At 38.8% G+C, this 144,179-nt stretch overlaps 2 protein-coding genes across 7 annotated transcripts; both read left to right on the top strand.

Annotated features, from left to right (window-relative positions):
* Window positions 1–31,618: 31,618 nt before the first annotated feature.
* MAGEH1 (MAGE family member H1) lies at window positions 31,619–33,125 on the top strand. Its single transcript, XM_060002963.1, has one exon. It carries the CDS (start codon window positions 31,934–31,936, stop codon window positions 32,591–32,593), a length of 660 nt encoding a protein of 219 aa, XP_059858946.1. The 5' UTR covers window positions 31,619–31,933; the 3' UTR covers window positions 32,594–33,125.
* A 43,601-nt stretch (window positions 33,126–76,726) lies between these two features.
* RRAGB (Ras related GTP binding B) lies at window positions 76,727–127,607 on the top strand. 6 transcript variants are annotated; one of them, XM_060002889.1, is made up of 11 exons: window positions 76,727–76,783; window positions 78,200–78,233; window positions 81,275–81,374; window positions 85,730–85,813; window positions 87,737–87,803; window positions 113,288–113,510; window positions 116,217–116,312; window positions 118,477–118,599; window positions 124,937–125,028; window positions 126,085–126,200; window positions 127,105–127,607. In XM_060002889.1, exons 2-11 carry the CDS (start codon window positions 78,222–78,224, stop codon window positions 127,200–127,202), a joined length of 1,011 nt encoding a protein of 336 aa, XP_059858872.1. In that variant the 5' UTR covers window positions 76,727–76,783; window positions 78,200–78,221; the 3' UTR covers window positions 127,203–127,607. The 6 variants fall into 6 exon arrangements, 5 of the variants coding, with proteins under 5 accessions (XP_059858872.1, XP_059858871.1, XP_059858869.1 ...); XR_009518043.1 differs by lacking the exon at window positions 127,105–127,607 and adding an exon at window positions 118,936–119,014 and having other exon boundaries at window positions 76,729–77,377; XM_060002888.1 differs by having other exon boundaries at window positions 76,729–76,893.
* Window positions 127,608–144,179: the final 16,572 nt, after the last annotated feature.

Below are 144,179 nucleotides of genomic sequence, written 5' to 3'. Positions count from 1 at the left end.
TTACTACAAGCAACTATATGGCAATAAAATGGACAACCTGGAAGAAAGGGACAAATTCTTAGAAAAGCACAACCTTCCGAGACTGAACCAGGAAAAAGTAGAAAGTATAAACATACAAATCACTAGCACTGAAATTCAGACTCTGATTAAAACTCTTCCAACAAACAAAATCCCAGGACCAGATGGCTTCACAGGCGAATTCTATCAAACATTTAGAGAAGAGCTAACATGTATCCTTCTCAAACTCTTCCAAAATATAGCAGAGGGAGGAACACTCCCAAACTAATTCTACAAGGCTACCATCACCCTGATACCAAAACCAGACAAAGATGTCACAAAGAAAGAAAACTACAGGCCTATATCACTGTTGAACATAGATACAAAAGTCCTCAACAAAATACGAGCAAACAGAATCCAACAGCACATTAAAAGGATCATACACCATGATCAAGTGGGGTTTACTCGAGGAATGCAAGGATTCTTCAATATACACAAATCAATCAACATGATAACCCATATTAACAAGTTGAAGGAGAAAAAATATTCGACCATCTCAATAGATGCAGAAGAATCTTTCGAAAAAATTCAACACCCATTTATGATAAAAACCCTCCAGATAGTAGCCCCAGAGTGAACTTACTTCAACATAATAAAGGCCATATATGACAAACCCAGAACTGACATTGTTCTCAATGGTGGAAAACTGAAACCATTTCCTCTAAGATCAGGAACAAGACAAGGTTGCCCACTCTCACCATTATTATTCAACATAGTTTTGGAAGTTTTAGCCACAGCAATTAGAGAAGAAAAAGAAATAAAAGGAATCCAAATTGGAAAAGAAGAAGTAAAGCTGTCACTGTTTGCAGATGACATGATACTATACATAGAGAATCCTAAAGATTCTACCAGACAACTACTAGAGCTAATCAATGAATTTGGTAAAGTAGCAGGATACAAAATTAATGAACAAAAATCTCTTGCATTCATGTACACTATTGATGAAAAATCTGAAAGAGAAATTAAGGAAACACTCCCATTTACCATTGCAACAAAAAGAATAAAATACCTAGGAATAAACTTACCTAAGGAGAAAAAAGACCTGTATGCAGAAAACAATAAGATACTGATGAAGTAAATTAAAGATGATGCAAACAGATGGAGAGATATACTATGTTCTTGGATTGGAAGAATCAACACTGTGAAAATGACTCTATTACCCAAAGCAATCTACAGATTCAATGCAATCCCTATCAAACTACCAATAGCATTTTTCACAGAAGTAGAACCGAAAATTTCACAATTTGCATGGAGACACCTGAGACCCCGAATAGCCAAAGCAATCTTGAGAAAGAAAAATGGAGCTGGAGGAATCAGGCTCCTGGACTTCAGACTATGCTACAAAGCTACAATAATCAACACAGTATGGTACTGTCATGAGAACAGAAATATAGATCAATGGAACAGAATAGAAAGCCCAGAGATAAACCCATGCACATATGGTCACCTTGTCTTTGATAAAGGGGGCAATAATATACAATGGAGAAAAGACAGCCTCTTCAATAAGTGGTGCTGGGAAAACTGGACAGCTGTATGGAAAAGAATGAAATTAGGACACTCCCTAACACCATATACAAAAATAAACTCAAAGTGGATTAAAGACCTAAATGTAAGGCCAGACACTATAAAACTCTTAGAGGTAAACATAGGCAGAACACTCTATGACGTAAGTCACAACCAGATCCTGTTTGACCCACCTCCTAGAGAAATGGAAATTAAAACGAAAATAAATAAATATGACCTAATGAAACTTAAAAGCTTTTGCATATCAAAGGAATCCATAAACAAGACAAAAAACAGCCATCAGAATGGGAGAAATTATTTTTAAACAAAGTAACCAGCAAAGGATTAATCTCCAAAATATACGAACAACTCATGCAGCTCAATATGAAGAAAAAAAATACCCAATCAAAAAATGGTGGAAGCTCTAAATAGACATTTCTCCAAAGAAGACTTACAGGGGCCAAAAAGCACATGAAAATATGCTTAACATCACTAATTATTAGAGAAGTGCAAATCAAAACTGCAATGAGGTATCACCTCCATGCTAACCAGAATGGCCATCATCAAAATTCTACAAACAATAAATCCTGGAGAAGGAGTGGAGGAAAGGGAACCCTCCTACTCTGTTCGTAGGAATGTATACTTGTACAGCCAGTATGGAGAACAGTATGGAGGTTCTTTAAAAACTAAAACTAGAGCTACGGAATGATTCAGCATTCTCACTCCTGGGCATATATCTGGAAAAAAACATGTTTCAAAAAGTTATATACCCTCCAATATTCTTTGCAGCATTATTTACAGTAATGATGACATGGAAACAACCTAAATGCCTATCAACAGAGGAATGGATAAAGATGATGTGGTACATATATACAATGGAATATTACTCAGCCATAAAAAGGAATGAAATAATGTCATTTGCAGCAACATGGATGAACCTAGATATTGTCATACTGAATGAAATAAGTCAGACAGAGAAAGACAAATATCATATGATATAATTTGTATGTGGAATCTAAAAAATATAAAGGGTGCAAATGAACTTATCTATAAAATAGAAATAGAGTTACAGATGTAGAAAATAAACTTATGTTTGCCAGGGTGTAAGGGGTGGGGAAGGGATAAATTGGAAGATTGAGATTGACATATACACACTACTATATAGGAAATAGATAACTAATAAGGACCTACTGTATAGAACAGAGAACTCTACTCAGTACTCTGTAATGGCCTATATGAGAAAATAATCTAAAAAAGAGTGGATATATGTATATGTATAAGTGATTCACTTTGCTGTACACCTGAAACTAACACATTGTAAATCAACTATACTCCAATAAATTTTTTTTAAAAGTTAGATTGCTTTTTGAGTTATTTCTATTTTCTTGTATATGTAGTTATCACTATAAATGTTTCTTTCGGAATGTTTTTTGCTTTATCTTATGAGTTTTGGTGTGTTTGTCCATTTGTATTTGTTTGAAGATATTTTTTGATTTCCCTATAGGTTTGTGATTTTACTCGTTGGGTGATCAGGAGTGTGTTGATTCCCCATATTTGTGATTTTTTCAGTTTTCCTCTGGTTATTGAATTCTGATTTCATAGCATTGTGGTAAAAAAAGATGCTTGGTATGATTTTAATCTTTTTCAGTTTGCTAAGCCTGTTTTGTGACCTAACATATCTATTTTGGAGAATTTTCTGTGTGTGCTTGAATGTGTGTTGTGGTACTATTGGATGTTATATTGTCTATATTTATGTAAAGTCCATTTGGTCTAAAGTATAGTTCAAGTACCATGTTTATTTATTGATTTTCTGTATGGATGATTTATCTATTCTTGAAAGTGGAGTATTGAAGTTCCCTACTATTATTGTATCATTGTCTAGTTCCCCCTTCTTAGGTGGTGGTATATCTTTCCTTTTTTTCTTTTCTTTTTTTTTCTTTTTCTTTTTTTTTTTTTTGGTCACGCTGTGGTGCAGCTTGCAGGATCTCAGTTCTTAGTTCCCCTACTAGAGCCCCATCAGTGAGAGTGTCAAGTCCTAACCACTGAACTACTAGGGAATTCCCAAGTATTTCCTTAATATACTTAAGTGTTCCAAATTTTGGTGCATATGTGTTTGCAGTTGTTATTTTATTTTGATGAATTGACCCTTTTATCATTACAGTAAGTCCCCTACATATGAATGAGTTCCATTATGAGGGTGCATTTGTAAGTCCAATTTGTTCATAAGCCCAACAAAGTTAGCCTAGGTACCCAACTAACACAATCCGCTATATAGTACTGTACTGTAATAGGTTTATAATAATTTTCACACAAATAAAAACACAAACACAAAAGATAAATAAACCAGTTTTAATCTTACAGTACAGTACCTTGAAAAGTACAGTAGTACAGTACAACAGCTGGCATACAGGGCCTGGCATTTAGTGAACAGGCAAGAAGAGTTACTGACTGGAGGAGGGAGGCAAGGTGGGAGATGGTAAAGCTGAAGGATCATCAGCAATAGGAGATGGAGGGCAAACTGCAATTTCACTCACACCTGATGTTGATGGAACACACGTTCACATCTTTGAAAGTTTGCAACTTGACATTTCATGTGTAGGGGACTTAATGTATATAACAAACTTTGTTTTTTGTTACAGTATTTTACTTAAAGTCTATTTTTTCTGATAAAAGTATAGCTATCCCTTCTCTCTTTTGGTTTCTTTTTGCATGGAATATCTTTTTTCATCCCTTCACGTTCAGAGTATGTGTGCCTTTAAAGCTTACATGAGTCTCTCAAAGGCAGTGGACTCGGGCCTTTTTTTCCCATTCAACCATGCTATGCCTTTTTTTTTTTTTTTAACATCTTTATTGGGGTATAATTGCTTTACAATGGTGTGTTAGTTTCTGCTTTATAACAAAGTGAATCAGTTATACATATACATATGTTCCCATATCTCTTCCCTCTTGCATCTCCCTCCCTCCCACCCTCCCTATCCCACCCCTCCAGGCTGTCACAAAGCACCAAGCCAATATCCCTGTGCCATGCGGCTGCTTCCAACTAGCTATCTACCTTCCTATGTTTGTTAGTGTGTATATGTCCATGACTCTCTCTCGCCCTGTCACAGCTCACCCTTCCCCCTCCCCATAACCTCAAGTCCGTTCTCTAGGAGGTCTGCGTCTTTATTCGTGCCTTACCCCTAGGTTCTTCATGACATTTTTTTTTCTTAAATTCCATATATATGTGTTAGCATACGGTATTTGTCTTTTTCTTTCTGACTTACTTCACTCTGTATGACAGCATGCTATGCCTTTTAATTTAAGCATTTAATTTATTTACATTTAAAGTTATTATTTTATATGTAAGGGTTTACTAATGCCATCTTGTTTTCTTGCTTTATAGTTCCATTCTTCCACTCTTGCTGTCTTCCTTTTCAAATTGATAATTTTGCATAATACAATTTTGATTTATTTCCCTTTAACTTTTGTGTATCTACTATACTTTGCTTTGTGATTACCTTGACGCATATATCAAACACCTTATAATTATAATAATCTCTTTTAAGCTGATAATAAGTTGCTTCCATCATATACAAAAACGTTACACTCTTCTCCCCTCCCATATTTTGTTTTTAATGTCACAATTTATACCTTTTTATATTTTGTATCCATTGACAAATTATTTTAACTATAGCTATTTTTAATACCTTTGTACTTTAACACTTATCCTAGAATTAAGTGATTAACACACCACGACATTACAGTTTAGGATATCTGAAGTTAACTAAATACTTACCTTTACCAGTGTGTTTTATATTTTCATGTTTTCACGATACTGGCTAGGATCCTTCAATTTCAACTTGAAGAACTCGTTTCAGCCTGTTTTTGTAAGGCAGGTCTAATAGTGATGAATTCCAGCAACGTCTATTCTTATGGGAAAGTCTCTACAACTCCATTGCTATTTTTTCTTTGTTTTCGTCTTGTTTTGTTTTTTTCTTTCTTCCAGTTTTATTGAGATATAAGTGACATACAACACTGTATAAGTTTAAGGTGTACAGCATAATGATTTGACTTAATACATCCTGAAATGATTATCACAATAAGTTTAGTGAACATACATCATCTCATATAGACAAAAATTAAAGAAATAGAATTCCCTGTGATGAGTACTCTTAGGAGTTATTCCCTTAAAAACTTTCATATATAACCTAGACCAGTGTTAATTATATTTATCATGTTGTACATTATATCCCTAGTACTTAGTTAACTTAAAACTGGAAGGCTGTACCCTTCTGACTGCCTTCCGATAACCAAAATTCTGATCGCTTTTCCCATGAGGTTTTATTTGAAGTATAATTGACCGACAACACTGTGATAGTTTCTGTTACAAGATATAGTGATTCAAAATTTCTATACATTTCAAAATGATCACCAAGATAAGTCTACATAGCATTGGTCACCATTAAAACATATTACATAATTATTGACTATATTCCCCACATGATACATTTCATACTGGTGACCTTATTTTGCAACTGGAAGTTTGTACCTCTTTATCTCCTTCACCCATTTCTTTTCTCCTACCACCCATCCTCTCAGGAAAACACCTGTTTTGTTTTTTCTCTGTATCTATAACTGTTTATGTTTGTTCACTTGTTTTGATTTTAGATTGCACATATAAATGAAATCATACAGTATTTGTGTTTATCTGACTTATTTCACTTAACATAATACGTTCTAGGTCCATTTGTGTTGTCTCAAATGGGAAGATTTTATTATTTTTTATGGCTGAGTAATATTCATATATATATATATATATAATTCTCTTTATCTATTCATCTATTGATGGGCACTTGGGTTGCGTCCATATCTTGGCTATTGTGAATAATGCTGCAATGAACATAGAGGTGAATATATCTTTTCTAATTAGTGTTTTTGTTTTTTTCAGATAAATATGCAGGAATGGAATTACTGGGTTATATGGTAGGTCTATTTTGAACTTTTCTGAGGAATCTCCATAGTGGCTGCACTAATGAACATTCCCACCAACAGTGCACAGAGGTACCTTCTATCCACATCCTCACCAAGACTTTTTCTTGTCTTTTTGATAAAAGCCATTCTTTTTTTTTTTTTTTTACTTTTTTTAACATCTTTATTGGAGTATAATTGCTTTATAATTGTGTGTTAGTTTCTGCTGTATAACAAAGTGAATCAGCTATATGTATACATATATCCGCATATCTCTTCCCTTTTGCGTCTCCTTCCCACTCTCTCTATCCCACCCCTCTAGTTGGACACAAAGCACTGAGCTGATCTCCCTGTGCTATGCAGCTGCTTCACACTAGCTAACTATTTTACATTTGGTAGTGTATATATGTCAATGCCACTCTCTCACTTCGTCCCAGCTTACCCTTCCCCCTCCTCATGTCCTCAAGTCCATTCTCTATGTCTGCATCTTTAGTCCTGTCCTGACCTTAGGTTCTTCAGAACCATTTTTTTCCCTTTAGATTCCATATATATGTGTTAGCATATGGTATTTGTTTTTCTCCTTCTGACTCACTTCACTCTGTATGACAGTCTCTAGGTCCATCCACCTCACTACAAATAACTCAATTTCATTTCTTCTTATGGCTGAGTAATATTCCATTGTATATATGTGCCACATCTTCTTTATCCATTCATCTGATAATAGCCATTCTGACAGGTGTGACATGATATCTGACTGTGGTTTTCATTTGCATTTCTTGATGATTACTGATGTTGAGTATTTTTTCATGTGCCATGTAGGCCATTCGTATGTCTTCTTCGGAAAATGTCTATTTAGATCCTCTACATATTTTCAATCAAGTTTTTTTAAAATGTTGAATTATATGAGTTCTTATACTTTAGATATTAACCCCTTATCAGATATATTGTTTGCAAATATCTTCTCCCATTCAATTGGCAGGATTTTCATTTTTGTTTATAGTTTACTTCACTGTGCAAGAGCTTTTTCGTTTGATGTAGTCCCATGTATTTATTTTTACTTTTGTTTCCTTTGCCTGAAGAGATGCATCCAAAAAATACTAAGACTAATATCAAAGCGTATATTGCATATGTTTTCTTCTAGAAATTTTATGGTTTGAGGTCTTACATTTAAGTTTTTATTCAATTTATTTTTATGCATGGTGTGAGAGAGTTGTCCAGTTTGATTCTTTTGTATGTAGTTGTAGTTGTCCAATTTTGCCAACACAATTTATTGAACAGGCAGTCTTTCCCCCATTTTAAATTCCTGCCTCCTTTGTCATAGATTAATTGCCCATATAAGTGTGGGTTCATTTCTGTGCTTTCTATTCTGTTTCATTGATCTAAGTGTCTGATTTTGTGCCAGTACCATATGGTTTTGATTACTGTAGCTTTGTAGTATAGTTTGAAATCATGGCGCATGATTCCTCCAACTTTGTTCTTCTTTCTCAAGATTGTTTTGACTCTTAGGGTCTTTTGTGTTTCCATACAAATTTTAGAATTATCTGTTCTAATTCTGTGAAAATTGCTATTTTGATTGGGATTACATTTAATCTGTAGAATGCCTTGGGTAGTATGGCCATTTTAACATATTAATTCTTCCAGTGAATAAACACAGTATATCTTTCCATCTGTCTGTGTCGTCTTCAACTTATCACATCAGTGTATAATAGTTTTCCAAGAACAAGTCTTTTATCTCTGCAGTTAGATTTATTCCTAGGTATTTTATTCTTTTAGATGTGATTGTAAGTAGGGTTGTTTTCCTAATTCCTCTTTCTGATAGTTTGTTGTTAGTGTATAGAAATGCAAGAGATTTCTGTATATTACTTTTCGGTCCTGCAAATTTACCAAATTCATTGATGACTTCTAGTAGGTTTTGGTGGTATCTTAATGATTTTCTATGTATAGTATCATGTCATTGGCAAACAGTGACAGTTCTACTTCTTCCTTTCCAATTCGGATTCATTTTATTCTTTTTTTGTCTGATTGCTGTGGCTAAGACTTCCAATACTGTGTTGAAAAAACATAGGGCATACTTTTAATGCTCCAGATCTTAGAGGAAATGATTTCAGCTTCTTACCATTGAGTATGATGTTAGCTGTGGGTTTGACATATATGACCTTTATTATGTTGAGATCTTTTCCCTCCTTACCCCCTTTGAATGTTGAATTTTTTCAAAAGCTTTTTCTACCTCTATTGAGCTAATCATATGGTTTTCAGGCTTCAATTTGTTAATCTGGTGTATCACATTGATTTATATGCGGATTTGAAACCACACTTGCATCCCTGGGATATATCCTACTTGATAATGGTGTATTGTCCTTTTAATGTACTGTTGAATTCAATTTGCTAATATTTTGTTGAGGATTTTTACATCTATGTTTATCAGAGACATTGGCCTGTAATTTTATTTTATTTTTTTGGTCATATCTCTGTCTGGTTTTGGTATCAGGGTGATGCTGCCCTTGTAGAATTAGATCATAAGCATTTCTCACATTTCCCCCAGGAATTTTTTGGAATAGTTTGAGAAGGATCAGTGTTAACTCTTCTCTAAATGTTCCATAGAATTCATCTGTGAAGCCATCTGTCCCTGGACTTTGGTTTGTTGGTAATGGTTTTATTACTGATTTAATTTCATTACTGGTACTTGTTTTGTTCATATTTTCTATTTATTCCAGGTCAATCTTGGGAGACTGTACATTTCTATGAATTTGTCCATTTTTTCTTGGTTGTCCATTTTATTGCCATATAATTTTCATGGTAATTTCTTATGATCGTTTGTATTTCTGTGGTATTGTTGCAATATCTTCTCTTTCATTTCTGATTTTATTAATTTAGTCTCTCTCTTTTTTTCTTGATGAGTCTGGATAAAAGTTTATCAATTTTGTTTATCTTTTCAAACAACCAGCTCTTAGTTGCATTGATCTTCTCTATCACTTTTTTAAGTCTCTATTTCATTTATTTCTGCTCTGATCTTTATGATTTCTTTCCTTCTACTAACTTTGGATTTTGTTTGTCTTCTTTTTTCTAATTCCTTTACATGTAAGGTTAGATTGTGTAGTATATCTGAGATGTTTCTTGTTTCCTGAGCTAAGGTTGTATTGCTGTAAACTTCCCTTTTACAACGGCTTTTGCAGTGTCTCATAGATTTTGGATGGTTGTGTTTTGTTTTCATTTGTCTCCAAGTGTTCTTGATTTCCTCTTGGATTTCTTCAGTGATCAATCTTTGTTTAGTAACATATTGTCTAACCTCCATGTGTTTGTGCTTTTGTAGCTTTTTTTTTTCTTGTTGTTGATTTCTATTCTCATAGTGTTGTGGCCTAAAAAGACGCTTGATATGATTTCAAACTTCTTAAACTTACTGAGGCTTTTTTGTGGCCTAGCATGTGATCTATCCTGGAGAATGTTCCATGTACATTTGAAAAGAATGTGTATTCTACTGTTTTTGGATGGAACGTTCTCTATATATCTATTGATTTCATTTGGTCCAATGTGTGCTTAATGTGTTAAAGTTCCCTACTGCTGTTGTGTTACTGTCATTTTATCCCTTTATGTCTGTTAATATTTGCTTTACGTATTTAGGTGCACCTAAGTTAGGTGCATATATATCTTCTTCTTGGATTGATCCCTTGATGATTATGTTATGTCCATCTTTGTCTCTTGTTACAGCCTTTGTTTTGAGGTCTATTTTGTCTGATATTATTGCTACACCAGCTTTCTTTTTGTTTCTATTTGCATGGAGTACTTTTTCCATCCCTTCACTTTCAGTCCATGTCTGTCCTTAGATCTGAAGGGAGTCTCTTGTAGGCAGCATATATATATTTTAATCAGTTCAACCATTCTATGTTTTTTGATGGGAGCATTTAGTCCATGTACACTTAAAGTATTTATAGTTATGTACTTATTGTCACCTTGTTAACTGTTTTGGGGTTGTTTCTGCAGTTCCTTCTTGTTCCTTTCTTCTTTTACTCTCTTCCCTTGTGATTTGATGACTATCTTTAGTGTTTTGTTTGTTCCTTTCTCTCTTTTTTGTGTGTGTGTCTATTATAGATTTTTGGTTTATGGTTACCATGGGGTTTACATATAGCTATATATCATTATTCTAAGTTGGTGATCTCTTAAGATCAAACACATTTTAACAACTCTGCATTTTACTATTTTGGACATATTTTACATTTTTCGTTTTGTGCATCTTTACTTATTGTGAATATCAATAGATGATTTTACTACTTTTGTGTTTTACCTGCCTACTAGCTAATTTACTACCTTTATTGTATATTTGCCTTTAGCAATGAGCTTTGTCCTTTTGTAATTTTCATATTTCTAGTTGTGGCCTTTTCTTTTTTGCTTAGAGAAGCCTCTAAAATTTCTTGTAAAGCTGGTTTTGTGGTGCTGAACTCTTTCAGTTTTTCTTGTCTGTAAAACTTTTGATCTTTCCTTCAAATGTGAATGATAGCCTTGCTGGGTAGAGTGTTCTAGCTTGTAGGTTTTTCCCTTTGATCACTTTAAATATATTGTGCCATTCCCTTCTGGTCTCCAGAATTTTCCTGAAAAGACAGGTGAGAGCTTTATGGGATAACATGCTTTTCCTCTTGCTGCTTTTAATATTATCTCTTTAACTTTTATTTATTCCATTTTAATGTGTGGTCCTCTTTGGGTTGACTCTCTGTGCTTCCTGGACGTTGATGTCTGTTTCCTTTCTCAGGTTAGGGAAATTTTCAGCTACTTGTCTTCAAATGCTTCGTGCCCCTTTCTTTCTCTGTTCTCATTCTGGGACCCCTATAATGCAAATGTTAGTATGCTTGATATTGTCCCAAAGGTCTGTTAAACCATCCTCATTTTTAAAATTCTTTTTTTTTCTTTTTCTTTCTCTTCAGCTTGAGTGATTTCCACTGTTTTTTCTCAGTTCACTAATACAGTCCTATCATCTAATCTACTGTTGATTCCTCCTAGCATATTTTTTATTGCAGTTATTGTATTTTTCAGCTCTGTTTTGTCCTTCTTTATATATTCTAATTTTTTATTGAACTTTCACTGCATTCCTCCATTCTACTCCTGAGTTTTTTCAGCATCTTTATAATCACTAGCTTGAACTCTTTATGAGGCAGATTGATTATCTCCACTTCACTTAGTTCTTCTACTGGGGTTTTATCTTTTTCCTTCATTTGGATCATATTACTCTGTTGTCTCTTTTTTCTAAATTTGCTGTTTTTATGTCTATGTATTCAGTAGGTTGGTTACTTTTCTGATATTGGAGAAGTGGCCTTTTTTTAGGAAACATCCTATGTATCTTAGCAGTGCACTCCCTTCTGGTCATCAGAATTTTATGCTCTAAGGGTTCTCTATGTGGGCCGTGTGGGCCATTCTGTTGTAGTGGGAGGACTATTGTGGGCACTCTGGTATGCATGGTTGGCCCCTGGTCTGGTTGGTTGTCAGGCCCTGAATTGTGCAAAGGCTGCTGGCCACTGGCAGGAAGACTCAGATCATAAGGCAGCTGCTGGGGAGCCCTGGGAAACTCCAGGGCTAATGCTTGTCCACAGGTGAGCACAGCTGGGTTCTGGATTGGGTGGTTGTGGGACTGGGGATCCTGGACCTAAGGCTGGCCTCTTAGTGGGTGTGTCTGCTTCCTGACATGGCTGGCTGCATGATCTGGGGTGTCCCAAAGCTGATATCATTCCACAGGTGGATGGGTCTTGATCTCCGGATGTCTGAATTGGGCCAGGGTATCTTGGAGCTAGTGTCAGCCTGTTGGTGGGCAGCCTAGGGGGTCCTGAGGATAGCACTTTCCTACTGGTGGGCTGAGTCATGTCCCAGGGTCTCTGTCTTTTGGATTCTGAAGTCCCAAAGCTGGTGTTGTCATGCTGTTGGGTGTTGCCAGTTGTTGACACAGCTGGCTGAGGGGTCTGTGGTGTCCCAAAGCTTGTATTGGTCCTCTGATGGGTGGGGTCAGATAGCAGGGCAGCTGGCTGAGGGGCTCAAGGTGTCCCAGAGTTGGTATTGACCTGCTGCTGGATTGGGCCTTGGCTCAGGGTATCCTGGGTCTGGTGCCTGCCCACTAATGGCTGAGACTGGTCTCAGGGCTAGTGTTGGTGTGCAGGGCTAGGTTCTGAGCTCCCAGATGAACAGTACCATGTCCCATTCAGCTGAGGGATCAGAGGATCTTAAGGAAGCAGGCCTGCAGGTGAGTGAGGCTGTGTTCCCTCCTGGCTAGTTGCTTGGTCTGAGGCATCCCAGTACTGATGCAAACAAGCTGGTAGGTGGGGCCAGGCTCCAGTGCTAATAAGCTAAAGGAGCTCAAAATGGCCCTTGCTAGTCCCAGCATTCCTGTGGTACAACGAGCTCCCAAAATTGGCTGCTGCCAGTGTCTATGTCCCCAGGGTGACCTGCTGCCTCTCTGGGAGGCTTTCCAAGATCAGCAGGTGGGACTGATTCAGGATCTTTCAAATTACTGCTTCTTCTCTGGCTCCTGAAGCATGTGAGATTTTGTGTGTGCGCTTTAAGAGTGGAGTCTCTTTTTGCCATAACCCTGTGGATCTTCCAAAAGTAAGCTCCACTGGCCTTCAAATGCAAATGTCCTGGGCGTTCATCTTCCTGGTGCAAGGCCCCTGGGCTGGGGTACTCAATGTGGAGCTCAGACCCCTCAATCCTTGGGGAGAACATTTGTAATTTTAATTATCCTCTCATTTGTGGGTCTTGACTATACCACAACCCCTACCCTCCTCCCATCTCACAGTGGTTCCTTCTTTATATCTTTAGTTTTAGATCTTTTCTGCTAGATTCCAGGCTTAATCATTAATCCTTGCTCTGTAAATAGTTGTAATTTTGGTGTGTTCATAGGAGGAGGTGAGCTCAGGGTCCTCCTAGCTGCCATCTTGGCTGCACACTTTTAAAGAATAGATCCTAAGTCCCCACATCAAAAAGGGAATGATAATTATATTATGGGAAAGAAGTGTTAGATAACAGCATACAATTGTAATCATATATTTCAATATATAAATGTATGTACAATATTGCAATATAGAAATGTGTCAAATCAAACATATTGTACACCTTAAACTTACACAATGATATATGTCAATTACATTTAAATTAAAAAAATGAAACCACCAAAGAAGTAATTCAGAGATTGAAAAGAGGACACAGTAGAGGACAGCTGAAAGCGATGTATGGAGGAAAAAAATATTATCAACAGTGTTGAAACACCTAAATAATCAGCTACACAAGATATCATCCTCTATTGCCTGACTAGTAGATGAAAGTTCTGTCCACTAAATACATTTCACTCTCCTACATCCTGAACCTGATAGAATTGTACCTCAGTAGCCACTTAAAATTAAGGATGGTCACACAAACTAATTTCCAATGAAATATGAGCAAAAGTGATTTGTGCCACTTCTGGAGAAAAGTCTTTCAGAGAGGGGACATTATGTATCACATTTCTTTTCTTCCTAACACAGTGACCTGCAAAGTTACACTAGTGAGGTTCTCTCAGCAAAGGACCTTGAGTGAGAACAAAGTGGGAAATATCACTGTTCCCACTAAAAGTGGACATATAATGTGAGTATAAAAACACTTGTATATTGTTTAAAGACACTGAGATTTGAGAGGTATTTGTAATAGCATCATAATCTACCTCATTCTTATATACCTGAACTACTGCAAAAAAATCCTAATCAATACTATGTCTTATTATTAGGCACCCCTAAACCAAATAATTCCCTACTTCATGAACAGAGAAAAGTTTAAGAGTCAGATATGATTCACTCGTCTGTTTAAAACTCCATAACTTTACTTTTAGTAAAGAAAAGTGAGAGTCAGATATGATTCACTCACCTATTTAAAACTCCATAACTTTACTTTTAGCTTGAAAGACTCTCAATTTCTCCCTACTGCCTTTTGTGCAATGCATAACACATTTTTTTAAACATCTTTATTGGAGTATAATTGCTTTACAATGTTGTGTTAGTTTCTGCTGTATAACAAAATAAATCAGCTATATGTATAGATATATCACCATATACCCTCCCACTTGCATCTCCCTCCAACACTCCCTATTCCAACCCTCTAGGTGGTCACAAAGCACCGAGCTGATCTCCCTGTGCGAAGCAGCTGCTTTCCACTAGCTATCTATTTTACATTTGGTAGTGTATATATGTCCATGCCACTCGCTCACTTCGTCCCAGCTTATGCTTCCCCCACCCCATGTCCTCACGTACAATATCTATGTCTGCGTCTTTATTCCTGTCCTGCCCCTAGGTAAATCAGACCCATTTTTTTAAGATTCCATATATATGTATTAACATGTGGTATTTGTTTTTCTCTTTCTGACTTACTTCATTCTGTATGACAGACTCTAGGTCCATCCACCTCATTACAAATAACTCAATTTCGTTTCTTTTTATGGCTAATATTCCATTGTATATATGTGCCACATCTTCTTTATCCATTCATCTGATGATGGACACTTAGGTTGTTTCCATCTCCGGGCTATTGTAAATAGTGCTGCAATGAACATTGTGGTACATGTCTCCTTTTAAACTATGGTTTTCTCAGGGTATATGCCCAGTAGTGGGATTGCTGGGTCACATGATAGTTCTATTTTTAGTTTTTAAGGAACCTCCGCACTGTTTTCCATAGTGGCTGTATCAATTTACATTCCCACCAAGAGTGCAAGAGAGTTCCCTTTTCTCCATTAATTGCCTATCCAATGCTTTGCTTCTGTGGTCGCTTAGGTAATGGCATCACATTGGCCCTGATGGCTACATAAGACTCATCCAGGAGTATTTCTTCATAACAATGTTTTGGGTCCCTATCCAAGATCACTAAGGACCAGAACAACACAGGCTGCATATAGCAGGAAAGTCTGTGCAAAATATCCTCTCCATCATCAACTGAGAATATATGGTAAAAAGAAAGTGAAACACTTTTTATAACATCCAGGCTATTAAACTTCTAAATGTCATAAATATTAACTCCCAGTAACCATGGAATAGGTGCAATTGGCCTGCAGGTAAGATTCAGCCTAAGATCCGTCCAGAATTCTGATCACTCTGAGGTGAGGAGTGGGGATATGCTCACCTGGGATTCCCTCAGTTGCCTGTTACTTCCAATCCTTTACACAAGCAGTCCTTGATCCTTCAGACTGCTCCCACACCTCAGCCCTAGTACTGTGATAAGGGTTTGGGCTATAATAACAAAGAAACCTCGGCCCAAACCCAGGCCAAACAACTTAACTCTGACGTTGAGAAGTTGTATATTCCAGTTATGTCTAGCATGACTCATCTGCAGAATTATGGGCATTATAGTAAGTACCTTATAGGGTTATGGTGGGGATTAAGTGCAATGGTGTATGCAAAATGGCTGGCACAGAGAAGCTGTTCAAGAAATGGTCCCAATTATTACAGATACACTACTCCCATTCCTCTTCTGTATCCATGCTTCTTACCTATGTAAGGAGCCTGAGTCAGGTTTCCACATCTACCAGACATGAATGAGAGTGCTCACCATTCAAGAAAGTTGTAAGGCACTGCCAGGGTCCCGTGATCCAGGGACAACTTCCCCAGGAGAACCCACGGCGCCCCTCAGGCTGGAACAACGCCATGCCAGCCTCTGTCGCCACAGGCTCGCCCCGCATTACGTACACATCCCTCCCCAAGGCCTGAGTGAGCCAGAGTCACCGAATCAGCGGCTCCTTTAACCCCGTGCTGTCTGAGTGAAAAACAGATGCGCTCAGTCGACCTACACACAGAGGCGGGGCCAAATTCAAAGCTAAGCCCTGGGAGCTGTGCGAACAAAGAAGAGAAAGGAAAATCTCTCACAGCAGCCTCAGGAGCAGCGGACTAAATCTCCATAATCAACTTGATGTACCCTGAATCTGTGGAATACCAGAATAGACAATGAATCATCCCAAATTGAGGAGGTGGAATTTGGGAGGAACAATATATATATATTTTTTCCCCTTTTTCTATTTTTCTGAGTGTGTATGTGTATGCTTCTGTGTGTGATTTGGTCTGTATAGCTTTGCTTCCACCATTTGTCCTAGGGTTCTGTCTGTCTGTCTTTTCTTGTTTTTTTAGTATAGTTTTTAGCACTTGTTATCATTGGTGGATTTGTTTTTTGGTTTGGTTGCTCTCTTCTTTCTTCCTTTCATTTTTTTAATAGTTAAAAATAATTATTTTATTTTATCTTCTTCTTTCTTTCTTTTTTTCTCCCTTTTATTCTGAGCCGTGTGGATGACAGGCTTTTGGTGCTCCAGCCAGGCATCAGGGTTGTAACTCTGAGGTGGGAGAGCCAAGTTCAGGACATTGGCCCACAAGACACCTCCCGGGACCATGTAATATCAAACGGCAAAAATCTCCCAGAAATCCCCATCTCAACGACAAGACCCAGCTACACTCAACGACTAGCAAGCTCCACTGCTGGACACCCCATGCCAAACAACTAGCAAGACAGGAACACAAACCCACGCATTAGCAGAGAAGCTGCCTAAAATCATAATAAGGCCACAGACCCCCCAAAACACACCACTAGACATGGACCTGCCCATCAGGAAGACAAGATCCAGCATCATCCACCAGAACACAGGCACTAGTCCCCTCCACCAGGAAGCCTACACAACACACTGAAAGAGCTTAGCCACCGGGGGCAGATGCCAAAATCAATGGAAGCTACAAATCTACAGCCTGTGAAAAAGAGACCCTAAACACAGAGTGTTAAGCAAAATGAGAAGACAGAGAAACACACAGCAGATGAAGGAGCAAGGTAAAAACCCACCAGATCTAACAAATAAAGAGAAAATAGGCAGTCGACCTGAGAAAGAATTCAGAATAATGTTAATAAAGATGATCCAGAATCCTGGAAATAGAATGGAGAAAATAAAAGAAACGGTTAACAAGGACCTAGAAAAACTAAAGAGCAAACAAACAGTGATGAACAACACAATAAATGAAATGAAAAATATTCTAGAAGGGAAAAAAAGTGGAATAACTGAGGCAGAAGAACGGATAAGTGACCTGGATGATAAAATAGTGAAAATATCTCTTGCAGAGCAGAATAAAAAAAAAGAAAAGAATTGAGGACAGTCTCAGAGACTTCTGGGACAATATTAAATGCACCAATATACGAATGACAGGGGTCCCAGAAGAAGAAGAGAAAAAGAGAGGGACTGAGAAAATATTTGAAGAGATTATAGTTGAAAATTTCCCTAAGATGGGAAGGGAAATAGTTAATCAAGTCCAGGAAACACAGAGAGTCCCATACAGGATAAATCCAAGGAGAAACCTGCCAAGACACATATTAATCAAACTATCAGATAATAAATACAAAGGAAACATATTAAAAGCAGCAAGGGAAAAAAACCAAAAAACTTACAAGGGAATCCCCTTAAGGTTAACAGCTCATCTTTCAGCAGAAATTCTGCAAGCCAGAAGGGAGTGGCAGGACATATTTAAAGGGATGAAGGGGAAAAACCTACAACCAAGATTAGTCTACCCCACAGGGATCTCATTTGGATCCAATGAAGAAATTAAAACCTTTACAGACAAGCAAATTCTATGAGAATTAAGCACCACCAAACCACTTTTATAACAAATACTAAAGGAATTTCTCTAGACAGGAAACACAAGAGAAGGAAAAGACATACAATAACAAACCCAAAACAATTAAGAAAATGGTAATAGGAACATACATATCGATAATTACCTGAAATGTAAATGGATTAAATGCTCCAATCAAAAGACATAAACTGGCTGAACGGATACAAAAACAAGACCTGTATATATGCTGTCTACAAGAGACCCACTTCAGACCTAGGGACACATACAGACTGCAAGTGAGGGGATGGAAAAAGATATTCAATGCAAATGTAAATCAAAAGGAAGCTGGAGTAGCATTTCTCATATCAGACAAAATAGAAGTTTAAACAAAGACTATTACAAGAGACAAAGAAGGATACCACATAATGATCAAGGGATAAATCCAAGAAGAAGATCTACTAATTGTAAATATTTATGCACCCAACATAGGAGCACCTCAATACATAAGGCAAATACTAACAGCCATCAAAGGGGAAATCGACAGTAACACAATAATAGTAGGGGGCTTTAACACCCCACTTTCACCAATGGGCAGATCATCCAAAATGAAAATAAATAAGGAAGCAAAAGCTTTAAATGATACATTAAACAAGATGGACATAATTGATATTTATGGGACATTCCATTCAAAAACAACAGAACACACTTTCTTCTAAAGTCCTCATGGAACATTCTCCAGGATAGATCATAACTTGGGTCACAAATCGAGCTGGGGTAAATTTAAGAAAATTAAAATCATATCAAGTATCTTTTCCGACCACAACACTTTGAGACTAGATGTTAATTACAGGAAAAAATCTGTAAAATATACAAACACATGGAGGCTAAACAATACACTACATAATAACCAGGAGATCACTGAAGAAATCAAAGAAGAAATCAAAAGACACCTCAAAATAAATGAAAATGAAAACATGACAACCCAATGCCTATGGCATGCAGTGAAAGCCATTCTAAGAGGGAAGTTTATAGCAATACAATCGTAACTTAAGAAACAAGAAACATCTCAAATAAACAACCCATCCTTACACCTTAAGCAATTAAAGAAAGAAGAACAAAAATCCCCCAAAGTTAGCAGAAGGAAAGAAATCATAAAGATCCGATCACAAATAAATGAAAAAGAAATGAAGGAAACTTTGGCAGAGATCAATAAAATTAAAGGCTGGGTCTTTGAGAAGTTAAATGAAATTGAAAAAGCATTAGACAGACTCATCAAGAAAAAAAGGGAGAAGACTCAAGTCAATAGAATTAGAAATGAAAGAGGAGAAGTAACAACTGATACTGCAGAAATCCAAAGGATCATGTGAGATTACTACAAGCAACTATATGCCAATAAAACGGACATCGTGGAAAAAACAAATTCTTAGAAATGCACAACCTTCCGAGACTGAACCAGGCAGAAATGGAACATATGAACAGACCAATCAAAAGCGCTGAAATATAAACTCTGACTAAAAATTTTCCAACAAACAAAAACCCAGGACGAGCTGGCTTCACAAGTGAATTCTATCAAACATTTAGAGAAGAGCTAACACCTATCCTTCTCAAACTCTTCCAAAATATAACAGAGGGAGGAACACTTCTAAACTCATTCTATGTGGCCACCATCATCCAGATAACAAAACCAGACAAACATGTCACAAAGAAAGAAAACTACCGGCCAATATCACTGATGAACATAGATGCAAAAATCCTCAACAAAATCCTGGCAAACAGAATCCAACAGCTCATTAAAAGGATCATACACCATGATGAAGTGGGGTTTATTCCAGGAATGCAAGGATTCTTCAGTGTATGCAAATCAATCAATGTGATGCACCATATTAATAAATTGAAGGAGAACAACCATATGATCATCTCAATAGATGCAGGCAAAGTTTTCAAAAAAAATTCAACACCCATTTATGATAAAAATCCTCCAGAAAGTAGGCATAGAGGGAACTTACCTCAACAAAATGAAGGCCATATATGACAAACCCACAGCCAACATCATCCTCAATGGTGAAAAACTGAAACCATTTCCACTAAGATCAGGAACAAGATAAGTCTGCCCACTCTCACCACCATTATTCACCATAGATTTGGAAGTTTTAGCCACAGCAATCAGAGAAGAAAAAGAAATAAAAGGAATCCAAATTAGAAAAGAAGAAGTAAAGCTGTCACTGTTTGCAGATGACATGATACTATACATAGAGAATCGTAAAGATGTTACCAGAAAACCACTAGGGCTAATCAATGAATTTGCTAAACTAGCAGGATACAAAATGAATGCAAAGAAATCTCTTGCATTCCTATACAGTAATGATGAAATATCGGAAAGTGAAATTAAGAAAACAGTCCCATTTACCACTGCAAAAAACAATAAAATATCTAGGAATAAACCTACCTAAGGAGACAGAAGACCTGTATGCAGAAAATTATAAGAAACTGATGAAAGCAATTAAACATGATACAAATAGATGGAGAGATATATCATGTTCTTGGATTGGAAGAATCAACATTTTGAAAATGACTCTACTACGCAAAGCAATCTACAGATTCAATGCAATCCCTGTCAAACTATCACTGGCAGTTTTCACAGAACTAGAACAAAAAGTTTCACAATTTCTATGGAATCACAAAAGACCCCGAATAGCGAAACAACCTTGAGAAAGAAAATCGGAGCTGGAGGAATCAGGCTCCCTGACTTCAGACTATACTACAAAGCTACAGTAATCAAGACAGTATGGTACTGGTACAGAAACAGGAATTTAGATCAATGGAACAGGATAGAGAGCCCAGATATAAACCCACACACATATGGTCACCTTATCTTTGATAAAGGAGGCAGGAATGAACAGTGGAGAAAAGACAGCCTCTTCAATAAGTGTTTCTGGGCAAACTGGAAAACTGCATGTAAAAGAATGAAATTAGAACCCTCCCTAACACCATACACAAAAATAAGTGCAAAATGAATTAAAGACCTAAATGTAAGGCCAGACACCATGAAACTCTTAGAGGAAAACATAGGCTGAACACTCTATGACATAAATCACATAAATCCTTTTTGATTAACCTCCTAGAGAAATGGAAATAAAAACAAGAATAAACAAATGGGACCTAATGAAACTTAACATCTTTTGCACAGCAAAGGAAACCATAAAGAAGACATAACAACAACCCTCAGAATGGGAGAAAATATTTGCAAATGAAGCAACTGACAATGGATTAATCTCCAAAACATACAAGCAACCCATGCAAGTCAATATTAAAAAAAAAACCCAATCCAAAAGTGGACAAAAGACATAAATAGACATAAATAGACATTTCTCCAAAGAAGATACACAGATTGCCAACACACACATGAAAGAATGCTCAACATCATTAATCATAAGAGAAATGCAAATCAAACATACAATGAGATATCAACTCATACTGGTCAGAATGGCCATCATCAAAACATCTACAAACAATAAATGTTGGAGAGGGTGTGGAGAAAAGGGAACCCTCTTGCACTCTTGGTGGGAATGTAAATTGATACAGCCACTATGGAGAACAGTGTGGAGGTTCCTTAAAAAACAGAAAGTAAAACTACCATATGACCCAGCAATTGGACTATTGGGCATATAACCTGAGAAAACCATAATTTAAAATGAGTCATGTACCAAAATATTCCTTGCAGCTCTATTTACAATAGCCAGGATATGGAAGCAACCTAAGTCTCCATCAACAGATGAATGGATAAAGAAGATGTGGTATATATATACAATGAAATATTACTCAGCCATAAAAAGGAATAAAACTGAGTTATCTGTAGTGGGGTGGATGGACCTAGAGTCTGTCATACAGAGTGAAGTAAGTCAGAAAGAGAAAAACAAATACTGTATGCTAACAGATATATATGGAATCTAAAAAAATAATAATGGTCATAAAGAACTTAGGGGAAAGATGGGAATAAAGATGCAGACCTACTAGAGAATGGACTTGAGGATATAGGGAGGGGGAAGAGTAAGATGGTACAAAGGGAGACAGTGGCATGGACATATATACACTACCAAATGTAAAATAGATAGCTAGTGGGAAGCAGCCGCATAGAACAGGTAGATCAGCTCTGTGCTTTGTGACCACCTAGAGGGGTGGGATAGGGAGGGTGGGAGGGAGAGAGATGCAAGAGGGAAGAGATATGTGGACATATGTTTATGTATAACTGATTCACTTTTTTATAAAGCAGAATGTAACCCACCATTGTAAAGCAATTATACTCCAATAAAGATGTTAAAAAAAATGATGATACAAATAGATGTACATATGTACCATGTTCTTGGCTTGGAAGAGTCAACATTGTAAAAATGACTATACTACCCAAAGCAATCTACAGATTCAATGCAATCCCTATCAAACTACCACTGGCATTTTTTCACAGAAATAGAACAAAAAAATCTCACAATTTGTATGGAAACACAAAAGACCCCGAATAGCCAAAGCAATCTTGAGAAAGAAAAATGGAGCTGAAGGAATCAGGCTGGCTGACTTCTGACTATACTACAAAGCTACATTAATCAAGACAGTATGATATTGTCACAGAAACAGAAATATAGATCAATGGAACAGGATAGAAAGCCCAGAGATAAACCCATGCACATATGGTCACCTTATCTTTGATAAAGGAGGCACGAATATACAGTGGAGAAAAGACAGCCTCTTCAGTAAGTGGTGCTGGGAAAACTGGATGGCTATATGTAAAAGAATGAAATTAGAACATTCCCTAACATTATACACACAAAAAAATTCAAGATAAAGACCTAAATATAAGGCCAGATACTATTAAACTCTTAGAGGAAAGCATTTGCAGAACACTCCATGACATATATCAGAGCAATATCTTTTTTGACCCACCTCCTAGAGAAATGGAAATAAAAACAAAAATAAACAAATGGCACCTAATGAAACTTAAAGGCTTTTGCACAGCAAAGGAAAACATAAACAAGACAATCCTCAGGATAGGATAAAATATTTGCAAATGAAGCAACTGATAGAGGATTAATTTCCAGAATTTACAAGCAGCTCATGCAACTCAATATCAAAAAAACAAACAACCCAATTCAAAAATGGGCAGAAGACCTATATAGACATTTTTCCAAAGAAGATATACAGATTGCCAGCAAACACATGAAAGAATGCTCAACATCACGAATCATTAGAGAAATGCAAATCAAAACTACAATGAGAGAACATCTCACACCGGTCAGAATGGCCATCAAAAAATCTACAAACAATAAATGCTGGAGAGGGTGTGTATAAAAGGGGACCGTCTTGCAATGTTGGTGGGAAGGTAAATTGATACAGCCACTATGGAGGTTCCTTAAAATACTAAAAGTAGAATTATCATACGACCCAGCAGTCCCACTACTGGGCATATACCCTGAGAAAACCATAATTCAAAAAGATTCATGTACCAAAAGGTTCATTGCAGCACTATTTACAATAGCCAGGACATGGAAGCAACCTAAGTGCCCATCGACAGATGAATGGATAAAGAAGATGTGGCACCTATATACAATGGAATATTACTCAGCCATAAGAAGAAACGAAATTTAGTTATTTGTAGTGAGGTGGATGGACCTTGCGTCTGTCATACAGAGTGAAGCATGTCAGAAAGAGAAAAACAAATGCTGCATGCTAACACAGATATATGGAAACTAAAAAAAAAAAATGGTCATGAAGGACTTAGGGGCAAGACGGGAATAAAGGCCCAGACCTACTAGAGAATGGACTTGATGGGGAGGGGAAAGGGTAAGCTGGGGCAAAGTGAGAGAGTGGCATGGACATATATACACTACCAAATATAAAATAGATAGCTAGTGGGAAGCAGGCACATAGCACAGGGAGACCAGCTCGGTGCTTTGTGACCACCTAGAGGGGTGGGATAGGGAGGGTGGGAGGGAGGGAGAAACAAGATGGAAGAGATAATGGCATATATGTATATGTATAACTGATTCAGTTTGTTATAAAGCCGAAAATAACACACCATTGTAAAGCAACTATTCTCCATAAAGATGTTAAAATAAAAAAGAAAGTTGTGAGGATTAAATGAGATAATGTATGCCAAGTCCTTACCAGACAGTTACTGCGTTAATGATTTAAACCAGAGGGACCCATGTTGGAAACTTTACACAGAGACAGAAACCGAGAGGTGAGTGTGCCCCTGTGAATGGATGGTCACCTTCATGCCTATGTGCACACAGGTGTGCATACACACTGGGGGGGCTGAGTTCACAAGGTCTTCCACTCCCTATTCAGTACAAGCTCAGGACCTGGGAAATCCTGGGTCTGAATGTCAAGCACACTGTGGCTCTGGCTAGAGATGCTGTGGTAGGAAGGTAAGTTGCCTCAATTCCACATTCATTCATTCATTCATTCAATCCATCTGGTCTCACTCTTTGAAGACTTTCTATGGACCACCAGGCCCCAGTGAGCTAGCAAGGAGCCAGATGCAACATCTGAAGTGTTTAGTCTGGTGGTGAACAGTGAGTGGTGACCCCTCTTAGGAGGAACTTCCTATGACTACATGCAAGACATAGTTGGATAAGGAGCATGGAGGTGGCATAAAGCCAGGAATGAGAATGCTGCATACATCTCGATAAGAAACCCTGTAAGGGAAGCTGTGTGGAAATAGGAATGGCCTCATTTATGATTCAGAGGAGAAAATTAAAATATCAGTGGAATCAGGGAAGTGGGTCAAAAATCCTGACTCCATCACCTGTCAGGGATTTGATATCAGGCCTCAGATGCCTCAGATGCCTCGTATCTACATTGGGCATACTAATAAGAGTGACCAATTATTTTGTACTGTGAGACAATGCACAATAAAAATAGCAGAAGGAAGTTACTTATTATTGACATTATGAATAATAATATGCCAGAGCTAAGATATATGTTGAGGAAAGAAATGCAACAATTCTTAATTGGCTAAGAATAAGCAACATTTCAGTTAACAGCTGGGGAACTTTAATGTGACTGCATACTTGGTTATTTTCTGGAGGGCGATATTCCACCTCACCCTCAGAGTCATCCCCACCCTTAAACAGAAAGCATGAAGGATGGGGATTCCCCATAGAAAAATGTTTGGGCATGTCCAGGAGTAGCCAAGGAGGGACCCTAAAGTCTACGAGTGGCAGGCACCTCAGGCTCACAAGAGCACACAGGCAGATTTCATGGGCATGATACTTGGCACCTTTTGTTCAGATTATCACTGATGTCACTTGAGGCGATTCGACACCCTGAAGACCCCACAGAACCTCAGGGTGAATTTTAGGAAGCGCCATCACTCCTGTGATGATGTGGTCAACTAATGGACTCAGTTTGGGGTTTGGGGGGGACTTGTGATTCTGAGAAAAGTGTAGGAAACCCAGTATGGAGTTACCCTTGCTTAAGGAGAGAATTTCCTCCAAGGTACAAATGCCATGGATGATATCTAGTCTTCCCACAATTCTGAGGACTGGCTGCACGCTGCTGTATTCTGTGCCCCGTGTGCTGGGAGAGGCTGAGCATTAGCAAGGCTTCTGCAGGCATCTGAAATCCAATGATCCCAGAGAGTAAACCTAACAAAGGCCATCCCCTCTCCCGCTAAAAGGCCAAGGCACTTAAGAGAAGAGCAAGGCAGCCAACCCGCTTCTCCTCCGGCATCCCTAGTCTTATCACTTACCCAAGCCAGAACCCTGGGAGGCCCAGTTAACCTGTTTCTTCCCCTCACTACCCAGATCCAAGCAATCCCCAAGGCTTATTGATTCAGTCTTCTAATGAGCTCTGGTATCCATTCCCTTCTCTCCATCTTCACTGCCATCACTCTATTTCAGGCACCACTGTCATTAGCCTAGATGAAGGCAATAGCCTCTAATGAGGTCTTCCATCCACCCCTCCCACCTCCCTCAGAGTCCAGTCTCCACACTGCAGCCAAAGAGGCTTTGCTAAATCACTGATCTGACCTTATCAGTTGCTTGCTGGAAACCATTCAGTGATGTCCTATTGGGTGGCTTCAGGATAACATTCAACCACCCTTATGCATCATAGAATTATTTAGGATTCAGGAAAAGTCATAAATCACCTTGATTTCGACTGAAGTAGAAGGAAGATTTTAATCATTCATCAAAAATCCTGAACATAAACTTGGCTCTCATACTCAATTAGATATACTGCTCATTTAAGAAAAAAATTCTAGTAAACAAATGATTGAACTGTTATTGCTGCATTGTTTGTAGAGGGGGCAAATACTTTGGAGATACAGAGTACCAGGCCAACAGATGGATGCCTGAAAAGATTATGGTAAAACCACTGCAAGGAACATCACCCAGCCTTTATAATGAAAGCCTTACAGGTATGAGTTGACCAAATTTTATTGTTGATTAGCAAAAAGAATGAAGTGAAAACTGTATATAGAAGGATCTAATTTTTATAAATGAAGAAAAGCATAAATTCCATGTGGTCTATGTAAACACATCCATGCAGGCACACCCAGTAAGTCCACTCCTAGATGGTGACCCTAGAGATGTTCACGTGTTTTCAGGGGATAGGTACACAAAGACTTATAAGAGCATTGTTTTTTTTTTTTTTTTCTGGAAAAATAGAAACTGCAAAAGTCTGGGTCATCATGAGAAAGATAAATTGCAAATACTGAAAGAAATAGTATACAAACATGAAAATGACCTAGAGCTACATTTACCAACTTGCATAAACATGTTTTAAAAATCCTATATAATGTGTATGAACACAGAAATAGGTAGCAAATATGTACAACTTGTCCTGGGTATAATAGTTACTGAATTCATGATAGCAGATGCCACTGAAGAAGGAGAGAGTGGTGTGGGTCTGGGAAGAGGTAAATAGAGGGCTTTACCATATCTGTAATGTAAAGGTAAGGCCAAGGTAGGGCCTAATTTTTAAATTTGACACAGCAGGGCACTGGTTATGCAGGTGTTTGTAATATTAATTTTATTCTTTTCCCTATGTTTGTGATTAATTTGCAGTAAAAATATTCTATTCTCAAACCCAGCAAACGATCCTGAAAAGTAATCACATGGCTTTTGTTTCATGACTGTAGGAGTGCACATGCTATAGACCTCCTTGCAAGATCCTAATTCTTGAAAACTGTAAAATAAGTCCATGCCTGCAGTGTGAAATGTTTCAGAGAAATGATTCTTCCACAGACCATAAACAGTGAGGAGCCCAGCCCCTGAATGAGGGACATCAGATAGGGTCAGACTCACTTGTTCAAGTAGTGGTGGCCCACAGTCTGTGCAAGCGTTGTTGCAAATGGAGAGACTGGCCCAAGGGTGCTCTGTGCCCTTGGGAGGTGCTTGCTGGAATCAGAACAGGGCCTACAGACAACTGAAAGATGATTAGTTACAGCGGTGGGAGTAGTGTGGATTGACCCCTTCATTTCCCTCTCTATCCCACCTGCAGCACTTACGACCAGGTGGTGGCTTTGGCAATGTCTGCTCAGGTAAGAGCAATGCCTAAGGAAACTTGGTCATATAACCAGGACAGTGCCTGGGATAGGGGGGTTAGTAGACAGCCCCAGAGAAGAACAAGGTGCATCAACACCCACAAGAATTGCTGCCAAGGTATCCAGCCCAGTCTCGTATCCCTCCCCGGTTCCTCCCAGTACTTTCACTGAAAATATGACAATAATATAAATTCACCTCAACGGGTAGTCACAGTTCTTATTCATTAGGCACTCCCCATGAGTGAGGCACACATATGACTTGTATATTAGTTTCCTTCTGCTGATGTAACAAATTACCACGAATTTAGTGGCTTAAGGCAATCAAATTTAATCTTTTACAGTTCTGGGGGTCAGAAGTCTAAAATGTGCCTGCGGGTCTGTGTTCCTCCTGGAGGCTCAAGGGGAGAATCCATTTCCTTGTCTTCTTCAGCTTCTAGAGGTGCCCTACTTTCCTGGGCTCATACCCTCTTCCTCCATCTACAAGGCCAGCAATGTAGCATCTTCTCTCCTCTTTGATCTCTGCTTCCATCCTTACATCTTTCACTGAATCTAACTCTACTGTCCCCCTTCTATAGGGACTCTCTGTTTACCTTGGGCCCACCCAGATAGTCCAGGATAATCCTCCTCTAAAGATCCTGAACTTAATCACACCTGCAAAATTCCCCTTTGCCATATAAGGTAGCCTATTCACAGATTCTGGGGATAGGAGCATGGACATCTTTGGGAACTGGGGGACATTTTCAACCTACCTCATCTTGCATGAGATATTTCCCTTTAATCTTCGCAACACCACTATGGTATGCTTATTCGCAGATGGAGAAACTGAGGCTTAGAAAGGTTAAATAACATGCTGGACTTGACACAGCTTGGAAGGGGCAGAGCCAAGTATGGAAAACCTAGTAAGGTGAGTAAGGATCCTTGTCTTGCCCTTCTACACATCTGTCCCTTTTCTCATCTCTTTCCCTTCTGCTCCTATCCCAAGGGAGCAAGAACACTCCCTTCCGTGTTAAGCCTCCTGGCACCACCAAATGTGCACTCAGTTGGAGCAGCTGTGAGGTGTGTGATGGCAGAAGGTGGAGCTTAGAAATCTGAAGATGTGAGCCCCAATACTGACATTCAACAGCAGTACTATGATCTTGGGCAAGAGAGTTAATCTCTCTCTAGCTTCACTGGTGATTGAAGGGTGTTGTAAAGATTCCAGTTTGGAGGTAGTTTAGGCACATAGCCTACCACAGCAATGTTAATTTCCCTCCTCTCTTTGTACTTCTCAGGCCCTCACAAGTCAGCTGCCCTTCCTTTGTCATGTTCTACTTACTCTAGACAGACCTGTGGTCCACAATGTCCCAAGGCATGGTTTTATGATTTCCTCCTGTTACTATCATGCCTGGCAATATTCTTGCTATTAAAAACACTGTGTTTCTTGACTAATAACCTCTGTGGCCTGTCTTACATAAATGTGATTTCTGTTAAGCTTTTGGGAACACTGAGAGTAGCTCACAACCTAAAGCCTGTTCCTGATTACTCCTTTGAGGAAATCTGTTGAGAGCCACAGCCCTAGGTTGTACACTGCTTAAGGATAGGCTCTGATCTTCCCGGGTTCTATGCAGAGCTGCCTCGTCCTTATTGTGGGTTGGAGCAAAGGTTCACTAAGATGAATGGAGTGACAGGGAAATGGCACCCCCTCCTCAGTCAGCTGGTTGGTGGACAGAAAGTAATGCAGCAACAAGCATACACTACCCCAAGTTCGTTTATGGTGAGGCTTCGCCAACAGGAGGTCTTGGTAGGCTCTGGGTATAAAGAAAACTTGAGTTTAGATAGTAACCCTTGGGAAGAAAATTAGTTTGCTGGATTGCACTCCCATAAAGTCCCATCAGAAAGGAGAAGTTTTTGGAAACAATATGGGTGATTTTGCAATCCTCTAGTCACACAGATTCCCAAACAGCAAACACAAAACATACAAACAAGAAACAACTGAACTCAGAGGAACCTGCTCTAACTCAGGGTTGCCGGTATGTGCTATTGGATTTGCAGAGTCTCACAAGAAACCTGGCATACAGGGCAAGAGGGATTAGCCTTTTCTGCTTGTTTAGAGGATAAATCACAGGACACAGATGTTAGGTTAAACTCATCAAGGTCAAGAGCTTGTAAATGACAGGGGCTGGGCCAGAACTCATGTTCCCATGAGTTCAATGCTTGTATTGAGTTCCTCAGAACCAGGTATTCCCTTTCTACACATGTACAGAGGACTGGGCCTTGTTGGGTGATTCAGCTGGCAATTCTGCTTTCTAAACAGGACACACTTTCCCACCCCAGAACTTATTCACCAGGTGTAGACATATCCTATTCCACCAACTCTATCAAGGGCTAGGAGACATCAGGGGAGAGACAGGACCCCTTCCCTCTTTGGGATTACAATCTGAAATCCTGTCAAAGAAACATTTCACTTCTTCCAGCCAAGCAGGTATAAAGCATTCACTTGCTTTTAAAAAAGTTCAGATAAAAACATGCGCAAAATCTTCCATTTCATGTATTCCTTCAATGTGCATTTATTTATTAAATGCCGCTCTCACACATTGCTTGAAACACCTAGAGAGACAGAGGCTGTGCTTTCTGTGTGATGCATGCTTTTTATTTATTGTCTCATTTAATTCTCACCACCCTATGAGACCACTAGTACTTTAATTAACTCCACTCTATAGATGAGGAAATGGAGGTTCAGAGAGGTGAGGTGACTTGTGCAAAATAGTATCTTTGGAATGACGTAAGAAAGATATGGAGTGCTTGCTATAGAGAGCAAAAAATGGGGAGCAAAAATGGGCTCGTTACCCTTTTGTGCCGACCAAGAAGAGCTGCTGGGAGGAAGAGGCCTCTGAGCAAAGAGTTGGAATTTAGGTAATTGGAGATTAGAGGAAAGGCATTTCACACAGAGGAAACAGTGAGCCAAGACCTGGAGTGGATAAAGTTCAGAGTATGTTATGAATTATATTCGGATTACAGAATGAAAGAAAGAAGCAAAATAAATCCGGTATTCAGGTATACTGGAGCCAAGAAACTTTGGAGCCAACCTGCACTCTACCACCCACTCCCTATTCACCACTTCCATCCAATCAGTCTCTAAAGCCTGTCAGTGATCACCCTTAAAATGTCTTTCTGCCTCTCCATCCCCATGGCAACCACCTTAAGGCTCACTTTCATTCCCTCTTGCTTCTTATTCTAATTGCTTCCTAAATGACCTGCCAGACAATAGTCTGCTCCTCTGTGAGGCTGTACAAATGCAAGTCTGATCCAGTCAGTGCCCTGCTTAATAATGTAGTGAATATATAACATTTTAAAGGCTCTGCACCTCTTGCACACTGTTCGGTTTTGCAGTCCCATCTCCTCTCATCACCCAGCACTTCGGCCACAGCCATCTTATCTAGGTCCTATGCGGGCCCAGGAATTAATCAGTATACACAGAGCCACCTTCTGAAAACAGGCGAGTGAATGAATATGCTGTGTAAGCCAAGACAGGAAAGGAGAGCTGGGAGCAGCTAATTCCTTCCAAGGATACACTCCTGTCCCTCCCCCATGGTCTCAAACACACCCCCAGTCTGGGAATAGAGCAGAGACACACTCTTTCCCAAGACCCGCCAGCCAATCTTGTACTAGACTGAAAAATGCAGGAACCCTATATTTAGACTTTTGTGTGTGTGTGTGTGGTACGCGGGCCTCTCACCGCTGTGGACTTATTCTGTTGTGGAGCACAGGCTCCGGACGCGCAGACTCAGCGGCCATGGCTCACGGGCCCAGCCGTTCCGTGGGACGTGGGATCTTCGCGGACCGGGACATGAACCCGTGTCCCCCGCATCGACAAGCGAACTCGCAACCCCTGCGCCACCAGCGAAGCCCAGGAACCCCGTCTTTATGTCTTCTTTACTTACTTCTGTCCTTGCCAATCCCAAGCCGTCATTTCTCCCCTAGTCCCACCCCTGCTTAGGCCTGTCCGTTCTTCTATCTGACAGCGGAAGTGTGCCTGTAGGACCCGCCCACTTCCTTTTGGAGTCTGGGGATTGCGTGGCAGGTGAGGCGGAGTCAATTCAGCCCTGCATTCTTGCGCTTTGCTGCTGAGGCGAGCGCTGGGGGCGGCTGCTAGTGCAAGTCGGCTTGCGTGGGTGTTAGCTTTGTAGCTGAAAACGTCTCGCTTGTTACAAAGACTCTATTGACGTTGGTGGCTTCAGCGGCGGCCACTTTTTAAAGTGGAGATAGCTTTTTTCTGCAGAGGTTACAGTTATCTTTCCCTAGGATTGCTATAGGCTCCGTGCCCCTAGCAGAAGATATGCCACGGGGACGAAAGAGTCGGCGTCGCCGTAACGCAAGGGCCGCAGAAGAGAACCGCAACAATCGTAAGATACAGGCCTCAGAAACCTCCGAGACCCCGATGGCCGCCTCTTTGGTCCCGAGCACCCCCGAGGACGACCTGAGCGGCCCAGAGGAAGACCCAAGCACTCCAGAGGAGGCACCCACCACTCCCGAGGAAGCCTCGAGCACTGCTCTAGCGCAGAAGCCCTCGGTAGCCAGGAGCAATTTTCAAGGCACCAAGAAAAGTCTCCTGATGTCTATATTAGCCCTCATCTTCATCATGGGCAACAGCGCCAAGGAGGCCCTGGTCTGGAAAGTGCTGGGAAAGTTGGGGATGCAGCCTGGCCGGCAGCACAGCATCTTTGGAGATCCAAAGAAGGTCGTTACAGAAGAGTTTGTGCGCAGAGGGTACCTGATTTATAAGCCGGTGCCCCGTAGCAGTCCTGTGGAGTACGAGTTCTTCTGGGGACCTCGAGCACACGTGGAATCAAGCAAGCTGAAAGTCATGCATTTTGTGGCAAGGGTGCGTAACCGATGCTCCAAGGACTGGCCATGTAATTACGATTGGGATTCTGATGATGATGCAGAAGTTGAGGCTATCCTCAATTCAGGTGCTAGGGGTTATTCTGCCCCTTAGGGAAATATGCAGCACACCCTTGAGGGGGATTGGAAAGAGCTTCAAAGGTACCCCAAGGAATAGATCATCTGGGTCCTTAGTTGAATGTAATGGGGAGTGGGGCACTGTATTTGGTATTTGTGATCAGTGCTAATTGTTTGAGAAACAGAACGTTTACTTTGAATATTGTAAATTTTATTCATTTTAGTACAGTGTTGATTAAGGTCATAGTATGTTTTAAAATACCATTGAAGAAGATATATTTTTTCCGTCATTGATATTTAGTATAACAGTTTTGCTAACGTTATAAAATGAAGTCTTTGCATCATATTCTGTGGTCTGATACATATTTTATATCACTAAAATAGGCTGTTCTTAAAAGTTTGAAATAACCAGTAAAATGTGAGAGAAGGATGGGAGAATTCTTTTATGTCTTGCCATTCTGAAAACCTTTGTGTCTGCTGTTGTGTAAAGAAAATTGACAACTACCTTGATTTTGCTTAGTTACTGCAGAATATAGAAAAAAATAAAAGCTTAATGACAAGGACACCTTGTCCATTTACTGACCACCACTTATGTGTATGGCACCAATCTAGGTTCTGGGGATACTCCTCAGACACAGTGCTCAGCTCTAAAGAATGTTCTAGATTATGTGAGAGAGACAAATATGTAAACTGGCAGTGTGGTAAATGCTGTAATAGGGAGTGAGCATGGGGTGTCATGAAAATGTAGAAAAGCTTATGTGACCTGTCTTGGAGGGTGGGACAGGAAAGAGGGCATCATAGGGTGCTATGAAAATCCAAGAGATGCTTAAATAAGGTTGAGGGGATTTGAAAGGGGCATCAGAGCATACTATGAAAATAGTGTGTATTAGGTATTTTTTGGAAACGTGACCCAGCTTGGAGGATGGGGCATTGGCAAAGGGAAGGGAACATCACAGGGTGCTGTGGAAATAGAAAATGCACTTAAATTAGCTTGAGAGGAGGACGGGGAGAGGGGTGGTTGCAGGCAAAAGGACATTGTAGGGTACTACAGAAATTAAAAAGACGGGACTGTCAGAAAATTCTTGGTTAGTGACAACCTGAGGTCTGAAAGTAACATTGGAGATGGGGAAGGGAGTAACTTGAGGCACTAAAGGCAGCATGGACATTAGGGAAGAAACAATTTTTTTACTGAAGTATTAGGGTCATGTCAAGCGGAAAGTGGAGAAAAAGAAATGAGGTGGGGAAGAGGGGAACAGGAGCTAGAGTCTCAAAGGGCGGGAGTTACAACTATTTTTAATGAGAACAAAAGTGGTTAATAATAACGATAATCCCGGAATAATGAAAAGAAAAAGGTTCCATAAAAGCAGAGCCTCCTGGATGAACCAGAGAGAGGAGTTGACCTGTGGTATCTCTGAAAGGTAAACTGGCACCTCTCTCAAGAACTGTCTTGTTAGGGTGCACAAATTGCTTTAAAGTGTGTTATGTATCAGGGTAGGGGGTGGGGGGCAGGTAGGGCAGAATTAGCACTTTGACACTCTCCTTCAGCCAGTGTATTTAAGTCCAGAGGGCTACCTGGCATGGTGGCCCATGGTGTATGAAGTCTTGTGGTATCAGGTTTCTTCCCACCTCCAGGAACTTTTACACTTTCTTTCCTCATTGTACCAAGGAGCTCAATGCTCTTCCCATCCATTCTATCACCAGGGGCTTCTGAATCCTCTACCTTGCCCTGTGGCACATCTGGAGAGGTGGGAGTCATCCCTCATATTCAAATCGGCTACAGGCAGAGAACACGCATTAGAAGGTTGGCCACCCCCAAAGCCAACCACACTTATCTCGAGAGCTAAACACTGTAAGAACTAAAAGTCCCCTAATAGGGATCACCAAGGGAAGGTGCCTCATCTAGCCTCCTGGGTCTCAGCTGTCACACACAAAAGAGTGGCCAGGGCTCCTTCTTTCTTTGTCCCCAGGCAGTCTTACCCTGCTTCCACCTGTGTGCCAGGCAAAGTCACTGGGGCCAGGGTAAGCTAGCAAATGACTTTCTGGCAAAGGCCCAGGGACCCATAGACATCACCCTGCAGGCAAAGGAGGCTTCAAACAAAAGTGGGAAGCATGACCCCTCAGCGGCTCCAAATTCATTCAGCAAACAAGAAAATAGTGGGAGCCTCTATGATTCAGGCAGTGTGACAGACACTGAGGCTATGGAAGATCAGAAGGCATGTTTCTGGCCCTGGAGGAGCCATATTTGTCGATACCCGCTCCAGAGGTAGACAAGGTATGAATCTGAGGTTCAGATTACTGAGTGACTTTCTGGTCTAGAGCCACCGGGGTGGCAAGTGACAGATCCTAGACAAGACCCCATGTCCATTCCCAGCAAATCCAGAGTGTTTCCCTATAGGTCACCCTGCTGTCCTTCTCTGCCTGCCAGTGTACTCACAAGGTCTCTATCTTCAAAAGAAACATGTGAAGTCAGTGGGACAGTTCTCAGTAACCCCAACTGCAGCCTCAAATCCTTTTGGGAACAAGGCTGACTTTAACCCCTCCCCCTTTTACAGGAAGGGGCTTATAGAAGTCAGTCACCTCCAGGTTAGTTAACTAGTAAGTGGGAGAACCTGCAGAGCAAAGATTTGTTGAGCATCTCTGTACTGGGGGCTTGCCACACATTATTTCTGTCAGGTCAATAAGATTACCACCACCACCACCACCACCATCCCCTCCCCCTCGTTTTGCAGGAAGTGCCAGCTAGCTCAGGGAAAGAAATAATGTCCTTCCAAACCCTGTCTGAATCCAGGTTTTCTTTGGCTCTGGTGGGGAATAATCATCCAGTTGTCTAAAATGGCTATTTGCAAGTATGGGCCAAGAAGCTGAATTCAGTCAGGGAATCAGCAGTGCCCAGGATAAAGGGAGAGAAGAGTGGGAGTATACTGCAAGCTGCACTGTAAAAGAGATGACTGCTGGAATCCTGAAGGCTTCAGGCAGGAGGTTCCCCAGGGATGTGCCAAGGACTGGGTGACTTTCCCCAGCCCAGCAAGGGAGCAACCAATGGCCCAGGCTCATTCCCCCCTTGGCCTGGAAGTTCAGTGTGTCTCCCACCCCTCCCCACCCCAACGCACTACCTTGGTACTGCAAAGAGTTAATCTTCATTTGCTTAGGGGACCACTGAACAAGGGCGGGATTTCCGGTGGCTGTGAAATGAATGACAGGGCTGAGGGACAGGCAGGGAAAGGGGCTTCTAGAAGGTGGTGGGCAAAAGATACTACTCATTGTTTCAGTTACATGAATTCTTTCAGCTTTGAGCAGTATCCAGATAGGACACAAGCTGAGAGCCTCTTGCTTTGTAAATCAGCAACCTAAGCTGGCCCCACCCCAGCAGAGTCTCCACAAAGTGAGTGGAAAAGCTGCACTTTTAGTTGCCAAGATGCCACTGAAGTGGATTGTGTTTCTGGGTTCTAGAAAACTCCAGCTGTTTAGGGAACTCAGGGGTAGAGAGCCCAAACGTCCTCAATGCATAGCAAGAGGGGCAGCTGCCATTTCCTGAGTGCCTAAATTGTGCCAGGCACTTTGACTGCTGTTTTCATACATGTCTCTAACTTTCACAACGGTCTGGCAAGGTAGGAGCCACTAGGGCAAGTTTACAGAGGAAGAAACTCAGGGTCAGGTACCAGAAGCAAGTTGCTGGGGTTACCTGGTTGGTCAGTAACTGCTCTGGAAATGACCCAGGGTGGGCCAAGTCTAAAGCCCATACTGTTACATGAAAACGACAGGCAGACTGCATCATCACCAGGACACCTGGGGCTCCACCCAGCCTTGGGGAAGTCTTTTGTCTTCAAACTTGACCACAACCCAGGGTAAAAGTGAGAAGGAGCATGCTGGAGGGGATGAGGAGGTGTGGGAAAGTAGGATTAAGAAGCCATTAAGCAGCTGTGGGCGTCCGTTTATTCTCATTTGTTGCAGCCCCAATTGCCAGGCATCCTTGAGGCATTGCTATCTGTAGAATGACAATTTTCTTCCAAAACAAGAGTGTCTTCCCCATCACAACACGTTGCTCATAAAGTTCACCACCCTGAGCACTCCATCGATCTTCAAATCCTAGGTCCTGGCTGTTGCACAGTGGACCAACCAAACAGCAACCTTTCTGGGCCTGCAACATTGCTCATTGATGATGTTTCCAACCCGGAAGGCAAAATGGCCCAGGAGGACTTCTTAACTTGAGCAGAATAGAGTTCTTGGGGTAGGACACAGGCAGCAAGCAGTGAGTATCTGCCCATGCAAAAAGGCTGAAGGGTGTCCTCCTTGGGCCCAGTGTTGTGGCACTGGCCTCATCGGCCAGGTGCACAGCAGACCACGGTCATGGTGAAAGGCAGGTGTGGATTCTGCCTGGGCTCACATTCACCCCCGTGAGATGGGAAGCAGTCAGGATCCCTCTGTCTCCTTCCTTTGGCAGAAGCATAGAATTCCAACTTTCTGAAGGAAATGATTTTGAATTCGTGGTGGCGGTGGAGAAAGGTGATTGGTATGACGATGTACTGAGACTGGTTTAAAGGCTCCTCCAGGGCTTGCGAGTCATGAAACAGTTAAACCTCAAAGAGCTAATGGAATTTCTTTGAAAATCTGTGTGAGGACCCTTGCACAAAGGAGAGTCTCAGCTCAGCCAAAGCTATATAAGAAGAATAACTCCGGAGCAATCCAGAGCTTGGAGAACAGGTTTTGGGAGGAAAAGTGGACTCTTGGCTTGTACCCATCACCTAACAGGCATAAAGCTCACACAGGGTGACTTGGAGGGGAAGGGAGAGCCCACCAACAGCTGCTGAAAATCAGACCCACTTCTTTGCGGTACGCGGGCCTCTCACTGTTGTGGCCTCTCCTCCCGTTGCGGAGCACAGGCTCCGGAAGCACAGGCTCAGCGGCCATGGCTCACGGGCCCAGCCGCTCCGCGGCATGTGGGATCTTCCCGGACCAGGGCACGAACCCGTATCCCCTGCATTGGCAGGCGGACTCTCAACCACTGCGCCACCAGGGAAGCCCAGGCCCACTTCTTGACTGGTCAACTTCTGCCTCAGTTCCTGTGACAAACGACACCCTTGCAAATGTTCTCTCAAAATGGGCAACACATGAGAAGTGCCTGAAATCTCTCCTGTAACTCTGATCAAGGACCCCTTGATTCATTTTCGGCCTGTGAAGTCTCAAAAATAGCTGGGCCTACGTTATTTTGGATGCTGTGATTATCTAATAATTCATCCATTCACTCACTCTACACGTATTTACAAAGGTCTACTTGTGCCAGTCACCTGGGAAACATATATGAACAAATCACGAGTTCTCTTGTACAAAAACAGAAGGTAGAAGGTAAACCTTTTAAATAACAAATTATACTGGACCTAGAAGGTGATAAGTGCTCTGGTTGGTGGGGGAAGGGGCAGTGGTAAGCTGACCAGAACAGGGTAAGGCAGATGGGAAATGCCAAGAAAGAAAGGGAGTACTAAATTCAATACTAATGGGTGGGCAGGGTGGTCCTCACTGGGGAGGTGACAGTTGACCAAAGAAATGAAGAAGGTGAGGGGGTTCGCCTTGCTGATATATCAAGAAAGCATTGTTCAGGCAGAAGGACCAGTCAGTGCAAAGGCTCAAAGGCCTGGGAGCCTCTAGCACATCTGGAGAAGGATGGAGAGGCCAGTGCGGCTGGCGTGGAGTGAGCAAAAAGGACAAGAACTGGAGATAAGGTCAGAGAGATGAACAGAATCCCACATTATGTAAGGCCTAGTAGGTCATTGTAAGGAACTAGGCTCTTGTTTGCAGTTAATGTGAGGGGGGTGGGAGGAGGGAGGCAGTAAGGGATTGAGCAGAGGAGTAGCACAATCTGAATTACCTTCTGAAAGGATCACTTTGATTACTTACTATGTTGAGAATACAGAGAAAACAAACAAGGGTGGGAGCAGGAAGACCAGGTAGGAAGCTATTGCTGTAAGTCAGGCTAGAGATGGTGATGGTGTTTGGATCATCCTGGTAACAGCAGATATGATGCAAACTGCTCAGTTTCTGGATACACTTTGTGGTTGACCTAACAGAATTCCTGATGGTTTAGATATGGAGTGTCAGAGAGGAGTCAAGCCTGACTCCAGATTTTTTTGCCCAAGCGACTAGTAGAGTGGGATAGCTGCCAACGGATAAGGGGAATACTCTTGTTGCAACAGGTTTTATAGGTGAGGGAGGGTATCAAGTATTCAGTTCCGGACATATTGAATTAAGATGTCTCTTTGACACTCATATGAGTTGAGTAGGCAGTTGTTCAGAATTCAGTTGCACAGAAGTCAGGAATGTGTCTGAAAGGTTGTGCCTAAGATGTAGAGATGGCATTAGAAGGCCATGAGACTATTTGAGATTGGCTAAGGAGTGTGTGTACGTAGAGAAGAGAAGAAGGTCATGGACAGAGACCTGCAGCATAAAGGGATCAAGGAGAAGAGGAGGTGAGGAGGCACCAGTTGAGGAGACTGAGTGAGAAGTAGCCAGCAGCGCAATAGACCGAGGGTGTAGTGTCTTGGGAGCCATGTGAAGCAAAGTGTATCAAGGGAGAGCCAGTGGTCAACTACGCTAGTGCTGATGCCAGGTGAAATAAGAGGAGTGAGAACTGAGCACTGGAATTAGCAATTCAGAGGTCCCTGGTGACCTTGATGAGGGCAGCTTCATTGGAGAAGTGGATGATAAAGCCTGCTTTGGACAGGCTTAAGAGAATGGAAGGTGGGGGAGTCAGTGAGTACAGACAAGTCTTAAAAGGAGTTTTGCTGCAAAGGGGAGCAAAGAAATTGGGCAGCATCAGGGGGAGGAAGAGGGAGTCATGAGAAGATTTACTTCAGATGGCAGAAATAGCATTGTGCTGATGGGGAAGTACACAGCGGAGAGGAGTGAAATCAACAGCACAGGGAAGGCAGAGAGATTTGTTGGAGCAGTAACTTTGAGAATACAGGAGGTTATGTGGCCCTTGCATAAAGAGGAGGGCTAGAGCATGCACAAGGAGTTGCAAATCATATCGTTACTGGATGCGGTGGAGGTCAGCGAGGCTTTCTGGCTGCCCTGAACTCTTCTAGCTGAGGTCAGGCACCTGCCTTATTTGTTGAACCTCCCTGTGTGTTGAGCATCTATTATGTGCCAGGTGCACTTCAGAGCACCTTAGTAACTTTTAATACTCCAAACAACTCAGTGATGGAGGTTATATCGTGATCCCTATTTTACAAGTTAGAGATGTGCTACACACGTTGGTCAGGTGGACTGGCCAAGGGCACTTAGCAAACAATTGGAGGAGTAAATTTTTGAGCCCAAACAGTCTGATTCTCAAGACAGTCTGATAACCATAGGCTCAGACCTGCTGGCAAGTCTCAGTGTGGAATTACTCTTGCTGCCCCCTACACTGGTAACAAGCCTTCCCACTGAACCACCGCTGCTTCAAATGACCACACAATAGCCACAGTCTGTATGTCAGAGCATCAGCCTGTTTCCTGTATGACGCTGCTACTTCAGCGATGGAGCTCTGTTCTGAGTCTGAGGCTGAGTGGCAGAACCCCTGTGATCTTGACTTGCTTAAAACAGACCCCTATTCTGAAGGCTGGTCCAGCTCCAAGTGGAACAGACATCCCAAAACCACAGAACTGCCCTCTCCTTGACTCTTAGAATATCCTTACTACCTGAAGGTACTACTACCTGAAGGTACCTTACTACTACTATCCTTACTACCAAAATACCAAATGATTCAATTGCTCATGGAAGTGTCAAGAGCATTGTGTGCACAAAAAACAGTACAGGAGTTCAAAATGAAGAATCACAGTGGTCAAGACTTCCCCTGGGCCTTAACAGTTAAGGAAAGATCAAACTTACTTTGTAGCTTTTTGTATTTTATGACTGTGGGAAAGCTTCATGCTCGTTGCACACATTTCTGCAAGCCCTGAAAGTGTAAAGACCTCGGGAAATATTTAGCCTTAATCCCAGCATCCAGAGTTTACCTGTGCTAACATTTGTGTGTATACTTTCAGTGCATAGTCAGGAAGGTGATAATGATGATAGTGAATATGATAAAAATTATAATAACAACTATATATAGGTATTCATTCTTAATGCTACACACACACACACACATACACACACACACACACACACACGCACAAACATTGACACCAGTTTTCCGTTATCCATACAAACAAGTACTGTGACTCAGATCCCCGTCTATTATCACTGGTGACCTCATCAGCTGCCTTGGCAAAGATTCCCACAGTTGTGTCTGGGAGTCTCGAAAGGGTGACACAAAATGCTATCAAGACCTATCTATTCACTATAGTCTCCAATGAGCAATCTTGAAGTCCACTGAGAGAACTTCAGTGCAGCCTCCAAGTAAGATGATGATCCTTGTGATGTTGATATTGTCCTCAGCAGTTCACACAGTTGCCAGGATCCAAGTGCCAGGGCCAAGCTACATTCTGTGCAGAGGTGCGTGGCATGGCCTGATCCCCAACCCCGTACTTGAACGTGGACTCTGAACCAGTTCTGCCAAACCCACACCGCCCCTCTCAGGATAATAGTCCCCCTCACTTCCTTCCCTCTAATCAAGGTTATCTGCAAACAAGTCCCCAATCTCCAAGACAATGCACCAGGCAGCTGGAAGCTCTAAAACCCTCATCTGGGCAGTTTATAGCACACACACACACACACACACACACACACACACACACACACACACACACACACACACTTGTATTCTCATGCATACACATATTAATGCATTGCTGAAGAGGAACTACCTAGTTGGGGAGAGAACATTTATCACAGCTGCCCCTCACTGTGTGCACCTGGGGCAGTTCAGAGACTCTGGCTATTCCTGAACTCTGGTCTCCTCACCCTTGTTGTGGAAGAATCACCTTGCTCCTCAGTTCATATGGGACAAAATTATTATTTGCCTCAAAGGATGGTACTAAGGGGCAAAAGGAAAGATGAAACAACAAGCAAAATAAGACCCTACAAACGTCAGATAGATAGAACTACTCTTTGTCTCAAGGCTGATCATCAAAGTCGATGCACATATCACCATAGGCTGGAGGACCTCTCAGTGGCACAGACCCCAGGGCTTGGCTTGGGCTAGTCCATGAAAGTTTGACCCTCGGGTTGAGGTAAGTGGAAGGTGGCAGCACAGCAGAGCCTATCAGGGGGTCTCCTTTTCCTCAGAAACTGTTTCCTTTTCTGCTCTCTGTTAGGGCTCACCCTCCCACCATGTTCCTCTGCACCTTGGCTTCAGCATATCTTCCTATTGTCCACAGCCCATGTCTAGTCTTTCATATGGGCTGCCCCTCTTACCCCAGTCCCCAAGGCAGCTCTACAGAAGCCGGCATACCATGGACTGTTCTAGTACCCTCAAATCTGCTCCTGACACGGTTGCTCTGTGTTCCCAGTACTGGAAGCCTGTCTGACTACTCCTATTTTTACATGCTCATCTGGCCCTCCTGACCTCTCTGTTATCTCTTCCTGTTTCAGCAGGCCCAGCTCTCATTCTCTGCTCATTGACCAAGTTCTGACAGGCATGTTCTGGGCCCCAATAGTGATCAAGTAAGTGTCTCTTCTCCCCAGCAGGTGACAACTCCTCCTTGCCTCTCAAGTCATAGATAAGGACATCAACTGCTCCCCAAAAGTGTACATGCATCCCCTCATACCCACAGCCAGCCACCTCACACATGTCAAGACTCTCCCAGATGGGACGTCAGCCCAATCTTCACTTCTGAGAGTGTGTTTACAGGCTTACATTCCCAGGCAGGCAAACACACACCCAGGTGTACACACTGGTACACTTGGCCCACTCACCATATGTACAGCCCAGAAACACACCACATACACTGCGACACCCGCAAGTATATCTAAAAATATGTAAGCACCTTGTAGTCACACGTCCCCACCACCACCACCCCGCATACATATATCCACAAAAAGAGAGAGAAAATCTTTGCGGGGGATGCGGCACCCAGAAATGTACACATGCACAGATACCTAGCAAATAACCCACATTACAAAAAAGGTATACTCACTAAGACAAACACACACACACACATGTGGGCGCACGCATACACACAAACACACACACATGAGAAGGAGAAGCAAGTTATGTCTACCAAAACTACCCAAATTTTGAGAAAGAAGGAAGGTTAACGATGCATTTCTAAGCCTCTGGTTCTTCAGTCTCCCCAGGCCTAGAGTACATAGATGTGAAGCTAGTGATCTGACAGGCTTTCTCTCTCTCTCTCTCTCTTTCTCTTTCACACACACACACACGCACACACACACATCATCATCACCATCATCATCATCATCATCCACAAAAATGTTAAGGTGGGAAAGTTGAGGGTGGGCAACACGGTTCCAGGTCCTGAGCAGCCATTACTGTGAGGAGGTGGCACTTACAGCCTCTCTGGAGCCCTGGGTCACAGAAGAACCCGGTTCCTGGTATCCAGCCTGGATAGCTCCAAAGGCCAGAGACATGGCAGCTTGTTTCTCAGCTCCTTCTGTTCATTGTTTGCTGCTTTCTTCCTCTCCCTGCTGTGAGGCCTCCCTCCCCTCTGGCATGACCCTCTAGGAATGTAACTGTGAAAAGAAAACAGGTATATCTGCTGTTCTCTCCAAACACTAGTCTCAAGAATCCCACCCCCTGAAAGAAGACAGAGTGCACGTGTGCAGGGAGTGCTGAATGAGTACAAGCAGCTTACATGTCAGGACAAGGAATGGGAGATCATCGTGCAAAGTAGCAGACAGTTATCTGGAAGGAAAAAGAAGTGTGACGAGGGAAGGCCGGAGAATCCTACCCTGTGACCCGGAGCCGCCAACACAGTGAAGATTTCCTCAGAACCCCCAAGAGGTCTCCCGGCAGCCCCTTCCTCCCTCCAGCTCCATAAAATCAGACTGAGTCCCCGAGAAAACCTCAGTCCATGGCATGCTGACCTTTGATATGAGGCTTGGGACCTATAACTAAGAAACCCATCGAGTGAAAACTTCTGAAGATTGTCAGCAGCAGAGGGCCTCAACACAGGGCCCTGGTCATCTAGCTCATACTGCCTGTGGAGGAGAAATGGTTCCTCCTTCCCCTCACCGTGTAGCTGATGCCCCCAAAGCCCTCTGCCCTCTCTCGGAAGATTCCCATAGGGTAGGGTTCAGAACTCCAGCAACTGGGAGTGAGGCCGTCTAGGCTAGACCCTAAGTCCCAAGCACCAGGAAAACCATCAGCCCAATATTCTTCAGCCACGTTTCTAATCAGGACCCGTGTGGCTCTCTAGTTCTGGCAAGAAGTGTGTGGATCAGTGAAGAGATTGTATGGGAATAAAACCAGGAAGTAGATTTTGAAAAAAAATGCCTCTGAATTATCAGTTTTAAGAAAATTGTCAGAACTGGACATGCCAGGAGAGTGGAAGAAGCTGTACCTACAGCAGGGACCCAGTTAGACCTCTATGCTAGAGTTTTCCTCAACGTAGCCCACAGTCTATCCATATCGGCATCCGTGTTTCCACATGTAGGCTGAACACAGTTCCATAAGTGCAGTTGGCACCGAAGTGGGGATGGAAAAGCAATGGGGGAAGTGGTGGGATGCATCATTTTTACCACCCCAGGTAGCTATCCGCTTTCACTGCACCCCACTGTGTACTGCTTTATTGGAAGGAGGAATCACTAGACAGAAGTCATGTTAGCGGCTTTTGGACCCCAATGGTGGTAGTAAACCCAGCTTCTGGCCTGTCGTGTCTCCCTCCTAAGGCAGAGAAGTCAAGCCTGGACTGGCTGTGCCAGCTGAGCTCCTTCTCCATATCTACCCCTAATCCCACTCCAGCTCCGGAAGACTATAGAGGGTGCTCATCTCTTAGTAAGTATATGGGTAGGAAATGGCTATCTTTTCCTGTCCCACGTGATCAAGAGTGGGCACCTTGCTGCCACTGAGATCTCTGTACAGTGAGAGTAAGACTCAGGTGGGTCAGACACTGTGGTGCTTGGGAAGGGAGGACATGCGAGTCAACCGGCAGGCCGTCGGTTTGGTACTACTTGCTTGGCTGCGGGTAGAAGCCCACAGGGCTGCAGAAACATCACTAATTGCACTAAGGCAGTTGTCTTTCATCTCTTGATAAACATTCTCTTTTGGTGAAAACACACACACCCACTTTGCCCTGCACACTCCGGTTTATGATCATCCACTTTCTCAATCCTTATGGGTTGGGGCAGTTTGTACTACTTACAAGAATGGGATTTGGAATCAGAAGGACTGGCTTCCTCACTTTCACTGGGCTGTGTGACAGTGGACAAAGCCTTTCACTTCTCTGAGTCTCAACATCATCAACTGCATCAACTGTAAAGTGGATGTAACCAAGGTAATACCTACTCAACAAGATGAGGTACAGTAAATGAGGTTCAGTGTGTACAACTGCTCTGTAAAGTGCAAGGGGGACTAAGCAGATATTATGATTCTTATCATTGCTAAATATAAAAATAGATAAGAAAGTGTACTATGAACCTGGTCACATTCCCACTAAGGTGGGGAAAAAAGCTTGTCTGTCCTGTCTGATTTCTCTGGAAATCACAGCAGAGTCTATGGCCAGAGGGTCCATCCATGGGTCAATCCTCTCATCATTATTTTACTAGGATGCTAGCTCTATAGGATCAAGATTTTGTTTGTTTGTTTGCTTAGTTCACTGCTGTATCCCAGGTTCCTAGAACGGTACCTCGTGCATATTAAACAGTCAAAAATATTAGATATGTGAGTGAATGGATCTTTTTGAGCATCTAGTGAAAAAGATGTCAGTGACAGTGATGATACACACTTTCAAGTTAGTGAGGTGCTGCCACAAGGAAATCAGCCGGTAGCAGGATATTGCCTCACTCATCTTTAAATAAAGGATACGGTATTATTTTAAAATAAGAAGACCACTAAAGCTTAGGGGGCACGTGTGACAAAACATTACGCTAAGGGTAAATTGTGCAGTAGCACAGCCAGGAAAGTTGCTGGGATGCCCTGAAGGTGGTACAGGATTCACCCCCTGATCCTGGGGCAGATTCCTGAATGAGAAAGGAATGTAATCCATAGCCATAGCTTACATTAAGAACCTATTATGTTCTGGGCATGTATTTATATTTGTATTATATAATTTCACCCTCACGACAACCCTATGTGATAGGGTTTATAATCCCCCATTTTCCAGATCAGATAACTGGGATTCAGAGAGGTTAGGTAGCTTGTGCAGGGACATGCAAGGTCCCTATTAAATGGCAGAACAAGGATTTTAAACCAAGTCTCTCCAAGTCCAAGCTATGTACTTTGCTCTTAAATATTAAATAGCACTGCCCTCCATTATCTGCAAGCTAGTTCAAAATGCATATAATATGGGAGATGCCAGTTTTTAGGTGAAGTCTGAAACCACTAGAGGGATATAAACACCATAAATTGAGAGAGAGGCCCATTTTCACAGACTATCTGTTAACAGAATCTCAAAATTTAGTACAGTAGGCTCTGTTGTGCAAAGACAAAATGCCTTCTTTGTTTTCCACAACTAATCCTGCTTTTCCAGTACACACTCTAATGGGTACTAATGGCGGACAGGGGATGACCACTTACATTTCATGATTAAAGATTCTTCAGGCTCTTCCAATTTGGCCGCTTCATTTCAGGCACTTATTGAGTCAAGACTAAGTTCTACTTATTTCTCCTTCTCCTCTATAAAATTATGTCTGAGGATTGGTGGAAAGGATTCCGCTTAAGCTATATCATGGTGGCAGTACAGAGTTGCCCACAGTCTGAGTGCTGTTTTTGGATTCTGCTTATGTGCCTATGCAGTGTGAATACTGTTTCCTTATTGGACTGTTCTCTTGCTAGACTTATGGGTCCCCCTGAGATTTGGTTGCAACTCAAAGCTGACTCCAATGAGGGTGCCTAGTGTAATATTTACCACAACAATTGTCTCTAATCATTTTTCATTTCACACTGCACTCGGATGAATAGTGTGCCCCCAAAGATTTATGTCTACCTGAAACCTCAGAATGTGACTCTATTTGGAAATAAGGTCTTTGCACATGTAATTAGTTAAGGCAAGGCCATACTGGATTAGGGTGGACCCTAAATCCAGTATGACTGTTGTCTTCATAAAAAATAGAGAACACATGGAGACACAGACTCACATGGAGGAATATACCATGCGAAGAGGAAGGCAGAGATTGGAGTGAAATGTCTACAAGCCAAGGAACACCAAGGATTGCTGCAACCACCAGAGGCTAGAAAGAGGCAAGGAGGGATCCTGCCCTGGAGGCCTCAGAGGGAGCTCGGCCCTGCCAATACCTTGCTTCAGATGTCTAGCCTCCAGAAATGTGAGAAAATACATTCCTGATGTTCTCACCACCCAGTTTGTGGTCATTTGTTACAGTAGCCTGAGAATCTAATACATGCACCAGTAATAAAAGATTTTGAGCACATATCTCCAATATATGTATATTAATTTACAAATTACATACTGTTGACACTGTATTAGTATGCAATAATCATCATAAAACATGCAATAAAATTAGAAATGGGAAAAGATGTGATTTTTTTAATTAAATTTTTTTTTCATTTTTATATGCTTAGAATTTCTAATGTTTCCTTTTGACACCTCAATAGCTCTTCTTACCCACCTCATGTGTGTGTGCACACCCCACTTTGTAGACCAACGTGCCCCAATATCCCTTCATCCCCATTAGAGCGACTCTGGTGTGCTCAGCAACAAACATGCAACTGCCTTCTGCACACTTCCATATTGCTGGTGAGATATTCTTGATCTCTTCTAAAGCAAATGGGAACTGAGGAAGGTTCAGGAGTACAGACATAGGTCTGTTCTCTCCCTATCCACTCTGAGTGATGTGTCTTCACAAGCTGCAAAAAATCTTTCGTCTGCCAACTGTCATAATGGCCCCAGTGTTGTTGCACATGCCACCTCTATACCCAGCTTTCCCATCCATCTAATACCACTACTTACAGAATTTTTCAGAAGATGATATCAGGACACACACATCTAACTGATTTTCTCCTGTCTCTCTCTTTCTCTCTCTCTCTCTCTCTCCCTCTCTCCCCTTCCCACACTTCTGAGAAGGAAACACTTTCTTTTATTTCTTCTATTCAAGAGTCAGTGACCTAACACTCATATCATGCCATCCTTCATCTCAAGGGGACATACACACTTTTCCCCATCCCAGGGCCATTGTGACTGTTGGAAGGTAAAATATTTATTGCAAAAATAATGACAAGTACTTATGTTTATTATTTCAAATAGTATCCCCATATACAACTTTGCTTCTGGAAAGTACCCAATACGGAAAGCAACAGATGGTGAGACCATCACGAAGACTACCCTCGGCCTCTGTCACCACTAGTGATCCTAGTTAGATGAACAGTGTCAAGGTGGGACTGCTCCTTTCTTGAATAGAAAACAAGAGGAGATCGCAGGGAGCCCCAGAGGTGAAGGTGGTAGTTGACACACGAGTCTCCAATTTCTACTGCTCTTCCCTGGAGAACCTAGTAAGATCTGAATGGAGTGGGTCCAAGGCACCTTTGTTTCCTGGGAATATGAGGGGACGTGTTTAAGAATCTTTCCTCTTGGGTAGAGGAGAGCAACCTTTCCAAGGAATCCTGCCAAGATTCACCACAGTTCACACTAAAGCTAAGGAGGGAATGTACCTGTTTGAGACAGTTCCCTGGACTGGAGTGTTGTAGGTGGGTCAAAAAGTGATGTGGAGAGATGAGCCCTAATTCCTATGAATGGAATGTGGAATATGTAGCCATTCCACAATGACAATAAAAACCAAGGCGCATGATCTGATTAAGGGTCTTTGTTTCTATTTACGTTTTTATTTTTCATTATAAAAGTTGTACACATGAAGCACACGAAAGCAAATTTTTTAAATAGAAAAAAGAAGGAAGGAATGACCCAGCGTCTTCCCAGACCCAACCCTCTGCCCTGAGGATCAGGAAAACCATGACTGCCATTGTGTCCTAGCCAGGCTTCTAAACCAGGGCCCCTCTGTTTTTCCAGTCCTGGCAAAAAGTGAGCAGATTATATTTTCTTCAGCAAATAAATGGCACAGAAAAAATGAGGGGAAATGTAGTATATTAAAAGACGCTAAGTGACATATCAACCACCTATAATGTGTGGAACTTTTCAGATCCTAATTTGCTCAAACAAACTGTATAAGTACATTTATGAGACAACTGGGGGAATGGAAAAGCTATCGGGTAGTAGATGACGTTAAGTCAATCTTGGTCATTTTCTTGGGTATGATACTGTGCTGTGGTTATGTTAAAACTGGTCCTTACCTATTAAAGTGAATTTCTGAATGAAATGAGTGGATGTCTACACTTTGTTTCACAGTACTCCAGAAAAAAAAGTTTAAGTATGATGGGGCATAGATGAAACAAGAATTGAAGAAAGTTAATGCTTGTTGAAATTGATGATTCTGAACTTGATGGGTACATGGGGTATTCTTTCTATTCTTTCTGCTTTTATGTGTTTGAACTTTTCCATAATAAAAAGTTAAAAATAAAAAAATGAAATGCTTGGATTACTGGGGGTAAAAATGTGGGGGCAAGAGATGAGGAACAGAAAAAAAAGTCAAATTCATGAGAACAATAGCAAGTGAAATATGCAAAGTGTCTGTGAAATATCAGTCACATATTCATGGACGTCATGCCAATTGTAGATTCTGGCAGATATAAGCCAATCTTCAACAAACAGTGCTGGAAATGGCTCTGCAATTTGAAAAAATGGAAGGAAGGAGCCTCAAGTCTCTCAATTGCTGGCAAAGTGTGAGGTGGGGGCTGGCAGGAGGAGAGGAAAAAAAGATGGTCTATGGTCACTACCTACCACTGGAGCCACTTGCCCTTTTTTACCATCCAGCTCATACACAGTGGGTCAACCCCTGTTTCTGGGGGCACTCGAGATGGTTAAAAATAGAGCTGCAATTGGATAAACCCTAATGAAGAATCAGAGAAGAAACTGAGAACTGAAAGAGAATCTATCCTTATTTTCAGAACCTCTTCCACCTCTAAAGGAGGGCCTGCGAGGGAAAGAAACCTGAGACCACATACATGCAAAGATGATATTCAAAATAATTTACAAATAATAATTTGTAATTTACAAAATAATTCACAACATCCTTTCATGATAAAACCTTTAACAGATTGGGATAGAAGGAACATATCTCAACATAATAAAGACCATATATGACAAACCCACAGCTAACATGATACTCAATGGAGGAAAATTGAAAGCTTTACAACTAAGATCAGAAATAAGACAAGGATGCCCACTCTCACCACTCCTATTCAATATAGTGCCAAAATTATTAGCAAGAACAATTAGGCAAGACAAAAGTATAAAGGCATCTAAACTGGAAAGGAAGAAGGAAAATTATCATTATTTGCTGATGATATGATCTTATATATATATAAAAACAAGGAGTTAATTTAAAAACTGTTGGAACTAATCAACAATTTCAGTAAATTGGTAGGATACAAAATCAATATAGCGAAATCAGTTGCATTCTTTTATGCTAATGACAAACTATTTGAAAAGACCGCCTACTGAATGGGAGAAGATATTTGCAAATGATATATCTGATAAGGTGTTAATATCCAAAATACACAAAGAATTCATACAACTCTACACAAAAAAAACAAACAACCTGATTGAAAAATGGGCAGAGGAGATGAATAGACATTTTTCCAAGGAAGACATACAGATGGCCAACAGGTTTACTAAGATATACTGAACATCACAAATCATCAGGGAAATTCAAATCAAAACCACAATCAAATATCACCTCACCTGTCAGTATGGCTATTATCAAAAAGACAACAAATAATGAGTGTTGGCAAGGATGTGGGGAAAAGGGAACCCTCATGCGCTATGGTGGGAATGTAAATTGGTGTAGCTGCCATGGAAAATGGTATAGAAATTCCTCAAAAATTAAAAATAGAACTACCATATGATCCAGCAATGCCACTCCTGGGTATTTATCTGAAGAAAGAAAAACACTAATTAGAAAATATATGTGCACCCCAATGTTCATTACAGCATTATTTAAAATAACCAAAATATAGAAGCAACCTAAGTGCTCATCAATAGCTGAATGGATAAAGAAAATTATATGTGTGTGTGTGTGTGTGTGTGTGTGTGTGTATAATGGAATATTACTCAGCCATAAAAATAAATAAAATATTGCCACTTGTAACAACATGAATGGGCCTAAAGTGTATTTACGCTAAGTGAAATAAGTCAAGCAGAGAAAGACAGATGCTGTATAATTTCACTTATATTTGGAATCTAAAAATAACAAAACGAACAAACATAACAAAACCATAAACAAGAGTCATAGATACAGAAAAGAAACAGGTGCTTGCCAGAGGGAATGGGGGTAGGGGGAGGAAGGAATAGGTAAGAGATATTAAGAACTACAAACTTCCAGTTGGAAATAAATGAATCACGGGTATGAAATGTACAGTGTGGGAAGATAGTCAATAACTATGTAATATCTTTGCATAGTGACATATCATAACTAGACTTATCATGATGATCAATTTGAAATGTATAGAAATATCAAATCACTATTTCGTGTAACAGGAACTAACATAGTGCTGTAGGTCAATTATATTTCACAAGAAAACTCATATAAAAAGAGAACAGAATTGTGGTTATCAGAGGTGAGAGAGTGAAGGGGGAATTGGATGAAGTCAGTCAAAATGTACAAACTTCCATTTATAAGATAAATAAGTACTAATGACATAATGTACAACACGATAAATATAATTAACACTGTAGGTTATATGTGAAAACTGTTAAGGGAGTAAATCCTAAGAGTTCTCATCACAAGAAAAAAATTCTTTTCTATTTCTTTAAATTTGTACCTATATGAGATGATAGATGTTCACTAAACTTACTGTGATGATCATTTCATGATGTATGTAAGTCAAATCATTATGCTGTAAACCTTAAACTTATACAGTGCTTTATGTCAATTATATCTCAATAAAACTGTAAGTAAAAAAAGTAACCCCTCCCCCGCAAAAAAATTTCATAGTGGTTGAAGACCCCATTTCTTCTTTAAGTCTGTGTTCTTTGGCCAGTTTTACAACACTTTCAGTCTGCTTACCACCCTCAAACCTCTAGTTTAGTCAAACACACAGCATTATTAAGACTCAATTGGCAAAATTTGTAGAGGTCCTCCAAATACTTTAGCCAAAAGCGTTGCCATTGGTCCTTCTAAATCTTAGATCCATGCATTTTGGAACTCATAAACTCTCACCCTTTGAGAGAGTCACATGATGCCCAATGCACTAGTCTCCTTCTTGTTTTGACCCACAACTGATAAAAGGAAAGCTACTCCAGTATTGCAAGGGTCTAATTGCTTCTATTACAATTAACCATGTTTTGGTAGAGCAATCTTTTCACAGCATGCCGTTGGGAGATGAAGACCTTAAGCATCACATTTTGCAACTTGGAGATTTATCTACTGAAAAAGACACCTCCAGAACTTTCTTCTACCTCACTGGAGAGGCCCCTATCAGGTATTGCTAATCAACCCTTGTGCTGCCAATTCCAAGGAATGGACTCTTGGATTCACGTAACACATCTAAAGAACGTACCAAACCCTGAATGGACATGCACATCATCTGATGACCTGAAAGTAAAGATTTCCTGGAATTGAAGCAGAGGACATCTGATGAGACAGCTTTCCTAAGATATCTGGACCAGGCCTGTTGGAAGCTAGTCTGTCAAATCTTTGGTGATGACATATCACTACAGGTGATCTCCAAAGTCTATGATCTTGCAAACATATGGACTTTAGATTAAAAGCACCTGAAATTTCTCCCTCTTTCCCCTCCTTGTTATTCAAATGTGACCTCTATAGATTTTCAATCTGTACTCATTCCTTCTGATGTGTGACACTGCACCCAGGAAAGGTCCTTTGCAGCACTGAGGGACAAAAAGCCACTGAAATTAGAAAACCTGACTCTTGATCAGCAATGCTTTGAGAGAAAAATCTTGATCAAAAGGGAAAAATGTAATAAACAGAAACCTCAATTGAACAGAGTCAGGAGACCAGAAGGGGGAGCTCTCTTGCCCTGCACAATAGCAGAAGGCACAACAGAAAGAAGGAAAAACTCTTCTTTCCTGGCAAGGACTAAGCCAATGAAAAGCCAAGGACTTTTTGTTTACTAAAGTCCTCCCAACTTCCTTTCCCCCTCTATAAAAGCGTTCTCCTTCCCTTTCCATGGGGGGACATGGCTCCTTATGTTGCACACCCTGAATTGCAATTCTCAGCTGATCCCAAATAAACCTATCTTTGTTGGAGAAATATCTGGCAGTCAACACTGCCAGTCTATTTCTTTTGACTGGGGAGTTTAATGCACTTATAGGTAAAGTAATTACTGATAGGAAAGGACTTACTATTGCCATTTTGTTGTTTCTTGAATTTCTTATAGCCTTTGTGTCCTTCATTTACTCCCTTACTGCCTTCCTTCACATTTAGTTGATTTTTGTAGTGACACATTTTGATGTTCTTTTAATTTCCTTTTCTGTATATTCTATAGATATTTTCTTTGTGGTTACCATGGAGATTATCAGAAATATCTTAAAATTACAATAATCCATTTTTAAGTGATAAGAAGTTAATTTAAATCACATGAAAAATTCTACTTTTTATAGCTCTGCCCCCAACTTTATTTCATTGATGTATCAAGTTACATATTTATTTATTATATATCCTTTAACATAGATTTACAATTTTTTATGGTTTTGTCTTTTAATCCTATGAAAAATTAAAGGTGAAGTTACAAACCAAAATAATAATAATACAAGTTTCTATATTTTACATATATTTACCTTTACCAGAGAACTTTATAGGTTCACATGGTTTCAGTTTACTTTCTAGTGTTCTTTTCTCTTACCTTGAAGGACTCTAGTTGTAGTGATCTCCCTCAACTTTGGTTTACCTAAGAATATTTTCATTTCTCCCTCACTTTTTTCCTCTATTAAATAGATTTTTAGAACAGTTTTAAGTTCACAGCAAAATTGAGCAGAAGGTATAGAGAGTTCCTATATATTCCCTCTCCCCACACATGTACAGCAACCCCCACTATCAACACCTCTCACCAGTGTGGTACATTTGTTAAAATTGATGAGACAACATTGACACATCATTACCACCCAAAGTCCACAGTTTACATTAGGGTTCACTCTTGGTGTTGTGCATTCTATGAGTTTGGAAAATATGTTTAATGACATGTTTCCATCACTATAGTATTGCACAGAATAGTTTCACTGCCCTAAAAATCTTTTGTGCTCTGCCTATTCCTCTCTCTGGCCCCACAACTCCAGGCAACCACTGATTTTTTTACTGTTTTCATAGTTTTTACTTTTTCAGAGTGTCATAGCTAGAATCATAAAATATGTAGCCTTTTAATAGACTTTTGTCATTTAGTGATATGTATTTAAGATTCCTGTATGTTTTTTCATGGCTTGATAGCTCATTTCTTTTCAGTATGGAATAACATTCCATTATTTGGATGCACCACAGTTTATCTACTCACTACTGAAGGACATCTTGGTTGCTTCTAAGTTTTGTCAGTCATGAAAAAGCTGCTATAAAAGTCTTTCTGCAGGTTTTTTGTGGGCATAAGTTTTCAGCTCCACTGAGTGAATATCAACAAGTGCAATTGCTGGATCATATGGTAAAGAGTATATTTAGTGTTGTAAGAAACCACCAAATTCTCTTCCAGTGTGGCTGTACCATTCTGCATTCCCACCAGCAATGAATGAGAGTTCCTGTCATTCCAAATCTTTGTCAGCATTTACTGCTGTACGTGACCTGGATATTGGTCTTTCTAATAGGTATGTAATGGTATCTCATTGTTTTAATTTGCATTTCTTTGATGACATATGGTGTGGAGAATCTTTTCACATGCTTATTTGCCATCTTCGTCTCTTTTCTGGTGAAGTGTTTCTTTTTTTTTTTTTTCCTGCGGTACGCGGGCCTCTCACTGCCGTGGCCTCTCCCGTTGCGGAGCACAGGCTCCAGACGCGCAGGCTCAGCGGCCATGGCTCACGGGCCCAGCCGCTCCATGGCATGCGGGATCCTCCTGGACCAGGGCACGAACCCGTGTCCCCTGCATCGGCAGGCGGACTCTCAACCACTGCGCCACCAGGGAAGCCCTGGTGAAGTGTTTCTTAAGGTCTTTGTTCCATTTTTTAATGAGGTTGTTAGTTACTGTTAAGTTTTAAGAGTTCTTTGTATATTTTGGATAACAGTCCTTTACCAGATGTGTCTTTTGCAAATATTTGCTCCCAATCTGTGGCTTGTCTTCTAATTGCATTGACAATATCATTTGCAGAAGGGAAGTTTTAAAATTTTAATGAAGTCCAGTTATACATTATTTCTTTCATGGATCATGTCATGTCATTGATACGTGTCTAAATACATATCACCATACCTCAGGTCATCTAGGTTTTCTCTTATATTTTCTTCTAAGAGCTTTATAGTTTTCCATTTTATATTAGGTTTATGATCAAACCATTCTGAGTTAATGTTTGTGAAGGGTTTAAGTTTTGTGTCTACATTTATATTTCTGCTTGTGGATGTCCAGTTTTCCAGCACCTTTTGTTGAAAAGACTGTCTTTGCCCCATGGTACATCCTTTGCTCTTTTGTCAAAGGTCAATTAAATATATATATATATATATATATATATATATATATATATATATATGTCTTTTTCTGAGCCGTCTATTCTGTCCCATTGTTCTATTTGTCTCTTCTTTTTCTAATACCACACTCTCTTGATTACTGTGACTTTATAATCAGTCTTGAAGTTGGGTAGTGTCAGTGTTTCAACTTTGTTCTTCTCCAATATTGTGCTTGCTATTCTGGGTCTTTTATCTCTCCATGTTAACTTTAGAATCAGTTTGTTAATATCTGCAAAATAATTTGTTGGGATTTTGATTTGGATTGTATGGAATCTACAGATCATGTTGGGAAGAACTGACATCTTGACAATATTGAGTCTTCTTATCTATGAACACGAAATATCTATACATGAATTTGGTTCTTTATCAGAATCTGAGGTTTTCCTCACATAGATATAGTACATTTTTAAAGATTTATACCTAAGTGTACAAAGTTTTTGGTGGTAATGTAAATATTATTGTGTTTTTAATTTTTTAAAAAAGCATTTGTTCGTTGCTGGTATATTGGTAATCTATGGACTTTCTATATTACCCTTGTATCCTGCAACTTTGCTATAATTGCATTTTAGTTCCAGTTGTTTTTCATTGATTCTTTCATATTTTCTACATAGTTGATCAAGTCAACTGCAAACAAAGATAGTTTTATTTATTCCTTCCAAATCTGTATGCATTGTATTTCCTTTTCTGGTCTTACTGTATTAGCTAAGACTTCCGTTATGATGGTAAAAAAGAGTAGTGAGAGGCGACATCCTTGCTTTGTTCCTGTTCTTAGTAGGAAAGCTTTAAGTCTATCATCATGAAACTATTCTTAGTTTGCTTAGTTTTTATCATGAATCGGTGTTGAATTTTGTCAAATATTTTTGTGCATTTATTGATGCTATCATGTGACTTTTCTTGTTTAGTCTCTTGATGCAATGGATTACCTTAATTAATTTCCAAATGTTGAACCAGACTTGCATACTGGGGTATATCACACTTGGTCATGCTGTATAATTCTTTTTATACATTATTGGATTTGATTTGGTAAATATTTGGGGGGAGATTTTTGCTCTATGTTCATAAAAGTTATTGAAATAACAAAGAATAAGGTGGTATGGTATGATGGCTAAGAGCTCATCACTGGTGTTAGGCCACCTGAGACAGAAACCTAACTTCTTCACCCACAAAAGAGGGGGGTAATCTATCTCATACTACAGATACCTAGATACAGCTTGTGTTAGTACTGCTTAAACATGTCACATGTTTAAGAGGGCATTTAACAATGACATCAAAGTCAGAGGTCTTTATTCAATCAAGTGCCAATTCTGAAGTAATTTCTATCTAATTTATCTATTACAAAAAATAGTTACTCTAGTGTATTCTCTATGCAGATTATACTAGATGCCATGATTACTGCCATTTGTCTCACAAAAAATTAAGCAGATGGTACTTACCCACCAGAGCCCCACAGGTCCAATACCAATGCATTGGTCTATAGTTTTCTTTTCTTGTAATTTTTTATATGGTTTTGGTATTAAGGCAATGCTGGCCTCATAGAATAACCTAGGAAGTAGTCTCTCTTCTTCTATCTTCTGAGATTGTAGATAATCGATACAATTTCTTTCTTAAATAATTGGTAGAATTCACCAGTGAATCTAACTGGGTCAGGTGCTTTCTCTTCTAGAAGTTAATTAAAATTCAATGTGTTTTATAGATATAGGCTATTTCAGGTTGTCTATTTCTTCTTGTGTGAGTTTTGGCAGATTTTGTCTTTCAAGGAATGGTCCCTTTCATCTAGGTTATCAAATATATGGACATAGAGTTGTTCATAGTATTCCTGTATAATCTTTTTATTTCCATGTAATCTGTAGTGATGTGCCTTCATTCATTTCTGATATTAGTAAATTGTTGTCATCTCTTTTTTATTAGTTAGCCTGGCTAGAAACTTATAATTTTATTGATCTTACAATTATAAGATCAATAATTTTATTGACCAAATTTATTGGTTTTTTAAGAACCAGCTTTTGGTTTCATTGATTTTCTCTATTAATTTCTCATTTTAGATTTTATTGATTTCTGCTCTAATTTTTATTATTTCTTTTTTTGGCTTACTTAGGATTTAATTTACCATTCTTTTTTTAGTTTCCTAAGATGGGAGCTTATTAATTTTAGATCTTTCTTCTTTTGCAATATACGCATTTAATGTTACTATTTCCCTATAAGCAATGTTTTCACTGCCTTCATAAATTTTTAGTAAATTATATTTTCATTTAATTAAAAATATTTTAAAATTTCTCTTAAAATTTATTTGACCCATATGTTATTTAGAAGTACATTGTTTAACCTCCAAGTATTTGGAGATTTTTCAACTATCTTTCTGCTATTGATTTCTATTTTGATTCCATTGTGGTCTCAGAGCATTCACTGTACATTTTCAATTCCTTTAAATTTGTTAATGTGTGCTTTATGGACCCCAAAGTGCTCTATCTTAGCTTATGATCTATGTGAACTTGAGAAGAATGTGTACTCTGCTGTTGTTGGATGTAGTCTATAGGTGTTATGTCCAGTTGATTGACACTGCTGTTGAGTTCAGCTATGTTCTCACTAATTTTCTGCCTGCTAGACCAATCCACTTCTGAGAGAGCAGAGTTGAAGTTTCCAACTATAATAGTGGAATAGTGTTTCTATTTTCAGTTCTATCATTTTTTTTTTTTGCCTCACAGATTTTGATGCTCTGTAGTTAGGTGCATACATATTTAGAACTGTTATGTATTCTTGGTGTATTGACGCTTTCATCATTATGTAATGCCTCTCTTTATCTCTGATAATTGTCCTTCCTCTGGAATCTGTCCTGTCTAAAATTAACATAGGCACTTTAGCTTTCTTTTTATTAATATTAGTATCTTATAACTGTCTCCATTCCTTTATGATTAATCTATATGTGTCTTTATATTTAAAGTGGGTGTCTTGTAAACAAGGTTCAGGACATGCTACCCCAAAATGAGGAACCTTGGAATATTCAATATTTCGACCTAAAGAAATCTGAGAAAACAAGAGAAGCAGGAATGTTACTCTATTATCAGAAAGACAACAAACAATAGGTGTTGGCAGAGATGTGGAAAACAGGGAAACCTCCTGCATTGCTGGTGGGAATGCAAATTGATTAGCCACTATGAAAACAGTATGTCTGTTCCTCAGATTAAAAATACAACTACCATATGATTCACCAATGCTGCTTCTGGGTATTTCCCCAATGAAAACAGAAACACTAATTCAAAAAGATATGTACAGCCATATGTTCATTGCAGCATTATTTATAATAGCCAAGATATGAACACAACGTAAGTGTCCATCAATAGATGAATGGATAAAGAACATGTGGCATATATGTACAATGGAATATTACTCAGTCATAGAAAAGAATGAACTCTTGCATTTGCAACAACATGGATGGATCTAGAGGCTATTAAGCTAAGTGAAATAATTCAGGCAAAGTCAAATACCATATGATTTCACCTATATGTAGAATCTTAAAAAACAAAATAAATGGACAAACATAACAAAACAGAAATAGACTCATAGATACAGAGAACAAACTGGTGGTTGCCAGAAAGGATGGGGTGGGGTATGAGTGAAATAGATGAAAGAGATTAAGAGGTACAAGCTTCTAGTTATAAAACAAATAAGTCATGGTAATGTACAGCATAGGAAATATAGTCAATAATATTGCAATAACTTTGTATAGTGACAAATATTTACTAGATTTATTGTGGTGATTATTCTGTAATGTAAAAAAGTATCAAATCGCTATGTTGTACTTGTGAAACTAATACAATATTGTAAGTCAACTATGTTTCAATAAAAAAATTAAAAATAAAGAAGTAAATAAAAAATAAACAATTAATTAAAATACTGAGGTCAAGACAGCAGAGGAGTAAGATGTGGAAATCACCTTCCTCCCCACAAGTACATCAGAAATACATCTACATGTGGAACAACTCTTACAGAACACCTACTGAATGCTGGCAGAAGACCTCAGACTTCCCAAAAGGCAAGAAACTCCCCACATACCTGGGTAGGGCAAAAGAAAAAAGGAAAAACAGAGACAAAAGAATAGGGATGGGACCTGCACCTCTGAGAGGGAGCTGTGAAGGAGGAAACGTTTCCACACGTTAGAAAGCTGCTTCACTGGCAGAGACGGCAGGATGGGGGTAGATCGGGGGGTAGTAGGAGGGGAGCTTTGGAGCAATGGAAGAGAGCGCAGCAACAGTGGTGCAGAGGGCAAAGCAGAGAGATTCCCGCACAAAGGATCAGTGCCAACCAACACTCACCACCCTGAGCAGCTTGTGTGCTCACCCACTGGGGCTGGTGGAGGATGGGAGCTGAGGCTCCGGCTTCGGAGGTCAGATCCTAGGGAGAGGACTGGGGCTGGCTGCGTGAACACAGCCTGAATGGGGCTAGTGCACCACAGCTAGCTGGGAGGAAGTCTGGGAAAATGTCTGGAACTGCCTAAGAGGCAAGAGACAATTGTTTTGGGGTGCCTGAGGAGAGGGGATTCGGAGCGCCTCCTAAAAGAGCTGCAGAGATGGGCATGAGCCGCAGATATCAGGACAGAACCAGAGACGGGCATGAAACTCTAACGTGGCTGCTGCGGCCACCAAGAAGCCTGTGTACAAGCACAGGTCACTATCCACATCTCCCCTCCTGGGAGCCTGTGCAGCTCCCCACTGCCAGGCTCCCATGACCCAGGGACAACTTTCCCAGGAGAACACACAGCTTGCCTCAGGCTGGTACAATGTCACACCAGTCTCTGCAGGCTCACCACACATTCCATACACCTCCCCTCCCCCCTTCCCTGAATTGAGTGAGCCAGAGCCCCCTAATCAGTTGCTACTTTAACCCCGTCCTGTCTGAGTGAAGAACAGACGCCCTCAGGTGACCGACAAGCAGAGGCAGGGCCAAATAAAAAGCTGAACCCCAGGAGCTGTGCCAAGAAAGAAGAGAAAGGGAAATTACTCCCAGCAGCCACAGGAGCAGTGGAATAAATCTCCACAATAAACTTGATGTTGAGAATAAGAGAATAGACAAAGAATCTGGAATAAGAGAATAGACAAAGAATCATCCCAAATTGAGGCAGTGGATTTTCTGTGATTTTGTCTGTACAGCTTTGCTTTTACCACTTCTCCTAGGGTTCTGTCTGTATGTTTTTTTGTTTTTTAATAGTATTTAGAGCTTGTTATTATTGGTGGGTTTGTTTGGTTGCTAGCTTCTTTCTTTTTCTTTATTACTTTTAAATTTTTAATACTTTTTACATTTTTTAATAATTTTATTTTCTTTCTTGCTTGCTTGCTTGCTTTCCTTTCTTTTATTCTCCCTTTTCTTCTCAGCTGTGTGGCTGACAGGGTCTTGCTGCTGCATCCGGGTGTCAAGCCTGTGCCTCTTAGGTGGGAGAGCCGAGTTCAGGACATTGGTCCACCAGAGACCTCCTGGCTCATCGTAATATCAGATGGTGAAAACTCTCCAACAGATCTCCATCTCAATGCTAAGCCCCAGCTGCACTCAATGACCAGCAAGTTACAGTGCTGGAAACCCTATGCCAAACAACTAGCAAGACAGGAACACAAACACACCCATTAGCAGAGAGGCTGCCTAAAATAATAATAAGGTCACAGACACCCCAAAACACACCACCAGATGCAGTTCTGCCCACCAGAAAGAAAAGACCCAGCCTCATCCATAAGAAAACAGACACCAGTCCCCTCCATCAGGAAGCCTACACAAAACACTGAACAAACCTTGGCCACTGGGGGCAGAAACCAATAAAAACGGGGACTATGAACCAGCAGCATGTAAAAAAAAGTCCCCCAAAAAAGTAAGTGAAGCAAAATGAGAAGACAGAGAAATGCACAGCAAATGAAGGAGCAAGGTAAAAACCCACCAGACCAAACAAATGAGGAAGAAATAGGCAGTCTACCTGAAAAGTAATTCAGAGTAATGATAGTAAAGATGATCCAAAATTTTGGAAATAGAATGGAGAAAATACAAGAAACCTTAAACAAGGACATAAAAGAACTAAAGAGCAAACAAACAATGATGAACAACATGATAAATGAAATTGGAAATTCACTAGAAGGAATCAATAGCAGAATAACTGAGTGAGAAGAAGGAATAAGTGACCTGGAAGATAAAATAGTGGAAATAACTACCACAGAGCAGAATAAAGAAAAAAGAATGAAACGAATTGAGGACAGTCTCAGAGACTTCTGGGACAACATTAAATGTACCAACATTCAAATTATAGAGGTCACAGAAGAAGAGAAAATAAAGGGACTGAGAAAATATTTGAAGAGATTATAGTTGAAAACTTCCCTAATATAGGAAAGGAAATGGTCAATCAAGTCCCAGAAGTGCAGAGAGTCCCATACAGGATAAATCCTAGGAGAAGCACACCAAGACACATATTAAACAAACTATTAAAAATTAAACACAAAGGAAAAATATTAAAAGCAGCCAGGGAAAAGCAACAAATAACATACAAGGGAATCCCGATAAGGTTAACAGCTGAACTTTCAGCAGAAACTCTACAAGCCAGAAGGGAGTGGCTGGATATATTTAAAGTGATGAAAGGGAAAAACTGACAACCAAGATTACTCTACCCAGCAAGGATCTCATTCATATTTGATGGAGAAATTAAAACCTTTACTGACAAGCAAAAACTAAGAGAATTCAGCACGACCAAACCAGCTTTAAAACAAATGCTAAAGGAACTTCTCTAGGCAGGAAACACAAGATAAGGAAAAGACCTACAATAACAAACTTGAAACAATTAAGAAAATGGTAATAGGAACATACATATTGATAACTACCTTAAATGTAAATGGATTAAATGCTCCAACCAAAAGACAAAGACTGGCTGAACGGATACAAAAGAAGACCCATATATATGGTGTGTACAAGAGACCCACTTCAAACCTAGAGACACTTACAGAGTGAATTGAGATGATGAAATGATATTCCATGCAAATGGAAATCAAAAGAAAGCTGGAGTAGCAATTCTCATATCAGACGAAATAGATTTTAGATAAAAGGTTATTACAAGAGACAAAGAAACTACATAATGATCAAGGGATCAATCCAAGAAGAAGATGTAGCAATTGTAAATATGGATGCACCCAATATAGGGGCACCCCAGTACATAAGGCAAATGCTAACAGCCATAAATGGGGAAATTGACAGTAACACAATCATAGTAGGGGACATTAACACCCCACTTTCAACAATGGACAGATCATCCAAAATGAAAATAAATAAGGAAACACAAGCTTTAAATGATACATTAAAAAAGATGGACTTAATTGATATTTATAGGACATTCCATCCAAAAATAACAGAATACACATCCTTCTAAAGTGCTCATTGAACATTCTCCAGGATAGATCATATCTTGGGTCACAAATCAACCCTTGGTAAATTTAACAAAATTGAAATCACATCAAGTATCTTTTCTGACGACAACGCTTTGAGACTATATATCAATTACAGAAAAATAATCTCTAAAAAATACAAACACATGGAAGTGAAAGAATACACTACTAAATAAACAAAAACTCACTGAAGACAACAAAGAGGAAATTAAAGAATACCTAGAAAAAACCGACAAGGAAAACATGATGACCCAAAACCTATGGGATGCAGCAAAAGCAGTTCTAAGAGGGAAGATTATAGCAATAAAATCCTACCTCAAGAAACAAAAAACACCTCAAATAAACAACCTAACCTTACACCAAAAGCAATTAGAGAAAGAAGAACAAAAAATCCCCTAAGTTAACAGAAGGGAAGAAATCATACATGTCAGATTAGAAATAAATGAAAAAGAAATGAAGGAAACAATAGTAAAGATCAATAAAACTAAAAGCTGCTTCCTTGAGAAGATAAGCAAAATTGATAAACCATTAGCCACACTCATCTGGAAAAAAAGGGAGAAGACTCAAATCAATAGAATTATAAATGAAAACTGAGAATTAACAACTGACACTGCAGAAATACAAAGGATCATTAGAGATTACTACAAGCAACTGTATGGCAATAAGATGGGCAACCCGGAAGAAATGGACAAATTCTTACAAAAGCACAACCTTCTTAGACTGAAACATGAAGAAACAGAAAATATAAACATACCAATCACAAGCACTGAAATTGAGACTGTGATTAAAAATCTTACAACAAACAAAGACTCGGGGCCAGATGGCTTCACAGGCGAATTCTATCAAACATGTACGGAAGAGCTAACACCTATCCTTCTCAAAATCTTCCAAAATATAGCAGAGGGAGGAACACTCCCCAACTCATTCTATGAAGACACCATCACCCTGATACCAAAACCAGACAAAGATGTCACAAAGAAAGAAAACGACAGGCCAATATCATTGATGAACATAGATGCAAAATCCTCAACAAAACACTAGAAAACAGAATCCAACAGCACATTAAAACTATCATACACCATGATCAAGTGGGGTTTATCCCAGGAATGCTAGGATTCTTTAATATACGCAAATCAATCAATGTGATAAACATATTGACATCTTGAAGGAGAAAAACCATATGATCATCTCAATCAATGCAGAAAAAGCTTTTGACAAAGTTCAACCCCAATTTATGATAAAAACCCTCCAGAAAGTAGGAAAAGAGAGAACTTACCTCAACATAATAAAGGTCATATATGAAAAACCCACAGCCAACATCGTTCTCCATGGTGAAAAACTGAAACCATTTCCTCTAAGATCAGGAACAATACAAGGGCGCCCACTCTCACCACTATTATTCAACATAGTTTTGGAAGTTCTAGCCACAGCAATCAGAGAAGAAAAGAAATAAAAGAAATCCAAATTGGAAAAGAAGAAGTAAAACTGTCACTGTTTGCCGATGACATGATACTATACATAAAGAATCCTGAAGATGCTACCAGAAAGCTGCTAGAGCTAATCAATGAATTTGGTAAAGTAGCAGGATACAAAATTAATGCACAGAAATCTCTTCCATTCCTACACACTAATGATGAAAAATCTGAAAGAGAAATTAAAGAAACACTCTCATTTACCATTGCAGCTAAAAGAGTAAAATACCTAGGAATAAACTTACCTAAGGAGACAAATGACCTGTATGCAGAAAACTATGACAGTGATGAAAGAAATTAAAGTTGATTCAAATAGTTAGAGAGATAGAGCATGTTATTGGATTGGAAGAATCAAATTGGGAAAATGACTATACTACCAAAGCAATCTACAGATTCAATGCAATCACTATCAAATTACCAATGGCGTTTTTCCCAGAACTAGAACAAAAAATTTCACAGTTTCTATGGAAACACAAAAGACCCTGAATAGCCAAAGCAATCTTGAGAAAGCAGAACAGAGCTGGAGGAATCAGGCTCCCAGACTTCACACTATACTACAAAGGTACAGTAATCAAGACAGTATGGTACTAGCACAAAAACAGAAATGTAGATCAATGCAACAGGACAGGAAACCCAGAGATAAACCCATGCGCATACGGTCACCTTATTTTTGATAAAGGAGGCAAGAATATACAATGGAGAAAAGACAGCCACTTCAATAAGTGGTCATGGGAAAACTGGACAGCTACATGTAAAAGAATGAAATTAGAACACTCCCTAACACCATACACAAAAATAAACTCAAAATGTATTAAAGACCTAAATGTAAGGCCAGACACTATAAAACTCTTAGAGGAAAACATAGGCAGAACACTCTGTGCCATAAATCACAGCAAGATCCTTTTTGACCCACCTCCTAGAGAAATGGAAATAAAAACAAAAAATAACAGGGCTTCCCTGGTGGCGCAGTGGCTGAGAGTCCACCTGCCGATGCAGGGGACACGGGTTCGTGCCCCGGTCCGGGAAGATCCCACATGCCACAGAGTGGCTGGGCCTGTGAGCCATGGCCGCTGAGCCTGCGCGTCCAGAGCCTGTGCTCCGCAACGGGAGAGGCCACAACAATGAGAGGCCTGCGTACCACAAAAAAAAAAAAAAAAAAAAAAAAAAAAAAACAAAAAATAACAAATGGGACCTAATGAAACTTAAAAGCTTTTGCACAGCAAAGGAAATCATAAACAAGATGAAAAGACAACCCTCAGAATGGGAGAAAATATTTGCAAATGAAACAAGTGACAAAGGATTAATCTCCAAAATACACAACAGCTCATGCAGCTCAATATCAAAAAAACAAACAACCCAATCCAAGAATGGGCAGAAGACCTAAATAGACATTCCTCCAAAGAAGATATACAGATTGCCAACAAACGCATGAAAGGATGCTCAACATCGCTAATCATTAGAGAAATGTAAATCAAAACTACAGTGAAGTATCATATCACACCAGTCAGAATGGCCATCATCAAAATATCTACAAACAATAAATGCTGGATAGGGTGTGGAGAAAAGGGAACCCTCTTGCACTGTTGTTGGGAATGTAAATTGATACAGCCACTATGGAGAACAGTATGAAAACTCCTTAAAAACTAAAAATAGAGCTACCATACGACCCAGCAATCCCACTACTCGGCATATCGCCTGAGAAAACCATCATTCAAAAACAGTCATGTACCACAATGTTCATTGCAGCTCTATTTACAATAGGCAGGACATAGAAGGAACTTAAGTGTCCATCGACAGATGAATGGATAAAGAAGATGTGGCACATATATACAATGGCATATTACTCAGCCATAAGAAGAAACGAAATTGAGTTATTTGTGGTGAGGTGGATCAACCTAGTGTCTGTCGTACTGAGTGAAGTAAGTCAGTAAGAGAAAAGCAAATACCGTATGCTCACACGTATGTATGGAATATTAAAAAAAAAAGGTTCTGAAGAACCTAGGGGCAGGACAGGAATAAAGATGCAGAGATAGAGAATGGACTTGAGGACAAGGGAAGGGGAATGGTAAGCTGGGACGAAGTGATAGAGTGGCATGGACGTATATATACTACCAAATGTAAAATAGCTAGCTAGTGGGAAGCAGCCGTATTGCACAGGGAGATCAGCTCAGTGCTTTGTGACCACCTAGAGGGGTGGGATACGGAGTGTGGGAGGGAGATGCAAGAGGGTGGAGATATTGGGATATATGTATATGTATAGCTTATTCACTTTTTTATAAAGCAGAAAGTAACACACCATTGTAAAGCTATATACTCCAATAAAGATGTTAAGAAAAATAATGCTGAGGTCTAAGTGTTTCTTCAGGTGCTTATTTCCTTATGAAATCTCCCATGTCACATAAAACATATTAAATTTCTTGTTTTTCCTTTGCTAGTCTGTAATTGTTAATTTAATATTCAGATCCAGCCCTGGTACCCGAGAGGGTTAAGGAAAACCTTTTCCTGTCTATATCAACATGTACTTGGATCTTATTTTTTGATCCATTCTGAAAACCTGTGTCTTCTTGCTTGATTTATACCATCAACTTTTTTTTCAAAGGCACAGAATGTATGCGATGTATCCTATTCATTATAAAATGTGCAATATTCTCTTTTTTTAATTTATTTATTTTATTTACTTTATTTTTAGCTGCATTGGGTCTTCGTTGCTGTACGCGGGCTTTCTCTAGTTGCAGTGAGCGGGGCTACTTTTTGTTGTGGTGCTCGGGCTTCTCATTGTGGTGGCTTCTCTTGTTGCAGAGCAGGGGCTCTAGGCATGTGGGCTTCAGTAGCTGTGGTGTGCTGGCTCAGTAGTTGTGGCTCACGGGCTCTAGAACACAGGCTCAGTAGTTGTAGTGCACAGGCTTAGTTGCTCCGTGGCATGTGGGATCTTCCCGGACCAGGGATCAAACCCGTGTCCCCTGCATTGGCACATGGATTCTTAACCACGGCGCCACCAGGGAAGCCCTATACCATCAACTTGAAAAGTGATTATTGATATACAGGATTAAGATCTACCATACTTTTTACTGTTTTCTACTTATTGTCCTTGCTCTTTTTTCCCATTTTTGTTTTCCACTCTTTTTCTGCCATTTGTGGTTTTAATTCATTACATGTTCTCTCCTTTCTTTGCATATGAAGTTTATTTCTTTTAAAATTTATTTTAGTGGTGACCTAGATTTTGCAATATACTTTTACAACTAATCCAATTTCACTTTTAAATAACACTATACTACTTCACGGTATAGTAGTACAAGTACCTTATAATAACAACATTCTCCTAATTCTTTTCTTCCATTCTTTGCCTCATTGCTGTTATTCATTTCTTTTATATATGTTGTAGTCATCAAATATATTACTGCTGTTATTATTTTGAAAAAAAATGCTATCTAGCAAATCAGTTAGCCTAATGAAAATAAATTCTCACTTATTCTTTCTTTAATGTTCTTCCCTTCTTTATCTATATCTGAGTTCCTGAACTATAATCATTTTCCTTCTCTTTGAAGATCTTCTTTTAACAATTCTTGCAAGGCAGATCTACTGGTCACAAATTTCCTCTGATTTTTGTTTGTCTCAAAAGTCTTTATTTCTCCTTCATTTTGAAGAATAATTTTGTAGGGTACAGAGTTCTAGGTTGGTGGGTTTTTTCTCTCAACATTTGAACTATTTCACTCCACTCTCCTCTTGCTTGCAGGTTTCTGAGGAGATGTGAGTTGTAATTCTTATCAGTTCTCTTCTACAGATAAGGTGTGTGTGGGGGGGTTGGCTTCTTTCAAGATTTTTTTCTTTATCCTTGATTTTTATGTAATTTTAAAATGATATACTTAGGAGTAGTCTTCTTTTTTTCTTTTCTTGGCCTTTATCCTGCTTGGTGTTCTTTGATCTTCCTGAATTTGTGAGTTGGTGTCTGACATGAAGTTAGGAAAAATTCTTAGTTGTTATTGCTTCAAATATTGCTTCCACTTCTTTCTCTTTTTCTTCTCCTTCTGATATTCCCATTATGCATATATTACCCCTTTTGTAGTTATCCCACAGTCCTTGGATATTATTGTTATTCTTTTAGTCTACTGTTCTCTTTGCTTTTCAGCTTTGGAAGTTTCTTTTTACATATCCTCCAGGTAAGAGATTCTTTTCTCAGCCATGTCTACTCTACTAAAGAGTGCAAACAAGGTGTTCTTCATTTCTGTTACAGTGCTTTTGCTCTCAAGCATTTTTTTATTCTTCATTAAAAGTTTCCATCTCTTTGCTTAGATCATGTATCTGTTATTGCATATTATCTATTTTTCCATTAGAGCTCTTAGTTTATTAATCATATTTATTTTAAATTCACAGTTGAGTAGTTCAAAAATTTCCCTCAGGTAGGCAAGGCACTGATGAAACTCCAGTAGGTTATGTTCTAGTAAAATAGATTCTCCTGATGAGAGGCCTTGTTAAGAAGAACAGAAAGTTCTAGTTTATTTCAAAATGGTTACTTTTCCTCTCCCACTGCCAGTAGCAGGAGATATTCACTGTGAGGACTTGGTAGAACTCCTGGGGATAAAACTCACAAAAGTGTGGAGCCTCCCACTATGACTAGGCTGTTCTGGAGTTTTTAACTTTCAGATTTGTCCACACTGAGCCTCCAGCAAATTGTCAATTACAATTCAGGTTTATCTACCCTGGTGGCAATTCCCACAGAGGTCTCTGTGTGTGTTTCTGCTCTGGAGAGTTATCATTCTCTGTATCCATCCATCTCTCTCTACAATTTTAATGGAAGCAATTTGCCCTGTGACTTCATTGTCTCTGATGAATCCAAGAAGTCTTGTTGGTTTTTCAGTTTGCTCAACTTTTTACTTGTTGCTAGTATTGTGTAGCAACTCATAAGCTCCTTACATGCTGGGCAGGAAACCAGAAGTCCCTCCATTAGACTTTCATTCATCAAATACTTAAGTCTAGTTAACTGAAAGATTATTTCCTGATATTTCAAGCAAAGGAGTGGGAATGCAGAAGAAAGAGCTGCCCACAGGATGTAGGAATAAGCTCATGGGACTCTGGGCAGTAACAGCGAGGTATGGGAACAGAGGAAGAAGGGAAGGGTGGAGGAGAAGAAAGGCAGGGATGTTATGAGGGACACTTTGGAATTGGAGACCCATGGGTGTGGTTGAGGATAAGGTGACTAGAATGAATTTAGGGAATAAAAGGAAACACATCTTATTGGATCTTAGGGGCTCTATATTACTTTTTCTTGCTGAGATGGATGGTTAAAAAAATATGGGGTGGTATCTGGACAGATGGAATGCTGATATGTTTGTATGTGTGTGTATCAGTGTGTATGAGTATAGTGAAGTTGAGGTGTTAGATATAAGCATCTGACAGGCAGTGGTACCTGAGATAAAGGGATGTTTGTATCTCTAGTGTCTAACACAGTTCCTGGCACTGTTCAATAAATATTTGTTACACAAACGCATGAATAAGTCCACAGAGCTTAATCAACACCTTTGGAAAAGAACCTATAATAAAAAGTTTAAAAATTAACTTGACATAAATAAAAAGTAAACTTCATCTCCTATCTATGTAAGACTCTTTAATGAAAATGTAAAAATAAGCACCAATGATACTTGGGTGAAAACCAGAATCTTAACTTCTAGACCGTATAGGAATGCATTGTATCAACAGTCTTATTTATTCTCTGGAATCAACTCTTAATTTGGTTTAGTTCCTCAATCTTTTTCAAATCCCTTTCTTCCACTCCCATCCTCTTACCTCTATTCCTCCTCTTTCCTCTTCTCCTTTCTTCTCTCTTCCTTCCCTTTTCCCATCTCCTGACTTCTTCCCCTTTTCTTCTTCATCCCTTCTCCATTTCTTCACCTTTTACACATGGAACTTGAGGGAGGTAGTGAGAATGGGCAAAAGTGTGATGGTTTAGAGAAGGAAATGGAGACTAGCAACAGGGAGACAGTGACTTTCTATAAAAGAGTGGTTTAAGGGAGCAATGTGGCTGGTGAACCCTGGTGTTAGTAGGGGTTGAAGGATATATTGAAAGCTGCCTTTACATAACAAGCACATATTATTACATTGAATGCTATTTGAAGGGTGAGATGACTGATGAAGTTTATTTCACCCACTCCAAACTCCTTTGAAACTGCTAATGTAGGAAAATCACTTATGAGGCTATTGCAATTATCCAGGGCAGATATTATAACAGCTGGAACAAAAACAGCAACAATAAGTATAGGGAGGAGCATAGAGATTGTAGAAAATGGACTAATGAGAACTGCAGAAGTCTCAGCACATAACTCTGTCCAAACCCCTGCACCAAGAGACTTGCCAAGCCCCTAGGATGACCCCCAATTCCCCATTGATCCAACCCCTACCCCATTAAAAAGCCTGCTTGAGAAATCTCAGCACTGCAAGGAGAATTTACTGTTTGGTCCAGCCTGATGACAGAACCCTGACATACTTTTTTCAGAGCATTTACTCAAAAGAGCTTACAACTGTGAATATGTATCCACTACAACTCAGAAGTGTCTTTCTCAAGGATCTGAGAGCCATTCCTTTGAAACGTAATCATCAGAAAGGATAGGTGAGGGAGATTAAGAGGTACAAACTTCCAGTTGCCAACAAATGAGTCATGGGTATGAAATGTACAGTGTGGGGAATATAGTCAATAACTATGTAAAATCTTTGTATGGTGACATACAAAGATTTGTATGGACTTCCCATGGAGATCATTTTAAAATGCATAGAAATAACATCGCTATGTTGTGTAACAGAAACTAACATAGTGTTGTAGGTCAATTATACTTAAAAAACAGCAACCTAAATGTCCATTAATAGATGGATGGATAAAGAAGATGTGGTACATACATACAATGGAATATTACTCAGCCATTAAAAGGAATGAAATTGGGTCATTTGTAGAGACGTAGATGGACCTGGAGACTGTCTTACAGAGTGAAGTAAGTCAAAAAGAGAAAAACAAATATCGTATATTAACGCATGTGTGTGGAATCTAGAAAAATGGCACAGATGAACTTATTTGCAAAGCAGAAATAGAAACACAGACGTAGAGAACAAACATATGGACACCAAGGGGGCAAAGGCAGGGTGGGATGAATTGGGAGATCAGGATTGACATATATACACTGCTATGTATAAAATTGATAACTAATGAGAACCTGCTTTATAGCACAGGGAACTCTACTCATTGTTCTGTGGTGACCTAAATGGGAAGGAAATCCAAAAAAGAGGGGATATATAGCTGATTCACTTCGCTGTACAGCAGAAACTAACACAGCATTGTAAAGCAACTATACCCCAACAAATAAATAAATAAAGTAAGTCAACTGATTAGGAATGGTAATTACGTCTGCAAAACTCCCTTCAGAGCAACAACTGAAGATTCGTTTGACTGGGAGAAGCTGTGTGTGTGTGCGCGTGTGCGCACACGGCTACTGTCATTCTTCAAACCATTGCAAAAGAATATTTTTTGAACTGTCCTTTATTCCCCATCCATTCTTTCTAGAATTCTTCTAGAAAGAATTCTTGGGAGCATAGTTTAGCCTAGAGAAATTGACACACTGCAAAGTTATTATCGACCCTCAATTTGTGATGTGTCTCTCCTATCTATCCTGCATCTATCAATCTCCCTTCAGCTTCTGTTCTGAAGAGGATATACAGCCTCTTACTACCAAGTATATTTTGCTTCTTCCAGAGTACCAGCGATAGCAGGAATGTCATGAATTTGAAGGATAACAAGTGGTCAGAGATGGCATGGAGCATATTGTGCATAGTTCTCGGTAATAAACAAAACAGAAAATTTAACATTTCATTTTGAGTGGGATCTTATATCTTACCTCTCTAAATTTATTCCCTGCCATGCTTGTTGCTTACTGTCTTGATGCCAAACTGAAAGCACTTGTCTGTTTTCCACCTGTGGGGAGGCCTTTGCCCATTCTATTCCCCTGGCCTGGCATGCTAGCTACAGAATTTCACAGGACTTTCTCCATTGGTTCATTCAGGTCTGATCTATGATCACATCCTTGTTGGTCACTCTTTATGCCTTCATACTACTTCAATGTTATTTATTTCTAGAACTAATTACTACTTTAAATTTCATTATATGTTGGCTTACTTCATTATTTTCTGCTCTCCCTACTTCATTATTTTCTGCTCTCCCTCTACAATTAAAGCTCCTTGAAAGTGGGAGATGTCTCTCTTAAGTTCAACATTGTATGTCTAGCAGTCAGAACTTTACTTAGCACTGTCAGTAGAATGTGCTTCATTCTGAGGTTTAGCTTAAATGAATGAGTGATTGAAAGTTCTCAAACATTAATGGAAGAATCCCTAGGCATTTGTATATATTAATATGGAATAGATAACTTAAAATTTTTCAATGAATATTATTTCACTAATGCTAATAAGACAACCAAAGGCAGTTTTTTTAATATTAAAAAAGATAAGTTTCACAGCTAATTATATTTTGAAAAATTTTTTGAATATAGAATGATTATTTACTTATTAATGGGAATTTTTAGTATCCTAGATAGTAACTCTGAGTTGGAAAAATTCAGAGAGACCCAAGTTGGATCATAGTTCCATCACTTCTCAACTATGTGACTGTGAGCCTCAGGTTTTATTGTCTTTCAAGTGGAGATAATATCGGACACATATATTTTAATGAGGATTACATGAGGTCCATGTACAGTAAATTCTCAATGAATGCTATCTATTCATTTCTTATCAATCGTAATATAGACAGATTTTCACAAAGAAGTTACATATAATCTTATTTAATAATTAGTATTTAGAACAGGCTGTCTATAAAATACGGATAACAGCATCCTTTCATTGCATTGAATATTTAATTTTAAATGATATGCCTAATTTTATTTTTTATTAAAACGTTTTCCATGGCACAACCACGAGAATGGCTAAATTAAAAGAAAGGTCAGATAAAAAACAAGTGTCACTGCCAAATATCAAGAATATGAAGCTAACTAGATATCCACCCAGAGGCCGTATGTCCCATCTTGCTGTGATACTCTAGGGTGACACCTGTTGTTATGGTATAAGTAATGGCATCTCCTTTCATTCTCAAAGGTATATTGGTTCGGCTTGTGAATTTTATTGTTGACTTAATTGAAATAAACAACATGAAGGTTGGGAAGAGAGACCTAACTATAGATATTTCAGAGATTAAAAAAAGATTAAAAGGATATTACGGACAATTGCATACTTGTGTATTAGAGAACTTAGATGAAATAGATTTATTCATTTTAAAGCAATATGTTAAAATTGACAACTGTATATATAAAACTTTATAAATGTAAAACCTATAACTATATATATATAATGTACATTATATATACACATATGTAATATATATAGTATATATATAAAATTTGAATAGTCTTAAAAATCATTAGAGAAGTTGAATGTGTTAAACATCTTCTGACAAAGAAAATACCTGAGATGGTAATATCCAAGAATAAATAATCCAATTTTAATATAATCCTCACAGAGAGAGAAAAAGAATCTCTCAATCTTCATGAGGCAAACATAACTTTAATAATAACATTAGATAAGGATAATCTAGAACAACAAAAAAAGAGAAAGTAAGAAAGCATCCTTACTTGAGAACATAGGTACACAATCCTAAACAAAATATTGGCAAAGCAAATATAAATATTTTTCTTCATAAAAAATCCAAAGGGGTGATCTAATGGACATATATAACATATAACTCCCCCCAAATAGAAGAATACACATTTTTGTCAATAACAAATTGCTTATCTCCAGTCTAAGTCTTTCCTCTTAGATAAAATCCACAAATTAAACTCTTCATTAGAGTGATCTGATTGGATAAAACTGTAAGCCCATCAAATTCAAAATTTCCATAACTGCATTTATCTGACGATAATTAATAAATCTTTCCCACATCCTCTTTTTTCCTACATCAACCACTTCACCAAGCAAGAACTCTTGAAGTCATCATAAAATACTTCTATCCCTAGGCCAGAGACTTCCAATTGGTTACTGAGTCCTGCCAGTTCTATTGTTGACATGGCTCCATCTCCAGTGGCAATACCTCAGTAGGACCCTTGTTATTACCATGTAGACCAGTGTTCCCCAACCTTTTTGGCACCAGGGGTTGGGGACCCCTGATGTAGACCACTGCAGCTACCTTTGATGTCATCATCCTTTTTACCCATTTTACCCAGTCTTGAAACTCCTGCAGATTTATCTCTTTAATATGTGAATCTGATCATTGCTGTCTACTTAAAACCTTTTTGTGTTTTTCTATCCCCTTCAGTATTAAAATCTAATGTCAACAATATTTAGTGGGTTTCTGGCCCCTGACTTCTAGATATGTTACCATATTCCTATACACTATGCTCTACTAATACTAAATTATTTGCAACACCTAAATAATAGCATATTAATTTATGTTTCTTTGCTTTTGCAAATACTCCTTCTTTTGCTTGTAATATTCCTTTTTCTTTCTTAAATGGTTGATCCATATTTTCTTCAAAGAAGCCAATCACAGGAATCATCTATTTTCGAGAATCTTCCCAACTATTTTTTACGTTTCTCATGAAACCTCCTTTCCCCCTTTTCCATTCCTACAGTACTTATCACACTATAGTTTAATTTTCTTTTTATTTATTTTTTCCTATCTAGACTGAAAGCTCCTTGAAAGAAGGGATCATTGCTTGATCCCTGTGTTCACAGTGCCTAGCATATGCACTCAATGAAGATTTGTTGAATAAGTGACAAATGAATATAAAGTAGAATATGAAAGCATATGTACTAGTATACATATGTACACTCAAAATTTTGAAAGTGATTCTGTTTTGACTAAATATGAGATAATTTTTCCTTTTAGTACCCTCCTTAGTTTGTATTTCGAGAAATAATGTGTACATATGCAGTTCTTAAGGTAGAAAAATCATTAATATAAAAATTCACTGTTGAATGAGTTAAACAAACAAACTCAGCAAAAGAGATCAGATTTGTGGTTACAGAGGCCAGGCGAGGCGGGAAGTGGGGGGAGGAGGAATTGGATGAAGGCTGTCAAAATGTACAAACTTCCAGTTATAAGACAAGTAAGTACTAAGGATGTAATGTACAACATGATAAATACAATTGACACTGCTGTCATACTTGAAAGTTGTTAAGAGAGTAAATTTTAAGAGTTCTCATCAAAAGAAAAAATTTCTTTTCTATTTCTTTAATTTGGTATCTATATGAGATGAAGGATGTTCACTAAACTTATTGTGATAATCATTTCACGGTGTATGTAAGTCAAATCATTATGCTGTACACCTTAAACTTATACAGTGCTGTGTGCCAATTACATCTCAATAAAACGGGAAGAAAAAAAATAATAAAATGACTTCCTGGTTTGGGACTCAGGGTCTTTCACCACACAGGAAAAATTAGAAAAGGAGCTGGTTTGGCATCGGGTGGTAGAGAGGAGGAAGAAGATTTAGCAAGTGATAGGGCTAAGGTATCATGGTCAGAATACAATGAATTTTTCTTGAGGCATATCAGTTGTGGTAAGAAAGGATCATATAGGAGGGTAAATGGGGACGTCTGGGGGCAAGACAGCACCCCATTTTTGTCCAGTTTCCCTTTCCTTCCTTCTTTCCCTCCTTCTCTCCCTCCAGTCCTTCTTTCCTTTCTTTTCAAGGAATATGTACATGTGGTTTAAATACATAAATATATAAATATATATATGTGGTTTAAATATATATATATATCACAAAAGAGAATAAGATGAAAAGCAACAGTCCCCTCACTTCCTATCTCCTGCCCCTCTCCAGAAGCAACCCCTTTAAACTACTTCAGCCGTTTTTTCTTGTAGTCTCTGTATCTAAATACAGTATGTATATGCCTACCAGTAGTCCTTCAATCATCAACTCTAGATTTTGTCTATTGACTTTTACTATGGTGTATGATAATTCATTTCCCTTTCAGCTTTAAAGTGGGGAGATAAGTAAGTCCTAAATTTCCTGATGAATCCCTGATTCCAGCAATAATTACCTTTATTGAGCACTACGTGAAAGACACAGTTGTAATCACTTTGGATATATTAACTCATTTAATTACAAGCTCAGTTACAAGGACGGGGCTAATAACAAAACCAGGAAAACAAAGATTTAAAAAACAGGGAGAAAAAAAGACAATGCTAGGCCTTCCCCACTGAAAAACGTTAAGGGTGAATGAAATAGCAGTTAGAAAAAAAAAAAAAAGGCCAGCTTTGAGGCACTAAAATTGCAACCGGCTCCTTTAATTCCCCGCGGCAGGCGGGGCGTGGCGCCAGGTGGCCTACAATGAATGCCCCTTCAAGCTGGCAGCGCCCTACCAAGCCTGTGGCTTTGTTAAGAGCCCGGGCCACGTGACGGAGACAGGCGGCGCTCTTTCTCCGCGCAATCTCTATGGTATTCTTCTCAGCCCACCCGCCCCTAGGGAAGCGGCAGTCACGTGACAAGCTCCGGGTTTACGGCAGGTGTCCACGTGACCCTGGCCTGCAGTAGGGTGGCTGCGGTGAGGTACCTGCGCTCGTGAAGGGTGGGTGGTTAGGTCGTAGCCACCGCAACCTCCGGCGGACTCTCCCGGGCGGCCAGGCTCGGGAAAAACGAGCCGACTGAGGCATTCATCGCTTAGTGCCTACGGCACGGGTCTGTTCTTTATGCCACCTCCGCCTTCCTCGTCCCCACCTCTTTTCGGGTGAAGTCCCCTTTGGGTTTCGAGACCTTGGGGCCTGAGGCCCAAACTCGAAACGAACCCCCCACCCATCCCTCTTTCCTTCTCATCCTCCATCTCTCCCTTTGCATCACCGAATCACTTAGCCGTTGAGCTGGCCAGCTCGGCGGTGCCTTGAGGCCAAGTTCGAGGCGGTAAAGGTAACGGTGGGGAAAGCAGCCCCCCAGTGGACAAAGGTGGAGGCAAGACTAGAGCAGGCCTAAGGGCCGCAGGCAAGGAGAATAGGCGGCTGAGGGGGTGAACAGGAAAAAAAAAAAGAGAGAGAGTACTGCGGATTTAGAAGGGACTGGAAAGGACTTGTTGCACAATGGAAGAATCTGACTCTGAGAAAAAGATGGAGAAAGAGAATCTGGGGACGAGAATGGATCCTCCCATAGGGGAACCGGAAGGATCGCTTGGGTGGGTGAAGGGTATTAAGTCAAACCTGGAAGGGAGGGGGCAGGGGGGACGTTCTAACTGAAGAGAGTATTGTGAATTAGAATACCCCGCCTATGATAAATTCTTTCGATTTACCAATAAGGTTGCTTTTGGTGATTGGATAAACTAGTAAGAGGTCTGGTTGCTAACTGGGGAGAAACAATCCTTAGGACAGGCCTGATATCACTCTGGGGAGGGGCAAGTGTTCTAATTGAGGAGGCAGTTCTGAATTGCTTTGAATTGTCAATAAAGGAGATTTTATGTCATCATGTTGACGATAAGAAGACTAGGAAGAGGGTTGGCTTTTCCTGGGCAGAGATCAGTGGCTCGAGAGTGCTTTCTGTGCCAGTTTATACCTGAATTTGAGAATTTATATACTTTGTGCCTGTGATGAGTAAAATACTTGGAAGGACAGCTGAAGGACTTAAGATTTTTAGAAATATGCTGACTTTGAAAAACAGGATATTCAAATATGACAATATTGTTTGATTTATTAAAGCATTTGTAAATATTGCTTTGATAAATTTTTTAAGGAGGTAAAAAATTGAATCTTGAATTTTAATGGCTCATTTATATTCCTAAATAAATCTTCCTAGGAGCTATTTCCTGAGCACATAATTAGGCGAGAGGGAGCATAAACCCAGTTTTATAATTTAGGAAAATGAGGGCCTCTACCTAACTGAGGTCCCCCACACAGCTGTACTCAGCTGTTGTACTAAATGTGCTCTTTTGCACCTCTACGTTAATTCCAATTTCTAAGGCAACTGGATCATGGAAACTCTGTCTTTTGGTTTATATCTGCAGGTGGGTGCTACCAAATACAGCCATGAAGAAAAAGGTAAGACATGTTAGGTACATCAAAAACATGAAGTTAAAGGTAAGAAGTTACTGTTCAGGAAGCATATTTGTGGTCATATCTGCCATCTTTCCTTGACTGTTGTAGGAACCTTCTACATGTTCTCCCTGACTCTTGTCCCCTTCTTTGCTATCAGATTTAATTTTTCTAATATAGAAATCTAAGTAAGTCATTCACATACTTAAGAACTTTTTGTAACTTCCTGAAGCCCATAGAATACAATCCAAAAGATTTCATCTCATAGAATGCCCTTTAAAAATCTATTCCTGGGAGGGGGAAGGGTGAGCTGTGACAGGGCGAGAGAGAGTCATGGGCATATACACACTAACAAACGTAGTAAGGTAGATAGCTAGCGGGAAGCAGCCGCATGGCACAGGGATATTGGCTCGGTGCTTTGTGACAGCCTGGAGGGGTGGGATAGGGAGGGTGGGAGGGAGGGAGATGCAAGAGGGAAGACATATGGGAACATATGTTTATGTATGACTGATACACTTTGTTATAAAGCAGAAACTAACACACCATTGTAAAGCAATTATACCCCAATAAAGATGTTAAAAAAAAAAATCTATTCCTGACTAAACCATCAGCCATACCTTTGCACCCTATCATAGCCATGCAGAATCTGTTTTTCTCCAAGTTTACAAATTAATTTGCATTTTGTGCAAGCCATACACACACACTACACAGGCCTCTGCTTGCACATTTATGTTGAACCCAACTCAAATGTTATCACTATTAGGTTTCATGTGAGTTCTCCAAATGGAATTGAACACTCCTTCCCTTGTGCTCTTATGGTACTGTGCCTCACCTTGGGGTTTAAGAAGAATCGATAAGGGCACAGTTCTAGAGTAAGTTTCTGAATCTTTTGGGCTTTCAGTTTCTCCATTTATAAAATGGTGATAATAAGGTTACCTGTCTCATAGAATTATTATGAAGTTTTTAAACAAGCAAATGCAGGTAGAGCACTTAGATTAGTACTTAATACAGTTAGCCTTGATAAGTCTTTCATAAGCTATTAAAGTAAGATTTCTTAAACAACAAAAGCTCATAAAAAAGAATGAAATATTGCCATTTGCAGCAATATGGATGGACCTAGAGAATGTTATGCTTGGTCAAGTCAGAGAAAGACAAATGCTATATGATATCACTTATATATGGAATCTAAAAAATAATACACATGAATCTATATACACAATAGAAACAGACTCACAGACATTGAAAACAAACTAGTGGTTACAAAGGGGAGAGAGACAAATTAGAGGTATGAGAGTAACAGACACAAACTACTATACACAAAATACATAAGCAACAAAGATTTACTGTATAGCACAGGCAATTATATCCAATATCTTGTAATAACCTATAATGGAATATAATCTGCAAAAAGAATGAATCACTGTGCTGTATACCTGAAACTAACACAATATTGTAAATCAACTATACTTCAATTAACAAAAAAAAGAAATACACTGTATTTAGCCTTAACTTTATCTAATAAGTCAGTTATGTAACTTCAGTTTGCTAAGGAAATGTTCTTGATGAGCCGGTCTAAAGTTACTATCAACAAGGATGCCTAAAAATACCAGAAATTTGTAAATGATAAAGAATAAAAGCAAAAGGTTTCTCTAACAACTTTAGACTATCTCCTCAGTAACGTTTCCTTAGTGAGATAAAGTTATCTAGCTAAATAGATTAAGCCTGAGTGCAGTACCCTTTTATTAATACTCCCTATATTTGTAATTAGAAATTTTTATAAAATGTCTTGGAATTGAAGTTAGAACATGTATCCTCTCATTTGAAAATCAAGGTAATTGGAATTATATTTCATAAATTTTGAGTTCGAAAAGACTCTTAAAAGTTACCTCACCAAAAAAAAAAAAAAAAAGTTACCTCACCCAATTTCCCCCCTAGTGCAAGAATCTACAGCATCTTTGATAGGTGTTTTTCTGTCTTCGTTAAATGCTGTCATTGACAAGAAGGTGTTTACCTTCACCCTTTCCATTGTTAAAAAATTGCTTGTTTTATATCTTTGTTTTGATAGCTTGCTCATTCTTTTGATGAACATATTTTGAGCATCTGTTATATGTTAGGCACTGAAAACTCAAAGGGGATTTTCCCTGCCATTCAGGCGCTCAGAGTCTTGTGAGAGACCAAAAAACAAATTGGAAAACTGCAGTGCATTATGGTCTTAGCAGTGTCATAAGAGTGTCATGGGAAGACAGAGGTGAAATACATCTAAGCCAGCCTAGGGCATTGGGATCAGAGAAGTTCTTGAGACGATTACTGAACCAAGACTTGAAGGGTAAGTGGAGCTTAGCTGAAGGAAGAAAAGGGAGTGGAAAGTTACTGGCAGAGAGTTCAGCATGAAAAAAGACCTGGAGCAATCAAAGGGACTACAAGCAGTTCAGTTCAGTATGGCTGGACTCGACAAATTCCAGGCTAGGAGCGTCAGAAGATGAGGGCAGAGGAGTAGATAAGCCAGATCAAGGAGGGTCTTATATGTAGTTTAAAGACTTGATCCTGTAGGCAATGGGACGCTCTTGAAAAGAAAAGAGTAGTTAATGGAACAAAATCATGAAGGTAAGTAAAAGGGATGAAATTAAGGGCAGAGGTGGTCAGGTTGATCCTGAGGAGGAGAAAGAGCTTTCAGTTATACTGAAATACCCTGCCAGATAGTTCAGTGCATAAAACATTACATTATGAGAGTTCCTCTCAAGTTGATATTTTGCTAACATCGTACTGAATGCATGATAGTATATATTAATAGCATAATAAATTCACTGTGATTCTATCACCAAGAGAATGTGTGACTCATGACAGGCAAGTGGCTGGCCTCTGGAATTCTCGGTACCTCTGCATTCACCACGGGTCAGAGAACTAGTCAGTTATAAGTATCCACTCTATGTTATTAGTACTGTCACTTCAGTGAAACACCAAGTGCAAGAGAGAAATAGATCCCTTTAGACTTGATTTGCTCTTGATCGCTGACTTCTTTCCTTTCTTTTTTTCCATTTTGTCCTTAGGTGCTGTTGATGGGTAAAAGTGGGTCTGGTAAGACCAGCATGAGGTCTATTATCTTTGCAAATTATATTGCAAGAGACACACGTCGCCTTGGTGCAACAAGTAAGATGTTTTATCTTATTGTAAAGTCAGGTGATCTTAATAATTCGCATAACGCACTTGGTTGCAGTAACTTGGGGATGCAGAGATTGACAGATTTGTTTTTGAGCATGTTTCCTTTTTTTTCATTCCTTCTCAGAAGGATGTAACCTAATTCTGGTTACTACTGCTTGCTCTCTTGGGGAGGTTCTTTCCTTTCTAGGTTGCTTACCAAATGGGATAACCTTGTCCAACTTCGTTTTTATCCTGCTCTTTCTCAACAAGCATAGGGGTCCTTTTGTTTGTTCACTTTTTAGAAGGGGGAGGGTGTTTGTTTTTAACAGTTATTATATAAACAGAAATTAATTTATAGGCATTAACAAGCATAACATTAAAATCTAAGATTTTATAAAGCAGTAGTCCTAGTCTTCATTAAAAGGTAAATTGTTGGGTTTGGGAGGCTGTCAGAGGGAGGTTACCCAGATCTGTACTCTGCTACTTCTCTTCCTGGATACATATAGATGTTTTCTTTGGAGTTACAGCTTTGACTTGAGAAATGTTTCCTTGCCCTTTATGGTTTGAATGTTAAATCTGGTTTCTTAGTATAGGCTAGTTGGGCTGCCATGGCTGCCAGTTCAGTGGATCTATGCTCCTGGGAGACCCTTTCAGTCTTTAGGCTATAACGCCTTTTCATTTTGTAGCACCTAAGGATTTCTGGATTCTTCCTTGGTCCTTGGCCTCTAGGTGATGAAACCATTGCCCTACCTGGCTTTCAAATTTTCCTGATCTGGGTTGCTAGCATCTTGGACACTTTTAGGGACAAGCCACCCACTACTTCATAAGGTATCTCTGGTTTCAAGAACAACAAACATTTTTAAAACACCCTATGTTCCAGAACCTAGGATACAAAAGAGAAGGGAACCTCATTTCTGTTCTTAACGTGCTTGGAGTGTAGAATAGACTCATAATTAGGGAAGCTTTAATGATTAGAAAGTTATTTCTTAGAGCCCTGAATCTATTTCCATTTATTATTGTTAGCTGGTACCCTTTCTGTTCTCTTGAGCCTATGCAAATATTTTAGTATGATTAATGTCTCAATCTATCCTAGCCATTCCTTGCCTCCCAAATCTTATCTTCCTTAAGTTAAATATCTCCAGCTCCTTCATCTATTCCTCGTTTGACATCATTTTGAAGCATTTTTAAGGACTTGTTAGAATATGTCTATATTTTTTTAGTGATGAGACTTAAATGAAGACGTGGTCTAATCAGAGCAGAGTAGGACTGTTACATCTCTTGTTCTATAGGCATCACACTACTGTTAGCACAGTCTAGCCCCTACTCTCCTGTGGAGCAGCCTTCATCATACTGAGTCATACTAAAAAAAAGAAAATTCCTTTTCACATATATTTTTATTAAAACAACATATCCTCCTTCTGATTCTTGTGAAGTTAATATTTTGAACCTAAGAATAAATGCTTATCTCTATTAAATTGTTCAGTTTTGATTGTTTTAGCCCATGAAAGGTTAACTTAATTCCAGAACAAGTTACTATCTCACTGGGCCTCAGTTTCCTTATCCATAGAAAAGGGGTTGGATCCTATTTTCATTTTAGCTACTTATTCTCTCATTTGATATGTTAGCTATCCTTCCTAGCTTTGTGCAGTTTGTACACTTGATAAGCATCTCATCTAGTTTTCATCTAAGTCATTTATCAAAAATTTTGGTCAGGACAGGGTCCTATGGCCTGTTGTGCCTCAAGAGACTTCCTTCTAGAAAGTACCTGTCCAAACTTCTCCCTGTTTTGTATTTTAATTTTTTTCTATTTTTCCAAGTTTAATATCTAGACCTAATAATCACATGGTTTCAGTAGATCAGAGAAAGCTAATGTTTATTGTATGGTGTTTTATTTACTTTAGTTCTCATATTAACTTCATTTTAATAGGTGAAGAAAGTATGACTTAGAAGTTAAGGTCACGCAACTCATAAGTGTTAGAGCTAGAATGTCAATCTATGCTCCTGCTTTATTCATTGTTCTACAGGCACAATTCCTGGCAGACTTCTTTCTGTTTATGTTTTAAATTCTGCACATTTCATTGATGTACTTTTTTCTAGTCCAATTAATATTTTTGTTTTTAGCTAATCAGCAGAGTGGATTGACTACCTAAGTCTGGTGAATAGTCTTAAAACCCAAATTTCAGAGCTAGTCAAGCTATTTAATAGTTTTGAAATAATCTAGCAGATTTGTTAAAAAGTTCTGAACAGAATGTTGCAAATTATATGAACCCTGTACATGAAGCAGGCCATTTGTTTTAACAAGTGTTTTTCTGGAGCCTCCTGTGGATGGGACAAGGCTCTTGACCTTAAGAATATCTCAAGTGGACCTTTATCAGTAATACTTTGTTAGCAAGTGCTGTATTTCTTAAAGGTGATAAAAGTATACTTCAAAATATTATGTTGGCCTGATGCTTTAGTGTATCACTAGCTAGTTTGTCATTGCTGAAGAAAGGTCTTGGTTCTACTTGCTAAACTTATAGACTAATTAAAAATACATATAGTGTATTGATTTTTACTTACTATTTTTGTGAAGTTGCTGATTTTCTTTAAAAGTAGTGAAAGAGTACTTATTCTAAAATATTATATCACCTTGAAGGTTTTAGTGTTTCTCTAGTTTGTCATTGCTGAAAAAAGTCCAGGTTCATTTTGTTAAACTTAGAGTGTACTGTGTTTTGAAATTTGAAGTAAGGATACAGAATGGTGGTATTCATTTATCAGGGGGCTGTTAAAATGTGTTTGTTGGAATAGTAAACTTGTCGATAAAAATGTGATTATGAAGTATTTTAGTCTCAAACACTGTTGACGGCTCCAAGATTTCCTGCCTTCTCAAAATTCTCTGATCCCTTGGCTTTTATTTAATGCTTTATTACCCTGGTTTTATTCCTTTATCTTTAACCATCCCTTCCTTTTAAAAAAATGAATATTTTCTTCTTTCTGCCCCGTAAGTGTATGTGATTTCCCAAAGCTCTGTTCTTGGTTCTTTTCAGTTGCTGTTGTGATAGCAGGGCAGGAAGATTAGGAGAGCCAGAGGGCCCTACAGGAGACCTGAGACTAAAGAGGGAGGCAGAAATTGGGGGTTAGATCATAAAATGCCCTGTAAGCCAAGTCAGGTTGTTTAAACTGAGGGTAGAAGGCAACCCTTAGAGAGTTTCAAACAGAAAAGTAATATGGTCAGATTTCAATATTTTTAATTTTCAATTTTAATTAGAAAAGTAATACTTGTGAAAGATTCAAACATTGCAGAAGTGTAGAAAGTCTACTCTGTCCCTCATTCTCAGGCCTACTTCCTAGGGACAACCACCATTAGTAATTTGAGGTTATCCTTTTGGCCTTATGTTTTCTGGGTATATACAGTAATATATAGACAGAGACATGTTATTTTTTTTTTCTTTTTAAAAAGAATGAAATAAAATCTGCACTGTGGAGAGATCATTATACCTGTAATATAGAGGATAGTTTGGAGGGAGGCAAGGGAAGAAACAGATTGACAGATTAGGGAACTGTTTTTAGTAGACCAGGTAAGAGATTATAGGGGCTTAACTTGGGTTAGGGTGGTAATAGTGGATGTGGTGAAAAGTAAATGGATTTGGGATATTTAAAAGGTAGAGTCAATATGACTTGCTGGTAGGTTTGGGGGGAATGATGGGGGAAAGACTGGACTCAAGGATGAAACTTAGTGTTTGGCTTAGGCATCTGGTTAAATTCACTGAGTTAAGGAGGACTGAAAGAGGAATAGATTTTGTGGGAAGAATGGGCAGATGATGAGTTATATTTGGTTACACTGAGTTTGGGATACTTGTGGTTTATGCAAGTAAAGATGTCCAGTATATGATTCAGAAAGGGAAGAGAGAAATCTGTATTATAGATACATGTTTATGGATTATCAGTATCCAAATGGTAAATGAGATGATATGAATTGATTAGCTTGCCTGGCGGAAAGAATACATAGAGAGAAGAGTAGGTGGCCAAAGATGGAATCCTGAATAACTCCAGCATTTAAGGGACAGAAAGAAGAATAGGAGCCTGTGAAAGAGGACCTGCCAGAGAGGTTATAGGTAATGCTCTCAGAGGCCAGGAGAAGAGAATTTTTTGAGAAGAGAGTAGTCAACAGTGTCATGCTGCAGAAAGTAAGACAAGGACTAAAAAGTCCATTGGATTTGGTAATGGGGCCATTGGTCACTTGATGAGAGCAATTTCTATGATATGGGAGTAGAAACCAGATTTCTATCCCATGTGCTCCATATCTAAACAGTCGCTGAATCCTGTCACTTCTTTTATTATTGTCTTTCCCTTTCTCAGTAGCACTTCTTTCCATTTTTTTTTAGTACTAGACCGTTTACATAGTCTTCAAATTAATAGCAGTTTGAGCACCTACTCTCTCGTAGACTCTGTTGGAAATACAAAGACATGTAAGATATGATTCCTTTTCCAAGGAGGGGGAAGTAAAGGGGAGAAGGGAAGTAGTTTGAGCACCTACTACGTGCCAGGCACTTGATGTATAATAATTCCTGTAATCCTCACAGTAATGTGAGGTCAATAGTATGCCTCCCACCTTTTTTTTAACAGAAGAGGAAACTAATACTCAGAGGTTAAGTGACTTACCCAAGGTCACACAGAGAGGTAGAGCTGGTATTTGAACTAAGAACTGTTTGACTCCAATGTCCATGTTTTTTTTAAGTAATGCTTTTCTGCTTATGCTCTAGTTTATGAGAAGATAAAATTGCACAAAAGTTAGATAGCAGTCAATTTAAGCAACAGCTGCAAGGTAGTCGTAGAAGAAACACCACTGTGTGATGTTTAACTGTTATATAAATTGTAAAGATGATAATTGCTAGACTTTGAGAAATTTCCAGGATAAGAATTTTCATTATTGTTCCTTGTGATTTTTAGTGCCTGGCAGAGAGTAGATGCTTAATAAATGTTTAAATGAATTCAGAGGGAGTGATGATGGTAAGTGGGGGTGGCCAGGTAGGGCTTTTAGAGGAGGTGGGATTTAAGCTGGGTCGTAGAAGATGAATCTGACTTTGGAAGAAAGGTGGGGAGGACTTTCTAGGCAGATGGACACAGTAGGCAAAGTAAAGGGTGGGGAGGGAGGTGTAAGGCAGAGGTCGCAAACAGGCAGCCCGTATGCTGGATAAGGCCTGTAGATGTGTTTTGTTTGGCCTATGTAATGTTTTAGAAAAATTGGAATTAGTTATCAATATGTAAAAGTTTCCATAAAAAATCTGGATTTCCTACTACTATTGAAAAATTTAAAGATCTGGTAATCCTGAGCCCACGTTCCTGCATGGCAAATGAGCTAGAGCTGTGTAACTGCTACCCACTCCATCGTCCCCTTGGGTGGATATTTACTCTCCATACATGATCAACTTCATTCTTGTACGTTTACCGGCCTGGCTCCTATTAGCAAGTTTGCGACCCCTGATGTAAGGTATGTTGGAGGTTGGGGTGGTAGAGGGGTTTGGGAGGACTATGAATAAACCAAATTGGACTGGAGCGAAAGGCTTCGTTAATGTGAATCATTGGGGAACATAAAGGTAGATTGGAAGCCAAATTCTGAAGGACCTTGAATGCCCCACGTGTAGGTATGGAGGAGCCATTGAAAGTTTTCTGAATGGGGAGTGACATGTTCAAAGTAGTGTTAAGAAGATGAATCTTGCAGTAGCCTATAGGATGAAGTAAAGTGAGTAAGGCTTCCTGGTGGGAGGTAATTATGGAGCTACTGTAGTTGTATAGGCTTGCGAAGGTAAGGGCCTTCCTTAATGTTAGTAGCAGGTTGTAAAACAAAGAGTGGAATTGAGAGAGATTGCAAAGGAATAGCAATGAATTGAATGTGGACAGAGGAGTCAAAAGTGACCCCCTCAAAATGGGAAAATGGTAGGGTCATTAACCAAAATAGGAAATCAATAGAGGGAGCAAGTTTGGTTATGTTTTATGTTTGTTTTGTATTTGGTTTTTGTTGTCTTTTTCTAATTTTTAAATTTTTTGTGGGGGGTGTTTATGGGTCAGAAAAGAGCTATTAAATGGTATATGTCTCTGTCTTACATGTTGAAATTTTAACAGTATTATAATTGGAGATTGTTTCTGCTCTAAGCACTAAAACAACTAAAAAGTAAAACGACTTACGTGAGAGCCAGTTCTGTAGCTCAGGGTAGTTTAGGTGCCCACCTTGCCACTAAACCACACCACTAAGCTGAAAATCACCTTCTTGTTGTAGCTTTGAGCATTTCACTCCACTTTGGTCCTTCTAAATTTCATGGGTTAGCACGTTGCTTATTTTGAGTTTCATCGCGCATGCTACAATTACTAGATTTGTCATGTTTGTCTTCCAGTTGATGTAGAACATTCTCATGTTCGATTTCTGGGAAACCTGGTATTGAACCTGTGGGACTGTGGTGGGTAAGTACCATCTGCTTAATTCTTCATGAGGCAAATGTCAATAATCATGGCATGTAGTATAATCAGCACAGAGAATACATTAAAGTAACTATCATTTGTAATAGCTACATTAGATAGAAATTACCTCAGAATTGGCACTTGATTAAATAAAGATCTCTGACTTTCATGTCATTGTGAAAATGCCCTCTGTATGTGACATGTTTAAGCAGCACTCACACAAGCTGTATCTAGGTATCTGTAGTATGGGATCGAACATTCTTCTCTTTTTCTGGTGAAGAAATTAGGTTTCTATCTCAGGTGGCCTAACATCAGTCCTGAGCTCTTAGCCATCACGCCATACTGCCTCATTCTTTGTTATTTCAGTAATTATCTCCAGGCAGTCTAAGCACTGTTGATTGGACCTCAGTTCTCCAGCTGAGTTTCCCACTGTTGGAGGAATAGGAGACAGTTTTTCCTCTCATGTCCAGGACACTTCCAGAATATCCTATCATAAATACACATTCACTGTGCATATGGTGCTCCCTTGCATCTCTGTACTGAAGCAGCAATATGTAGTGCACAGTGGTTAGGAGCCTAAGCTATGGAGTTAGATTGGGGTTTGTATCTCAGCTCTGTTAGCTGTGTTATCTTGGATAGATCATTTAAACTCTCTGAGCTACAGTTTCTTCATCTGTACAATAGGAATAATGATAGTACCAACTCGTATGGTGGTTTTGATGATTAAGATTATATATATGTGTGTGTATATAATATATACATTATATACATACATATATATATATATATATATATATATATGTATGTATATAATCTCAAGAGTACCTACAAAATAAATGAATGTTATAATTAGCTCAGTGTCTCCCAGCTCCTCGTATAGAGCCAGCCATGGAGTAGGTGCTCAATGAATATTTGTTGAAAGAATAACAAATAAGAAAATGACTTCCTTATTGCTAGCAGATGGATAACACCCAAGTAGCTTTCTCCATGTAAATCCTTCCTCAGTATCATTGCTTCCAATTCTGTAATCTGTGTCAAGAGATTAGTTCAAGTCCTTTGCTTTTAGGCACTAACGTTATTGTCATTTTTACAGATAAGGCACAGCTACTTAATACCAAAGTATAGGACTAGAAGCTAGGTTCATGATTTTTTTTAAAAGAACTGCTGTTTATTGAGAGCATGCTATATGCCAGGTTTCATGCTAGATTCTTTCCTGTAGGAAAGAAAATCTATAGATTTTCAGGATAGCCTTCAGAAATGTAGAAAATTAAATTCACCAGAAACCCCCACCCCAGTTCACTGATTATTCTGGTTTTCTAGAAATCTATTCAACACTCATTCAGCAAACATCTATTGATCACCTACCACGTACCACACAGTGAGCAAAACATTGAAAGTTACACCATAGTAGATTAACATACACAGTATTTGGTGGCTATGACAAAAACCTTCAAAGTAAATATAATCTTTTTTCTTTCCTTTATTTATTTAGTTGTTTTATTTTTGTCTAGTTTTTAAGATTTAACTTTTGTTGAGGTAACATTGGTTTATAACATAAGTTTCATGTGTACAACATTATATTTCTACTTCTGTATATTTTACAGCATGCTCACAACCAAAAATTTAGTTTCTATCCATTCATCAGCATACAGTTGACCACCTTTACCCTTTCTTCCCTCCCCGCTGCCCCTTTCCCTCTGGTAACCACTACTCTGTTCTCTGTATCTATGGGTTTGTTTTTGTTTTATTTTATTTATTGTTTGTTTGTTTTTTTATATCATGGGTGAGATCATATGGTATTTGTCTTTGTCCATCTGACTTATTTCACTTAGCATAATACCCTCAAGATCCATCCATGTTGTTGCAAATGGCAAGTTTTCATTGTTTTTATGGCTGAGTAGTAGTACATTGTATATAGATACCACATCTTTTTTTTTTCCTAGTACAGTACTTTACTTCTTTAGAGCAGTTTTGGATTCACAACAAAATTGAAAAAAAAGTATAGATATTTCCCATTACCCCCTGTCTCCACATGTGCATAGCCTCTCCCATTATTAACATTCCCCATCAGAGTGATACATTTGTTACAAGTGATGAGCCTACATTGACACATGATTATTACCCAAAGTCTATAGTTTACATTAGGGTTCATTCTTGGTATTGCACATTCTATGTGTTTGGACAAATATGTAATGACATGAATCCACCATCATAGTATCATACACAGTAGTTTCACTGCCCTAAAAATCATATGTGCTCTGCCTATGCATCCCTCCCTCCACCCTAACTCATGGCAACCATTAATCTTCTTAAAATCTCCATAGTTTTAACTTTTTCAGAATGTCATAAAGTTGGAATCACACAGTGTGTAGCCTTTTCATATTGGCGTCTTTTTTTTTTTTCCTTATTTTCTTTTTGGCTGCACCACGCAGCATGTGGGATCTTAGTTCTCTGACCATGGATTGAACCCATGTCCGCTGCATTGGAAGCATGGAGTCTTAACCAGTGGACCACAGGGAAATCCCCATATTGGCTTCTTTCACTTACTAATGTACATTTTTTAATATCTTTATTAGAATATAATTGCTTTACAATGATGTGTCAGTTTCTGCTTTATAACACAGTGAATCAGTTATACATATACATATGTCCGCATATCTCTTCCCTCTTGCGTCCCTCCCTCCCACTCTCCCTATCCCACCCCTCTTGGTGGTCACAAAGACTGAGCTGATCTCCCTGTGCTATGTGGCTGCTTCCCACTAGCTATCTGATTTATATTTGGTAGTGTATATATGTCCATGCCACTCTTTCACTTTGTCCCAGCTTGCCCTTTCTCCTCCCCATATCCTCAAGTCCATTCTCTGGTAGGTCTGTGTCTCTATTCCTGTCTTGCCCCTAGGTTCTTCATGACCATTTTTTCCCCTTAGATTCCATATATATGTGTTAGTATACAGTATTTGTTTTTCTCTTTCTGACTTACTTCACTCTGTATGACAGAATCTAGGTCAGTCCACCTCACTACAAATAACTCAATTTCGTTTCTTTTTATGGCTGAGTAATATTCCATTGTATATATGTGCCACATCTTCTTTATCCATTCATCTGTCGATGGACACTTAGGTTGCTTCTATGTCCTGGCTATTGTAAATAGAACTGCAGTGAACATTTTGTTACATGACTCTTTTGGAATTATGGTTTTCTCAGGGTATATGCCCAGTAGTGAGATCGCTGGGTCATATGGTAGTTCTATTTTTAGTTTTTTAAGTAACCTCCATACTGTTCTCCATATTGGCTGTACCAATTTACATTCCCACCAACAGTACAAGAGGGTTCCCTTTTCTCCACACCCTCTCCAGCATTTATTGTTTCTAGATTTTTTGATGATAGCCATTCTGACTGGCGTGAGATGATATCTCATTGTAGTTTTGATTTGCATTTCTCTAATGATTAATGATGTTGAGCATTCTTTCATGTGTTTGTTGGCAATCTGTATATCTTCTTTGGAGAAATGTCTGTTTAGGTCTTCTGTCCATTTCTGGATTGGGTTGTTTGATTTTTGATATTGAGGTGTATGAGCTGGAGATTAATCCTTTTTCAGTTGCTTCATTTGCAAAAATTTTCTCGCATTCTGAGGGTTGTCTTTTGGTCTTGTTTATGGTTTCCTTTGCTGTGCAAAAGCTTTTAAGTTTCATTAGGTCCCATTTGTTTATTTTTTTTTATTTCCATTTCACTAGGAGGTGGGTCAAAAGCATCTTGATGTGATTTATATCATAGATTGTTCTGCCTATGTTTTCCTCTAAGAGTTTTATAGCATCTGGCCTTATATTTAGGTCTTTAATCCATTTTGAGTTTATTTTTGTGTATAGTGTTAGGGAGTATTCTAATTTCATTCTTTTACATGTAGCTGTCCAGTTTTCCCAGCACCACTTACTGAAGAGACTGTATTTTCTCCACTGTATATTCTTGCCTCCTTTATCAAAGATATGGTGACCATATGTGTGTGGAGTTTTCTCTGGGCTTTCTATCCTGTTCCACTGAACTATATTTCTGTATTTGTGCCAGTACCATACTGTTTTGATTACTGTAGCTTTGTAGTATAGTCTGAAGTCCAGGAGCCTGATTCCTCCAGCTCCATTTTTCTTTCCCAAGATTGCTTTGGGTATTCGGGGTCTTTTGTGTTTCCATATAAACTGTGAAATTCTTTGTTGTAGTTCAGTGAAAAATGCCACTAGTAGTTTGATATGGATTGCATGGAATCTGTAGATTGCTTTGGGTAGTAGAGTCATTTTCACAATGTTGGTTCTTCCAATCCAGGAACATGGTATATCTCTCCATCTATTTGTATCACCTTTAATTTCTTTCATCAGTGTCTTATAATTTTCTGCATACAGGTCTTTTGTCTCTTTAGGTAGGTTTATTCCTAGATATTTTATTCTTTTTGTTGCAGTGGTAAATGGGAGTGTTTTCTTAATTTCACTTTCAGATTTTTCATCATTAGTGTATAGGAGTGGAAGAGATTTCTGTGCATTAATTTTGTATCCTACTACTTTACCAAATTCATTGATTAGCTCTAGTAGGTTTCTGGTAGCCTTTAGGATTCTCTATGTATAGTATCATGTCATCTGCAAACAGTGACAGTTTTACTTCTTCTTTTCCGATTTGGATTCTTTTATTTCTTTTTCTTCTCTGATTGCTGTGGCTAAAACTTCCAAACCTATGTTGAATAAGAGTGGTGAGAGTGGGCAACCGTGTCTTGTTCCTGATCTTAGTGGAAATGGTTTCAGTTTTTCACCATTGAGGACGCTGTTGGCTGTGGGTTTGTCATATATGGCCTTTATTATGTTGAGGAAAGTTACCTCTATGCCTACTTTCTACAGGGTTTTTATCATAAATGAGTGTTGAATTTTGTCAAAAGCTTTCTCTGCCTCTGTTGGATGATCATATGGTTTTTCTCCTTCAATTTGTTAATATGGTTTATCACATTGATTGATTTGCATATATTGAAGAATCCTTGCATTCCTGGGATAAACCCCACTTGATCATGGTGTATGATCCTTTTAATGTGCTGTTTGATTCTATTTGCCAGTATGTTGTTGAGGATTTTTGCATGTATGTTCATCAGTGATATTGGCCTGTAGTTTTCCTTTTTTGTGACATCTTTGTCTGGTTTTGGTATCAGGGTGATGGTGGCCTCGTACAATGAATTTGGGAGTGTTCCTCCCTCTGCTGTATTTTGGAAGCGTTTGAGAAGGGTAGGTTTTAGCTCTTCTCTAAATATTTGATAGAATTCACTTGTGAAGCCATCTGGTCCTGGACTTTTGTTTCTTGGAAGATATTTAATCACACTTTCAGTTTCAGTGCTTGTGATTGGTCTGTTCATATTTTCTATTTCTTCCTGGTTCAGTCTCAGAAGGTTCTGCATTTCTAAGAATTTGTCCATTTCTTCCAGGTTCTCCATTTTATTGGCCTATAGTTGCTTGAAGTAATCTCTCATGATCCTTTGTATTTCTGCATTGTCAGTTGTTACTTCTCCTTTTTCATTTCTAATTCTGTTGATTTGAGTCTTCTCCCATTTTTTCCTTGGTAATCTCGCTAATGGTTTATCTATTTTGTTTATCTTCTCAAGGAACCAGCTTTTAGTTTTATTGATCTTTGCTGTCATTTCCTTCATTTCTTTTTCATTTATTTGTGATCGGATCTTTATGATTTCTTTCCTTCTGCTATGTTTGGGGTTTTTTGTTCTTTTTTCTCTAATTGCTTTAGGTGTAAGGTAACATTATTTATTTGAGCTGTTTCTTCTTTCTTGAGGTAGGAATATATTGCTATAAACTTACTTCTTAGAACTGCTTCTGCTGCATCCCATAGGTTTTGGGTCATCGTGTTTTCATTGTCGCTTGTTTCTAGGTAGTTTTTGACTTCCTCTTTGATTTCTTCAGTGATCTATTGGTTATTTAGTAGTGTATTGTTTAGTCTCCGTGTATTTGTATTTTTTACAGAATTTTTTCCTGTAATTGATATGTACTCTCATAGTGTTGTGGTTGGAAAAGATATTTGCTATGATTTCAATTTTCTTAAATTTACCAAGGCTTGATTTGTGACACAAGATATGATCTATCCTGGAGAATGTTCCATGAGCACTTGAGAAGAATGTGAATTCTGTTGTTTTTGGATGGAATGTCCTATAAATATCATTTAAGGCCATCTTGTTTAATGTATCATTTAAAGCTTGTGTTTCCTTATTTATTTTCATTTTGGATGATCTGTCCATTGGTGAAATGGGGTGTCGAATTCACCTACTAAGATCATGTTACTGTCAGTTTCCCCTTTTATAGCTTTTCATAGTTGCCTTATGTATTGAGGTGCTCCTATGTTGGGTGCATAAATATTTACAATTGTTATATCTTCTTCTTGGATCGATCCCTTGATCATTATGTAGTGTCCTTCTTTGTTTCTTGTAATAGTCTTTGTTTTAAAGTCTTTTTTGTCTGATATGGGAATTGCTACTCCAGCTTTCTGTTGATGTCCACTTGCATGGAATATCATTTTCCATCCCCCGACTTTCAGTCTGTATGTGTCCCTATGTCTGACGTGGGTCTCTTGTAGACAGCATGTATACGGGTCTTGTTTTTGTATCCATTCAGCTAGTCTGTGTCTTTTGGTTGGAGCATTTAATCCATTTATATTTAAGGTAATTATTGATATGTATGTTCCTAATACCATTTTCTTAATTGTTTTGGGTTGGTTATTGTAGGTCTTTTCCTTCTCTTGTGTTTCCTGCCTAGAGAAGTTCCTTTAGCATTTGTTGTAAAGCTGGTTTGGTGGTTCAGAATTCTCTTGGCTTTTGCTTATCTGTAAAGATTTTAATTTCTCAATCAAATCTGAATGAGATCCTTGCTGGGTAGAGTAATCTTGGTTGTAGCTTTTTTCTCCTTCATCACTTTAAATATGTCCTGCCACTCCCTTCTGGCTTGGAAAGTTTGTGCTGAAAGATCAGCTGTTAACCTTATGGGTATTCCTTTGTGTGTTACTTGTTGCTTTTCCCTTGCTGCTTTTATGGTGTTAGGGTCTAATTTCATTCTTTTACATGTAACTGTCCAACTTTCCTAGCACCACTTATTGAAGAGACTGTATTTCTCGATTGTGTATCCATGCCTCCTTTGTCATAGATTAGTTGACCACAGGTGCATGGGTTTATCTATGGGCATTCTATCTTGTTCCTTTTATCTATGTTTCTGTTTTTGTGCCAGTACCATATTGTCTTCATTACTTGTAGCTTTGTAGTATAGTCTGAAGTCAGGGACTCTGATTCTTCCAGCTCTGTTTTTTTCCCCACAAGACTGCTTTGGCTATTCGGGGTCTTTTCCATCTGCATACAAATTTTAAGATTTTTTGTTCTGGTTAAGAAAAATGCCATTGGTAATTTGATAGGGATTGCATTGAACCTGTAGATTGCTATGGGTAGTAAAGTCACTTTCACAGGATTGATTCTTCCAATCCAAGAACGTGGTATATCTCTCTATCTGTTGGTATCATCTTTAATTTCTTTCATCAGTGTCTTATACTTTTCTGCATACAGGTCTTTTGTCTCCCTAGGTAGGTTTATTCCTAGGTATTTTATTCTTTTTGCAGCAGTGGTAAATGGGAGTGTTTTCTTACTTTCAATTTCAGACTTTTCATCATTATCCATATCTTGGATATGGATATCCATAATATCCATTATCCATATCTTGGATAGGAATGCAAGAGATTTCTGTGTATTAATTTTGTATCCTGCAACTTTACCAGATTTATTGATTAGCTCTAGTAGTTTTCTGGTGGCATCTTTAGGATTCTCTATGTATACTATCATGTCATCGGCAAACAGTGACAGTTTTACTTCTTCTTTTCCAATTTGGATTCCTTTTATTTCTTTTTCTTCTCTAATTGCTGTGGCTAGGACTTCGAAAACTATGTTGCATAATAGTGGTGAGAGTGGACATGCTTGTCTTGTTCCTGATCTTAGAGGATACGCTTTCAGTTTTTCACCATTGAGAATGATATTCGCTGTAGGTTTGTCATATATGGCCTTTGTTATGTTGAGGTAGGTTCCCTCTATGTCCAGTTTCTGGAGAGTTTTTATCATAAATGGGTGTTGAATTTTGTCAAAAGCTTTTTCTGCATCTATTAAGATGACTATATGGTTTTTCCTTCTTCAATTTGTTAATATGTTGTATATCAGTGATTGATTTGCATATATTGAAGGACCCTTGCTCCCTGGGATAAATCCCAGTTGATTATGGTGTATGATCCTTTTAACATTTTGTTTGATTCTGTTTGCTAGTATTTCATTAAGGATTTTTGCATCTATATTCATCAGTGATATTGGTCTGTAATTTTCTTTTTTTTGTAGTATCTTTGTTTGGTTTTGGTATCACGGTGATGGTTGCCTCATAGAATGAGTTTTGGAGTGTTCCTTCCTCCATAATTTTTTGGAAGTGTTTGAGAAGGATGTGTGTTATGTCATTTCTAAAAGTTTGATAGAATTCACCTGTGAAGCCATCTGGTCCTGGAGTTTTGTTTTTTGGAAGATTTTTAATCACAGTTTCAATTTCATTACTTGTGATTGGTCTGTTCATATTTTCTGTTTTTTCCTGGTTCAGTCTTGGAAGGTTATACCTTTCTAAGAATTTGTCCATTTCTTCCAGGTTGTCCATTTTATTTGCAAAGGGTTGCTTTTAGTAGTCTCAGGATACTTTGTATTTCTGTGGTGTCTGGTGTAACTTGTCCTTTTACTTTTCTAATTTTATTGATTTGTGTCCTCTCCCTCATTCTCTTGATACATCTGGCTAATGGTTTATCAATTTTGTTTATCTTCTCAAGGAACCAGCTTTTAGTTTTATTGATTCTTGCTATTGTTTTCTTTGTTTCTATTTCATTTATTTCTGTGCTGATCTTTATGATTTCTTTCCCTCTGCTAACTTTGGGTTTTGTTTGTTCTTCTTTGTCTAGTTCCTTTAGGTGTAAGGTTAGATTGTTTATTTGAGATTTTTCTTATTTTTTGAGGTAGGCTTGTATAGATATAAACTTCATTCTTAGAACTGCTTTTGCTACATCCCATAGGTTTTGAATCATCGTGTTTTCATTGTCATATGTCTCTAGGTATTTTTAATTGCTCCTTTGATGTCTTCAGTGATCTCTTGTTTATTTAGTAACGTATTGTTTAGCCTCCATGTGTTTGTGTTTTTTACGTTTTTTCCCCTGTAATTCATTTCTAATCTCATAGCATTGTGGTCAGAAAAGATGCTTGCTATGCTTTCAGTTTTATTAAATTTACTGTGGCTTGATTTGTAACCCAAGTTGTGATCTGTCCTGGAGAATGTTTCGTGTGCACTTGAGAAGAAATTGTAATCTGCTGCTTCTGGATGGAATGTTCTATAACTGTCAATTAAATCTATCTTGTCTATTGTGTCATTTAAAGGTTTTGTTTCCTTATTTATTTTCATTTTGGTTGATCTGTCCATTGGTGTAAGTGAGGTGTTAAAGTCCCCCACTATTATTGTGTTACTGTCAATTTCCTCTTTTATAGCTGTTAGCAGTTGCCTTATGTATTGTTGTGCTCCTATGTTGGGAGCATATATATTTATAATTATCATCTCTTCTTGTTGGATTGATACCTTGATTATTATGTAGTGTCCTTCCTTGTCTGTTGTAACATCCTTTATTTTAAAGTCTATTTTATCTGATATGAGTATTGCTACTCCAGCTTTCCTTTGATTTCCATTGCATGGAATAACTTTTTTCCATCCCCTCACTTTCAGTCTGTATGTGTCCCTAGGTCTGAAGTGGTTCTCTTGTAGGCAGCATATATACGGGTCTTGTTTTTGTATCAATTCAGCCAGTCTGTGTCTTTTGGTTGGAGCATTTAATCCATTTACATTTAAGGTACTTATCGATATGTATGTTCCTGTTACCATTTTCTTAATTGTTTTGGGTTTTTTATTGTAGGTCTTTTCCTTCTCTTGTGTTTCTTGCCTAGAGAAGTTCCTTTAGCATTTGTTGTAAAGCTGGTTTGGTGGTGCTGAACTCTCTCAGCTTTTGCTTGTCTGTAAAGGTTTTAATTTCTCCATCAAATCTGAATGAGATCCTTGCTGGGTAGAGTAATCTTGTTTGCAGGTTTTTCTCCTTCATCACTTTAAATATGTCCTGCCAGTCCCTTCTGTCTTGCAGAGTTTCTGCTGAAAGATCAGCTGTGAACCTTTTGGGGATTCCCTTGTATGTTATTTGTTGTTTTTCCCTTGCTGCTTTTAATATGTTTTCTTTGGATTTAATTTTTGATAGTTTGATTAATATGTGTCTTGGCATGCTTCTCCTTGGATTTATCCTGTATGGGACTCTCTGTGTTTCCTGGACTTGATTAACTCTTCCCTTTCCCATATTAGGGAAGTTTTCAACTATAATCTCTTCAAATATTTCCTCAGTCCCTTTCTTTTTCTCTTCTTCTTCTGGGACCCCTATAATTCGAATGTTGGTACATTTAGTGGTGTTCCAGAGGTCTCTGAGACTGTCCTCAATTGTTTTCATTGTTTATTCTGCTCTGCTGTAGTTATTTCCCCTATTTTTTCTTCCAGGTCAGTTATCTGTTCTTCTGCCTCAGTTATTATGCTACTGATTCCTTCTAGAGAAATTTTAACTTCATTTATTGTGTTGTTCATGACTGTTTGTTTGCTCTTTACTTCTGGGTCCTTGTTACACATTTCTTTTATTTTCTCCTTTCTATTTCCAAGATTTTGGACCATCTTTACTATCATTACTCTGAATTCTTTTTCAGGTAGACTGTCTATTTCCTCTTCATTTGTTAAGTCTGGTGGGTTTTTGCCTTGCTCTTTCATCTGCTGTGTGTTTCTCTGTCTTCTCATTTTGCTTAAGTTACTTTGTTTGGAGTCTCCTTTTCACAGGCTGCAGGTTCGTATTTCCTGTTGTTTTTGGTGTCTGTCCCCAGTGGCTAAGGTTGGTTCAGTAGGTTGTGTAGGCTTCCTGGTCTAGGGGACTAGTGCCTGTGTTCTGGTGGATGAGGCTGGATCTTTTCTTTCTGGTGAATAGGCCTACATCTGGTGGTGTGTTTTGGGGTGTCTATGTCCTTATTATGATCTTAGGCAGCCTCTGTGCTAATAGATGGGGTTGTGTTCCTGTCTTTCTAGTTTTTTGGCATAGGGTGTCCAGCACTGTAGCTTGCTAGTCATTGAGTGGAGCTGGGTCTTGGCATTGAGATGGAGATCTCTGGAGATTTTTGCCGTTTGATATTACGTGGAGCTGGGAGGTCTCTTGTGTACCAGTGTCCTGAAGTTGGCTCTCCCACCTCAGAGGCACAGCACTGACTCCTGGCTGGAGCACCAAGAGCCTTTCATCCACACGGCTCAGAAGAAAAGGGAGAAAAAGCGGAAAGAAAAAAAGAAAGAGGATAAGGTAAAATAAAGTAAAGTAAAATAAAATAAAGTTATTAAAATAAAAAATAATTATTAAGGAAACAATTTTTTAAAGTAAAAAAAAAAAATGGACGGACAGACACCTAGGACAATATCACATACAGAAGCATACAGATACACGCTCACAAAAAGTGAAAAAGGGAAAAAAATATATACATCGTTGATCCCAACGTCCACCTCCTCTATTTGGGATGATTCGTTGTGTATTCAGGTATTCCACAGATGCAGGGTACATCACATTGATTGTGCAGATTTAATCTGCTGCTCCTGAAGCTGCTGGGAGAAATTTCTCTTTCTCTTCTTTGTTCGCACAGCTCCCAGGGTTCAGCTTTGTATTTGGACCTGCTTCTGCCTATAGGTCACCTGAAGGCCTCTGTTCTTCGCTGAGACAGGATGGGGTTAAAGAAGCAGCTGATTCGGGGTCTCTGGCTCACTGAGGCATGGGAGAGGGAGGGGAACGGAGTGCTGGTCGAGCCTGTGGCGTCAGAGGCCAGCATGACGTTGCACCAACCTAAGGCACGCCATGTGTTCTCCTGGGATAGTTGTCCCTGCATCACGGGACCCTGGCTGTGGCAGGCTGCACAGGCTCCCAGGATGGGAGGTGAGGATAGTGACCTATGCTTTCATGCAGGCTTCTTGGTGGCTGCAGCAGCAGCCTTAGCGTCCCATATCTGTCTCTGGGGTCCACGCTGTTAGCTGTGGCTCACGCACATCTCTGGAGCTCCTTTAAACAGCACTCTTAATCCCCTCTCCTCGTGCACCGGGAAACAAAGAGGCAAGAAAAAGTCTCTTCCCTCTTTGGCAGCTCCAGACTTTTTCCTGGACTCCCTCCCGGCTAGCTGTGGCGCACTAGCCCCTTCAGGCTCTGTTCATGCAGCCAACCTGAGTCCTCTCCCTGGGTCCTGAGCTCTGAAGCCCAAGCCTCAGCTCCCAGCCCTCACCCGCTGGGGCGGGTGAGCAGGCAAGCCTCTCGGGCTGGTGAGTGCTGGTCAGCACCGATCCTCTGTGCGGGATCTCTCCACTTTGCCCTTCGCACCCCTGTTTCTGCGCTGTCCTCTGTGGCTCCAAAGCTTCCTCCCTCTGCTCCCCGCAGTCTCTGCCCACGAAGGGGCTTCCTAGTGTGTGGAAACCTTTCCTCCTTCACAGCTCCCTCCCATTGGTGCAGGTCCCATCTTTATTCTTTTGTCTGTTGTTTCTTTTTTTTTTTTTTTTTGCCCTACCCAGTTACATGGGGAGTTTCTTGCCTTTGGGGAGGTCTGAGGTCTTCTGCCAGAGTTCAGTAGGTGTTCTGTAGGAGTTGTTCCACATGTAGATGTATTTTTGATGTATTTGTGGGAAGGAAGGTGATCTCCGCATCTCACTCTTCTGCCATCTTGAAGCTCCTCCTCTGATACCGTATCTTTTTCATCCGTTCATCTCTTGATGGGCACTTAGGTGGTTTCCATATCTTGGCTATTATAAATAATGCCGCAGTGAACATAGGGGTGCATGTATCTTTTCAAATTAGTGTTTTCATATTCTTTGGATAAATACCTGGAAGTGGGATAGCTGGATCATATGGTAGTTCTATTCTTGATGTATTTTTACATTTTATTTATTTATTTTTTTCAGCTTTGTTGCTGCACACGGGCTTTCTCTAGTTGCATCAAGTGGGGGCTACTCTTCTTTGTGATCCATAGGCTTCTCGTTCCTGTAGCTTCTCTTGTTGCGGAACATGGGCTCTAGGCATGAGGTCTTCAGTAGTTGTGGCTCACAGGCTCTAGAGTGCAGGCTCAGTAGTTGTGGCACATGAGCTTAGTTGCTCCATGACATGTGGGATCTTCCTGTACCAGGGATCAAACCTGTGTCCCCTCCATTAGCAGGCAGATTCCTCACCACTGCACCACCAGGGAAGTCCATAATTTTTATTTTTGAGGACTCTCCATATTTCTTCCATAGTCGCTGCACCAATTTACATTCCCACAAACAACATATGAAGGCTCCCCTTTCTACACTTGTTGTTTCTACACTTGTTATTTCTTGCCTTTTTGATAATAGGCAATCTAAGGGGCATAAGTCGGTATATTATTGTGGTTTAGATTTACATTTCCATACTAATCAGTGACATTTAACATCTTTTCATGTGCCTGTTGGCCATCTGTATATCTTTGGGAAAATTTCTATTTAGCTGCTCTTCCCAGTTTTTTTTTTTTGGTACGTGGGCCTCTCACTGTTGTGGCCTCTCCTGTTGTGGAGCACAGGCTTCGGATGCACAGGCTCAGCGGCCATGGCTCATATGCCTAGCCACTCCGCAGCATGTGGGATCTTCCCAGACCGGGGCACAAACCCATGTCCCCTGCATCGGCAGGTGGACTCTCAACCACTGTGCCACCAGGGAAGCCCTGCTCTTCCCATTTTTTAATCAGGTTGCTTGTTTTGTTGTTGATGAGTTTGTATGAATTCTTTATGTATTTTGGATATTGACTGCTTATCAGATATATGTTTTTCAAATACCTTTTTCCATTCAGTAGGTTGCCTTTTTGTTCTATTGATGGTTTCTTTTGCTATGCAGAAGCTTTTTATTTTGATGTAGTCCCATTTGTTTATTTTTGCTTTTGTTTCCTTTGTCTGAGGAGACATATCTAGAAAGACATTGCTAAGACTGATATCAAAGACCATACTGCCTATGTTTTCTTCTAGGAGTTTTATGGTTTCAAATCTTGTGTTGAAGTCCTTAAACCATTTTCAGTTATTTTTTCTGTATGGTGTGATATTGGTCTAGTTTCACGTTTTTGCATGTCACTCTTCATTTTTTCCAACACCATTTATTGAAGAGACTATTCTTTCTCCACTGTGTGTTCTTGCTCCTTTGTTGTAAATTAATTGTCCATATATGCATGGGTTTATTTCTAGGCTCTCAATTCTGCTCCTTGCTCTGTGTGTGTTTTTCTGCCAATACCATTCAGTTTTGATTACTGTGGCTTTGTAGTATATTTTGAAATCAGGGAGTGATGTACCTCCAGCTTTGTTCTTTTTTTCAGAATTGCTTTGTCTGTTTGGGATCTTCTATGTTTCCATAAAAATTTCAAATTTTAGGATTATTTGATGTATTTCTGTGAAAAATGTTGTTAGAATTTTGATAGGGATTGCATTCAGTTTTTATGTTGCTTTGGGTAATAGAGACATTTTAACGATACTAATTCTTCGAATCCAAGAGCAGAGAATATCTTCTCATTTATTTGTTTCTTCAATTCCTTTCATCATTGGTTTATAGATTTCAGTGTACAGTTCTTTTTTACTTCCTTGGTTAAATTTATTCCTAGGTATTTTATTATTTTTGTCACAATTACAAATGGTATTGTTTACTTAATCTCTCTACTAGCTCATTATTGGTGTATAGAAATACAACAGATTTTTGTATATTGATTTCATATCCTGCAAATTTAATGTCTTTGTTTCTTATTTCTAATAGTTTCTTTTGGTGGAGACTTCAGGATTTTCTATATATAAAATCATGTCATCTACAAATAGTAACAGTTTTACTTCTTTCTTTCCAATTTGGATGTCTTTTATTTCCTTTTCTTGCCTAATTGCTCTGACTAGGACTTCCAATACTATGTTGAATAAAAGTGGCTAGGGTGGGCATTCTTGTCTTGTTCCTGATTTTAGAGGAATAGCTTTCAGTTTTTCACCATTGAGTATGATGTTAGCTCTGGGTTTTTCATATATGGCCTTTATTATGTTGAGGTACATTCTTTTTATAACTACTTTATTGAGAGTTTTATCATAAATGTGTGTTGAATCTTGTCAAATGATTTTTCTGCAATTACTCAGATAATCATATGATTTTTATACTTTATTTTGTTAATGTGATATATCACATGGCTTGATTTGCAGGTGTTGAACCATCCTTGTATAACTGGAATAAATCCCACCAGATCATGGTGCATGATGCTTTTAATGCATTGTATTTGGTTTGCTATTATTTTATTGAGGATTTTTGCATCTATGTGCATCAGAGATATTGGCTTGTAATTTTCTTTTTGTGTGTGTTGGCTTTGTCTGGTTTTGGTATCATGGTAATGTAGGCCTCATAAAATGAGTTAGGAAGTGTTCCCTTCTCTTCAGTTTTTTGGAGTAGTTTGGGAAGGATAGGTATTAAATCTTCCTTGAATGTTTGGTAGAATTCATCTGTGAAACCATGTGGTCCTGGACTTTTGTTTTTTGGTAGCTTTTTGATTACTGTTTTAATCTCTTTACTAGTGATCAGTCTATTCAAACTATTTCTTCATGGTTCTGTCATAGAAGGTTGTATGATTCTAAGAATTTGTCCATTTCTTCTAGGTTGTCCAATTTGTTGGAATATAGCTGTTCATAGTATTCTCTTATAATCCTTTGTATTTCTGTGGTATCTTTTTTTACTCTTCTCTTTTGTTTCTGATTTTTTAATCAGGATTTTCTCTCTTTTCTTCTTTGTGAGTCTAGCTAATGGTTTGTCAGGTTTTTTTATTCTTCAAAAGAACCCACTGTTAATTTCATTGACCTTTTCTCTAGTCCTTTTAGTCTCTATTTCATTTATATCTGCTCTGATCTTTGTTATTTACTTTCTTTTACTGATCTTGGGCTTTGTTCTTCTTTTTCTAGTTCCTTTAGGTATAAAGTTATTTATTTGAGATTTTTCTTGTTTCTTGAGGTAGACCTGTATTACTATAAACTTCCCTATTTGTGCCACTTTGCTGGATCACATAGATTTTGATATGTCATATTTTCATTTGCCTTCAGGTAGTTTTTGATTTCTCCTTTGATTTCTTCATTGACCCAATATTGTTCAGTAACATGTTGTTCAGTCTCCACATATTTGTTATTTTTCCAGCTTTATTCTTGTGGTTGATTTGTTTCATACCATTGTCAGAAAAGATGCTTGATATGATTTCAGTCTTTTTAAATTTATTGAGCCTTGTTTTGTGTTACAACATATGGTCTATCTCTCAGAAAGTTCCATGTGCAGAAAAAGTTGTATTCTGCTGCATTTGGATGGAATGTTCTGTACAAATCTATCAAATCCATCTGGTCTGATATTTCATTTAAGGCCAGTGTTTTCTTCATTTAAGGCCATCTGTCTGGATGATCTGTCCATTGATGTAAGTGGGGTATTGGTGTTAAATTTCCCTGCTATTATCACATTGCTGTCAATTTGTTTTCTTCTGTTAATAATTGCTTTATATATTTTGGTGCTCCCATATTAATCACTGTTACATCATTTTTATCTCTTACTACCCTTTTTCGGCTTGAAGTCCATTTTGTGTGATATGAGTATGGCTACACCCACTTTCTTTTCACTGACATTTGCTTAGACAGTCACCTTCTGTCTGTTTACTTTTAGCCTATAGAGCTGAGGTGAATCTCATGGAGGCAGCACAGAGTTGAGTATTGTTTTTATAACCTCTCCAGCTATTCTGTGTCTTTTGATTGGTGAATTCAGTTCATTTACATTTTGGGTGGTTATTAATGGATGAGTACTTAGTACTGCCATTTTATCTTCTGATTTCTGCTTGCTCTATATTATCATTGTTTCCTTTTTCTAACATCTTTATTGGAGTATAATTGCTTTACAATGTTGTGTTAATTTCTGCTGTACAAGATTTGATAGTGTATATATGTCAGTGATACTCGCTCACTTCGTTCCAGCTTACCCATCACCCTCCCCATGTCCTCAAGTCCATTCTCTACGTCTGCGTCTTTATTCCTGTCCTGCCCCTAGGTTCATCAGAACCATTTTTTTAAGATCCCATATATATGTGTTAGCGTATGGTATTTGTTTTTCTCTTTCTGACTTCACTCTGTATGACAGACTAGGTCCATCCAGCTCACTAAAAATAACTCAGTTTCATTTCTTTTTATGGCTGAGTAATATTCCATTGTATATATATGCCACATCTACTCTATCCGTTAATCTGTTGATGGACACTTAGGTTGCTTCCATGTCCTGACTATTGTAAATAGTGCTGCAGTAAACATTGTGGTACGTCTCTTTTTGAATTATGGTTTTCTCCGTATATGCCCAGTAGTGGTATTGCTGGGTCATATGGTAGTTCTATTTTTAGCTTTTTAAGGAACGTCCATACTGTTCACCATAGTGGCTGTGTTAATTTACATTCCCACCACAAGTGCAAGAGGATTCCCTTTTCTCCACACCCTCGCCAGCATTTACTGTTTGTAGATTTTTTGATGTTGGCCATTCTGATGCATATGACATGATACCTCATTGTGGTTTTGATTTGCATTTCTCTAATGATTAGTGATTTAGAGCATCCTTCCATGTGTTTTTTGAAAATCTGTATATCTTTTTTGCAGAAATGTCTACTTAGGTCTTCTGCCCATTTTTGCATTCGGTTGTGTGTTTTTTCGATGTTGAGCTGCATGCGCTACTTCTGTATTTTGGAGGTTAAACCTTTGTCAGCTGCTTTGTTTGCAAATATTTTCTCCCATTCGGAGTATTGTCTTTTCATCTTCTTTATGGTTTCATTTGATGTGCAAAAGCTTTTAAGTTTCATTAGGTCTCATTTGTTTATTTTTGTTTTTACTTCCACTTCTCTAGGAGGTGGGTCAAAAAGGATCTTGCTGTGTTTTATGCCATAGAGTATTCTGCCTATGTTTTCCTCTAAGAGTTTTATAGTGTCTGGCCTTACATTTAGGTCTTTAATCCATTTTGAGTCTACTTTTGTGTTTGGTGTTAGGGAGTGTTCTAATTTCATTCTTTTACATGTAGCTGTCCAGTTTTCCCAGCACCACGTATTGAAGAGACTGTGTTTTCTCCACTGTATATTCGTGACTCCCTTATCAAAGATAAGGTGACCATATGTGTGTGGGTTTATCTCTGGGCTTTCTGTCCTGTTCCATTGATCAGTATTTCTGTTTTTGTGCCAGTACCATACTGTCTTGATTACTGTAGCTTGGTAGTATAGTCTGAAGCTAGGGAGCCTGATTCCTCCAGCTCTGGTTTTCTTTCTCAAGAGTACTTTGGCTCTTCAGGGTCTTTTGTGTTTCCATACAAATTGTGAAATTTTTTGTTCTAACTCTGTGAAAGATGCCATTGGTAGTTTGATAGAGATTGCATTGAATTGCAGATTGCTTTGGGTAGTAAACTCATTTTCACAGTGTTGATTCTTCCAATCCAAGAACATGGTATATCTCTCCATCTCTTTGTATCATCTTTAATTTCTTTCATCAGTGTCTTATAGTTTTTTGCATACAGGTCTTTTGTCTCCTTAGATAGGTTTATTCCTAGGTATTTTATTCTTCTTGTTGCAGTGGTAAATGGGAGTATTTTTGTAATTTCTCTTTAAGATTTTTCGTTCTTAGTGTATAGGAATGCCAGAGATTTCAGTGCATTAATTTTGCATCCTGCAACTTGGCCAAATTCATTGATGAGGTCCAGCAGTTTTCTGGTAGCATCTTTAGGATTCTCTATGTATAGTATCATGCCATCTGCAAACAGTGGAAGTTTTATTTATTCTTTTCTGATTTGGATTCCTTTTATTTCCTTTTCTTCTCTGATTGCCGTGGCTAAAACTTCCAAAACAATGTTGAATAGTAGTGGTGCAGGTGGGCAGCCTTGTCTTGCTGCTGACCTTAGAGGAAATGGTTTCAGTTGTTCACCATTGAGAACAATGTTGGCTGTGGGTTTGTCATATATGGCCTTTATTATGTTGAGGTAAGTTCCCTCTATGCCTGCTTTCTGGAGAGCTTTTATAATATATGGGTGTTGAATTTTGTTGAAAGCTTTTTCTGCATCTTTTGAGATTATCATATGGTTTTTCTCCTTCAGTTTGGTAATATGGTGTATCACGTTGATTGATTTGCGTATATTGAAGAATCCTTGCATTCCTGGGATAAACCCCACTTGATTATGGTGTATGGTCCTTTTACTGTGCTGTTGGATTCTGTTTGCTAGTATTTTGTTGGGAATTTTTGCATTTATGTTCATCGGTGATATTGGCCTGTAGTTTTCTTTTTTTGTGACATCTTTGTCTGGTTTTGGTATCAGGGTGATGGTGGCCTCGTAGAATGAGTTTGGGAGTATTCCTCCCTCTGCTATATTTTGGAAGCATTTGAGAAGGTTAGGTGTTAGGTCTTCTCTAAATGTTTGGTAGAATTCACCTGTGAAGCCATCTGGTCCTGGACTTTTGTTTGTTGGAAGATTTTTAATCACAGTTTCAATTTCAGTGCTTGTGATTAGTCTGTTTATATTTTCTATTTCTTCCTGGTTCCATCTTGAAAGGTTGTGCATTTCTAAGAATTTGTCCATTTCTTCCAGGTTCTCCATTTTATTGGCATATAGTTGCTTGTAGTAATCAATCATGATCCTTTGTCTTTCTGCAGTGTCAGATGTTACTTCTTTTTCATTTCTAATCTTGCTGATTTGTGTCTTCTCCCTTTTTTCCGTGATGAGTCTGGCTAACGGTTTATCAATTTTGTTTATTTTCTCAACAAACCAGCCTTTGGTTTTATTGATCTTTGCTATCGTTTCCTTCATTTCTTTTTCATTTATTTCTGAGCTGATCTTTATGATTTCTTTCCTTCTGCTCACTTTGGGGTTTTTGTGTTCTTCTTTCTCTAATTGCTTTAGGTGTAACATTAGGTTCTCTATTTGAGATGTTTCTTGTTTCTTGAGGTAGGGTTGTATTGCTATAATCTTCCCTCTTAAAACTGCTTTTGCTGCATCCCATAGGTTTTGAGTCATTATGTTTTCATTGTCATTTGTTTCTAGGTATTTTTTGATTTCCTCTTTGATTTTCTTCAGTGATTTCTTGGTTATGAAGTAGTGTATTGTTTAGCCTCCATGTGTTTGTATTTTTTAGTTTCTTTTTTTTACTGTAATTGATACCTAGTCTCATAGCATTGTGGTTGGAAAAGATACTTGACACGGTTTCAATTTTTTTATATTTACCAATGCTTGATTTTTCCGAAGATATGAATCTATCCTGGAGAATGTTCCATTAGCACTTGAGAACAAAATATTCTGTTGTTTTTCGATGGAGTGTCCTATAAATATCAATTAAGTCCATCTTATCTAATGTGTCATTTAAGGCTTGTGTTTCCTAATTTATTTTCATTTTGGATGATCTGTTCATTGGTGAAAGTGTGGTGTTAAAGTCCCCTACTATTGTTGTGTTACTGTCAATTTCCCCTTCTATGCCTGTTAGTATTTGCCTTTTGTATTGAGGTGCTCTTATGTTGGGTACATAAATATTTACAGTTGTTTTCTCTTCTTCTTGGATTGATCCCTTGATCATCATGTAGTGTCCTTCTTTGTCTCTTGTCTGTATTTTAAAGTCTATTTTGTCTGACATGAGAATTCTTCCTCCAGCTTTCTTTTGATTTCCATTTGTGTGGAATATCTTTTTCCACCCCTTCAGTTTCAGTCTTTATGTGTCCCTTGGTCTGAAGTGGGTCTCTTGTAGGTAGAGTATATACGGGTCTTGTTTTTGAATCCCTTCAGCCAGTCTCTGTGTTTTGGTTGGAGCATTGAATCCATTTACATTTAAGGTAGCTATTGATATGTATGTTCCTATTACCATTTTCTTAATTGTTTTGGGTTTGTTATTGTAGGGCTTTTCCTTCTCTTGTCTTTCCTGCCTAGAGAAGTTCCTTTAGCATGTGTTGTAAAGCTGTTTCGGTGGTGTTGAATTCCCTTAGCTTTTGCTTATCAGTAAAGATTTTAATTTCTCCATTGAACCTGAATGAGTTCCTTACTGTGTAGAGTAATCTTGGTTGTAGGTTTTTCCCTTTCATCACTTTAAATATGTCCTACCACTCCCTTCTGGCTTGCAGAGTTTCTGCTGAAAGATCAGCTGTTAACTTTATGGGTATTCCGTTGTATTATTATTTGTGGCTTTACCCTTGCTGCTTTTAGCATTTTTTCTTTGTATTTAATTTTTGATAGTTTGATTAATATGTTTCTTTGCATGTTTCTCCTTGGATTTATCCTGTATGGGATTCTCTGTGCTTCCTGTACTTGATTGACTATTTCTTTTCCCATGTTAGAGAAGTTTTCAACTATAATCCCTTCAAATATTTTCTTAGACCCTTACTTTTTCTCTTCTTCTGGGACTCCTATAATTCGAATGTTCATGTGTTTAATGTTGTCTCAGAGGTCTGTGAGCCTGTCCTCAATTCTTTTCATTTTTTTTTCTTTATTCTGCTCTGTGGCAGTTATTTCCACTATTTTATCTTCCAGGTCACTTATCCATTCTTCTGCCTCAGTTATTCTGCTGTTTATTCCTTCTAAAGAATTTTTAATTTCATTCATTGTGTTGTTGTTCATCATTGTTTGTTTGCTCTTTAATTCTTCTAGGTCCTTGTGAAAGGTTTTTTGTATTTTCTCCCTTCTGTTTCCAAGGTTTTGGATCATCTTTACTCTCATTACTTTGAATTGTTTTTCATGTAGACTGCTTATTTCCTCTTCATTTGTTTGGTCTGGTTTGTTTTTACATTGCTCCTTCATCTCATGCATTTTTCTCTGTCTTTTCATTTTTTTTTTTAACTTACTGTGTTTGGGGTCTCCTTTTTGCAGGTTGCCTGTTCGTAGTTCCCGTTGTTTTTGGTGTCTGCCCCCAGTGGGTGAGGTTGGTTCAGTGGCTTCTGTAGGCTTCCTGGTGGAGGGGACTGGTACCTGTGTTCTCATGGGTGGGACTGGATCTTGTCTTTCTGCTGGGCAGGGCCATGCTCAGTGGTGTGGCTTGGGTTGTCTGTGAACTTTGTATGATTTTAGGCAGCCTCTCTGCTAATGGCTGTGTTTGTTTTCCTGACTTGCTTGTTGTTTAGCATAGGGTGTCCAGCACTGTATTTTGCTGGTTGTTCAGTGGAGCTGGGTCTTTGCGTTGAGATGGAGATCTCTGTGAGAGCTTTCACCGTTTGATATTAAATTGGGCTGGGAGGTCTCTGGTGGTCCAATGTCCTAGACTTGGCTCTCCCACCTCTGAGTCTCAGGCCTAACACCCAGGTGGAACACCAAGACCCTGTCAGCCACATGGTCATTTCTGTGCTGCTTCCCTGCCAGGAGTGTCCCAATGTGGTGACCAACTCAGTCTCCAACTTCCCTTTTATAAGGACGGGCTCATTGTTTCTTTTTCCTTGCGTTTTTGTCTTCCATTTTTGTTTGGTGGTTTTCTATGGTATTTTTCTCAGTTTCCTCATTTTGTTTTGTGTCTCCGTTCTAGATTTATGTTTTGTACTTAACATGAAGTTTGTATCAAATGTCACATAGATAAATAGTTTTTTCTGCTGATAGCATCTTATCTTCATTTAACTATATGGTTTTCCTCTTCCCCTTTTGTGTTTTTGTTGTCTCAAACGTTCCCTTTTTACATTGTAAGTTTGTTACCAAATTGAAATAGCTATAGTTATTTTTTCTGCATTTTCTCCCTTTTTTAATCTTTATACTGTAATAAAGTGTTTAAGAACCTTTTCTGATAAATAGTTGCAATTTTCTGATTCTTTCTGTCTATCACCTTTCTCCAAGTTTTGTGTACTTTTGTCTTTGTTTCTGGTGTACGACCTCTGTTCAACATCTCTTGTAAGGCAGGTCTAGTGTTGATGAACTCCCTCAGTTTTTGTTTGTCTGTGAAAGTCTTTACTTCTCCTTCATATCTGAATGATAACTTTGGTGGATACAGTATTCTTGGGTGACAACTTTTATCTTTTAGTATTTTGATAATGTCATTCCATTCCCACCTGACCTATAGAGTTTCTGCTTAGAAATCTGCTGATAGCCTAATTTAGGTTCCTTTGTAGTTTACCATTTTTTTCTCCCTGGCTGCCTACAAAATTGTTTGTCATAGACTTTTGGCAGTTTTAATATGTGTCTTGGAGAAGGTCTTTTTGCGTTGAGGTAATTACGTGTTCTTTTAGCTTCATGGAGTTGTCTATCCAGTTCCTTCCACAGTTTAGGAAATTCTCAGCTATTATTTGTTTAAATAAACTCTCTGCTCCCTTCTCCCTCTTTTCTCTTTCGGTGATGTCCATTATCCTAATGTTGCCCTACTTAAGAGTCAGATAGTTCTTGTAGAATTTCCTCATTTTTTTGCATCTTATTTTTCTTTCCTCTTCTACTTGTATCTTTTCTAGATTTCTGTCTTCACACTCACTGATTCTTCCATATGGTCTGCCTTATTTCCAGTGCTTTTTAATGCATTCTTTATCTCATTTATTGAGTTTTTCAGCTCCAGAATTTTAGTTCTTTTTTTTAGTTTCAACCTTTTTGGTAAAGCATTCCTGTTTATTAATTTTATTCTTGAGCTAATTGATGTGCCTTTCTGAGTTTTCATGTAGCTTGTTGAATTTCTTCATGACAGCTATTTTAAATTCTCTATCAGATCACATTATTATGTGACTTTAACTTTGGTTTCTGGAGAATTGTCATTTTCTTTTTGTGGTGCGGTGTTACTGTGCTTCTTCATGGTACTTCCTTCTGCCAGAGCATGTGAAGTGAGACAAGTTAGAAATTGGGGGTCTTTTCTTTTTCCATAGGTGGTACTATAGCACAAGTTTTTGGTTTCTCTTACCTGAGCTGCCTCTGTCAGAGGTGTGCCCCCTGTCCCAACTCTCATTATCACTTCTGGTGTTTTCTTGGTCATTGGCACCTTGCTTCTGCCTTTGTCACTGGCAGAAGCTACCTGGTTCACCTGGATGGTGGGTTCTTCCCTTGCTTCCAGGATCCTCTGAGTCACAGGCTCACAGGCTCAGGCACCGCAGGGGGAAGGGGTGGGGGAAGCCAGGGTCATACCAGTGCCTCTTCCCTATCTGGTTTTCTAAGGTTCTTAGGCTCTGCCACTGCTGGTGGGAGAGCATAGGAACGGGAGACTTGGGCACCTCAGTGGCTGGAGGGACAGGGCCGCAGGCCCCATTCCCACGGATGTACAGTTAGATGTGGCCATGGGTGCCACTGCAGCCAGGAGGCTGGTGTTGTGTGTGCTGTCTGCTCTGCTGCTACCAGGTTCTCTGGGGCTACAGGCTTAGCTGCCATGGCCAGAGGGCCAGGATTATAGGCACTACCTCTACTGTTCCTTCAGTTCTGCCTCCTCTGTCTGTTCCAGTCCATCCATCTTTAGATGTACAGGTGTGTGGAATTCTCTAGCATCCTGGTGTGTTGGACAAAAGTACCTTTGTTGAGTTGTGAATGTTTTACTGGTTGTAGATTGAAGGGGAGAGACAGAGGTAGCTTTTCATTCCACCATGTTGTTGATGCCACCCCTTGATTTTTTTGTTTAGGACAGAACACTACTGTATTCATCTATCCAGCTGGCAATTGAGAATTTCTTGGGAAGCAGCACACAGCCTAAGGAGCAAAGAGCAACATTCTGCTAAAATGTTAACTTGGAGCCATTTTCATATAGTTTAGAGTGTTTGACTAGTTTTTTATTCAGTAAATATTCATTGAGCAACTACTCTGTGGCAAGCTCTGTGCTAAAAGCTGGGAAACAATGTCAAACTGTAACAGACATGGTCCTTACCTTCATGGAGCTTGCCATCTAGGGGATTGAATGCCATTAATTAAAAACTCACACAAATATGTATAATATCACACTTGTGGTGAGTGTTAAAAATAAAACCAATGTGTTAGTATAATTGCCTATGGTGACTAGATTTGCCCAAGTCAGTGAGGTCAGGGATAGTTTCTGTGAGGAAGTATGAATTGAACTGAAATCCAGTGGAACAAGTAGGAGTTAATTATGTATAAAAGTAAGGGGATAGCATGTGAGACAGAGTGAAAAGCATGTGTAAAGGCCCCTCGGTGGGTAGACCATGGGCCACTAGAACTGAAGGAAGGTCAAAGTATATTTGGAACACAAGGAGAGGAGCAAAAGGTGGCACTAGATGTGCTTAAGAAGTAAGAAGGTGAGGCCATCCTAATTTGCTATCATTTTCCCTTTAATTTGAAGCTTTAGGATTATCTTTCACACTGATTAAGCCAACAAAAATAGATCGTAAATAGGAGTGATTAAGTGATGACTTGCTTATTACCTAGATTTTTTTTCCTACTAGACAGGACACCTTCATGGAAAATTATTTCACCAGCCAACGAGACAACATCTTCCGTAATGTGGAGGTTCTGATTTATGTCTTTGATGTGGAAAGCCGCGAACTGGAAAAGGACATGCACTATTACCAGTCATGCCTGGAGGCCATTCTACAGAATTCTCCAGATGCCAAAATCTTTTGCTTGGTGCATAAAATGGATCTGGTACAGGAGGATCAACGAGACCTGGTAAGAAATAGAATGGGTGGTGCACCAAATAATTGACATACTTTGTAGACTTCTGTAGAGATATAGGTAAATTTGTACCATTCTTTTTTAGGAAAAAAAAATCTCAGCATAAGCTTTCAAAATAAAGTTGACATTTGTTTTTAAAAACACTTATAAACAGGGCTTCCCTGGTGGCGCAGTGGTTAAGAGTCCGCCTGCCGATGCAGGGGACGCGGGTTCGTGCCCCGGTCCGGGAGGATCCCACATGCCGTGGAGCGGCTGGGCCTGTGAGCCATGGCCGCTGAGCCTGCGCGTCCGGAGCCTGTGCTCTGCAACGGGAGAGGCCACAGCAGTGAGAGGCCCGCGTACCGCAAAAAAAACAAAAACAAACAAAAAAACACTTATAAACAAATGTTCCATGGTAAGGGAAATATAATGTTCATTTAGCAAATAATTTTCAAATTTAGGAAAGGATCCTGACTGTGTTATCACTAAGCAGCTTTATGTACTTTTAAAATATATTTGATACCACTGTTTTACTGTCCTTCAGAGCAGGCAGTTATTTTCAAGGCTAGAAGACCCACCAGGGGTGAGATAAAGAAAGGTCATAGCTGTCACTAGGTTGACCTAGAAAACTGGTATGCACCAATTCAAATGCCAACTATACTGTTAGGCACAATGCCAAGGCCCTCATAATTGCACTGATATGGTATATTTATCTTCTTTTCTAGCATGGGAGTTAGTACACATAAATTTAAACAAGAAAAGACACAGTAGAAAGGGCAAACCCCTAGCTAGCTATGATACCCCAGGACTGGCAAGTCACAAATAGAGTCTAGCTTTAGTTTGCTCCATATAAAATAAGAGGATTGGATTTTAAAGTCTAAGCTGAAAGAGAAGATCCTCTATTTCCAAGGGTAAAGTTGAGGAAAGCAGTTTTAGAATATACTGGTGATGTAGAAGAATACAGTTCCTCTTTGGGTTGGAACCTAGGAGTCTAAGGATCCCCTATAACTTAAGAATTTTTTGGTAATAACTGTGGGCAGGAATACTTTTTTTTCCCGTAATTAGTTACAGGATTGCCTTCAGTGTTCCAGTATTTGAGTATGTTTTGGTGTTTCTAGGTTAGCTTACAGGCTTTCAGAAACCACTTGACAGGGTTCCGTATTTGACTCTGAAAAGGACTTTTGAGTATTCTTTTTAATTCCTTCTCCCTCTCACTAAATATCAATTCTGTTTTAATTCAGCAGAAAATTCTTTATGTAGCTTGATCTTGAGCTTGTGAGGGGTTTGTTATTATTACTGTTTTTTGTTTTGTTTCCCTGGCCCAATTTGCAACAGAAAAACTTAGAGCATTCCAATAAATGACCTCCTTATGGATTTTTAAATTACTTGTCATTTTTAGTGATCGACATATTGTTTTCTAAATGCTTATGTAAATATCCCCAAAGATACATTAATGTTCTTTGTGGGATTTTAAGCTTAATTAAGAAAAGTATACTCTATTTCATTAAACTTTCAGACTTGGAGGTTTTGGAATAAAATGGCTAGGGTGCTTCCCTGAATATCAGTTTCAAGCAAGATAGGTGTTTCCCTCTATGTGTGTGTATTAGTCAGGGTTCCTCAGAGAAACAGAACCAATAAGAAGTGTGTGTTTGTGTGTGTGTGTGTGTGTGTGTGTGTGTGTGTGTGTGTGTGGAGAGAGAGAGAGAGAGAGAGAGAGAGAGAGAGAGTGAGAATAAGAGAGAGACTGATTAATTTTAAGGAATTGACTCATATGATTGTGGAGGCTGGCAAGTCTGAAATCTGCAGGGCAGACTGATAGGCTAGATACCCTTGTTGCAGCTTGAGTCAGAAGGCAGTCTGGAAGGCAGAATTCCCTCTTCCTGGGGAATGGCAGTCTTTTTCTCTTAAGGCCTTCAACTGGTTATATAAAGCTTACCCATATTATGGAGGGGGATCTGCTTTACTAAAAATCCACTGACTTAAATATTAATCTCATCTAAAAAATACCTTCATAGCAACATCTAAATTGGTGTTTAACCAAATGGGTATTGTGGCCTAACCTAGTTGTTGCATAAAATTATCCATCACAGTGTGAACAGTGCATTCACTATAAGCCCACCCAGTCCTGGAAAATATCTGTGTATGTGTTTATATTTGTATAAATAGATATTTTTCCATGTATATATGGGCATATATATAGATAGATACATAGCCAAGAAGAATAGATATTTGTGTGTAAGGGGTTGTTATATCTATGTAGCCAAATAAATACAGTCCATACAGAAATAATATATGTGTATGCATGTGTGTATGAGAGTAAGATATCTACAAAAAGTTGAAGTATTTTGATTTATAAAATCTTGATATTGGTATGCATATCTTAAAAATGACCCAGATTGGATTATTTGGAATGTTAGATATATTTTATTAAGATTCCTCTGTACGGTAAATTTTATTTTTCAGCATAGTATTCTCAGTGAGTACTCAAAACAAGCAGCACAGTCCTTAAGAATTCTAGTAGCCATTGTACTTTGTAGACCTGACTTGAAATCATTTCTGCCATCCTAGTCTGTAAAGTAACGTACACATTTAAAAATTCCCCTGAGGAAAAACGAAATGCCCCTGTTTAAAATATGCTAAAATATTACACCTCAGATCTTGCAGTGAGAGAGGAGAGCTGTTAGTTATATGCTGATCAGTATGTTGGTCTATTTACTTCAGATTTTTAAAGAGCGAGAAGAAGATCTGAGGCGTTTGTCTCGCCCATTGGAATGTTCTTGCTTCCGAACATCTATCTGGGATGAAACTCTCTATAAGGTGTGTATGTTTCCCTGAGTTCTCTCATTTAAAGAGCATGAAAAAAAAGCTAGAAGGGTATTATCAAAACTAAAAGATTTTAAACTCTTTCATAGCCATCTAGATGTGTTGAACCAAAAGAAGAAATAATCTACAATAAATTGTTTGAAAAATACCCAATTTAACCTTAAGAAATTTTGGTTTTGATCTTAGATTGTGTCGACATACCTACCAGATCACACTGAATTAACCCAGTTTGGTCCTGATTAATTTGATACAGATCTTCATGACAGTAGAGGTTTCACTGACCATCATCCATTTTGACCTGTTGTGGTCTCAGTGCTGACTGGAATTGTATCTAATATTCAGGTACCTCTACAGGATATAAGCTAGTCTGCCTAAGTTTGGATGGCAATAGAAGAACAATATTTAGGGGAGAGATTGGAGAAGGGAGTCTTAGAATGGGATATGTTATTTCTAGAGTATGATAGCTTCAACTTTCATGCCAAATTAGAGACTAGCATTCTTTCAACCAGAGAGATTGTTCCCATTGATGGAATGGATGCCACACTGCTTGTAGTAGTTGTAGAGGTTACAAACAATAGCTGTGTTATGGATGAAGCTGAAATTACCTTATTGGTACATAGGCTCCTTATCCTGCTTCCTCCCTTTCTCCCACTGATTTAGTGATTTGAAAGACTGGCTCCTTTTGGGTCCTCCTGTGGTCAGACTGCTTCTGGTATCCATTGACAAGTCTGGGAAGGAAAGCATCCTTCTCTGTGACTTGTAGCTACAGCCTCAGTATCAACTCCATCTGACAAGTATCTACAACCAAAAGCACAGAAACCTGATTTGCCAAGGAGAAAAACAATTGGACTTTAAACATAGCCACTGATTTATTTTTTTAACTAATTCATTTTTTCCCCAATATGTTGACCCAGCCTCGCTCTAATAACAGATCATTTTGAGATACCTATCTAGGAAATACTGTTCTAGATTAATTTGGGCCGAATTTCTCTCAAAGCCTTATTCCCATAGAACAGGTAACCGTGAATAAGGATGGACATGACGCACTGATAAGAACCAACTGCGGTGTGAAGGATGGCAATACATAACACGACCAAAGACAATTGGCTAATCACAACACTGCTGTGAGTGACAATGTCTCTGCTGTGGTTAGCTTTGGTGCCTTCTCCAAGGTAAATTCAGCAGTGACATTAACACCGACCTGGGAACTTGGAACCTGAACCCCCATGCCTAAGTAAAAAACTAATTGGAACAGAGACATGGCTCTACTCTCTCTTACATCAATATTGCATAGAGCTGACATAAATTTTTATATTAAGTTTTATTCTAAAAGCACTCATTGCAATCTGCTTGATGCTGTTGGACGCACAGATGGCTAAGACCAGGTTCCTGCCCTCTAGTAGGGGAGAGAAGAACACTGTACACCTTACCAGACAAATTGGAGCAAAATTGAAAGAAATATTATAATGAAAATTCAAATAAAAGAGCCTTAAGAGAATAGAGGGAGGGTGTGGTTAATTTCAACTCCTTATTTTAGTCATACTCCTCTGGATGAAGTCAGTTTTAGGCAAACACGCAGTGGACTGTTTTTAATTCAATTGGATCAATAATTTATAAAGCTGACAATAAGCCTTTTGGAATGATAATGCCACTAATTTCTCTTGTAATTTCTATTGTATGTTATCCCATTGAGGGGAGGGGCCATTTTTCTACGTGGCTCTGATATTTTCATAAAATTGATTGTTAGATGTATGTTAAATATAGCATTATTAGGTTCTGATCTTTAGAGCAATCTACACTATTGGACTTACATATCTGTTTGAATGGCTGGATTAGAAGTTCTTTAGCCCAGTATATCAGAGTTTTCAACTTCCCTAAGGTAATATGATGGAATTAAATATTTGTTTATTTTTAATTATCAATGGAAAGAAGTATTTTACAAAAGTGTTTGAAACTTTAAAAAATCCAACTGAAGGATAAAAATCAAATATTATCTTCATTTTCTCACTTCGTTTGTGTTATACTTGTTGCCAGAATTTGTTTGGGACTCAATTATCACCATATTTTGCTGTCTGTATGTTATAGTATACTTACTCATTTGCAAAGATCTGGACTGGCTACCTGTTAGTAATATTATACTGTGCTTCTGTTCTGTTAGGCTTGGTCCAGCATTGTTTATCAGCTGATTCCCAATGTTCAGCAGCTGGAAATGAACCTAAGGAATTTTGCTGAAATTATTGAGGCTGATGAAGTGCTTCTATTTGAGAGAGCCACTTTTCTGGTGAGAACTTTCTGCTCTGCAGATGTACTTCACACTCACCTTCTTCTATTCAGCAATGGAGAATATGTTGCCACTTTGAGAAAGAACCTTTTTCCCTCTTGTCATTACTTCACCATGCATAGCCTTATTTGTAAAGTAGTATTGTCAGCAAGTAACTTGAAAGAAGTTCGTTGGTGCGTGGATCTTTAGTAATTAGTAAAACTTAGATGTTTGCAGGTAAGCCTTACTATAGAGTTTAGATTATTTTTGTGAATAATTGTTCATTTGTGTTAAAGAATTCCTATTTCCTATTGACTTTTATTATGAAATGATGGGTATTTTTCTTTGAGTTTAAAGCTTTTAACATGGAAGAGATGTAATGGTCAACTCAGTGACGTAGCTAAGAGTTCAGATGGGGAGGTGAAAGGGCAAAGAGGTATGTTGGTATTTTTATTTTTCTTATAAATTCGGCTTAACGATGATAATAGCACCTACTGTGTATTTGGCCATGAGGGGGTAGGCAAAACCCAATATTATATTTATAAGTAAAATTTTTAAATAACTAATAAAAATTGGCTTGAGCTGTCACAAAGCACCACTTAAGTAATTGCTGATCAGCTTAATAAATATAGCTCTAAGAGCAGCTCACAGTAAGTAATTTTGGTTTCTGAGCTCTACCAGTGCTTCATGATTTTAGACACATTTATTGCTTTTTTTGTTTTTTACATACACATTATCCTTTTTCAAATTCTTTTCTCATTTAGGTTATTACAGAATATTGAACAGAGTTCCCCATGCCATACAGTAGGTCCCTGTTGGCCATCTATTCTAAATATAGAAGTGTGTACATCTCAATCCCAAACTCCCAATCTATCCCTACCCCCACCCTTCGCCCCTGGCAACCACAAGTTCCTTCTCTAAGTCTGTGAGTCTGTTTCTGTCTTGTAAACAAGTTCATTTGTATCATTTCTCTTGGATTCTACATATAAGCAATATCATATGATATTTGTCTTTCTTTGTCTGACTTCACTTAGTATGATAATCCCCAGGTCCATCCATGTTGCTGCAAATGGCATTATTTCATTCTTTTTAATGGCTGAGTAATATTCCATTGTATATATGTACCACATCTTTATCCATTCATCTGTTGATGGACATTTAGGTTGCTTCCATGTCTTGGCTATTGTAAACGGGGCTGAAATGAACACTGGGGTGCATGTATCCTTTCAAGCCATGTTTTTCTCTGGATATATGCCCAGGAGTGGGATTCCTGGATCATATGGTAGCTCTAATTTTAGTTTTTTAAGGCACCTCCATACTGTTCTCCACAGTGGCTGTACCAATTTACATTCCCACCAACAGTGCAAGAGGGTTCCCTTTTCTCCACACCCTCTCCAGTATTTATTGTTTGTAGACTTTTTGATGATGGCCGTTCTGACTGGTGTGAGGTAGTACCTCATTGTAGTTTTGATTTGCATTTCTATAATAATTACTAATGTTGAGCATCTTTTCACATGCCTCCTGGCCATCTGTATGTTTTCTTTCGAGAAATGTCTATTTAGGTCTTCTGCCCATTTTTTTATTGGGTTGTTTGTTTTTTTCATACTGAGCCACATGAGTTGTTTGTAAATTTTGGAGATTAATCCCTTGTCTGCTACATCATTTGCAAATATTTTCTCCAATTTTATGGGTTGTCTTTGCACTTTCTTTGCTGTGCAAAAGCTTTTGAGTTTAATTAAGTCCCATTTGTTTCTTGTTTTTTTGTTTTTTAATTTCCATTACTCTAGACGTGGATTGAAAAAGATCGTGCTGCAATTTATGTCAGAGTGTTCTGCCTATGTTTTCCTCTAAGAGTTTAGAGTATCCAGTCTTACATTTAGGTCTTTAATCCATTTTGAGTTTACTTTTGTGTATGGTATTAAAGAATGTTCATATTTTTTACATGTAGCTGTCCAGTTTTCCCAGCACTATTTATTGAAGAGACTGTCTTTTCTCCATCATATAGTCTTGCCTTCATTGTCATAGGTTAATTGACCATGGTGCGTGGGTTTATTTCTGGGCTTTCTATCCTATTCCATTGATCTATATTTCTGTTTTTGTGCCAGTTCCATACTGTTTTGATGACTTTAGCTTTGTAGTATAGTCTGAAGTCACGGAGCCTGATTCCTCCAGTTCTGTTTTTCTTTCTCAAGATTGCTTTGGCTATTCAGGGTCTTTTGTGTCTCCATACAAATTTTAAGATTTTTTGTTCTAGTTCTGTGAAAAATGCCCTTGGTAATTTGATAGGGATTGCATTGAATATGTAGATTGTCTTGGGTAGTATAGTCATTTTGACAATATTGATTCTTCTAATCCAAAAACATGGTATTTCTTTCTGTCTGTTTTTGTCATCTTTGATTTCTTTCATCAGCATCTTATAGTTTTTTGAAGTACAGGTCTTTTGCCTCCTTAGGTAGGTTTATTTCTAGGTATTTTATTCTTTTTGCTGCACTGGTAAATGGGATTGTTTCTTTAATTTCTCTTTCTGATCTTTCATTGTTAGTGTATAGAAATGCAAGAGATTTCTGTGTATTAATTTTGTATCCTACAACTTTACCAAATTCATTGATGAGCTCTAGTAGTTTTCTGGTAGCATCTTTAGGATTTTCTGCGTATAGTAGTATCATGTCATCTGCAGACAGAGACTGTTTTGCTTCTTTTCCAATTTGGATTCCTTTTATTTCTTTTTCTTTTCTGATTGCCATGGCTAGGACTTCCAAAACTATGTTCAGTAAAAGTGGTGAGAGTGGATATCCTTGTCTTGTTCCTGATCTTAGAGGAAATGCTTTCAGCTTTTCACCATTGAGTATGATGTTAGGTGTAGGTTTGTCATTTATGGCCTTTATTATGTTGAGGTAAATTTTCTCTGTGCCCACTTTCTGGAGAGCTTTTATCATACATGGGTGTTGAATTTTTTTAAGAGCTTTTTCTGCATCTATTGAGGTGATCATATGGTTTTTATTCTTCAGTTTGTTGCTGTGGTGTATCACACCGATTGATTTGGGGATATTGAAAAGTCCTTTCATCCCTGGGATAAATCCCACTTGATCATTGGGTCTGATCCTTTTAATGTATTGTTGGATTCAGTTTACTAGTGTTTTGTTGAGGACTATTTTTGCATCTATGTTCACCAGTGACATTGGCCTGTAATTTTCTTTTTTGGTGGTATCTTTGTCTGGTTTTGGTTATCAGGGTGATGGTGACCTCATAGAATGAGTTTGCAAGTGTTCCTTCCTCTGCAATTTTTTGGAATAGTTTCAGAAGGATAGGTGTTATCTAAATGTTTGATAGAATTCACGTGTGAAGCCATCAGGTCCTGGACTTTGGTTTGTTGGGAGTTTTTTAATCCCAGTTTCAATTTCATTCTTGTAATTGATCTGTTCATATTTTTTGTTTCTTTCTGGTTCAGTCTTGGGAGATTGTACCTTTCTAAGAATTTGTCCATTTCTTCTAGGTTGTCCATTTTATTGGCATATAGTTGCTTGTAGTAATCTCTCATGATCCTTTGTATTTCTGTGGTGTCTGTTGTAGCATCTCCTTTTTCATTCCTAATTGTATTGATTTGAGTCCTCTCCCTTTTTTCCTTGATGAGTCTGTCTAAAGGTTTATCCATTTTGTTTATCTTTTCAAAGGACCAGCTTTTAGTTTCATTCATCATTTCTGTTGTTTTCTTTCTCTCTATTTCATTTATTTCTGCTCAGATCTTTATGGTTTCTTTCCTTTCATTAACTTTGTGTTTTGTTTGTTCTTCTTCTTTTAGTTGCTTTAGGTGTAAGTTTAGGTTGTTTATTTGAGATTTTTCTTGTTTCCTGAGGCAAGATTGTGTTGCTGTAAATTTCCCTCCTAGAACTGCTTTTGGGGTATCGCATAGGTTTTGGATCCTCATGCTTCCATTTTCATTTGTCTCTATGTACTTTCTGATTTCTTTGATTTCTTCAGTGATCCATTGGTTGTTAAGTAGCATATTGTTTAGCCTCCATATGTTTGTGTATTTTACAGCTTTTTCCTTGTAGTTGATTTCTAATCTCATAGCGTTGTGTTTGGGAAAGATGCTTGATATGATTTCAGTTTTCTTAAATTTACTGAGGCTTGCTATGTGGCCCAGCATGTGATCAATTCTGGAGAATGTTCCATGTGTACTTGAGAAGAATGTGTATTCTGCTGCTCTTGGATGAAATGCTCTAAATATCAATTAAGTCCATCTAGCCTAATGTGTCATTTAAGGCCTGTGTTTCCTTACTGATTTTCTGTCTGAATGATCTTTCCATTGATGAACATTGGGTGTTAAAGTCCCCCAGTATGATTGTGTTACTGTCGACTTTTCTTTCTATGGCTGTTAGTATTTGCCTTATATATTGTGGTGCTCCTATGTTGAGTTCATATATATTTACAATTGTTATGTCTTCTTCTTGGACTGATCCCTTGATTATTATGTAGTGTCCTTTTTTGTCTCTTGCAACATTCTTTAAACTATTTTGTCTAATATGAGTATTGCTACTCTAGCTTTCTTTTGATTTCTGTTTGCATGGAATGCATTTTTCCATCCTCTTACTTTCAGTCTGTATGTGGCCCTATATCTGAAGTTGGTCTCTTGTAGACAGCATATATATGGTAGACACATATCTTAATCTCTCTGAGTTTGGTTCCCCTTTTATAAAATGGAGATAATAATATCTATATCATAGGTTTATTGTGTGGATTAAAATGGGACAAGGTAGCATTAAGCCCTAGCACAAAGTTTAGCATACAGTTGGTAAACTGTTTAACATTGATTTCTTTTGCTATTGCAGCCAACAGAGGGCAGAGAATTCAAAGTGCAATTTTTTTCTCCTTCCTTTGTGGAAACATTATTTTTAATGGTAGCATATTTGGGAGTCATCCTTCCTGCTAACTGGTACAGCTGAGGCAAGGAGTCCTAACTAGAGTGTCTTTCTGCCTCAGCCCATAGGCAGGGATCACTTGCTTGGAAGTTCACTACCCTGAGCCCTGTCTTTCCTGCTAGTGGTAATAGCAACAAGCAGGTGAGCTCTTCTGTCTATCTTGAGACATGTGGCATGGTAGAATCCTGCTTCAGCAGTATTCTCCTGCCACATCTACCGCACATGATCATAGAGGTTAACCTAATATAAACTCTGTTTTTCACTGGCAGTGACAAGTAGCTTTTGCTTTCTCTTGAGGACTAAGTTTCGTTGTGATTGACCATTTTCACTATAGCTCTTGAAGTCAATCAACAGGAACCTATTCCACCATTGGTCTAGGAATTATGTTTTGAAATTTTCACATGGTTTCAGGGAATTGCCCTGTGAATTTTCTTCTGGCAAATGACTCAGTTTTGCTTCCTACTAGAAACTTTACATCAGCCTATGGGAAATACTTGTGTGGTTTTATTAATCTGAAAGTGTGAGGGGAAGTATTTTCAGCTGGCATTGGTGTCCATCATGAATAGGTTCATTTATAAATAGTAAATCCTCAGAGGTCAGAATCGTTCAGTTAAGATTTTTAAATATGATACCAAAAACCACTTGGTTATAGACTTCATTAAAATTAAATACATTAAGTACACCTCAGCAACAGCTAAGAGGGACTTCCCTGGTGGTCCAGTGGTAAAGAATCCACCTTCCAGTGCAGGGGATGCAGGTTCAGTCCCTGGTCGGGGAACTAAGATCCCACGTGCCACGGGACAACTAAGCCTGTGCACCACAACTACTGAGCTTGCATACCTCAACTAGAGAGCCCGCATGCTGCAAACTGCAGAGCCCACACGCCCTGGAGCCCACGTGCCACAAATAGAGAGAAGCCTGAGTGCTGCAACGAAGAGCCTGCATGCCACAGCGAAAAGATCCCACATGCCTTAACGAAGATCCTGTGTGCCTGCAATTAAAACCCGACACAACCAAAATAAACAAATAAATAAAATATTTTTAAAAAAACAGCTAAGAATTTTTATTTTTCCTTTTTGATTTGTACTTTTTTTGAATCAAAAAATAGAAATAATTTGAAAAAATTGAAATAAGATGAATATTTAATGATTAAAGTAAGTGAGAAAGGACAGCAATGAACCAAAATAGATAATACAATACTTAAATGATCTAATAAATTTATAACCAAACAGTACTGGATGGGTCATCCGTAGGGATGTTGAAATTATGCAGATGTTAACAGGATATGGGACAGAGGAATAGAGGCAGTAAAGCCAGGTGCCAAGTCTACCCTGAAAATCAGGGTGACCAAGAGACTGACAAATGTATTGCCTTGAAGAGTAGTAGAGGGTGATATGACAACGCTGCATGAATTTAAAGGGCATTGCTCTTTTTCATAGGTGATTTCTCACTATCAATGTAAAGAACAGCGTGATGTCCACAGATTTGAGAAAATCAGCAACATTATTAAGCAATTTAAGCTGAGCTGCAGGTAAGAGATCTTATGTGATGTATTTATCTCTGGAACAAATTGTCATTTTTTGAGAGATTCAAATAACTATAGTAGACTGTACTTCTATATTCTTCTTTATATTAAAAATAAAGCTAAACTCTAAGGGAGCCTACAGTTGACAGAAGTGAAAGACATCTTTAATGCAAAGTCAACTGATGCAGAAGAAGCATATGAAAAATATCTAAGCAGAGTACCCCTTCAAGATGTTTGATACTATTTGGGAAAAAAATAAACAGAAAATGTCCAAGAGAGTTTTGAAAAACAAGAAAGGAGAATTTACCCTACCAAATACCAAGATTTACTATAAAACTACGGTAATTAAAATAGTGAGGGACTGATTCAAGAATGGTACAAAGTAGAGAGTCTAGAAATATCTGATCATATTGTCTCAGCTTTGTTTAAATACAATTTGAATCTTAGCATTGTGAATATAGGAAGAAGGAATGGCTGAACATCATAATCTAGTAAAGATTTAATAATCAAAATTCTTATCCTGGTAAAACTTTGATGCCCAGACAATAGAATAAGTGTAATTTTTTCCCTTTTATGTCATAGCACACTTTGAGACTTTCTGGCATGTTTATTCTAACATTTTTAAGAAGAAATAGCAAATGGCATATAAATATCATTACCCTTTTTGTTTTCAAAGAAATGGGATCATTTCTAGAATTTCAGCATAACTAACATTCAAAAGATACAGTTATTAATCTCAATGATAGGGAAATTTCAACTGAATAAACTTAAATATTAGAGAAATCTTTGGTAACATGATTTTTAATATGAATCTAGGTCTAAGCCCACTTTTCATTTCACAGTCAGTATCAAGTCCTAATCCACTTTCTAAGTCACTTTCCAGCACGTGTTAAATTTGTCATTAGAGTTTCCTTGGAAAGCAAAGTGGGTTAGTGATTAACTGTCTTAATGAGGTGGTGGATTGAGATATAATGCTATGAAAATATTTAACGTGAAAAATAAGAATGTCTTATGTTGCTATTATTTTACGTTCTTTACTCACTTTTCTCCTTTCTCCTATAGCAAGCTGGCTGCCTCTTTCCAGAGCATGGAAGTCAGGAACTCTAACTTTGCTGCTTTCATTGACATCTTTACATCCAACACTTATGTGATGGTCGTGATGTCTGATCCATCCATTCGTAAGTTTAAACTTAGCCGACATAGGTTCAAAGCCACGTATTTTTTAAACTAATTTCCCTAGAGGTAGTACATTATTAAAGATACTGAAAAGCTATTTAGTAGTGCACAACACTGTGAATGTACTTAATGCCGCTGACCTATACATTTGAAAATGGTTAAAATGGTAAATTTCATTTTGTGTGCATTTTACCACAATGAAAAAAAAATTTAGTACTAGTGGTAAATACTTTTTATTTAATAGACATATTTTGAAACTTAAAGATAATTTAGACTCTAGGGTATTATATCTTCTTCATGGGAACTTTAAAAATTACTTATGTATAGTTATTACATCTAAGGATTTTAAAGAAAAAGAACCCAAATGTATGACTTATGCTCCATGTGGGGTAGATTTTTAAAAGACCAGTCAATCTAAGCTCTGAACTATTAAATGTTGAACCATTTTATATGTCATTGTGTATTCCTAAGTACCATACTCCCATATTTCTGTTATGAGCATAAAGAGAGATATTTGGTGCTTCCATGCCATAATAGCCATATCCATCACAACCATTGAAATAAAGGTTCTAGCAGTATTTCCAGGATGCTCCCAGAAGTTTAAATTATCTCTTAAGTTATCTATCTTAGGTTAATATTAGAATACAACATAAGATAATGTTCTTTTTTACTATTAGCTCCAAACCAAAAGAGTTTGAAAATTTATTTTGAAAATACTGTGTTTAGAATATAAACAAATCTTTTATTTATTCAGAAAAATTAAACTCTGGTTAACTTGGGACTTACGTTCTCTGTGACATACATTGAGGGATTTGGCTCTCTTTTGTTTGTTTGTTTTTACTAGTCAATTATTCCTTTGGCTGCTTGTACTTAGTCTGTTGGTTATCTTCCCTACCCCACCCTCAGCTTCTGCAGCTACTCTGATCAATATCCGCAATGCCAGGAAACACTTTGAAAAGCTGGAAAGAGTGGATGGACCAAAGCAGTGTCTTCTTATGCGCTAAAACATTGCCAAATACTGTTTCAGAAAAAAATTGGAATACTATTTCTTAATCTTAATGTTGTATTAGTATATATGGGCTCTGAAATGTTGTGATGCTTATCACTTCTGTATTTCTTCCCTACTCCCCAGTCTTAATGTTTAACCTTGAATGCTATTTACTCAAATAGCCAGTGAGGAGTTAGAAGATGAGCTGTTTATGAAGTTGGTGTGACATATAAATAGGTGATATATAAGTGCTCTGATAACAACGTTCTAATAGTGCAGGTGTTCTGTTAACCTGGTTCCAGTTGTTGTGTATGCCAAAGCCTTTCCTAGCGTCATCTTGTATTCCTTACCAGAGAGTAACCTATACGTTTGGAATATTACTGTTTTCTCAGCATGCATTAAAAATATTCCTTAACTACAATTGTAAATAAACTTTTGCTGTTAGGGATGTCAGTGTCTGTTTTTCTTTTCCTTGTTTCTTCAACTTTTCCCTAAGAAAGAGCAAATGAATTTCAGTTATCCTAGGGGAAGGGGACCTTCTATTTGGGAAATAGTACAAAATAAAGTTGGATAGGAAGGATGAGCCAAATGATAGCCTTAAAGCTAGGCAGAAGAGTTTTGGTACAATGTGATAGGAAACGACAAAGGAATGTTGAAAGAAAGTTAACCTATAGGCTGACTGATGGCAGTCGGAGAAACTGTGGTAGTAATCCAGGCCTGAGGTGTACTGAAAGTCTATTTCAGGATGCAACTGGAGAAGGAATGAATAAAAAGTTGAGGGAAAATAGTGTCTATGAGATGTAAGTCTTCTTTCTATGAGGTCCAGGAATGGTTAATTTTATATATTCCGTAACACCTGGTGGGATGTGCCTTCATTATACTAGTTAAGTAGTATTAAAACCTCTTTCAGGGCTTCCCTGGTGGCCCAGTGGTTGAGAGTCCGCCTGCCGATGCAGGGGACACGGGTTCGTGCCCCGGTCTGGGAAGATCCCACATGCCGCGGAGCAGCTAGGCCCGTGAGCCATGGCCGCTGAGCCTGCGCGTCCAGAGCCTGTGCTCGGAACGGGAGAGGCCACAACAGTGAGAGGCCCGCGTACCGCCAAAAACAAAAAAAACAAACAACAAACAAACAAACAAAAGCCTCTTTCAGGCTGGGAGTTTATTTGACTTCATCCCCTAAGGAAAAGATGAGGCATTGTGAACTAGGAGGAATGGAGCTTGACAACACTGACTAGAACTACTCAAAGCCCTTTTTCAGTTTCCATAGAACTGAAACAGAGCACAAAAGCATTTAGGGAATCTACAGCAGAGTAGACTCATCTCAATTTTCTTGTCTCTATGTCATAAAGAAACTTCTTCCAGACTGCCAGAACCTCACCTTTCCCCATCTTATTGTCCCCAATTGAGATAGAGTTTTTACTGAGCAACAAAGAACATGTTGTTTTTTAGGCAGTTTAACATTATGTAGATTAAAAATATGAATTCTTAAAAGAATCTCATTGGACTAATTTTATCAACAGTTGTATTAATCTTCTACAGAAGGAGAGTTTTTTAAGTAGGTGTTCCAGATTCTTTATCCTAGTAACATATAGGAAAATGAAAAGAGCAAATGAACCGGGCGGGTGTGGGGGGGGGCGGTCTGTTCTGTGACTAATGATTTGGCATGTTCTCCTTATCCTCTATCTGGGGTGAGGTTTGAAGGAAAACACCCGAAAGTGTTTTTTTTTTTTTGTATTTTGGAAGGTGGATAGATATAGATAATATATTCAATTAGATAAGCACAAAAAAATAAAAGTTATATAATTACTCTGTTTACTCTTGGTCCAGCCCTTTCTCAGATTCTAGTTATAACTTGGACTTAGAGGACGTATAAAAGTATGAAAGGTTAGAAAAATAAGGTTATGATTTGACTTAATCCTTATGGTAATGAGCAGCCGGTCGTCTTTGCCACTGAAGACAAAAAAAAAAAAAACTATTTTGAGATAGATATTTGTCCAAAGATGGAGCTGCTTAGAAACTGAAGTAAACACAAGTGGACAGTGAAGGCATGTACACGGAAAGAGTTAGAAGAAATCAAAACCAGAGGTGTAGAAATTACGAGATCAGTGATACAATGAACTGATTCTTTTTACAGGTCATGTTAGCTGTGTCAGTAGGATAGGGCAATGGTTCTCAAACTTGAGCATGCATAAGAACCACTTGGAGGGTTATTGTTAAAACACACATTGTTGGGCTTCCCTGGTGGTGCAGTGGTTGAGAGTCCGCCTGCTGATGCAGGGGACACGGGTTCGTGCCCCGGTCCGGGAAGATCCCACTTGCCGCGGAGCAGCTGGGCCCGTGAGCCATGGCCGCTGAGCCTGTGCGTCCGGAGCCTGTGCTCCGCAACGGGAGAGGCCACAACAGTGAGAGGCCCGCGTACTGCAAAAAAAAAAAAAATAGTAATAATAACACACACTGCTGTCCCACCTGCTACCACTGAGAGTTTCAGATTCAGTAGGTCTCGGGTGGGGTCCATGAATCTACATTTCTAACAAGTTCCCAGGTGTTGCTGATACTGATCCTGCTGGTCCACAGACTATATTTTGGGAACCACTGCTTTAAGGAAAAGAAGACGAAATGTAGACCTGGAAGCAGGAGTGGGAAAACATGTGCTCACCAGGTTTGTAAGGATAAGTTGAAGGCATTATACCAAATAAGATATATGTAGTTTATACCAAATGTAAAATAGATAGCTAGTGGGAAGCAGCCACATAGCACAGGGAGATCAGTTCATGCTTTGTGACCACCTAGAGGGTGGGATAGGGAGGGTGGGAGGAAGACACAAGAGGGAGGAGATATGGGGATATATGTATACATACTGATTCACTTTGTTATAAAGCAGAAACTAACACACCATTATAAAGCAATTATACTCCAATAAAGATGTTAAAAAAATAAACACGTTAAGAGGTTAAAAAAAGATACATATAAAAAAGAGGTAAAAAAAGATATATATAAATCAGACCACTGATTCTCAAAGTAATCTAAAAGCTTGTAAAACACTGTCTTAGATAAAAGCAATGACTAGGTAGCTCCTATTTCATAAGTAATGTGTTGCAAATGGAAACCATTGCTAGCATAGAGTATGGTTAGTGATTTGTGTAGGGACCTAACTTTTTCCAGTTTCAACCAGCTTTATTTGCTAACTTAATAGTATATCATGAAAATGTAGGTGGGTTGCAAATGAAAACAGTGCTACCTTTTGTTCAGTATTTACTAACTGTCATGTTGTAAATGCTTTATAAGGATTGTCTCATTAGTCTTTACAAGAACCCCATTAGGTAAGTACTATCACTATCCCACTTTTTAGATGGGGGAATTGGGCCCAGAGAAGTAAGAAACTTGCCCACATTTAAACAGTAGTGGTAGAGCTGAGATTTGAATTCAGGTATTCTAACTCCAGAGCTTGTGCACTTAAACTTAACCTTGAAATTGTATGGCCTTCCTGAATTTAAGGGCCTTCTCAGGATGGAGAGTTTGAGGTGCATCCAGGTATGGTACCTAGCTGTGAGACTACCACTGTGTTGGCTACTATGGAAATAGTAAGCCAAATGCTTGTGAACCTGTATTACTCTTGTTTTCATTGGGGCTTTGCCACATGGAATAAGAAGTTTTACCACAGTTGGCAGTGAAAAGCAGAGTCGAATAGGAGGGGGAAGAAAACAAATCTCTAGCTTGAAGGATTTAGGTCAAATCTAAGTAGTTTTTCAGTATTTGTGGGTTTTCCCCAAGAATTGGACTACTGTGAGCAGTTAGTTATAGCCTCTACTTCTCTGAGGCCTTTTAAAAATAGGAGGGAAAAAGTTTGTAACTCTTTTGGATCTCCCACAGCAATATTTTGCAAAGGCCAGCTTATGATTTCCCACTTAAATTCCTGACTTCCTTATAAAGCAGGAAATCAGTCAGGGTCTTCCTGCAGTCTTCACTAACAAAATTTCCAGCCTCATTGCATGTAAATGTCCTCACTGCATGTGATTTAGTGGAACATAATCAGCATTTTTTTCCAGCTTTATTGAGGTATGATTGACAAATAAAAATTGTATATGTGTAGGTTGTACAATGTGATGTTTTTTTAAGGTGTACAACATTATGATTTAATATACAAATACATTGTGAAACGATTACCACAATCAAGTTAATTAACACATCCATCACCCTACACAGTTACCTTTTATTTTTCTGGTAAAGAACACTTAAGATCTACTCTCTTAGCAAGTTTTAAGTATACAATACAGTATTCTTAACTATAGCCACCATGCTGTAATTAGATCCCGAGAACTTATTCATCTTATCACTGGAAATTTGTTCTATTTGACTAAAATCTCCCCATTTCCCACACCCCTCAGCCCCTGGCATCCATCATGCTATTCTGCTTCTATGAGTTTGACATTTTTAGATTCCACATATAAGTGAGATGATACAGAATTTGTCTTTCTCTAACATCTTGCATAGCATTATGTCCTCAAGGTCAGTCTGTGTTGTCACAAGTGGTTACATTGGAGTGAAGGAGGCAGAAACCATACTCACTGGGCCTGAAGAGTATGTGGATGGTGATGAAGCAAAGCAGTGACAACTGCTTCAAGAAGTATAGTTATGTAGGGAAGAAAAGAGGATGGCAGCAATGTCCAGGGAAGTATTTTTTCATAACTCCTGAAGAATTTCTTCCTTAGGCTGGTCTCATCCCAAAAGAAATTTCTCAAAGTCTGACCAGCAGCTTCTGAGTGAAAGATTGCCTCATTTATAATCTATTTTCAACACCACATATATGCTCCTCTTGAGCACTTCTTGAAACTGGAAAGACCAAACTCAGTGTAGAAGAGAAAGTAGCCAAATTCTCACCCCATAAAAAACAGGAAACTGAATTTCTTTGGAGTAGCTCAATTGAAAACAACTAACTTTTGGTAGCTCCCTTCATTGTAGCTCCAGAACAACAATTATGCTTTCCAACATTTATTGATTGCTTACCATATATTATGCACTCTTCTAAATATTTATATTAATTATTTAATCAATTATTTAAGTATATTAATTATATTGTTAATATATATTAATTCATTTTGTCCTTAAAATTCCACTAATTCAGTACTGTTATATATGATAAAACTGAGACACAGAGAGGTTAGGTTACTGGCCTACAACTCACATGGTTTGTGAGTGACAGAGCCTGGACTTGAATCTAGGCATCTAGTGTGTGCCACTAACCTCTCCTGCTGTACTGCCTGAGTAGCAGAACAGATTTTAGAGAAGGAGATATCTGCACCTTGTATTACTCAGGAACTTCAGAATAAGGTAGATAGAACTGGACAGACACACTATCTCTAGATGAGATTTAATCTAAATAGCCCCATAGGGTATCAGTTCCAATTTCCCTTCATATGCTAGTAAGCATTGACTGAGAAGCCCTGTATATGCAGCTGTTTTAGACGTGGTTAAGAAGACAGACAGTCTGCTCGCAAAAACAGGTTTTCCCACAATACTGGAAACTCCTTGAGGGCATAAACATGTCTATTTTCCTTCCACACTGACTCCACAATATAGGACAATTCCTGACATGTCATAAGCATTCGATAAATAGTTGATGAATGAATGAATAAAGCTTCCATTCTAGACAGCCCCTGGAGAGGGAGCAAGCAATGCTGGCTGGATTAGTTGAGGTCAAGAATAAATCTAGCTCTAGTTACTAGCTTTTAGATTGTTGTATAGTCAGACTTTTTTTTTAGGTTTTCCTTTGGAGGCAGGGTTCAAATTCCTGAGCAAGCTGCTTGGTGTTTTTCTGAGCCAGACTGCTAAAATACATCCTGAAACTTTGGGCAACATAAAGGCATTCTGCTTCTGTGGACCTTTGAGAATAAGATCAGTTCTTTTCACACTTTGTGACATAATCTGAGGTAAGGAGACATCGTCTTACTTTGAGGCTATTCTCATTGGTATCTACGAGGAAAAGGATGGCCAAGATCATGCATACTTTATACTTTTCCACTCCAGACACTTTCTCTGCCTCCAGCCATGCTTTCTTAGGTAGAACTCTCAGGGACTGGGGTCTGAAAACCCCAAGAGCAGATGTCTTGTCTTCCTTCTTCCACCGACTCAAGGGGATAGGTGGGGTGCAATTTTCAGTGGCTCAGGTTGCCAAGAACTACCTAGATGTCCGAATATGAAAGACAGTGACTTTTCTCTAAGGTATCCTGGTGTAGAAGTAAACGATTGGGCATTAAATTCAGACCAGGTGTTTACTTCCTAGGTGGATTATTTTGGATAGTCTCTTAGCCTCTCCCAGCCTCAATTTCCTCATCAATAAAATGGTAGTAACAACATCAGCTTCACAAGGCTGTATGTAGAATGAGAGGAGATGAGATAATGTACCTAAAGATCCCTAACAATGCCTGGTGTATATTTGGTACTCAACAATAGTAAATAATAATAATAACAGCAATAATAAAAGTTCATTCAGTTGGTAGATCCATAGTGAGATGAAGCTGGAATACCTGACTCAGGAGGATGTTAAGGGGGAGATGACTTGATTAACTCCCCATAAACTGGAGTTCTGTACCACTGAAATGTCATGAGGCATTGGAGTCCCTACAAATCTCTGGCAATATTGAGCCTGGACAGGGCCACTAGCCTTCTTAAGGCTTCACATGAGCAGAGATACTACTTGTGGTAGTGAGAGAGCTTAGCTCAGAGGTGTGCCTGACTCTCTGTGGCTCTCTACAGACCTGGCTCTGATTTGATAGCCATGCTGGCAATAGCTCCTTTACCTTATCCATATCCATCCTTATTCTACCATACCTTGCTCCTGGCTGGCTTCCCCCCCCCCCCAATCTGATCCTCAGTTCTGTCTCCACTCTTCTTGGTCATTCTGGTCTCAATCTCATTCAAGATTGCAACTTCATCAGCATCCTGCCAGAGTAATAGTGATAATAACTGCTATTTTGAGAGCACCTACTATGTAATGGGCTCTTTACTTATATGATTTTGTTTCATCCCCAAAGTAATCTTCCTTACTTAACACTCCCCTGTATAAAACTTCCAGATGGTCCTTACCTTTCAGACATAAATGCCAAATGATAGTAAGTGTGAAATTTGCTTCAAAATTATCTGAAGTTGTGTGGGGAGTAGGTAGGTGTATAGATAAAACAAGAGAAGCCATGACTTGATGACTTGATAATTATTAAAGCTGGGTGATGAGTGTAAGGGGTTCATTATATTATTCTCTCTACTTTTGTATATATTTGAAACTTTCCATAATAAATATATTTTAATTAAAGAGAAAAGTAAAACAGACACACATATGCAAAACAAAAATAAACAAAAATTCTCTCAGATGGCCTGTCATCACACAGTACAAATACTGCTTAATAAGACTTACAGGGACTTACATGACATGTTTTGATCTCATTTCGTACCACTCTCCCCTTGGCCTGCTGAATTCCATCCATACTGTTCTCCTTGCTGTTCTTTGAATATGCTAAGCCTGCCTATGTATCAGGGCTTTGCACTTGTTCCCTCTGCCTGGACCACTCCTTTTTCAAATATTCTCTTACCTTCCTCCTTCTTTTCATTCAGGTCTCTGCTCAAATGTCACTTCCTCAGAGAAATCTTTTCTGACTTTGAAAGATAACTCCACTCCCATTTGTTACTCTCTAGCCTTTTACCCTGTTTTTCAGCTTTTAAAAAGTACGTATCACTATCTGAAATGGTAATAAACATTTTTTGTTTACTTGTTTATGTTTTGTCTATCCCACTAAATTGTGACTTTTCTGAGGACAGGGACTTTGTCTTGTTCCCTGTTATATCCTAAAACACCTAAAGCAGTCCATGGGGAATGATAGTTCTCAAATGTTCATTAAGAGAACTTAATTGAAGTATAAGTAATTGTCATGGCTCTTAAATGAAGTCCCAGGAAATGTTACTGCCATACTTAAGTCAGACACGTGTGTAACACAGGCAAGGTAATTACTTAGTTCCCCACCAAAACCAATAGTCTTCAAACACTAATTCAGCATTTTTGAAATTATAATCAGTTTTTCTACTAATATACTTTTACATCTCTTTATTTCAAAATAGAGGATTTGGTATGTATTCATTACATATATTGTTCTAAAATCAGACAACTTCTTGGAATACATTTTAAGGAGACATAATATTCAGCTAATAAAACAACTCTCTTTTTTCCAGTGAACAATATACATCAAGTACTATTTGGTTTCACAATTCCATCTGACTTAGACTACCAACTTTAGACAACTCTCAGTTGATTGGTCTCAGGTTGGTGATCCAACCTTATAACTTCACAATGCAGTTTGCAAGTGTGTGTTGCAAAATTATTCATCTGGGGATTAATTAATTGGTGCTGATGAGTGAGATTTTTTTTTAATTTCAATTTCCATTTGAATGTTCTTTCTACTTCAGCAGTAGGCAGTAGAGATACACATTCATATTTCCATAGTTAAATTAAAAATATTATGCTGAGACCTAAGTTATCTAAAGTGCTTATAAAGATCTGGATAATAAACAACATGCAGTTAATGAGGCCTAAAACTCTGGTAGATCCCTAAAAAGAACTGTTGATAAAAGAGATAAAAGATGAGGTAAGGAAGGGCTTACATTGTACCTTTAAAACTGAGGAACTGCCCTAGGCCTCAACTTTTCCCCTCCACTCTCATTCTGAGTTAATATGATCAACAGCTATTTCTAAAGAGAAAAATATATAAAGACTTTATTATCACACTGATACCACACTTACCTGTTTTACCACCTGGACACTGCTTTCCTGTCAATAGCAACATTTCTATAGACACAAGGGAAAAAAATGGACTATATTTGTAGTCAAAAGACCTGGGTCCTAGTGCACTGCTCAGTCATGCCACTGAGAGGTAAAGGGCAAGTCACTTAACCTCTTCAAGCCTCAATTTCCTCATATGATAATCTGGGCTAATAACATCTATCTCATTAACTCGTTGAACCTATCCTTTTATGGGAATTCCCACAGCACCTGCTACATGTCTCTAGCATTGTGCTTCCCAAGTTATATTGAAATGAGATATTTATATCTTTCCCACCAGAACTTCAGCTGCTCATTGGTGGAAACTGTGCCTTACTTATTTATGTAACCCCAAATACTTAGGATTAGGGTCTTAAAGAAATGATGTGCAACTAAACAAAACACTTGTAAAGCAAAAAAGGCATTGAGAGTAGTTGAGAACAATTTTTCAATCAATATTGCTAGCACCTGATTAATATAACATAAATTACAGGGACATTCAAGGTGGCAGAGAAGTAAGACGTGGAGATCACCTTCCTCCCCACAAACACATCAAAAGTATATCTACATGTGGAACAACTCTTACAGAACACCTACTGAATGCTGGCAGAAGACCTCAGACTTCTCCAAAGGCAAGAAACTCCCCACATACCTGGGTAGGGCAAAAGAAAAAAGGAAAAACAGAGACAAAAGAATAGGGATGGGACCTGCACCTCTGGGAGGGAGCTGTGAAGGAGGAAAAGTTTCCACACACTAGGAAGCCACCTCACTGGTGGAAACGGGGGTGGCAGGGGGAAAGCTTCAGAGCCACGGAGGAGAGCACAGCAGCAAAGGTGCGGAGGGCAAAGCGGAGAGATTCCCACACAGAGGATCGCTGCTGATCAGCACTCACCAACCTGAGAGGCTTGTATGTTCACCCACCAGGGTGGGTGAGGGCTGGAAGCTGAGGCTGGGGTTTCAGAGGTCAGATCTCAGGGAAAGAACTGGGGTTGGCTGCACGAAGATAGCCTGAAGGGAGCTAGTGTGCCACAGCTAGCTAGAGGGAGTCCGGGAAAAGTCTGGACCTGCCTAAGAGGCAAGAGACCATTGTTTTGGGGTACTAGAGGAGAGGGGATTCAGAGCACTGCCTAAACAAGCTCCAGAGATGGGCGTGAGCCACAGCTATCAGCATGGAAACCAAACACAGACATGAAATGCTAAGGCTGCTGCTGCAGCCACCAAGAAGCCTGTGTGCAAGCAAAGGTCACTATCCACACACCCCCAGCAGCTTGTGCAGCATGCCACTGCCAGGGTCCTGTGATCCACGGACAACTTCCCCGGGAGAACACATGGCATGCCTCAGGCTGTTGCAATGTCACGCCAGCCTCTGCTGCCACAGGCTCACCCTGCATTACAAACCCCTCCCTCCCCACGGCCTGAGTAAGCTGGAGACCCCTAATCAGCTGCTACTTTAACCCCATCCTGCCTGAGAAAGAACAGGCGACCTACATGCAGAGGCGGGGCCAAATCCAAACCTGAACCCCAGGAGCTGTACAAAGAGAAAGGGAAATTTCTCCAAGCAGCCTCAGGAGCAGAAGATTAAATCTCCACAATCAACTTGATGTACCCTGCATCTCTGGAATACCGGAATAGACAGCGAATCATCCCAAAATTGAGGTGGTGGACTTTGGAAGCAACTGCAGACTTGGGGTTTGCTTTCTGCATCTAATTTGTTTCTGCTTTTATGTTTCTTTTAGTTTAGTATTTAGAGCTTATTATCATTGGTAGATTTGTTTATTGATTTGGTTGCTTTATTCCTTTATTTTTAAAATGTACATTTTTTCCTTTTTCTTTCTGTGTGTATGTGTATGCTTCTTTGTGTGATTTTGCCTGTATAGCTTTGCTTTTACCATTTGTCCTAGGGTTCTGTCTGTCTGTTTCTTTTCTGGTTTGTTTGTATAGTTTTTAGAGCTTGTTATCATTGGTGGATTTATTTTTTGGTTTGGTTGTTCTCTTCTTTCCTTTTTCTAATTATTATTTTATTTTTAATAATTTTTTTATTTTAATAACTTTTTAAATTTTATTATTATTTTCTTTCTTTCTTTCTTTCTTTTCTCCCTTTTATTCTGAGCCAAGTGGCTGACAGGGTCTTGGTACTCTGGCCGAGTGTCAGGTCTGAGCCTCTTAAGTGGAAGAGCCAAGTTCAGGACATTAGTCTGCCAGAGATCTCCCAGCCCCTTATAATATCAAATGGTGAAAGCTCTCCCAGAGATCTCCATCTCAACGTTAAGACCCAGATCCACTCAACGACCAGCAAGCTACAGTGCTGGACACCCTATGCCAAACAACTAGCAAGGCAGGAACACAACCCCACCCATTAGCAGAGAGGCTGCCTAAAATCATAATAAGTTCAGAGACACCCCAAAACACACCACCGGACATGGTCCTGCCCACCAGGAAGACAAGATCCACTCTCAGCCACCAGAACACAGGCACGAGTCCCCTCCACCAGGAGGCCTACACAACCCACTGAACCAACCCACTAGGGGCAGACACCAAAAACAATGGGAAATATGAACTTGCAGCCAGCGAAAAGGAGACCCCAAGCCCAGTAAGTTAAGCAAAATGAGAAGACAGAGAAATGCATAGCAGATGAAGGAGCAAGGTAAAAACCCACCACAACAAACAAATGAAGAGGAAATAGGAAGCCTACCTGAAAAAGAACTCAGAGTAATGATAGTAAAGATGATCCAAAATCTTGGAAAAAGAATGGGGAAAATACAAGAAACGTTTAACAAGGGCCTAGAAGAGCTAAAGAGCAAACAAACAATGATGAACAACACAATAAATGAAATTTAAAATTCTTTAGAAGGAATCAGCAGCAGTATAACTGAGGCAGAAGAATGGATAAGTGACCTGGAAGATAAAATACTGGAAATAACTACTGCAGAGCAGAATAAAGAAAACAGAATTAAAAGAATTGAGGACAGTCTCAGAGACTTCTGGGACAGCGTTAAATGCACCAACATTCAAATTATAGCGGTCCCAGAAGAAGAGCAAAAAAAGGGACTAAGAAAATATTTGAAGAGATTATAGTTGAAAACTTCCCTAATATGGGAAAGAAAATAGTCAAGTCAAGGAAGCACAAAAAGTCCCATACAGGATAAATCCAAGGAGAAACAAGCCAAGACACATATTAATCAAACTATCAAAAATTAAATACAAAGGAAAAATATTAAAAGAGCAAGGGAAAAGCAACAAATAACATACAACGGAATCCCAATAAGGTTAACAGCTGATCTTTCAGCAGAAACTCTGCAAGCCAGAAGGGAGTGGCAGGACATATTTAAAGCGATGAAAGGGGAAGACCTACAACCAAGATTACTCTACCCAGAAAGTATCTCATTCAGATTTGATGGAGAAATTAAAACCTTTACAGACAAGCAAAAGCTAAGAGAATTCAGTACTACCAAACCAGCTATACAAAAAATGCTAAAGGAACTTCTCTAGGCAGGAAACACAAGAGAAGGAAAAGACCTACAATAACAAACCCAAAACAATTTAAGAAAATGGTAATAGGAACATACATATCAATAATTACCTTAAATGTAAATGGATTAAATGCTCCAACCAAAATACATAGACTGGCTGAATGGATACAAAAACAGGACCCATATATATGCTGTCTACAAGAGACCCTCTTCAGACCTAGGGACAAATGAAGACTGAAAGTGAGGGGATGGAAAATGATATCACATGCAAATGGAAATCAAAAGAAAGCTGGTGTAGCAATTATCATATCAGACAAAATAGACTTTAAAACAAAGACTATTACAAGAGACAAAGTAGGACACTACCTAATGATCAAGGGATCAATCCAAGAAGAAGATATAACAGTTGTAAATATTTATGCACCCAACATAGGACACCTCAATAACTAAGACAAATGCCAACAACCATGAAAGGGGAAATTGACAGTAACACAATCATAGTAGGGGACTTTAACACCCCACTTTCACCAATGGACAGATCATCCAAAATGAAAATAAGCAAGGAAACACAAGCTTTAAATGATACATTAAACAGGATGGACTTTTTTGATATTTATAGGATAGTCCATCCAAAAACAAGAGAATACACTTTCTTCTCAAGTGCTCATGGAACATTCACCAGGATAGATTATATCCTGGGTCACAAATCAAGCGTTGGTAAATTTAAGAAAATTGAAACTGTATCAAGTATTTTTTCCGACCATAATGCTATGAGACTAGATATCAATTACAGGAAAAAAGACTGTAAAAAATACAGACACATGGAGGCTAAACAATACACTGCTAAATAACCAAGAGATCACTGAAGAAATCAAAGTGGAAATCAAAAAATACCTAGAAACAAATGACAATGAAAACACGACGTCCCAAAACCCATGGGATGCAGCAAGCAGTTTTAAGAGGGAAGTTTATAGCAATACAATCCTACCTCAAGAAACAAGAAACATCTCAAATAAACAACCTAAATTTACACCTAAAGCAAGTAGAGAAAGAACAACAAAAAACCCAACGTTAGCAGAAGGAAAGAAATCATAAAGATCATATCATGTATAAATGAAGAAGATGTGACACAAATATACAGTGAAATATTACTCAACCATAACAAGAAACGAAACTGAGTTATTTGTAATGAGTTTGATGGGCCTAGAGTCTGTCATACAGAGTGAAGTAAGTCAGAAAGAGAAAAACAAATGCCATATGCTAACACATATATATGGAACCTAAAATATATATATATATATGGTTCTGAATAACCTAGGGGCAGGACAGGAATAAAGATGCAGATGTAGAGAATGGACTTGACACGGGGATTTGGAAGGGTAAGCTGGGACGAAGTGAGAGAGTGGCATGGACATATATACACTACAAAATGGAACATAGATAGCTAGTGGGAAGCAGCCGAATAGCACAGGGAGATCAGCTAGGTGCTTTATGACCACCTAGAAGGGTGGGTTGGGGGGTGGGTGAGAGGGAGATGCAGGAGGGAGGGGATATGGGTATATATGTATATGTATAGCTGATTCACTTTGTTCTACAGCAACAACTAACTCAACAATGTAAAGCAATTATACTCCAATAAAGATGTTAAAAGAAAAAATCTTTCCTCCAAAATGTGGAATCCTTTCTTCCAAACTCCACTCCATTACTGATGTTGTACCTCGCCACCTTGCCCTTTCCCTAGATGTGCGATCATTAATATTTTGGAGTCATGACTCCCTTAGATGATCTGATGAAAGTCATGGACTCTCTACCTAGAAAAATGTACACAAATAAAAAGTATTTTTTCAGTTTCATGGGATCTGTAATTTCCTAAAGCCCAATCATGGATTCCAGGTTAAGGATCCCCACTCAAGAAGAAATATGAACTCTTAGCCTTGCATCTCACACTGCTGTGGGCCTCAGGTCTAGGTCTGAAAGCAGCTTATGTTCAGAGGAGGACTATACCTGCCAAGAAGGTCATGCAGTCTTGAGGAGCAAGTGCCAGGAAAACTCAGTGCTGTTTATGCTACTGCTTTGGCCTTAAGCAGAGGATTGGCCTATGTGTCCCCAGAGGAGCAGGAGAGGCATAAAGCCCTTGTAAAGTGTTCTCAAAGGTTGGCAGAGGAACCTATAGGTTCAGCACCCATGATTTGCTCAGGCGATTGTGATATGAGGAAAGGTTTTTTCTCCTTCTCCAGCCTCAGCCTGAATCTGAGTGAGTTGAGCTCGTAAAACATACATGCCCCTCTGAGCACTCTGTTTCATTGACCCAGGTTTTGATAAGGAAGTAGTAGCAACCATAATGAGCTGTTAACCAACAAGAAAAAGACAAAAGTAGACCAAGAAATGCCCAGCAACAAGACAGAGGTGCAGACACATGCACTCACACAACACACACACATCTCAAAAAAGGAAAAGGGTAACCTCAAGAACTTCACCCATGATTCAGAGCAATTAACCCCATCCTCTCTCCTTCTCCAAGATTAATTTAAGTTTAAGTGAAGGTAAGTCCCAATCATCCACTATATATATACCCAGCATCAGGCCAAACCTTTCACTAACTAGAGTAAACTCTTTAAAAATCATTAAGAAGTTAAATTGAATTGACTTCTGATAAGCTATGGGCATCCGCTTCAATTTAGTAGAAAGGGAATATCAAAGCAACATAAATAAAAGTGAGTTCTCTGACTGGGAGGGTTTTTGCTAACATGAACAAGTAAAATCTTCTAACCTATCTTGAAGAATTACTAATCCTGGGAGCACCAATCTCCAGAAAATATTGTTTTATTTTTTGAAATTCTCTATAATAACTTCACCTTTAACGTATCTAAATCTTCTCTCTTGGCATCAGTATGTACTCAGTGAATTCTGTCCAGGTCTAGAAATATTTTTCTGGAAAGTAGGAAGTATGACAATACACGCCAGACAAGAGTACCTTTTCTTCATGTTCCATACATTTATCACTCACTAATTTGGGATAACAGCCAGTCTGGGTCTATGGTGATTCTGATGTGTTTTGACTCCTGAATCAGCACATGTAAGAACAATGATCCTACCATAGTGGAGAAAGAGAGTTTCTCATTCACCTGAGCCCCTAAGAAAAAGAAGCATGTTTTATTGACTCAATCAATTGCACAATTAATAAGCACTCTTGGAGAGTCTGTTCTGTGTGATGCCCTGTGCTGGACACTAAGGGTAATCATTTATTTGCGCAAAAAACACTATTGAGTGCCTGCTCTATGCCATATACTCTTCTAGGTTCCATGGATACAGTGATGATTAAGACAAGGCTCTGGCTTCAAGTAGCTCACAGTGAGTTACTGGAGGAGGCATACATTTTAACAGATAATGTGAAAAAAATGCAAACAAGTAACAGTTTTAGTCTTATCTTACAAGATATCTTCATAATATGTAACAGAATTTATAAATCTATATGTTTTGATTATATATGTCAAACAAGAAAGAAAATATAGAAAATAAGGTAACAGACATCCACGGACCCACCCCCTAGCTTTACCACATGCATTTGGAAATTATCTTGTTTCCAGATTATAAAATATCTTCTTGTTTATCTTAGACCTCTTTCATCATTTTTCTGTTTATTTCATTCATTCATTAATGTATTCATTCATTCACCAAATATTTATTTACTCATTTATTCCACTTCCACTACCAATTGCCTTAATATCCGCTTTTTTCAAGGTTTCATCCTCAGCTCATTGGTCTTCTTGAAATGCAAATTATCCTTGGAAGAATTCTTCCACTTGCACAGCTTTAATGACCATCAATAAGTTCAGGGCTGCCACTAATGTTTATGGCACCTTCGTGAGAATATGAAAAAAGGTCCCCCCTCTTGTGGACCCATTGCTGTGGGCACAATGCTTGGACAGTGAATAACAATATTGTGCCAATTTTTAAAAAATCACATCTTCCTCTAGGCAGTTAGTTTTTTGTTGGAGTGCACAGGTTAGTGTGCAGCATGTGGACTGAACTTCAGCCTCAAGTGAGCCCCTCAACCAAGCACCATGCATAGTACACAACCTGCACAACTATATGTGCTTATGTATTTGATGATGATTCACAAATTTATATGTCCAGCCCTCATTTCTCCTATGAGATCCAGACTAAGATATCAAACTTCTGTTGGACATTTCTGCCTGGACATACCACAGCTTAAATTCAACATGTCCAGAACTGAAACTTCCAACTCCTACTCCTGCTTTCCCTCTCTCAGTTAGCAGGTTAACCATCGATTTAGGAATGCCAAAAAAGAAAAAAACATGAAGGCATTTCTATTTTGTTTCTCCTATTCCCACATGCAATCACTAAACCATCCCATTTGGATTTCCTAATATTTCTCTCTTCCTACTGTTGCTATCTTGCTTGAGACCTTCATAATCCTTCACCTGCCCTACTACATTAGCCTCCTAACTTGTAACCCAGCTTCCAGGCTTGATTTTCCTCTCCAAGTATAGCCCTCCGAAATACTTTTTTTTTTCATTCTGCTACTTATTTTTTAAAAATTCTGCAATGTCTTCCCATTACCTGGTAGATAAAGTTCAAGCTTTTTCTCATGGCATATTATGCCCCTTCATACTTCTCTTGCTTTATTTATTTGCATTTATTGCTTCCCAGTTTATACTCCAGCAACACTGGATAGCTTGCACTTTCATAAACACAG

Source organism: Delphinus delphis, chromosome X, assembly GCF_949987515.2.
Source record: "Delphinus delphis chromosome X, mDelDel1.2, whole genome shotgun sequence".
In the NCBI taxonomy this organism is placed as follows: domain Eukaryota; kingdom Metazoa; phylum Chordata; class Mammalia; order Artiodactyla; family Delphinidae; genus Delphinus; species Delphinus delphis.
This window is presented reverse-complemented; position numbering and strand designations above follow the sequence as displayed.

Bases quoted from the DNA above. Each gene is read 5' to 3' on its own strand.
- MAGEH1 (XM_060002963.1), top strand. From the start codon at position 31,934: ATGCCACGGGGACGAAAGAGTCGGCGTCGCCGTAACGCAAGGGCCGCA.
- RRAGB (XM_060002886.1), top strand. From the start codon at position 77,286: ATGGAAGAATCTGACTCTGAGAAAAAGATGGAGAAAGAGAATCTGGGG. The intron at 113,511-116,216 runs GTAAGAAATAGA...TATTTACTTCAG, and splicing joins AGGAGGATCAACGAGACCTG to ATTTTTAAAGAGCGAGAAGA. The intron at 118,600-124,936 runs GTGAGAACTTTC...TCTTTTTCATAG, and splicing joins TTGAGAGAGCCACTTTTCTG to GTGATTTCTCACTATCAATG.